The sequence below is a fragment of the Zootoca vivipara genome, chromosome 6 (assembly GCF_965207765.1).
Source record: "Zootoca vivipara chromosome 6, rZooViv2.hap1.1, whole genome shotgun sequence".
Lineage (NCBI taxonomy): Eukaryota > Metazoa > Chordata > Lepidosauria > Squamata > Lacertidae > Zootoca > Zootoca vivipara.
In genome coordinates, this window is record NC_142589.1 from 29,086,423 (window position 1) to 29,208,709 (window position 122,287).

Consider the following 122,287-nt stretch of genomic DNA (forward strand, 5'->3'; position numbering starts at 1 on the left):
TAATCTTTGCATCTAAAATAAAAACTCCAGGTTGTTTTGCCGATGCTTCAACACAACCAATAATTCACAATTCAGAAAAAGAAATTATCGTCAATGGATACTCTCTCCCTGTCAATATCTCAATTCTCCTGGTAGAGAAAACATCACTGTCTAAATTTCTATTTTGTCTTTGTTTTTTGTTTTTTGTGAGGTTCGTAAACCAATATCCCTAGCATGTACCTATTGTGGAATGATCATCCTTCAACCAACAAATATGCAGACAGGATAAGGAGGGAATCTATAAAGCTTTGGAAACTGATCTTGAAAGGGTAGAGCTGGTGGGGGGGGATGTCTTTCTGTTGCATAGTGTTAGCTGCAAAGAGCATTCTGAGGGTTTATTCTTGCCAGTTGATGAGTATCCGCAGCTGCCAGCAAGTCTTGGCATGAATTCCATGCCCAGAGCTTAAACAACCAACTGGCACTAATTCCCAATCCGTCTGAAGAGGAATGAACAGAGATTCTTTCATGCCAGGGCACAAAAACTGATTAAGGAATCATGGATGGCTCAACTACACAGTATAGGTATTGGTTGTTGCTGCTGCTCTTGTTACTGAAAAGGAGCTGAAATGGTTTGCAGGGGTGGCCAACTCCCAAGAGACTGCGATCTACTCACAGAGTTAAAAAGAGGCAGTTGTTGAGCTTTTTTTAGGGAGGATAGCCCATTTTTTAGGGGTTCAGGTCAAAGTTGTTGAGCTTTTTTAGGGGAGTCAAAGTTGTTGAGCTTCTTTGAGGGGAGCCAGTGATCCACCAGTGATCTACCACAGACATCCAGTGATGTACCGGTAGATCACAATCTACCTGTTGGATGTGCCTGGTTTAGAGTAACCACTGAACTGGGCAGATCGAGAAGGAGAAGCTGGTATGAGTAGACTGTCTGCCCACTAGCCCATTTGTAGCAACAACAACAAAAAAGGTGTAGTTTTGCTCAATCCATAATCATTCTCGCTCATCCTCAATGTGCTGCTTTTCATTCTAGATTGATTCTAAATCTTGCCATTCACAAGGGTGGGCATGGTTGCTTGATATGGATTTGAAACTCCTCCCTTCGATTAGGTTGTTGTTGTTGTTTAGTCATTTAGTCGTGTCCGACTCTTCGTGACCCCATGGACCAGAGCACGCCAGGCACTCCTGTCTTCCACTGCCTCCCGCAGTTTGGTCAAACTCATGTTCGTAGCTTCGAGAACACTGTCCAACCATCTCGTCCTCTGTCGTCCCCTTCTCCTAGTGCCCTCAATCTTTCCCAACATCAGGGTCTTTTCCAATGATTCTTCTCTTCTCATGAGGTGGCCAAAGTAGGAACATTTACTCAGCACTCCTCTAATCAACATTTTTATAAATGACTTGGGTGTAGGAATTAGGGGGCGCTCACTAAATGTACAGATGACACCACACTGGGAAGCGCAGCTAATACTTCAGAAGATAGAATAAGAATTCAAGATGACCTTAACGGACTGGAGAACTGGGCCAAAGCTAACAACATGAATTTAATTAGAGACAAAGGTTCTACACTTAGGCAGGAATAATCAGTTGCACAAATATGGGATGGAGGACAGCAGTACATATGCAAGGATCTTTGTGTCTTAGTAGACCCCTAGCTTAACAGAAGTCAACCGTGTGATGCAGCAGCAGCAGCAGATCAAAAATACAAAACAAAACAAAAATTAATGCTATCCTAAGCTGCATCAACAGAAGTATAGTGTCCAGATCAAAGGAAGCAATAGTACCACTCTATTCTGCCTTGGCCAGACTTCCCCAAGAGTCCTGTGTCTAGTTCTGGGCACCACAGTTTAAGAAGAATATTGACAAGTTGGAATGTATGCAAAGAATGGTGACCAAGATGATAAAGGGGTTGGAAACCAAGCCTTATGAGGAATGGCTGAGGACTGGAGAAGAGGAGACTGAGAAAGAGGTAGGGTAGCCATCTTCAAATATCTGAAGGGCTGCCATATGGAAGATGGAACAAGTTTGTTTTCTTCTGCTCCAGAAGGTAAGACCTGAATGAAATCAGAAATGAGATTTCAAATAAGTATCAGGAAGAACTTTCTTTCTGGTGAGAGCTGTTTGACAGTAGAATGGACTTCCTCAGAGGGTGCTGGACTCACCTTCACTGGAGATATTTAGATGGCCACATCAGGGATTCTTCAGTTGTGATTGGATTAGACGACCCTTAGGGGTCCCTTCCAACTCTACAAGCCTATGATTATGTTTAGAAGATTTACAGCCTTTCGTAAAACAACATTCAACATTAATACCGGGGGGTGGGGATGTACAACGTAAAATAAATTACAAAGCCAAATTCATACATAAACATCAACATGACGCTAGAATGAGCTTGTCAAAAATAGATAGGAATAAACACAGATGGAGGCTGCTAAAAAACAGCAGGGGTAGGCTAAACAGTCACCCACTTAAGAACACCTAAAACGCCTGCTCAAAACAGATAAGCTGTAACTTGGCGTCGGTGCTTGTCATACTTGTAAAGGAACAGCATTCTACCAGATAGAACAGTTGCCCAAACTACTGGTTGCTGCATCTAGGAATAGAGAAAGCAGCCTTATTCTGAGTCAGGCCACTGGCCCATCTAACCTCCATACTGTCAACACCCCAGGCCATGTGATCTGCACTATACATTTAAAGTGGTATCATACCACTTTAAACAGTTGTGGCTTCTTCCAAAGAATCTGGGTAAATGGAGAATGTTTAGGGTGCTGGCAGTTGTTGGGAGCCCCCTGTTCCCTGCACAGAGCTACCATTCTCAGAGTGGTTTAACAATCAACCCTTCTTCCCAGGGAAATCATCCAAATGCTAAGGCATAAATAATGTCATCAGAAATTAGGAAAAATTTCAGACCACTTTTCAGGTATGCGACAACTGCAGCCCGGATCCTGGTGGCAAGGAATTGGAAAAGCGAAAAAATTCCTACAGTGGCTGAGTGGCAGGTTCAAATGATAGAATATCTACAGTTGGTGAAGATGACAGGGAGAGTCAGAGGCTATTCGAAACAGAAGGTACATAATGGATGGAAAATATTTAAAGAATACTTGAAAAATAACTGTAATAACAAAAATCTCCTGGCAGAACTTGAATGATTCTTATAAAATAAAGACTGTGAATAATAATTTTCTTTTCATAAGAATAAGGAAAAATATAACATAACCTGATACTGTGTGTTAAATAGCAAAAGAAGAAATAGTACAAGAGTATTCGGAAGTCATTTTTAATTTTAATTTTATTCATTTTCTCTTCTTTCTTTCTTTTTCTCTCTTCTTTTTCTTCTTCTTTCTTTTTATTTTTTCCTTTTCTTTTTTCTTTTAGCATGTAAAGTACATACAGATTAAACCTTAAAAAGGTGAAATGTGTATTGTAATGTTGTGAAGTGCAGTATATGATTAAGTATGGTAAAATGTACCTTATATAGTGGTTTGTTGTATATGTTACTAACATAGCTGCCAAGTTATCCCTTTTTTTAAGGGATTTTCCCTTATGCTGAATAGGCTTCCTCGCGAGAAAAGGGAAAACTTGGCAGCTATGTATGTTACTGATGTTTGATTAATAAAGATTTTTTTAAAAAAAAATTGCTAAGAAGGGAAGCTCAGGCAATGATCCTTTAAGACAAGAGAGATGATTCAAGTATGACCCTATTCTCATCTATGGCAAGGGTTCCCAGACTATGGTCCACCAGCTTCATTTAGGTGGTCAGTGGTGTGGTTGTGGATTTGTGGTTGAGGATGGGAAATGGCACATCCATTGCACTAAATATTTGCCTTGCTTTTCTCTTGCATGTTTTATTGCTTCTTGCATTTCCTACATTATCTTGTACTAGTGGAATTCAGCCCGTTTAGAAACGGGCGCTAGAACGCTGCTCTCGTGCAGCGCCGGCATGGGACGGAGCTTCGGAGGTCTCCAAAGCCCCGTCTCATGCGGGAGGTGCGCGGCGAGGGGGGGGCGGGAGATCTTCTCCGAAACTCCGTCCCATGCCGGCGCTGCGTGCCAAGGCGGCGGGGGGGGAGGAGCGCTTCTCAACCCCCCCCCCCCCGCCTCGCCGCGGACCTGTCCTTGCTGTCGGCGGCAGAGGGACAGGAACAAAGGAGGAGAAAGCAGCCCTTTCTCCTCCTTCCTTCCTCTCCCTCCGCCGCCGACAGCCCTTTCTGTTGGTGGTGAGGGGAGAGGAACGAACGGAGAGAAAGCAGCCCTTTCTCTCCGTTCGTTCCCCTCCCACCACCACCGACAGAAAGCACAGATCCCGGGGTTGCCGGCTCTGTCAGGTGGGGGGAGGGAGAAGCAATCCGATCCTCTGCTTCTCCCTTCCCCCACCTGACAGAGCCAAATGCCGGCTCTGTTGGGCAGGGGAAGGGAGAAGCCGAAGACCGATCAGATCTTCTGCTTCTCCCTCCCCCCCCCACCCGACAGAGCCGCAACCCCGCAGCGGGGGCTTCTCACCGTTTGCCTTCCCCCCAGGGGGAGGCAAACAGCGAAAAACCCCGCCACGCCATACTTCGGCTCCGGGACTGGCTTGGCGGCGGCGGGAAGAAGGGGAGGAATTCCTCCCCTTCTTCCCGCCGCTGCCAAGCCAGTCCCCGAGCCGAAGTGCGGCGCGGCGGGTGCTTTTCGCCGTTTGCCTCCCCCTTCACTCCGGGAAGTCAAACAGCGAAAAGCCCCCGCCGCGCCGCACTTCGGCTTGGGGACTGGCTTGGCGGCGGCGGGAAAAAGAGGAGGAATTCCTCCTCTTCTTCCCGCCGCCGCCAAGCCAAAGCCGGCTTCCCTCGGCGCCCGCTGCCGCTTCGGCCGAGGAAGCGCCGTCCCATGCCGGAGGTGCGCGGCAAGGCTGCCGGGGGGGGAGCGCTTCTTTCCCCCGCCGCCTCGCCACGCACCTCCAGCATGAGACTGGGCTTCGGAGCGGCGGTTGGCGGAGCGGCGGTTGGCCGTTGTCCCTCCGTCCAATCCCTGTGTCCCTGGGGCACATGCGCAGTGACCCAGGGACACACGGGACAACTGGACGCAGGGACAACATGGACATTATTATATAGGATATACAGTGGTACCTCGCAAGACGAATGCCCTGCAAGATGAATTTTTCGCAAGACAATTGCGTCTTGCAATCTGATGGTGACTCGCAAGATGAATTCATTTTGCAAAAAAATCATCTTGTGAATCGCGGTTTCTCATAGGAATGCATTGAAATTTAATTAATGCGTTCCTATGGGCAAAAAAAGAAATTTCAATGCATTCCTATGGGAAACTGCGATTCGCAAGACGAATGTTTCGCAAAACGAATTGACTCGCGGAACGAATTAAATTTGTCTTGCGAGGCATCACTGTATTGTGATACAACAATCTACTACTGAGCCAGGTTCAAGGTCCTTGTATTAATTTACAAAGTCCTGACCAACTTAGGTTCTGGGTGCCTTGACCCCTTCTATCCCAGCTTGATCACTGAGATCATATGCAGGAGCATCGCTGGTCGTTCCCTGAGTTCACGAGGCTCACTTGATGACAACAATAAGCCAAATCCTTAGAGCCATTGGAGCAGTTCAGTGGAACACTCTGCCAATAAAGATTCAGCAGGTGCCTTCTGTTTCTGTTTCGAAATGCCTGCTGTAAACTTTTCTATTCTGCCAGGCCTATGCAGACAATTAAGAATACATCCTCCCACAATGGTTCGTTGATGTCTGTTTTTAACTTTTTAAACATTCTTTTTACTGCGTCTATTTATGTATTTTTGTTGTGAATGGCTTCTTATGCTCCTATATAAATTCTTCTTATGTTCCTATGTAAGAAGATTTGCTCTGCTTATTTGCAGATTCCGTCATAGGATCTCTTAATTACGGTAACTATAAGAGTGAAGGTTCAGAAAGGGGGTTCTGCATGGGGTTCTAACATCCTTGCAACGAGCATCTCTGAACCTCTGTGCTTAATTCTGACACCCTCACTTCTTGACAAATCTTTCTAAATCGACTGAAACACCCACATTTTGGAAGTGGAACAACAAATTATGCAAAGGGGATGCAAATTTGGCTAAATTGCACACTTTATTCTGACTGACAAGGAGCAAATCTTTTTGGCACAGGGTGCAGAGCGTGCCGATTAGCAAATGAGTGTGAAATTAGTGTTATTAGTCATTCTTTGCTTTCTTCATATTGATTTGGGAAATTACATACTTTGTCTTTTTCACTTTGGTCATTAACATGGAGGATATTTATTTGAAATGTCTGCAAGACAATTAGCCAAAAAAAAAAAAGGAGAAAGAAAGCAAAAATAAACCCCAAGCAGCAAGAACGCCTGATAGAGAGAAGCAGCAAAACCTCAGTGAGCAAAAGGGCATTGTTAACTGAGTGTTAGAACAGGACAAGCGTAATTGAACAAAAATGCTCACATGAAGTTAGCAGCTGTTCCCAGAGACTGGCTGCTTGTAAACAATGGGCAAGATCCACCCTGCATGGAAAGTGTCATTAAGCACTCCTCCAGATGGGTGAGATTTTATATATTAGAGAGCCAGTGTGATGCAGTGGTTAAAGTTCTGGACCATGGCCCGGGAGACCAGGGTTCAAATCCCCAATTGGCCATGAAGCTCACTGAATGACCTGGGGATAGTCACTGCTTCTCAGAGAGGCACTCATTCACTATGACTTCGTTGTTGTTGTTGTTGTTTACTTTTATCCCGCCCATCTGGCTGGGTTTCCCCAGCCACTCTGGGTGGCTCCCAACAGAATATTATACAGAATAAAACTTCAAACATTTAAAACTCCCCTAAACAGGGCTGCCTTCAGATGTCTTCTAAAAGTCAGGTAGTTCCTTGACATCTGATAGGAGGGTGGGCACCACCACCAAGAAGGCCCTCTGCCTGGTTCCCTGCATAGCTGCCAAGTTTTCCCTTTTCTCACGAGGAAGCCTATTCAGCATAAGGGAAAATCCCTGTAAAAAAGGGATAACTTGGCAGCTATGGTTCCCTGCAACCTCGCTTTTCTCAGTGAGGGAATTGCCAGAAGGCCCTCGGAGCTGGACCTCAGTGTCCGGGCAGAACGATGAGGGTGGAGACGCTCCTTCAGGTATACTGGACCGAGGCCATTTAGGGCTTTAAAGGTCAGCACCAACACTTTGAATTGTGCTCGGAAACGTACTGGGAGCCAATGTAGGTCTTTCAGGACTGGTGTTATATGGTCTTAGGAAAAGTGGAGCAGAAAAACAGCCCCACCTGGAACATTTGTGGTATAATAAGTTACAGGATTTCAGCACTGCTTGGAAGTGAATCACAGGGTTGTCAGACCTCACAGGACAAACCTGGAGAGGGCTTGTATCTCCAGGTGAGTGAGAGTGCCTTCCCTACCCAGGCTGCCTAAGCAGGTGAGAACAAATCCTCTCCTCACTTCGGCTGGACCTGGGCACATCCCTTTTAGCTAGGCATCCAGAGGGCTGCAATTCCTGCTGCAGACAACAGTCTTTCCTTGCCCTGCTTGGAAATGTCAGGGGTTGAGCCTGGGACCCTGTGGAAGCAAAGCATTTCCTCTGCCACTAAGCAATGGCCCTTTGTAAGCATTCAAAAACAAATGTTTTCAATGCAAGCAGTCTAATGAAAGGTGCTGAGGAATTATCTGAAAGTGTGTGTTTCTTTGAAGGAATACTCAGTACTCAGATTTACTACAATCTTAGACGAGTTTAGAATTACAGAGAAGAGCACATTATTTCCTAACTTACTTCCCTGCAGCGCTTTCAGATGATAATTATTTCTAGAGAAAGTAATTCAAAGGACTAAGACATAACTAATGGGGCACTCCAGATTTGAACAACTGAAAACTAGAATCTACTTGTGTTGGCTACACATCAAAGGTATTCCCAAATGAAAACACTCATTTGGTATGTATTTCCAGAATCAATAATTCACTCTTGCAGGTTTCAGGCTCCAGAGTAACAAGAAATTTTTGATGATGTGGGTGTGGGTGAGGAAGTGCTAGAATTAAGTGGTTACCCAACTTGCTAGAATAAAATAAAAGACAAACCTCTTACCTACCGTGTCGTGGGAGATCCAGCTAACTTCCTTCTCCCTTTGAGTCAACTTGCTTGGCCAAAGAATGAAGTCATTTTAACAAACAACTTTCCCCTAAGATTTCCCTGAGATTTCTCAGACTTCTGATAGCTGAGATGGTTGGCTCATGTCTGCATTTATTTATTTCTGGATTAAAATGGGGGTTCTGGTTGAAGGAAATGGGTAACCTTGGAGAAGGCAAAGGGGTTGGAAATGTTAACCCTTAAGAGCAGCCCTGGTGGATCAGATCAAAAGCCTATATAGTTCGGCATCCATTTCCCATAGTAATCAATCAGAGGTAGCAAACAGAAAGAAAAAAATAGAGAGGGGACACCCCACCCTTCAGTAAGAATGAGCATGCTCAGTGAGCACAGAATGCTGTTGGGCAGGGAACAGAAAACCAGGCAAGGTGTGTGTTATGGAATGGAGTATCCTGGGAAAGGGCAGAGTGGTAGCTATTGGGGGGGGGGCTAGCCTGGGGGTTTTGCACCATTGAGGCTCCCAGCCTGTGTGTGCATGGAAATGTGCATGGGGTGTGCCAAACTGGGTCTTTGACCTGTGTGAAATAAAGCCAGGTTTCTCCCCTGGAAAGGGCTGCCTGGAGTCCTGAATGCTTGATGCAGGTTCCATTTGTATAGAACTCTGCTAACCAGAGGTGAAAGGGAGTGAGTGTGCACATTCCACAAGCAACAATCCCTTAGTCAAAAAATATAAAACTTGTTGGGAGAAGAAAAAGTACTATCTGGCACAGAACAATCATTGTGGCCAGTTAAGGATTTTGCAATGAGTGTATTTACCACAATTATCATGCTGTGCAGAGGTATAACCTATAGGCTTTGGGTTGTAGCCGCTCAGGTTCTCAAAAGTAGACCCGGTGAAATTAACAGAGCTATTTAAATTAATGGATTTATAGGTTCTACTCTGTTAAGACCTAATATTGAATACAGCAGAGTAACACAAGACATAACGCCAGTTGATCAAAGATCCCCAGACACCATTACTTATTTAAAAGGTTCAGATCACATCACTAATGATACAGTGAATCACTGCTCTCTCTTTTTTTCATTTCAGTAAAGGATAAACAAAGATACCCAATGGGACTTCATTCTATCAAATACAGTAGCAAAGCAACAACTGACTTTTCGAGATTTGTTGGATCAGAACTAAAGAGTAATCCATCGACTGCTGCTTTTCCTCATAAGCCAGTTTGGGGGGAACTGCGGGTATGGATGGGGCACTGGTGTCAGGATGCTTCCTATGTATTCCTTTACCTGCAAATCACCTGTAACTCATGTTCACTGCAGTCCACATACATCAGAATTGGGAAAACTTGTTTTAGCCTGAGGGCCACATTTCCTTTAGGGCAGCCTTTCAGGGGCCACATGTTAGTATTTGGTGGAGCCAGAAGCAAAAGTGGGCAAGGCAATGGGTGCAAATGATACCTTTGTATAGTAGGCTAATTTCTAAACACCCCCCCCTCTATTCAGCATCCGGACAAGCAAAAGGTATCATCAGGTTCAAGGGCACATTCTAGACAGTTAAAAAATAATAATCCCTTTGAGTGTGAAAAACAGCTGAGGTGTATAGTCTGGGGACAGTTCCAAGGACTAGTTGGAAAGACCTGCCCCCCCCCCGACCTGAGGTTCCCCATCCCAGGAATAACAAATATGTTAGTCTTTAAGGTGCCACAAAACTCTTCATTTTTAAATTATTTTTTATTAAAATATTTTCCATAGGTAACAAAAGTACATTCAGCATCTCTTTTCAAGTCATAGAGTCCTTCATATTGGTCAGTTACAGTCATTTTGAGACATTCTTGTTATAAGCAATGTGGGGTCGAGGGGGGTGGGGAGAGAAGTTTTCGCTTCCATTGAGAAACAAGGTTACCCCTCCAGACGATAAACAGATGCAATTTTCAAGTGCTGAATGGCATTAGTCGATTGCATCACTTCACACCAAAAGCACAACAACGAGCAAAGCTGTGATAAAATCTCCCAAAGCTTGCAACATTTCATCATTACTGTCCTTATTTAAAAAGGTGAACAGAGGAGGCCAAGAGGCTTTTCACAAGAAGTGAGGCTACAAAGCTTTTTTGATTCACAAGCACCTATCAATCTGGGATGTGCCACTTTGCTATCATTAATGCAAGAGAGATAAACTGACTAAATGACTTGCCAAACATAATTTCACACATTTCAGAATGTAGATGATCCGAGAGGGGAATGGCAAATTTCCAGTGACATAGCAGCTTCAAAGCAGCCCTTAAGACTCAAGGATTTCAGCTAGCTCAAATGCACCTGTGCACAATTTATTTTGTTTCCAATCAGTGCTTTATTTTCTATATATATTTTAAATATCTGAGGGGTTTTTAGGCAAAGGAAATGTTTTATTCTGTAAATATATATATGAAGGCTGCTGTAAACGATATATTCACAAAATATAGTTTATTTACAACACCAAATCCAGAAATTGAATTTTGTGTGCTGTCCTGACATCTTGTGGTTGTAGTAGACACAGCAACAGAGTGGATGACAACCTAAGTATTCGAAGTGGAACAAATATTTCTAGAGCTTTCAACTGCAGAATAAGCTGCCTGAAATAAGTCCTTTCCAACATATAAATGGTGAACACAAGACAAATTTCCTAGACAGAAATAATGTCCAGGTAGGAAATACTATAGCTGGGTCTATGTGATGAATATTTCTATGTTGTTCTGGACTGGCTCAATACATTTTAGTGCTAGTGAATTAAAATATCTCTTTCTCTAGGGTTGCTAACTTTTTAATTGGCTCTTGCTCCTTTAACAGCAATTTGATCAGCACACATTAGCTAGTGATCACCTTTCTCGGTGTGACAAAACTTATTTTTCCACATCAAGCCACTCTTTTAAAGGTGGAGGATCAGGCCAGGCCATCCCAACCACCCCGGTCAGTTGGTAAGCATGTCCTCTTAATCAATAAGGGGCACAATCCACGAGTAAGTTTTCCTATGCAGGTCTCATGACAGCTGCCATGTGATAAAGGCAAGGAATATTTGTCTCCATTGATCTAGCCTTCTTCTGGTAAGATTCCTAGAAAATCAAACTTAGCTGCAAAGTTTTTAGTTAATACACGTGGAGGTTTGAGTTTTTACTGTTACTTAAATTGAGTGAGATTAAGCATTCTCATCCCATGCAAATTTACGCAGATGCAAGTCTCAAATGTTTTTTTTTATCTCCTAAGTGTGTTCAGGATCAAGACAAAACAATTAATAATAACGGCTTTTTAAAAAAGCATTGTAGACCAAAGCTTTGTGGGGTTTTTTTAGGAAACTTTCAAATTATGTATCCACTGCCAGGTGGTTCTATTAAGCTGAATATTTTTATCCCCAATTAACCGTTTTTATTCGCTTCATTCGCTTCCTTTGATTAACTAGTTCTCATAGCGCGGGGGACAAACGGCGCAGCGCAGCGCTCCCTGCAGCCTGCAGAGGGCAGTAGCGGGCGCGCTTGGCCCTCGCCGGCCGCCGTAGCGCGGCCTGTAAAATGCTTGACGCGCGGCCTTTGCCCCAGCTGAGCCGAGCGCTTCGCCATGGCGTCGTCCCCGTCGTCGGGCGGCAGCGCCATCCAGATCCCGAGCCGGCTGCCGCTGCTGCTGACTCCGGAGGCGGTGCTGCTGCCGGGCTCCACCATGCGCGCTAGCGTGGACTCGCCGCGGAACATGCAGCTGGTGCGGAGTCGGCTGCTGAAGGGCACGTCGCTCAAGAGCACCATCATCGGCGTTATCCCCGACACCAGCGACCCGCCCAGCGACCTCGACGCGCTGCCCCCGCTACACAGGTCGGAGCCCCGCCCACCCATCCCGTCGCCATGGCAACCGCCGGGAGCCTCTTACCCCCCCCCCACCCTCTGTCGCCATGGCTACCTTCCTCTCCTATTGTTGTCATAGTAGCTGCCCACCCTCCCAGAGACCAGAGTAGCTGCCCACCCTCCCTGTCACCATGGGAACTGTTTCTCCCTGCCTGTTAAGGGCCTGGTCTTCCTCGCCATGGCAACCGCGCCCTCTTCCTTCCGACTGCCCTCCCCTCCTTTGCCACAGCTATTTCTCCTGTGGCTGGGGAAACCCAGCCATATGGGCGGGGTATAAGTAATAAATAAATAAATATATAAATTATTATTATTATTATTATTATTATTATTATATGTTGAGTCGTCCGTCCATGCACTTGCCTTGTTAGCTGCCCACCCTGAGCCACGATAGGAGCATGCCTAGGAAGCTGCCTTGGACAGAGTCAGGCTTATCTGTCCCCATCTAGCTCTGTATTGCCTACACTGACTGGCAGCAGTTCTCCAGGGTTCCAACAGGGGGTATTTCATAGCCCATGCATCCCCAAACTTGGCCCTCTAGCTGTTTTGGGACTACAACTCCCATCATCCCTAGCTAACAGTGTTGTAAGCCAAAGGGCCACTACCACAACAGGACCAGTGGTCAGGGATGATGGGAATTGTAGTCCCAAAACGGCTGGAGGGCCGAGTTTGGGAATGCCTGTATAGCCGATCCTAGAGATGCCAAGGATTGAACCTGGTGTGCAAAGCTGGTTCAAAGAGGAACAGAGGAAGCTGCTTTGTACTGAACCAAATCATGGGCCATCTAGGTTAGTGTTGCCTACACTGACTGGCAGTGGCTCTCCAGGGCTTCAAACACAGGGACTTTCCCAACCCTACTGGGAGACTCCAGGGATTGAACCTGAATCTTTTGCGTGCAAATCATGTGCTCTACTGTGCTCTTTCACCAGCTCTGGTTCAATCACTGGGCTGACTTTGACTTTTACAATCAAAGACACTACCCTAATACATGCGGATAATTCTGCTGCATTTTGTTACACGTAGAACAATGATATATCACAGTCATTGTCTACACGGACTGGCAGCAGCTCTTCAGGATTTTAGGCACGAGGGTCTGGACATTCCCATGACACAAGAAAAGTGACAATAAGGGAAGAGAAGGTGGTAGGTAGTGTTGCACTCCTTGGTCTAATGACTCAATTTTTAAAAAATGAATATTTGCTGCACTTATAGTCAATAATACTGCTTTCTTTGTTTATCAAATGTCTTCTGTCCTGCCAAAGAATCCCAGTGTGGCAAACAATGAAGTGGCTAAAACAATAGTTTTTTTAAAAAAAAAACAATGGCAATATAACAACAAAATCGTGAGATGGAGCTATATTGCTCCAATCAAAGCACACTCTTCCTGTTGTGTCACAGCAAGTAACTCATCCTCTTAATGCTTCCAGGATCGGCACGGCAGCACTGGCAGTCCAGGTGGTTGGCAGCAACTGGCCAAAGCCACATTACACTTTGCTGATAACGGGCCTCTGCAGGTTCCAGATTTTGCAGCTGGTGAAGGAGAAGCCTTACCCTGTTGCTGATGTGGAACAGCTGGATCGGCTGGAACAGTTCACCAACAAGCCTACATCCGAGGAGGAACTGGGAGAGCTGTCGGAGCAATTCTATAAATATGCAGTGCAGGTTAGGCGTTTGGAAGTAGGAAATGCTGATCTATAGTGGCTGTTGAGCAAATGGCCGTGGGTGTTGAATGTAGATAGCTGAAGGATTGTCTCACCCCCTTATATACCCAATCAATTACTCTACTCTGCAGTAGAGAGCCTCTTGCAGATACCATGTTATCAAAAGGTCCATTTTTCACAATCTGTGCCTACCCTTTGGAATTCCCTCCTGTTAAATATTAGACAGATGCTGTCTCTGATGTTTTTTGGCTCCTGCTGAAGACCTTACTCTTCCAACTCGTCTTTTAGGTAGAGTCGCTTCCCAGTCTGCATCTGTACCGGAATTGCTTTTAGATTTTCAGTTGTTTCATAATTTGTGTGTTTGTCGCCCTGGGTTCCTTAGGGAGGGAGGGCAAGATAAAAACTTTGTACGTATTATGTTCTCATTTTCTATTTTTATGTTGTGAACCACCCTGTGATATTTGGTGTAAGGGTGGTATAGAAATTTAATAAACAGCAGCAACAATTTTATTATTTGTACCCTGCCTGTCTGATGATAGAGGAAGGACTTGTAGTTCACTGGTGGACCACATGCATTGGGGCCCCGGTATCTCTAGTTAACAGCATTTCAGCCTCATGCAGCAAGGACAGAACTAAGCAGGAGATCCATGAGAGCTGCTGCCAGCCAGAATGAATAGTATTTGGCTTCCGGATTCAGCGCCAGCGTCGATCGGCGGGGTTTCGTCTCGTCTCCGAGACGGCCCGTCTCTGCTAGGAGTGGGGAGGGCAGCGAGAGCAACGCTGCGCCCCTTAGAACCTCGGGAAGGGCGTCCCGAGGGCAATTTGCTCGGCACAGACCCAATCCGGACTCCCCAACTCTTCGGTTAGCTCTAATAAGAGCTCCGGAGCGAGGAGGGTAGAAGTCGCGGGGGCCATTTTGAGCGGCAACGTTATTCTAGCAGGGAGAAGCTTCAAGCCGAAGGCGGAGAGCGCTGGATTCTTCCGAAAATAAAACGATTGGAAAAGACTGTAAGTAACCTCACGATTTGGATTATAAAACAATTTGGTCTGGGAGAGAGGGGAGAAAAGAGGAAGCCACCCCCCCCCACGGCAACAAAGAGACAGTAAATAGAAACCCGAAGCCATAAACAGAAGATTTGTAATTCAAAAGGATCCCTCAAAGGCATCAAAGAGAATATCCCCTTTGATGCAGGGTGAAAAGGGGAGAGAGACTGTGGTTTATGACTGCCCTGCAGCAATGAGGTAAAGCCTAAGAAAAACCTTTCTTTCCCTCGGGAGCCGGCAGCCTAGGCAATTCAGTGAGTTGATCAGGATTTATAAGTCAATTTTTACTTCACTTTGTATTTCTGGACTTTGTGGAATTTCTTTTTTGGCTTAAGTGCTTGTGAAATGTGAGTTCGAACTTTATTGTTAACAAGACTTGAAGAATGCAGCCAGCTTGTTAAAATGGAGTCGAGAAAATAAACTGTGATCATATTCCACCCCACGTGATAAGTTTTGACCTTGGCAGGACTGAAATATGTCAACAAAAAAGTGTTCCCCTGAGTTCCAGCGGTCTGTTTTGACCTTAATGTGGGAAACAAGAATAGAGTTATGTCAAGAGGAGACACGACGACAGGAGTTACAGCAGAAATTTCAGGAGGTGATGGCGGAATATGATTTTCTAGGAGATGAAGCTTTTGACACTGAAAAAGAGCAATGTGAGAATGACAATGATGGGGAAGGAAAAGATGAAGATGAGGACTGTGATGATTCAACACAAAATGAAACACACCATGAAAAAAATGATGACTCTACTCTACAAAAAGTTGGATGGAGTGCCCTGTCTTTGAGGGGGGCACGATTGGTATTATTGGAACTCCAGAACGCCCACAGGGAAGAAGGAAAAAATATGCAGAGAAGAGAAGAAATTCAGGGGTCCTGTATGGTGACCTGGATGGCAAGAGACTGTAAACAGGGGGTGGGGTGAAGGGAAAGTGATGTTGTGATTATAAGGATGGATTAACAGGTTTATAACTGGTCTGCTGATTTTGGAATTTGCTGGATTGGGGGGGGTGGAGCCGGTAATCGGGGATGTAAGGTTAAATTGAGAATAGTTATAGTTTTAAAAGTGAATGGATTTTGGAAAATGTGAAAATATGGAGGCTTATAGAGGGAGAAAAAAAAATTAGGCACGGGAAGAGAAAATGGGAGTTTGAATTTTCAGTGATTTGAATATTAGATGAAAATGTTAACAATTGATTTATAAGTTGTATAAGATACAAAGGTGTATTTTTATAAAGTAAGAAACTGTTGCAGATGATAAAAAAGGGATGAAAACCGGGGAAGGGGGGGAGGGGAAGCCCATAAAATATGGTTTTTCAACTATGAATGCAAGAAAAATTTTTCTGTTTTGTATTGTTTTTTTTCTTTTTCTTTTTTTTCTTCGCCCTTTCTTTTTCCCCTTTTTTTCCTATTTCTATTTTTCTCTTTTTTTGGTATAACAATAGATGGTTGGATGGATGTCCTCCTGCGTACTGCCCTGGTTTGCTGGAGCTCCCTGGTGGCAGGGGGGGGCTTTGGGGTCAGGGGAGGGGGAGGAGGACAGAAATCCAAGCATAAAATGGACCATTTCTGACTGTTCACAAACATGGGATACTTCTGTGGCAGGGGAGGACCCATGTGGGTGGGTAGGAAGGAGGTGGAAAAGGGGTTTAAGTATGTACCGTTTTTTTGTTTTTTTGTATTTTGTAAAATTAATAAAAAGTATGTTTAAAAAAAAAACAGAATGAATAGTATTTGTCTAGGTGAACCAGTGCTCTGAAGCTGTAAAAGAGAGATTCATTATGTGTCTACTCTCCAACTATAGTTGGATTTCTTCCTATACACATAAAAATGTAAGGTGTCATCATGTTTATGAGGCTGACAGTAGGTGACCACACCAACTGTGACAAGAGGGGAGAGACTTTGGGTTAGCTGGGTGGCAGTGGGTGAGGTATAGAAAGAGGGTGCTTGGTCAGCTGTTGGGGATGGACGAAGGGCGTAGGGCGTAGGCTGAGTTGATGAGTAGAATAAGCAGGGGCAGTAACTCCTTGTTAATTATGCTTTTGATCAGGCATCCCCAAACTTCGGCCCTCCAGATGTTTTGGACTACAATTCCCATCTTCCCCGACCACTGGTCCTGTTAGCTAGGGATCATGGAAGTTGTAGGCCAAAACATCTGGAGGGCCACAGTTTGGGGATGCCTGCTTTTGATGATATTCAAAACCACCACTTCAGAAATCTCTAGTGGGCCCAACAAGCACCATTTTTTGCTTTTGCAAAGTTCTCTACAAAAAAAGCCCTTAACAGGAAGAGGGACTCATGTGGTGGCAGTTTAAGAAGTGATAGGAAAATTCAGTACAACTGATTCCTTGTGTGGTATGTGATGACTTACCTCATCCCTCATGCTGTTAAAGTTCTTGTTTTTCCAGTGCTGGGAATCCTTTTGAACACCTAAGGTCTTGCCTACCTGGTAATCAGCAACAGAGGCTTGTGTCTCTTTGTTTTGCTGATCCTTTTGGACTCGGCAAAGGAGCACATAAGCTGAGTGCTTCCATACATGGTTTTAAGATGTGGTTCATGCTGGCAGGGCTGCAGGGCTTGCTGCAAGCTACTGCTTGCCCTGAGTAATAGATGTGCATGTTACGCAAAGCGAATGAACTCCTGAGGATAATTGCATCAGAAAGACAGTCAAATTGTACAGCAGAAAAAGCCCCTCAAGCTCTTCTTGAGTCAGCAGTGCTGACAGACTTCTTGATGCCAATCATCCTCCTTTGTTCAGGTAGAATTTGCCTGAAGACAGATGGTTTTTTAAACCACTGCAATTGAGAAAGTTTCAGACAGATTCCTTGCTGAGCTGTGTAATGGTATAGGTTTGTGCAGCGTCTCCAAAATGATATCTGTTCTGAAAATTCACTAAACGTTTCTTTCTTTCTTTCTATGACGAAGCTGGTTGAGATGCTGGATATGTCAATCCCTGCAGTGTCTAAACTGAGGCGCCTGTTAGACAACCTGCCTAGGGAAGCTTTACCAGATATATTAACCTCCATCATCCGCACCAGCAACCAGGAGAAGCTTCAGGTAGGGTGTGCTGCCTTTGCACAGACTGAACAAAGAAAAAATTGTCTCCTGTTCTAGCCAACTCTGCTCAATTTCCAAGTGTTCCATCTATCAAAAGGATGAAGCAAGAGTATGCTGGCACAGAAATAAATGCCTTGAGCCCTTTGCCATAAATAAATAAAAATGTATAAACCATCACAGTGTGTAGCTTTGGTGATAAAGTGGTATACGCCTACATCCTGAAAACCACACTGTTCTCATACATTTTGACATGGAACATCCGTTCTAATCTTATGTCTTTGGCAAACACTCCCTCTCCATAGTATTATGGGCCCAATTCTATGGAAATCCAGGCTGAGGCCAGACAGGCTCCCTCCATACTGAACTTCCAATGCCTATTGAATGTTTTTTTTTCTTATTCCCGCAGAAATTTTAAATTGTAGTGTGATCCTACAGTTTTAACTGATTTTTATTCTTGTGCTGTAAACCATTTAGAGACGATTGGAGTTAAGCAATACATTGTTTATAAAGAAATAAAAGTGGATTTGTTCAGTACATGAAGTATAGCACAGGGGTCCCCAAACTACGGCCCCCGGGCCGGATGCGGCCCAATCGGCCTCTCAATCCGGCCCGCGACGCCCGCTGCCGCCACCCGCTCTTACAGCGCGCGGCGCGGCGACGATCTTAAAAATCAGCAAAAAATTGCCGAACATCCTTTGTGCGCATGCGTATGGGCCTCTCCCGACCCAGAAGATGCCATTTCCGATGCACTTCCGGGCCGGGGGAGGCCCATACGCATGCGCACAAGCGATTTTCGGTGATTTTTTCCCGACCGTGTGCGTGTGCGCATGCGCACGGGTGCGCACTCCCCCGCCCTCCGCCCCGCTGCGCGCGCACTCCCCTGCCCTCCGGCCCGCCGCGCGGTCGGCGCGGCGGGCACCGGCCCACTGCGCGGTAAGTCTGGGGACCCCTGGTATAGCACATTCCTTTGGGGGGAAGGGAACCTGTGGGCCTCCAGATGTCTCTGGACTAGTAACTCCATCAACCCCAGCCAGTATAGCCAATAGGAAGGGATTATGAGAGGAGTCCAGCAACCTCTGGAGAGCCACAGGTCTAGGCTTGCCAGACTCAATAGAGGACAGGACTTCTGTGCCTTTAATTGCCCTGCTCTCTTTTGAGTCTGGAAACCTTAAAGAGAAACAAGCAGACCCTTTGCTTGGAAATTTTAAAAAGGGTCTGCTGGTTTCTCTTCAAGGTTTCCAGACTCAAAAGAGAGCAGGGCAATTAAAGGCACAGAAGTCCTGTCCTCTATTGAGTCTGGCAACCCTACACAGGTCCCCCAGCCCTGCACTAGGCAGACACACAGTGGCTAAACTCAAGAGAGATACACATGAGATTAAAAAAACAGAATCAGCAGACAGGACAGGTTTTCAGTTCAGCATCTCTGTATTACAACATGGCTTCCTTGCTCCTTTATCCCAAGAGAACATCCTTAACGAGCATTCAGATACGTTCCTTGAAGCTCACCGCCTGTTGATTTTTCCATACAGCGGCAGAGACACATTTCAAATAGAGCAAATGTATTTTGTGGGAGAGAGTCTGGAAACTGTAGTACGTGAGGAAAAACACCTAATAATTTGTTGTGCCTTTCTGTTAGATTTTAGATGCTGTTGGGTTGGAGGAACGGTTCAAGATGACCATACCCTTGCTTGTTAGGCAGATTGAAGGCTTGAAACTGCTTCAGAAAACTAGAAAATCCAAACAGGATGATGACAAAAGGGTAATCTCTTAGTTATTATAATTAAATAATGTGTTTTAAGGCTTTTGTATGGAGGCTGACATAATGTTAGAGTAGGTGATAAGGACAAAAGCATTGTTAAATGTATTTTATGAAGTATTTATTAATTTTCCATCTGCATTTATCAGCTGGTCCCAGGGTGGGTTACATACACCTGAATATAAAGCCATATGATTTTTTTTCAGATCACTAAGCCAGCAGTTAAAACATCCTTAAATAGCAACAATTTTAGCAGTTAGTTTTTAGCAGGTCATTATTATGATTTTTACTGATTTCCCCAATGATGGTTTTTGTTTTATTTTATTATTGTGTGGACCGTTTTAATATTTATTTTTGTGAACGAAAAGTGGTATAGAAATCTTTTAATAAAGTGAATGAATGAATGAATTGGGTAACTGGTTGCTTAATGCAGTAGCCGCAAGCTCAAACAGAGAAAGTTCCTGCTATCGTTGAGCCTTTCAAACTTTGTAGGTTGTAGCGATACGTCCCATTCGAAGGATCACCCACTTTCCAGGCGCTGCTGAAGATGAGGAGGAGGATGAAGACCACAATGATATTGTTATCCTTGAAAAGAAAATCCGAACCTCCAGTATGCCTGAGCAGGCTCTAAAAGTGTGTGTAAAAGAGGTAAAGAGGTAGGTAGTTTATTTAGATTCTGAAGCTCTAAGTTTGTAACGTTTTAAAATCTGATTTTAAAATCTGGTTTAAAATCTTTGAAGCAATTACTTGACTTCTCATGTTTTCTGTATTCTTGAATACCACATTTTAATACTTCATAATCCAGCCTTCCGAAGCCAGTGCCCTGCAGCTGTTTCAGACACTGGTTTCCATCCACGCCAGCCAGTGTGGCCCAGTGTTCATGGTTTACAGATGTTGTAGTCCAAATCATCTGGAGGGAACCACACATATGGCTGATCAATTATACTCGAGAGAAGAGGCAAAATCATGGGAACACAAAGTGTTGGGGATGTAGAATCAGGGGATGAACCCTGTAACTGTGACTTTAAAAGCAGTTAAACATGCGCAACACAGTTGGAAGTGAAGCTTAGCATGTGCAGATTACTTGCTAGGGTTTTAAAATACCGGAGTGATGTGGGCGCACATCTTTAGGAACAAATATGCTTAAGTTGCACTTTTGCGTTTTATCTGTCCTTCTAGATTAAAGAAAATGCCTCAGTCAATGCCAGAATATGCCTTAACCAGAAATTACTTGGAACTGATGGTGGAACTGCCATGGAGCAAAAGTACAAAAGGTAAAGGGAGCCTTCTGTGCTTCCGTACACTATGACTACTACAAATGGTTTGAAAAATGCAAAGGGAGGGAATATTGGTGGTGTTACTAGGGTTATACATTATTGTGGCTATTTGACCAGCAGAGGTGCTTAAGCTTGGCCTTTAAACACAATTAACGTTTGGTCAACAGATCGCCTGGATATCCGTGCAGCCAGGATTCTTCTGGACAATGACCATTACGCTATGGAGAAGTTGAAGAAGAGGGTGTTGGAGTATTTGGCAGTCAGGCAGCTTAAGAACAACTTGAAGGGCCCGATCCTTTGCTTTGTGGGACCTCCTGGGGTTGGAAAAACTAGTGTGGGAAGATCCGTGGCGAAGACTTTGGGCCGAGAGTTCCACCGAATCGCCCTCGGCGGAGTGTGTGACCAGTCTGACATCCGAGGGCACAGGTATCTTTAGTGCTCCGTTTAGTGATTTACAAACCATGGATGAATGTTCAGCTTGTTCCCAGCTCTCGCTCTCTCCCCACCTCCCACCCTTTTTTTACCTTGACATCAGTGTCGTCTTCCCAATGGCGAAAGGCACACTGCAACTTCTGCATTACAAACAGCCTTCTTCAACCTGGTACCCTCAAGGTGTTTTGGACTATAACTCTCATTAGCCTCAGCCAGCACCACTCTGGCTCAGGCTATGGAATTCTGCATTGCTACATTTTTTTCCCTGACATGAGAAGCAGTTTCTGCAGCAGGGGGAAATTAACAGTCAGCATCCTTAAATTCTGCTACAAATTTATAGTGCAATCCTATGCAAGTTTACTCAGAAGCAAGCCAACTGTTTTCAGTGGGACTTTTCCTCTAGTGGGTGTGTTTAAGACTGCAGCCTTAGGTAAGGTTTGTTTGAACTCAGCTGGACTTACGTCTGAGTAGATACACATAGGATTGTGCTGTTAATTTCCTTCTCTTTTGTAGAAATGGGGAGCAATTTTAATTTGGAGGCTGAAATTGAATCTTTAATGTCTCAGGAGGGTTTGGGTGGTTTTTTTTTACATGTAAATATAGATGCAGGTACACGGAGGCAGTATTCAAAGCCAGCATCTGTTTATCCTATTTAATCTTTGGAAGTTGTGCCTCATTTGGTATATTGTATCCCACCCTCACTGGGAGACTTTGGTATGCACTTGTCCAGAGTCGGTGTTCAGAAGTGACTGGGGATTGTGACAAATCTGAATTCAGGAGTGTATGGAAAGGTGGGTGAGATACTTGAAAGGGAGGTCTGCCACTGAAACAAACAAATGATAGCCAACTAGTCAAATAGGTTTTGATTCAATTTAAATATGCATGTGACTGAAACAATTTAAATACCAGTAGGCATGTGACTCAAACAACAGTTCTGAAAAGGAAATGGGCATAACTTTGTGTTTAAGATTGTGCATGCATATGTTGTAGGAGGGCCTTCTCTGAAGAGGCATCCCCTTTTGTGGGTGACATTGAAGTGCCTTTTCTAAGATTCCCTTCCATCTGCAGTTTATAGACCATGGGTAGGCAAACTAAGGCCCGGGGGCTGGATCCAACCCAGTCGCCTTCTAAATCCGGCCTGCAGACAGTCTAGGAATCGGTGTGTTTTTACATGCGTAGAATGTGCCCTTTTATTTAAAATGCATCTCTGGGTTATTTGTGGGGCATAGGAATTCATTCATTTTTATTTATTTATTTTCAAAATATAGTCCGGCTTTCCACAAGGTCTGAGGGATAGTAGACCAGCCCCCTGCTGAAAAAAGTTTGCTGACCCCTGTTATAGAACTACCTTTCTTTAAAAACAATGTTGATGGCAATGATGATGATTTATATATTGCCTTTCCATTCAAAAATAAATACCAATGTGGTTCCAGGGTTATGGAGAGCCCTGAAGAAAGCTAGGCAGGAACCAGCTTTAGGACCAGGTTGTAGTGGCTACTACGTAGTAGAGGAATATACCCTCAGGGTATTTGGTGAGGGTAATGGGCCATTAAGAAAACATCAAGCAAAAAGGTAGTAGTGGAAACATATTTGCTACAGGAGATTAAAAGGCGGTGATTGACTGACTGCAACAAGTTGTGACAACTGCCATTCTGTGCTTTGTTGGAATGGGACACTTCAAACGAGCAAATAAAATTTAGGGCTTTGCCAAAGTTACCTGGCACATTGAGATTTATGTTCAAGAAAATTATTTGGGAAAGCATACATCAAAATGTATTCTCCTGTTTGTCATATATCTGGAGCCTGTTAGGAGACAAATTCCTGAATTTAGTGTGGGTAGTTTCTTGGGAAATGGTGTGTTTATGCAACAGGAAAAGGTAAATTTTACCAAGCAATGGAAGGTCCTTAGTCCTTCCCCACATAGACTTTCAAAATGGCACTGTAGGCAGTCCTGCATACATTTTTGTGCAGTTTTCATGACCTGGCCCACCTGCTTATTTCTATGCATCTAAATCAAGGCACCAAGACATAACATCCTCCAGGTGATTGCAAATCACTCCGCTTTAGGTTAGCTTTGTTAGGCTCCTTTCACAGTTTCTACCACCTGTTATAATTGAATAAATACAATAAGGCCAGACAACACAGTTAGTCCCTGAAGCCTCCTGTGTGTGTTTGAGGAGGCCTCCTGCACAATCTGGGCATTGTGGAATATACTTTGACATTTCTAGACGTCCAAATACAGCATATTCCTTAGCATGCTAAACATGGGAGTGGCCAAGCGTGCCCCCCCCCTTTAAGGGACTGACTTGCTGTTGCTACATACATCAAGCACTTAATCTAGGTGATATGATGTTCTCATCCCATGTTGGCTGATGTGGGGCTAAAGCAGGCAAACCTGACAATCTCTCTCTGCTTTTGACAGTGCTCTCCCAAAGTGGTAAGAGCATGCTGCTGTTCACATGGAAACCACTAGAGGTTGTCCAATGTTTAGGAAGTGTGAAGGGAACATATTTTTATGAAGAGAGTGGCAGCTTCCAGCTGAAGCCTGCTAGTTTCAGAACACTTGCTAGCAAAGTTTTAAAAGAGCACAGTGCAATAAATAGTTTTGTGTCCCCACCAAGGACTTGTGGCTCTTTCTGGGAGTTCTCATCCCCACCTCCACATGCATCCTTTTGGGTTTCGTCAAGCCCCTTTTGGGTCTGCTGTTGGGGGATGGCAGGAGAAGATTTTGTCGCTTCACTGTGCATCATTTATCTCTTCGCAGCAGTCTCTGGCTTGTGATCTAGTGCTGAAAGCACCAGAATTCCTCTTTAGAACTGAGTTTGATAAGCAGCAAGGCCAGCCGATACCCTTCAACCTGTTTTTGTTGTGTGTGTCACTCCTGCCAAAGCTAGCCTGTCTAGGAAAACCCAGCTGATTCTGCTAAAAGTGAAAGAAGAGTTGCCAGAGGCATGCCAGTGTGTTGTATTTGAGGAAGGACTTGTGTTAGAGGAGATGCTTTGCATGCAGATGATCCAGGTTCAGTCTTCAGGTAGGGCTGGCAAGCTCACCTGTTTGGAACCCTGGAGAGAAGTTTACATGTTTAGGAGCTGAGCTAGGTGTATCAGTGTACTGAGCTATGTGTACCAGCATAAGCCAGATTCCTGGAAGTGTTGGGATAATTCTCGAGCAAACCTGGGTTGAAATCTGTACAGTACTCGGCTTTTAAACTCACCTTGGGAAAATTACTCTCAGCTTAAATTATTTCTCAGGATTATTATGGGGATAAAATGGAGGGGCTGGGATGAAATCATGCACATTGCCCTAAATTTCTTGGAGGAAAGGTGGGATATAAACAAAATAAATAAAGCAAAATCAAAGTGTTTATTCCCTCCTCCGCTAATGAAGACATGATATCTGCATGCTGTTGCTTTCTCCTTGCTCTCCCTCTTTTGTGTAAAAGATAGGTTGGATCTTCACTGAGTTAGCATTTTTGATGAGGTCTATTCGTAAATCTGCACTGTGAACGGCAGTATCAACAAGGAAATGAGAGCTCTTCATAGCATTGTGTTGCACAGGGGTGTGTGTGTGTGTGTGTTTAAGTACCATCTTATGTGATATTCAGATATGGGGAAAAGGGAACACCCAGAACTTGCCATGTAAGGGCAGCTCACGTGCTTTGAGTTTGCCGTGCATGTGAATCTGCCTTCCATTTGGGCTCTGAGGATTCACTACTGTTTTCCATTCTGCAAACAAAGTTAGTCTCGTAATAGAGAACCCACACTGACACTTTCCAGCTGTCCTTTGCTTTCGCTGGGCAGCTGTTCTGTGCTTGTGTGTGAAAAGTTTGCCCCATCGTGTTAGAGACCAAGCTTATTTGGGAAAATAGAACTGGCAACAGCTTCAGAATTTCTGCTTCATTCTTAGCATATATCTTCCTTCTTTAAAAAGAAATACTCTGGGGGCAGATTCAGAGGCTTTGGAAGAAAGCCACACAGCCAGGCATCTCCTTATTTGGCTGGGTAAAAGTGAAATCAGCATAGGTTAATTAAGATACGGATCAAGTCCACTGTGCCAATATATTAAGACTCTTTATTTAAATTTCTGATTCAACAAATCAGCTTTGTAGAAAGGTAGGAAATACATTTTTATCCCACCCTGCCTCTAAGGAGACCTCTTACAAAAATGTTATTCCCCCTTCCTAAATGGTTATCATTGTAACAATCCTGTGAAATAATTTACACCGAGAGACAGAGAGCAAATGTGTCTGGCCCAAGGTAACCCATGGTTTAGCAAGGACTTTAACCCAGATTTCCCTGGTCAAGGTCCAACCCTGTATCCACTGCATCCTGCTGATTTTCCAGGAACACAGTTCTATTGATGTTAAGCACTTTGAAGTCCCATAGATTTTTTCTTATGGGTTTTTTTTGGGGGGGGGGTGGAACTGACTTAAGGGAGCAAATTCCTTTGAACTTGTGTGTGCTAAAGTTGTTGTGTGAATGACTGCCAATGGGCCCACTGTTCATCTGTCTTCAGCCCACCCCCTGTACACCCGCTTTAGGCATACCCAACCTTCTCACTTTTCATGGTGCAGATCTTTCCAAGGCATTTGTTATTTTTAAAAACTGCATTAGGCAGCAGCAACACACGAATAGTGATCAGGATCCTTCCCACTGGGTGGTTGATAGTAGACTTGCCCTGTGATGGGGAGGGAAGCAGTCCAGCTGGAGCAGACTCTCAGGCTGGCTTCATTTGTCTCACACACACACACACACACACACACACACACACACACACACACAACCCTTTTTACTTGTAGTTCACAGTGATGTCCAAATCAAGCAAGCTATAGAGAGTTTCTCTACAAACCAGAAACTGAAAACAGTAATTTGAAGTGAATTTCCAGATTTGGTTGCCCTGGCAAATGGTGTTTACCACTAACCAGGAAACGGAGCAGGGAATTGGTATGGAGACAAATGGAGAGAATGAACCCCCAGCACATTCCTACAAACCAAACCCTGGTTTATAACATCTGACTCAGGCCAACGTGGTGCTTTAATACGGCTAGCGTAGTAGCAGTCCTCAAGATTAGGATAATTACAGGCGTAGAGAGAGAGCAAGAGAGCTGATGCCATCCATTTATGGAGATTTCTTGCAAATAAGAGTGTTGTTACAGGCTACTGAGACCTGAGTCTACTGTAATTTTGATTACTATTGTTTCCCAGATCAAAGAATTCTCACCTCCATGCAGAAGCAGAAACTAAATGATTTTGCTTTGAGCTTAGAAACTTTCTCACAGTTTGTTCCTTTAAATTGTCTAAATGTATTAAATACTTCTATTTATTCTGGAGAGACAGTGGAAATATTAGAGTTTGGATGCTGTGTGGGTGAACAGTTTATTTTTTCACTGGGAATAGTACCAACATAAAGATTCCAAGCAAAGGTTTTTGGTGTGTGTGCAGTTGTAAACAGCCAGGCCAGTGCAGAAAGAAACCTATTTCCTTATTGCTTGACATTTTCCAAGGGCCCACCATGGCAAGGGAGGTGGTGGGAGGAGGGAGGAGGCAGAGCACTGAGAATCCAGGGCCCGAGGGAAGGGTGAATGAAGAAGACATGGGGATCATGCCTCTGCCCCCATGGTTTCAACGCTGGAGGCTGAAGCTTCTCTCCAACTACTTGATATTCAGGCGAAATGTTTTGCTGATTAAGGGCCTTTCCCTAACCATGCTCCACGAATCCCATTTAAGAACTTTTGATTCATAGATGCCTTGAGCAGTATCTGGGCAGTAGTAGGAGGAGAATCATCAAAGGCACCATCATGTAAAACTCCTTGAGGGTTGTGTGACACTGGCTAATTTAGCAGCGATGAATTTGAAATAGAAGGACTAGGTGCAGAGCTTGCCATGTGCCTGCTCACCTGGGGCTAGTAGCAGGGGTGTCCCTCCTTTCAACTCTGCCCCTCCCTTGTTTTGGATTTCTACACCCCCTGTTGGCTTCTCCCTGCATGCACAGCTTCCACTTTCTGCACTCTTCTGTTGGCGCACATCCAGACCAGGAAATATGGTTAATGGCTTCTAAAAGATCCCAAAGGGGAAACCATAGTTTGAAGTTGGCTTCCAGGTTTCATTGGGAAGCCATTAAACACCTTTCTCAAACCAGAAATAACAGGGCAGCTCACTGTAACTTCCTGCCTTGTTTCCCCATTTGTCCAAAAGGTGGAGTGAGCCATATGCATGTGTGTGTCTAAAGCTTCTTTGTATTTTGGCTTTGATTGAATTTAAACATCAGAACACAGTCAATATCTAAATCCGCCTTCTGCAACCTAGAGCCTTCCAGACAGACTGCAGCTCCCATCAACTCCAACCAGTATGGCTAATGGTTGGGAACGAAGGAAGCTGTAGTCCAAAATATCTGGAGAGCAACAGGTTGCAGAAGGCTGGTGATTAGCTGATTGGGGGTTTTTTTGGGTGACTCTAGAAAGAGAACATAAAACAATTTGCTTCCAATTTGCTGTTCCGTATTTCAACCTCATCCCTTGCTCCCCACCAGGCGCACCTACGTTGGCAGCATGCCTGGGCGGATCATCAACGGCTTGAAGACTGTTGGGGTTAACAATCCGGTGTTCCTGCTCGATGAGGTTGACAAGCTTGGAAAGAGCCTGCAGGGGGATCCTGCAGCTGCTTTGCTTGAGGTAAGAAGTGAAACGAGCTCTTTCTCTGTTGCATGCAGCTCACCTTTTTCTTCAGATCAGCTGTCTAATTCTGAGCTTGACAAATGGAGATACCATTTTTCCTGATCACAATGTATGGCTTTTGGAGATGGAAATAACAATGGACAAAAATAATAAAAATAAGAAAGCCAATTCCATTTGTGTATGTGGAGCCATCAGTTGCTTAATAACTGTGGTATTTGATGATTAAGAGCATAAGAAGAGCCCTCCTGGATCAGAGCAAGGTCTGTCTTGCTCAACATCTTGTTTCCCCCTCAATGACCAACTAGATCGGGCATCCCCAAACTGCGGCCCTCCAGATGTTTTGGCCTACAACTCCCATGATCCCTAGCTAACAGGACCAGTGGTCGGGGATGATGGGAATTGTAGTCCAAAACATCTGGAGGGCCGAAGTTTGGGGATGCCTGAACTAGATGCATGAACCATCTCAAGAACAAGAACCATCTCATGTTGTTTTGTATTGAATACCAGGTTCTGGTATTCATAAAACTGTTGTATTTACAATTGGGGATTTGTGTGCCTCTGCATCAAAAACTAAATTAGTGACTTGCTTTTTGACAGCATATTAATCTGAATGTTTGACATGGGCTTCAGATCCAGGGCAAAGGGAAACTTCAGTTAGCCTTGTTGCTGTTAACATCAGGAGTAAGTGGCTTAACTACCATGAAGGGGGTGGTGGGGTTGAAATTTGCTCCAGGTAAAGGGTGGGGGGGCTGTAGGGGCAGGGGCATATAGTCAGGTCACATCTTAATGTGCATAAACTTACTGAGACCTCCGGGTATGGGGCGGTGTATAAATTCAGTGAATTATTTTTTTAAGAAAATACACAATTTCAACTGTATGTCCTTGGCTGCATCTCCATTCCAGGATCCATTACAGCCTTTTTGATCTGCCATGCTTTCCTCTCTCTGCCCTCCTCCGTCCTCCTCCCTTGCAGGTGGAGGAGTGAGGAGAGGCAGTGGGTACACCAGGAAAGGGTCTCCCAGTGGAGCTTGCCAGGCAGCAACCAGCCATGAAAAGATCATTTTGGCAATCCACGATTTTCACATAGGCATGCTACCCTTGGAACATAACCCCAGCATATGAGGCGACTCGTCTGTGTTCTTGAAGCTGGTTTCCAGTCCATTAGACAAGTTTAACATGAAGCCAGTGTTGCATCCACATGTTGGGCCCTGTGTGTTTGAAGAGCTATTGAAAGTTACGTGGCTGCTTTGTTTCAATATTTTGTGTGTGTATGTTATGATGATATCAGAGGTACTTTCTGGCATGTTGAGGTTGGTAGCTATTTTGGAGCACTGAGATAAGAAAACAACAACACAAGGGAGAGTCCTTGGGCAGCTGCTGGATCCTTCATCTGATTGCCGTGGGACTAGCTGACATTCTTACAAAAAGGCATTTTTATTTATAACATGCAACAACAGGAAGGAAGTCAGGCAGAGCGATCCGGCTCCGTTTGCAGAATGGCAAATGCTTTTGCAGAGGCTGTGCAAAGGAATTTGTCTTCATATAGTACGGAGGATCCCCAAGTGCTGTGACTGCATTGTACTAGTACTGTGGCAAAACCCTTGCTTTTTAGTGTGACTGAAGACAAGAGAAGGCTGGCTTTGTGTAACCTGGGGTTGCTACCTAGCTATGGATGACTGCAGTTAGTTTGATTGCGAATGAAACGATTTTATGACTACAATCTCAAGGCATCCCTGAGTTTCTTTTATCCTTAAAGCTTCCCAGGGCAGGTTAAGATGGGCTGCTCCTGGCTTTGGGGAAACTTGTGGCCCTCCAGATCTTGCTGGACTACAACTCCCATCAATGCTCTTACTGGTGCTGATGGGAGATGGAGTCCACCTTCAGCTCAAAGTTCCCTGCCTCAGGCTGGGCTGTTCCTTAAGTTGGGCTGAAATACTTCTCACTGGGGAACAAATTTGTATTCTAGGGCTCAAGAAATGTTTTCGTTTTGTAGACACCAGCATTGAACAAGATCCCCCGGATATGTTGGCCACCAGCATTGCCTGGGGCTGATTTTTTTAACCCTCTGTGATAAAATTGAGAGGACTTATGGTGTCTTCCCAAATATTCCCTGCCCTATACACTGGGAGGGAGAAAGACCCAGTTTGTCCATTGCTTGGTAATGTTGGTAGTTCAGATGGTGGGACCGAGGTGCAGTGTTGCTTGAGCAAAGTAGAACATCTTCCTATTTCCAGTTACAGGTAGGTAACCGTGTTGGTCTTCCGTAGTATAAACAAAATAAAAAAAATTCCTTCCAGTAGCACCTTAGAGAATAACAAACTTAGTTGGTCTCTAAGGTGCTACTGGAAGGAATTTTTTTCTTTTGTTCCTGTTTCCAGTTCCTGTCCATCAACAAGAGAACGTTTGTTCTATATTTGGATGACCCCACTGAAGGTCGGAGTGTGTCTCGATGGAAAACCTTGGTAGGCAGATATGAAGCAAAAAGCAAGTAGGCAGGCCACTAAGTGTTCTTGGGGGTTTTATGTATGTTGTGGAAATGAAGGAGCTTAATTAAAATAATAATAATAATTCATTTTAAAACTTTAGAAACCACCCTTCCATAAAAGTGCAAAAGGGCAGCATACAAAGAAATTTAAAGTTACAAAAACATTATAACACAGACAGTGAAATCAAAACCATTCAACCAGCTAAAGATAAGATAATACAAAATGCCTAAGCAAATATAAGCATTTAAACCTGGTGCTGAAAAGAATACAGGGTCAATGCCAGGCATATCTTCCTCTGGAAAGCATTCCGCAATCAGGCGATCAGCAGAGAAAATATCCTTTTCCTTTGCACATACATAATGTACTTCACCTAACAATGTAACACGGAAGAGGTTTTGAATACATAAAAACTCTCCCTTTCACCCTTACTATGTATGGTGTTCTTTTTGGTGTTTTTGATCACTTTACATTTTAATCTGCACCAGATATGGTACGTTTTGTTTATTGACCAAACTGTTGACCAAAACCCCAAGGCAACTCACAACACTGTACAGAATCATAGAGTTATAGGGGTGGAAGGAGTCCCAAGGTCATCTAGTCCAACCCCCTCCAATGAATCTGTTTCAGTACAAACAATATCCAGGCCGCCACAAACACCCCACCCTTGGCCAAAGAACGTAAGATAAACAATGCCCCCAAAGGCCTGACGGAATAATGTTTGCTGATGCTCTGTCACCAAAGAAGGGTCATCCAGGCATCTTGCAGCAGTTAATACCAGAGCCTGGGGCCATATTGGTGGAGGCCCTTGCATCAGGACTGGGATATAGAGCAGGGCTTCCATCCACTGAAGACTGAAGTGTGCAAGCTTTGGTTTCAAATGAGGACATGAAGAGGTTAAGCAATGCCAACAGATGTCTGTCGAGGAAGGAGCTGCCTATTGCTTTCCTACAACAGATGGACTACCTGCTTTAACTGATGAGCCTTCCCAGTCTTACCTGTTGAAATCCAAGCACCATTTTCATAATTAATCCCCCACCCTCTCCTCCACCAGCCATCGATGAACGTAACAAACCTTTTCTTTTAAGCAGGCTGTAGACATTCCTTATAGCTTTATCTATGATTTCAAAATGGGGCAGCACAAGAAGAAACTCCCTTAGTAGAAGCTTCCACACTACAGTGGTGCCTCGCTAGACGAATTTAATTCGTTCCACGGGTCTTTTCTTATAACGAAAAATTCGTCTAGCGAATCCCATAGGAATGCATTGAATTTTTTTGAATTTTTTTTTTTTTTTGCCCATAGGAACTAATTGAATTTCAATGCATTCCTATGGGAAACCGCGATTTGCTAGATGAATTTTTCATAAAACGAATTCGTCTAGCGAGGCAACCTCCACTCGAAAAATCCTTTCGTTAAGCGGAAATTTCATTAAGCAGGGCATTCGTTAAGCGAGGCACCACTGTATTTTAGATTCACATGGGGTTAAAGGTTCCCCCTTCTCTCTCACACACACACTCACTCATATTTTCCTCATTCTTCAATATATATTTTTTAAAATTTCCGTAATGAAAGCTAAGTGAGATGGCTTTCTATTCTTGACAAATGTTCAAACTCTCTGTGTGTACGTGTGATATATAATTTTAATTAGCAGCACTCTTCTGGGTCCATAAGTCAAGCCGCTAAGCAAAAGGGATGTATTCAAGCCATAATGGAAAGGATCAATTATCTTGACAGCAGCATGCAATTGCTTGGGCATCACGGAGGTCCTGTCATGTGTTACGTGAGAACTTTTCATGTCAAAGCCACATTGATAATTTATCAAGTGCCAAGCAAGAGCTCTAGAGTTCAAGGGAAGGGTGGTGGAAGAAAGGTGCTAGCTGAGTGTGATGTTGCCGACAGGTGTGGATCACAGAATTCTTTGTAGATGGAGTGAAGGTGACTAAGGAAGGGGAGTTGTGTTGCCTTTCGATACCTAGGAAACCACAAATATCAAGGTTTATATAACAAGAGCTTCATTGTATGATCCTCTGTCTGTCCTTAATTTTAGATAGCCTGTATGTTAAGGGGAATTCAAGTTGAGTAGTTAATGTGCACAACAACCAGTCACTGCACATTCACCAGCCCTCATGGAGAATGTGCATATAATCCTTCCATGAAGAGGGAAACATGCACATTTCCCCATCTGTATACATAATCTCCAGCAGGCCTTGGGAAATGTGTATCTATCAATTGAATTCTGTACATTTTCCAGCTATGGAATAGCCTTGAGGAATGTGCATATCTCAGCTGAATTTTGTACATTCTCTGGGTAACATGCATATATTCTCCAGTCAGTATGCATAGTCTCCACAAAACATGTTTTCCCAGCCTGCATTTCTGGTTCAGAAATTGTGCAGCGTTCACCCCCTGGGCTGCTTCTGGCCCACTGCTTAATCTTACATGGCCAACAACCAACCCTGTCACTGATCAGCCAAGCAGCAGGAAGGGAGGCCTCCAGATAAATATTAACTTTGTTTTGCAGCGGGGGGGCCCTTTTCACCCCCACTCCCCAGTCAATTGAGCAGCACAAGGTAGATAGTAAGGAGATGGACGTGCTTGACCTTCCCTTCCCCTCCCATAAATCTGATTGAAATTCCGCCCTCTTCCGCACTGTTATTAAACTTCAGAAAATTGCCAGCCTGGGCCAGAAATGGCCATGGGTGGGATCAGAGGTACTACACACTCCTTCTTCCCCAGCCCTCTTCCCTGCTGGGTAGCTCTTCCTCAGCATCATATTGTCCTTTCTGCGCTTTCTGCATTGGTTATAGGAGAATAGAACTGCCTTCCATTCAAATGCACTATCAGTATAGTAAAACTAGACTCTGCAAGTATCTCGCTAACTGAATTAGGCTTGCACACGCAAGCGACTTTCCTTATTTTTTTAGGTCAAGAAACTAAAATCCGTTTTCCTTTGAACGGTTATCTTAATATACAGCCCAGTGTATACGGCATGGACCAACTCAAGGGTTGTCCAACCCGCTCCGAGGCATACAGAAATTAGTGAGTCGTCGTTTTGGTGAAATGGAGGGTGCTTAACTTCAGAAATGCTAGAACTCTGCTTCAGCCACACCCACAAATTAACCCCCCCTCCCTCATTACATTAATTGCAGGATTTTCTTCTCTATGCACTGCATGTTCACTTTGAGTGCCAGCCCTTGCTGCTTCAAGTTAGAATGTTGTTTTGGAATGTAATGGATACTGCAGGGTGCTTTCTGGAAAGCTGTGCTGCTTTTTAGGAAACGGATCTCACCGGGAGTCATTTTTAAAGATGACTGGTGCCATGCACCTCCATAAAGTCAGTTACAGGTAGGTAGCCGTGTTGGTCTGACGTAGTCGAAACAAAATAAATAAAAAATCCTTCCAGCAGCACCTTAAAGACCAAGTAAGTTTTTATTTTTGTATGAGCTTTCGTCTGCATGCACACTTCTTCAGATGTTCTGAAGAATAAAACTTAGTTGGTCTTTAAGGTGCTGCTGGAAGGAATTTTTTTATTTTGTTTCCATAAAGTCAGTTTGTTTCCTTCATTCAGCATCATTCTGCTGCTTCCTCTGCACTACATTACTTGGGCTTTTGCCTTCTGCTTTAACTGATGCTTCTGGCAGCAACTCAGGAAAGCAAAAGGAAACTTGGAAATGATTGTTGTTGTTTAGTCATTTAGTCGTGTCCGACTCTTCGTGACCCCATGGACCATAGCACGCCAGGCACTCCTGTCTTGCACTGCCTCCCGCAGTTTGGTCAAACTCATGTTTGTAGCTTCGAAAACACTGTCCAACCATCTCGTCCTCTGTCGCCCCCTTCTCCTAGTGCCCTCAGTCTTTCCCAACATCAGGGTCTTTTCCAAGGATTCTTCTCTTCTCATGAGGTGGCCAAAGTATTGGAGCCTCAGCTTCGGGATCTGTCCTTCCAGTGAGCACTCAGGGCTGATTTCCTTCAGAATGGATAGGTTTGATCTTCTTGCAGTCCATGGGACTCTCAAGAGTCTCCTCCAGCACCATAATTCAAAAGCATCAATTCTTCGGCGATCAGCCTTCTTTATGGTCCAGCTCTCACCTCCATACATCACTAATTGAAATGATTAAGAAGTTCCTTTTTGCAAACTCTGTGAAGAGCAGCAGTGCCTTATGAATAGATTTAATGTTTTATTTCAAGTTTTTGTGTTCCACCTGCCCTTCGGTGGGCATAAGCAGTTGCAAAAGCATGTACGGTAGTGTTTTATCTTGGTGCCCCAAAGCCTGGGATTCTTAGTGCAGTTCTGCACATTACCTGACATGAGGTTGTAAAGTGACGTGGTAGTACAGTATTCTGAGTGGTATCCACTCTGATTACAGGTATATTTTGTGTGTGTGTGTGTGGATTGCTAATAATTTGGGATGCTCCTTTACAGAGAAAAACTCCTTACTGCATAGTCAACTTGCATCATAAGAGAACATAAGAAGAGCCATGCTGGATCCGGCCCAAGGCCTTTCTAGTCCAGCCTTCTGTTCCCATTGTGGCCAGCCAGACGTCTCTGGTAAACTCATAAGCAAAACATGAGCACAGTGTCTCCCTCCCTCCCATGTTTCCCAGCAACTGGTATTTAGATCCATGGCACCTCTTAATACTGAATACTGATACAGTCCTCAAGGTTAGTAGTAATTAACCAGAGAGAGAATTATGCAGGGAATCTTTGGCCCTCCTGGCGTGCTTGCTGGAGTTGATGGAAGTTGTAGCTTAGCATCATCTGAAGGGCCAAAGTTTCCCTACACCTATGCTAAAGCTTCTTCTCTGGTTTGTGAGTTTACTATGTGCAGGGAATGTTTAATGTGGGAGAGCCTTTGAAAATGTAAACTTGTTGAGGCGTGTACCGAGTGATTCAACACGCCAGTGGAGTGTGCCAATGGAACAGAAAAAAGCACCAGACAGTTTGGGTAGGGTCGGTTCCGTTACTGACAGTATGATGCAGGTCCACAGTTCAGCAGTTACATACTGGTGTAGTATATAGTCTTCACAGCAGTCTTTCCAGTCTCCTTGCAGTTTTCCAACACAGACTAGGCTCTGGCCAAAGGCAAAGGCCAAGAGCAAGAGCAAGCTTGCTTCAAGCACAAGTATATTTATACTTTAGATTGTGCTGAGTCACTCTCACATGCTTGCTGACTCACTCTCACATGCTCACATGCTTAACTAGTTTAGGCTTGCCATATTTCGAAAGGTCAAAATCCGGACACAAAAGTTGTTGAGCAAAATCTCAAAAAAAGAGTAAGTTTTTGAGCTATTTTAAAGGAAATCTGCCAAAATCTACACTACTGTACCAACATGGGTTGCCATATGTCCGGATTTTTCCGGACATTTAAGCGATTCTCACCCAGGCACAGTTTCCGACGGCCAAATCCTGGCTATGTCTGGGAAATTCCGGGTGCATGGCAACCCTAAACTAGTTGCAGGTGCAGGACAAACACACCCCAAATTAACCAACGAAAACCTAACTTGTCCTTTTTCTCTGCATGAATAAACCCTTATACATTAACAAAACTCTGCTCCCATCAGGAATGGTACAGAATTCCACCATCCCATTCTTCATATATATATATATATATATATATATATATATATATATATATATACACATACATACACACACACTTAAATTTTATATCGGTGTTTTTAAACAAAGGATCTATTTTTTAAAAAGAATTTCCCGATCCTTGCCCTCTCACCAGCATATGTTCATTTACCTACCCAGCCTGAAGCTTATCCCTCCCAGCAGAAAGGATTCGAGAGAGGGAAAAGAGAGAGAGAAGGAAAGGTGGAGGGGAGAGACTTGGCTAACATGCATGTTGAAAACAGAACCAAATCACTGGCTTGCAGCAACGTTGAGACTGATCCAAACATTATAGTGCAAAGACTTCCAGAAAAGCAGGCTCACATAACTTGTAATTTCTCAGATGCTGCATTTCTTTAAGGTGTCTCAACACTTTTTCATGTTTGGGCTCCCGCAGATGATCACAACTACCCCTCCGGAAGTGGCGCTTCTCTCTAAAGCAATCTGCTAATTAGCAAGGTGCAACGTATCTTCCACGCAGGAGTCTTAGACTCCCAACATCGCCTGTGATGGGAAGGTCAGCTCTGAGAACGTGCCTAGAATTAAACGGGCAAGTCCTTGTGCCGTCAGCCACCTAATGGCCCCACACTCCTAAATAATTCACCAAGTGACCGCTTGGAACAAGTGTCATATTGTGAGCGCTTGTAAGCTCCAGTGTTCACCTTGAAACGCAGCAGGAACCAGAGTGGAGTGCCCATTTTAATTTATCCTTAATTAACATCCAGTTACTCAAGTGACAGTGGCAATTTTGCTTGGTGGCTGTTTGACAGAGAAATAAGCAAAGGGAGGTGCTTGGAGCGTAAGTGTTTGTATCAGTGACACTAGCTCATCCTTTAATGGGTGGTAAATTACCCTGCTGTGTCCTTCTTGAGAGCCTCAGCAGAGATCCATGCTTGCAAGCACTCAGCCAGAATAAGAGCTAGTGACTGAACTGCGTCCCTCCTAGCTATGTACAGTCAAAGTAGCTTCTTGAATCCGATGCACTCTATTTTCCCTTTTCACCCTAAATTTTCTCATGTACCCATTTAAAAGTCATTTTAAAAAAAAACAGCAATTGATTATTGACACTTGGATTTTGGAGCAGTGCTCACACTTTACTCTGCTCATTTGGCTTCAGCCCACCCCACTTCCTCCAGTTGACCACACTCAGAAAATAGGACGAGGTTACATTTTATATGGGCAGCTCTACCTTCCAATCACAAGTGAGACCCAGTGTGGTGTAGTGCAGTGTTTTTCAACCACTGTTCCACGGCACACTAGTGTGCCGCGAGATGTTGCCTGGTGTGCCGTGGGAAAAATTGAAAAATTCGATTTATATATAGTCAATATAGGCACAGAGTTAATTTTTTAAACATTTTCTAATGGTGGTGTGCCTCGTGATTTTTTTTCATGAAACAAGTGTGCCTTTGCCCAAAAAAGGTTGAAAAACACTGGTGTAGTGGTTAAGAGTGGTAGACTCGTAATCTGGGGAACCGGGTTTGCGTCTCCGCTCCTCCACATGCAGCTGCTGGGTGACCTTGGGCTAGTCACACTTCTCTGAAGTCTCTCAGCCCCACCTACCTCACAGGGTGTCAGCACATAGATGCCAAGTCCCGGTTAGAAAAATACGGGATCAGCAGCGCCAGCACCGGAAGTCGCTTCTACGCATGTCCAGACATGCGTAGAAGCAACTTCCGGTGCCGGCGCTGCCTGATTTCTGGCGCCCAGACATGGGCAGAGCGGCACCAGAAGAAATCCGGGGGAATTACAGGATATTTAACCATTTGGGATGACAGCGGGAAACTGCTTTAAAAACGGGGGTTTCCCAGGGAAAACGGGAGACTTGGCAGCTATGATCATGCATGTCTGCTCTTTTAAATGGAGATGCTAGACATCGAGCTGGAATACCTTCTACATGAAAAGCATGTGTTCCAGTACTAATCCACCACTGATCTATGGACTCTCCCTGAACCATTCTTCTGCCTTGAGAGCTCTGGGAATTGAAGTTCAGGTGGTGGCACTTAGGGAGCTCTAGCAGAGAATTCTTCCCATCCTCATAAAACTGACATTCTGAGGAATGTGGCATGAGGGAGTAACGGCAGTGAAATGAATGGAGAAACTTTAAACATTTGCTGCGCCTTCCTCTGTTCTGTGGAACAGCATTCCTGTCAAGATACGACAGTCACAGTCTATCTACACTTTCTGAAAACAATTGGAAGGACATTTTTGTTCCAACAGGCTGGAGAAATGGATCTTTGCCATGAGCACCTATTTTGCATTGTTTCAGATTTGTTTTAACTGTATTGGCTGTTTTTTATCTTATTTTAAATGCTGTTTTTGCTGTTTTTATTGTATATCACCTTCAGACTGTTGTGTAGATGGCAGTTAAATAATAATAATAATAATAATAATAATAATAATAATAATAATAATAATAAAGTGGGACATGTACTTATAAAAGAGGAAGCTTGTGATGCCGCTAGTGTGACCCTCTTGTGGGTCCACTCCTTGATGGCCAAAGTTTTTATTATTATTATTGTAGCTTTAAAAAACAAAACAAAACAATTTTCTCACCAACTGTCTTCTAAAATATAACTAAATATAACTGTTAGAGAATTTAACTGCATATGTAGCTGTAACTACGGTCATACTTTATGAGAGGAATTAAATTTGCAAATCTTTTTCATTTGCTTTTTAAGGTCTTGGATCCTGAGCAAAACCACAGCTTCACAGACCATTACTTAAACGTTGCCTTTGACTTGTCCCAAGTACTTTTCATCGCCACAGCCAACACGACTGCCACCATCCCACCTGCTTTGCTGGATAGAATGGAAATCATCCAAGTTCCAGGTGTTGTAGAACTGACCAGGGTGTGGGTGATGTTAAGGCAGGATGTATCAATGATTCCTGCTGCTTGTCGGCACTGCCTGCCATACTTGTATATCATAGACAGGGCCACTGCCAGTATCTTCTCCCATCTCGCTCTCATTCCAGCTGAGGCTAAAACTTCATTTCCTTGAAAAATCTGGCTTTGTATGTGACTTCTGATCTGAGTTCAGTATCCTAGTTCTTCTAAAGGATGTGTCTTGTTTCAAAGGATACACGCAAGAAGAGAAGATAGAAATCGCACACCGCCACTTGATTCCAAAGCAGCTTGAGCAACATGGACTGACTCCTCAGCAGATTCAGATTCCTCAAGATGCAACCCTGGCAATCATCACCCGGTAATTTTAAAAAGGTATTTACAGTCGTACCTTGGAACCCGAACGGAATCTGTTCCAGAAGTCCGTTCCACTTCCAAAACGTTCGGAAACCAAAGTGCGGCTTCTGATTGGCTGCAGGAAGCTCCTGCAGCCAATCAGAAGCCCTGTCGGACATTCGGATTCCAAAGAACATTCACAAACCAGAACACTCACTTCTGGGTTTGCAGCGTTCAGGAGCCAAAACGTCCAAGTACCAAGGCGTTCGGGATCTAAGGTACGACTGTATGTGTTTATTTTGCTGTTTGATACATTTAGTTGCTCTGCTATGTTCTTGCAGCTGCCTACGAAAATCAATAAGTTTAGGTTTGCATTTAAAAAGTTGTTCCATGGCACCTGGGTTCATTCCTGCCAGGATGGGGACTGTGTGACCCTCCAGATGTTGTTGGACTTGAACTCCCATCACCCCTAGCCATTGTGCAAACTGGCTGGGGCTGATGGGAGTTGGAGTCCAGCAACCCATGGAGAGCCGCAGATTCCTCATCCCTTCATTAGGACTCAATTATGTCCAACGAAGCCTTTCCCCGATTTCTTTTTGCACACTAAAACCATTCGTAGATATATGTTCCCCAAACTAAGAGATAACTTTCCTTGTTGTGGAACAGGGCCCTTAGACAGATCCAGGATTGTGTCAATTTAAGCAGGCACTGAAAAGGACAATCTTGGCTGCTTCTTTGTACTAGATACACCCGGGAGGCAGGAGTCCGCTCTTTGGATCGCAAATTTGGAGCCATTTGCCGAGCAGTTGCCGTGAAAGTGGCAGAAGGCCAGCACAAGGAGGCAAAGCCAGATCGCTCTGAAGTGACAGAAGGAGGAGGTTTGTGTGCCTTTTATATCCTTCTGCCAGTCGCGAGCCCTTGCCAGCTCTCTGGCTTGGAAGGTTGCCCAAGGAGGGGGGCCATCAACATTTCCGAGTTTGTAGATTTGCATATGTTTTGTCCTCGACTGAAATAAATATGCAGTGTTTTTCATTTCAATCGCTCATGATGAGCGATAGAATTATTTGCAGTGCATCTCTGGGGAGAAAGGAAAACTCAAGCCAAGTTTGTGGCTGAGAAATGAGCGCACAGTGAGAACTGACTGCCCAGACCACGTTTTGAGCTGTGAAGCCATTAATGATTTAGGGCTAGCATACTTGAGAAGCTCTTCCTGTCCTGTATCCTGTTATGTTCCCCCGTAGCAAGTGCTATCCAAAAAGGCAGGGAGAAAAAGAGGAGTTTCCAGAGAGCTCTCCGCAGTTATTGAGCACCTGGATACACTATAGAGCCTGAGCAGTCACCCTTTGCTGCTTGGGTGATGTTGGGAGTTTGGAGATAACATGGGAAGGGACAGTTAAGGATGCAGATAAACCAACATCGCCAGGCCCCTCCAGTGTGATGAATAAGGTTCCAGCAATAACAGAAGCATCAGTTGTGCTGTGATGCGGTAATGTGAAAAAGAGGTCCTCTTGCCAGAGCAATGTGGCCAGATAGTTTCCTGTAACAGTAGCACCAAAAGGATTTCTGCATAGAGCAGGGGTGGGGAACATTATTCAGCCCAAGGGCCAGATTTGTTTCTGGGCAACCTTTTGGGGGCCACATGCCAGTGGTGGGTGGGTGCAGAGGCCAAAGTGGGCGGAGCAATGAATATGAATTTTACCTTGGTATAGTGGGATAGTTTCCTACACACAGTCACACACCCCTCTCTGTCCTCCATGTAGACAAGCAAGAGGCATGATCAGAACTGAAGGACGCATTCCAGCCAGGCCAAAACACTTGAGGGTGCGAAGCAGGGCAATGAGGGGTCTGGCTTGGGAGAGTCCTGAGGGCCATGTAGAGGCCTGGCAGGCTTCAGCTGAGTCCCAGATCTGAAGTTCCTCATATATGAAGGAGCGTCTCCACCTAGAATCATAGAATCATAGAGTTGGAAAAGATCACAAGGGCCATCCAGTCCAACCCCCTGCCAAGCAGGAAAAACCATCAAAACATTCATGACAGATGGCTGTCAAGCCTCCGCTTAAAGACCTCCAAAGAAGGAGACTCCACCACACTCCTTGGCAGCAAATTCCACTGTCGAACAGCTCTTACTGTCAGGAAGTTCTTTCTAATGTTTAGGTGGAATCTTCTTTCTTGTAGCTTGAATCCATTGCTCCGTGTCCGCTTCTCTGAAGCAGCAGAAAACAACCTTTCACCCTCTTCTATATGACATCCTTTTATATATTTGAAGGTGGCTATCATATCACCCCTTAATCTTCTCTTCTCCAGGCTAAACATACCCAGCTCCCTAAGCCGTTCCTCATAAGGCATTGTTTCCAGGCCTTTGACCATTTTGGTTGCCCTCCTCTGGACACGTTCCAGCTTGTCAGTATCCTTCTTGAACTGTGGTGCCCAGAACTGGACACAGTACTCCTGGTGAGGTCTGGCCAGAGCAGAATACAGTGGTACTATTACTTCCCTTGATCTAGATGCTATGCTCCTATTGATGCAGCCCAGAATTGCATTGGCTTTTTAAGCTGCTGCATCACACTGTTGACTTATGTCAAGTTTGTGGTCTACCAAGACTCCTAGATGCTTTTCACATGTACTGCTCTCAATCCAGGTGTCACCCATCCTGTATTTGTGCCTTTCATTTTTTTTTGCCCAAGTGTAGTACTTTACATTTCTCCCTGTTAAAATTCATCTTGTTTGCTTTGGCCCAGTTGTCTAACCTGTTATGGTCATTTTGAAGTGTGATCCTGTCCTCTGGAGTATTAGCCACCCCTTCCAAATTTGGTGTCATCTGCAAACTTGCTCAGGATGCCCTCAAGCCCATCATCCAAGTCATTGATAAAGATGTTGAATAAGACTGGGCCCAAGACAGAACCCTGTGGCACCCCACTAGTCACTTCTCTCCAGGATGAAGAGGAGCCATTGATGAGCACCCTTTGGGTTCAGTCAGTCAGCCAGTTACAAATCCACTGAAGGGTAGCATTGTCTAGCCCGCATTTTACCAGCTTCTTTACAAGAATATTATGGGGCACCTTGTCAAAGGCCTTGCTAAAATCAAGATAGGCTATATCCACAGCATTCCCTTCTTCTACCAGGCTTGTAATTCTGTCAAAAAATGAGATCAGATTAGTCTGACATGACCTATTTTTCAGAAACCCATGCTGACTTTTAGTGATCACAGCATTCCTTTCTAGGTGCTCACAGACCATTTGCTTAATGATCTGCTCTAGAATCTTTCCTGGTATTTCCTCCATTGTTCTGCCCCGACTCTGAGGTCCAGTGCCGAGGGCCTTCTCGGTAGTGGCACCCGCCCTGTGGAATGCCCTCCCACCAGATGTCAAAGAGAAAAACAACTTCCAGACTTTTAGAGGACATCTGAAGGCAGCCCTGTTTAGGGAAGCTTTTAATGTTTGATACATTATTGTATTTTGATACTTCTGTTGGAGGCCGCCCAGAGTGGCTGGGGAAAAGATGGGTGGGGTATAAATAATATATTATTATTATTATTATTATTATTATTATTATTATTATTATTATCCCTGACATAGAGTAATGAAAGCAACAAGAAGTGATCAGCGACAGTAGATATTTTCCTTTGACTCCAGTGGATATTTACTCGTGGGTTATGATGCTGCCATTCCGAAATCCTTCAAAAGCTTGCATGAAATCACCCACGTGCTGTTATCAAGGAGGAGGCCATTAGTACTACAGTTGGGCATACCTGTCATAAACCGCCTACACAACAAACATAATCAGGGACTGCAGTCTTGCTGATGAGTCAGATGCTTCTGTGTTGGTTGGCAGACTTAAATAGGACCATCTAGCACTCGCTTCTTGTCTGGCTGATAGCAAAAAGACATTATGGAGAACTCGTCACCATTCTGCCTACCACATGGCAGTTTAAAGGCATGCTTTTCGAGGCATCTGTGCAGTGTAGAAGCGCCTTACGCCCTTGAACTTTTACCTCATTTCCAGGTTTCTTTAACTGCTTGTGAAGGGGACTTCATTGGCAGCTGAGTTGTTGATACAGTGATTGCCAGCTGAGGGCTTTATGCCAATTTCTTTTTTTTTCAGATCTGAGAACAGGGGAGACCCAGATGTCTGTGTACAATCTTTTCATACTCTCCCCCCGCAAAAAAAGCAGCCCCCTGTTTACTGTTTTGTTATTAATCATCAGAAATAAAATTGAACAGTTAATACACCTTTTAAAAAGATAATGTACCACTGATATCTTACATGGCATGTGCACTCAGATGCTGACACCCTGCACTATTGTAATTTAAGAAAAGGTGTAGCTGACATCCAGGAGCTGCCTGGAGACAAGATATGTAAAACAAGAAGTATTTTGGCAATGATAGTCACCCTCAAATATCTGAAGGGCTGTCACATGCAGGATGGAGCAAGCTTGTTTTCTGCCGCTACAGAGGGTAGGACCCGAAACAGTGTTTTCAAATTTCAAGGAAGGAGATTTTGACTAAACTTTTGAAAGAACTTTCTGGCAGTAAGAGCTGTGGAGCGGACTCCCTTGGAAGGTGCTGGACTCTCCTTCACTGGAGGTTTTTAAATCAAGGTTGAATGGCCACCTGTCAGAGTTCTTTAGCTGTGATTCCTACATTGCAGAGACTAAATGACCCTTCGGGTCCCTTCCAGCTCTTCAATCCTATGAATACCTCAACCAGGAGTCAAAGAACAATGCAACTAATTCCAGAAGGTCCCAAACCATTTGGACTTCCATCTGTCACCACCACATGGCAAACCTCTGTTTAGAATCAAGGGGTGTTTAAAAAAACAAAAACAGTTCGCAGTGGGAGCTGGTAGGGAAAAAATAGAAAATTCCCCATGTGGGAACAAGCTCATGGATATGCACTCTTTCTCTCTCTCTCTCTTTCTCTCTCTCTCTCTCTCTCTCTCTCTCTCTCTGTGTGTGTGTGTGTGTTTTGAATGCAGGCATTATATCCATGGCAGCAGGATGACCTATGTAAGGCATACAGTAAAAAACCTTTTGGTATTTGGCAGCCCATGTTGCTATTCTGGGCTGCTTCAAGAGAGCGATGCTGATTTTCAAAATTTTGTCCTGTACGCTGGAGCTCCTGTATCAGGAGTCTGCTACACACACTGTTCTCTTTAGTGTTTAGTTTAGGAGTTATCTGTGTGCATTGGAGCCTCGGAGAGCATTAAGTCACAGCTCATGGCGATGCTTGGTTTTCCCTAGGTACCAAAGTGCCTGCTTGAGCACACTTGAAATCTGATAGCTGGGCCTTGTAGTCCAGAACTGCACATACAGACCTAGCTCTGGTAAGCGGCATTCGCCATCACATTTCTCCCCTCGCAGCCTGGACTCTGGAAGGGATCATGGCTCAATGGCAGAGCACATGCTTTGCATGCAAAAAGTCCCAAGTTCAATCTGTAGTTTAAAATTTCTGGCAGCAAGTAATGGAACAGGCCTCCCACCTGAGATCCCTTAAAAAAAGAGAGCCAGTGTGGTGTAGTGGTTAAGAGTGGTAGACTCGTAATGCAGCTTGGGTGAGTCACACTTCTTTGAAGTCTCTCAGCCTCACTCACCTCACAGAGTGTTTGTTGTGGGGGAGGAAGGGAAAGGTGCTTTGAGACTCCTTTGGGTAGTGATAAAGTGGGATATCAAATCCAAACTCTTCTTCTAACAGTCAGAATAGAGGTGATACTGGAGGCTAAGTAGATGCACAAATAGTCTCAACTGATACAACTACAACTATACTACCTATGCAGAACTCTTATTGTCAAACCTTTTTAGTGCATCCTTGCTCGAATCAAAAGTTGTTTGTGTGGCTTTTTTGGCTCCGTCATCCCTGCTAAAAATGCCATTTTCCCCCTTGTTTGCTGAGGCTGATAGAAGTTGTAGTTCAAACAATTTGGCTAGTACTAAGTTGCAGAAGGTTGTCATTGGAGGATCCCTGTGTGTGTGTGTGTGTGTGTGTGTGTGTGTGTGTGTGTGTGTGTGTGTGGTCAGCATTCCCAAGAGAGAGGCAGGAAAACCTCAAGTATATTTAATCTTCGTAGTCATCTCCGATTTCATAGAATCCCCACATGCTTTCCAATAATGCAAGGCAAGGGCTGCATCTTGTCTAAAGAAATCCTAGTCAATAAAAGGTATGTGTTGATCAATTAATGAATTAAATCTACATATAACCCAAAAAAGGTTTTGAAGGTGGGGAAGCATGCTTGCTCTGATGTGTAAGTCACAAATGGATGTCATGTTAGAAAAAGGCATCTTCTCCTAGGTGAGAATGAGAGAGTGACTCTTCTGTGATGAAGCATGCATATTAAAGCACTTTAACCATTTTTAAAACCATTGCCTTTTAAGTATGTTGCTTGGTTGGGGATTATTTAGTCAACTTAAAAATATTGTAAATGGAGTAATTGATTGGTTTTATCGGTGATAGAGTTTTGTTCTGTTTCTAACTGCTTTCTGGAGATTTTTACAGAATTTGTACTTTTTTGGTTTTATGTACCGTAACCCATGTACTGATTTTTGTTATAGTGGGTTGTTTTTTAATATAAGTAATCTATCCAGTTAATTAGTTTAAATTGTGGAGCCCCAGGGAAGATAAAGAAACTAAGATATTTCATAAAGAAAAAAAGCTCGCGTGTAGTGCTGGTAATCAGTTTAAGAGCCCTGAAGTCTTAGTGACTGGAGGAAGGATAGCATTTTAGTTATCTAGTTTTACTAGGGAGAGGGCCAAAGCTCAGTGGTAGAGTATCTTATTTGTTTGCAGAAGGTGCCCTAGGTTCAGTCCCCAGCATCTCCAGGTAGGGCTTGGAGAGACTCCTTGCCTGAAACTCCAGAGAGCCACTCCTAGACATTGTAGACAACAGCACTGAGCAACATGGATTAATGGTCGGAAGCATTATGAGGCAGGGAGCTTCCTGTGTTCTTAGCAGAGCAGTTTGGAAGCTCTTCCCTTCACATGATACAGTGACTTGTTTACTATTAAACGCAGAACAAAAGGGAGGCTGTCTTCAGCATTCCAGCTAATCCAGTGAAGGAGTTATTTGCAGTGTTAAAATTAGAGTTGGGAATCGCTGCCAGCTAGGAAAGTCATAGCAAGCTGAGTGCTTCCAAATGGTGTAAAACCCCAGTTTGTAAAGGGTTTTCTTTTTTCTTTCTTTCTTTTTTTTCCTTTTTGGCTGTTTGGAGAGAACCCAGAAATCCTAATCTGTGAACAGTTGTCTTTGTGTGGCCTGAAATTGACAGCAGGCAAAACAATGCAAAATAAAAGAGAGCCTGACAAACTGGGAAAGGGCTTGATGTTTGGCTGTGCTGGCAGTAGAATGGCACTGCTTTAGCCCCAGAAGGAGGTGGGTTGTTTTGTAAAAGAGAGAGAGAGAGAGGAGGGCAAATGCTTTGCAACACGTAAGCCCTGCAATTGCAAGGAGCTGTAATGAATCAAGCCGCCTTGGAAAATGTTGCTCAGGCCCGCCCAGCTTCAAAACACCTAGCCCAATGCAAGCCACCCGCCATGTATTGTGACTTGTTGGGTCCTTGGCAACATTTCAGTTTCTTCAGTCCTCATTGACCTCGCAGCCAAAAGCCAGGAGATTTATCAAGCCCGCCCACCCAACAGTCTGTACTATGTAGCTGGTAGGAAGCCTTCAGGGGCCTAAGCTTGCGGTTTCTGTAGGAGGCTCTCAAAATATCATCATGCAGTATTCAAGCCCAAACAGAGGGTACCTGAGTTCTCATACAGTGCCTGTCCTTCTCCTAAAAGGAAATGAGAGAGAGGTCAGGAGACTGGACAAATGGCACACTTTATGTAGCGCAGAATTCAGAGCATCACCCAGGGACAGCTGTAGGCAGAATTCCTGCATTGCATGGGGGTTCCCTTCCAACCTATAATTCTATGATTCTAATGTTCTCTTTCTTTTCTTTTGAAAATATCCTTTTTTACTATTTAAGCTACATTATCGGAATGTAAGGTGTGAAATTTATCATCATTACTTTAATTTTACCCAGATAAATCCAAGGATGAAGTGGGTTCAGCTACCCTAAAATCAGATGGTGTAAAGCAGGGGTGGGGTAGCTAATCTGTAGTCTTGCAACTCCCGTCAGCTCCAGCCACCATGGCCAGTGGTTAGGGGTGATGGGGGAGGGGGCTGTAGTCCAGCAATATTTGGAGGCCCCACCCCTGCCCCCAGATGAATGAGGGAGTTAGGATTTCCAAGCCAGCCCAATGCCAGATCCCTCATATCACAAACTAGCATTACATGACTAAAACAAAAAGTCGACGCATTGAGATTCCCTGTTTGGTGTGCCAGAGAAATATAACAAAGTAGTTACTATATAGATCTGAATTATTTGCTACAATCGTGTTTTTGACCCGACTAATTTGAAAGGAAAATCTGAAAAGCATGAATTCCAGGCAAAAATCCTCTTGCGAGTTAGGCACCATTCTTAATAACCCACACTGCCTCATACTGTACTTAGGATTTTAAAGTGCGGTCAGTGTTGGGTCTGTTTCGGCTGAAATGTGGAATTTTATGAGAAGGGTATAAAATCCCGGGATCTCAATTTTTTAAAATTTAATTCATTTGTTTGCATAGCAAGCATGTGGCTTTAAAACACCTGGGCTTTTAACAAAAAGTAGCCAGTCTTCTCTTATTTGCCTTAGGGTTTCCCCCCCCTTCCCCTTCAAAAGAGCACAGGGTTCAACTTCAGCCAATCTTGCTGCAGAAACATTAAGGAAAATCTGATGAGAGCAAATCCCAAGGTGATACGGCTGCAGGCAGCTGTGAGCTTTGAATAAAGCTGCACTGTGGTTAACGCACTTAAAGGAATGTCAGCAAAAATGTAGCACTTGGACGGGGGCCCCAGTCTCTGGCACCTTCTCTTTTCTCTCTCTCCCCCCCCCCCCACTGCTTATAAAGCAGGCGAAGGGAACCTTTGGCCCTCCAGATGTTGTTGAACTCAGAAGACCCATCAACCCTGCCAGCATGGGCAGCAATCAGAGATGATGGGAGTCTGGCAGTATCTGGAGGGCAAAAGAATCCTCCCTCTGCCTTGTTGCAAAAGTCGAAGTCTACTGGCACCAGAAAATTATCTGGTGCAGGGCCCACTAAAATGGCAAGGAGCTGGGTAAGAGTAGAGCTTGTGTCCCAAACCTGGTGCCTTCCAGATGTTCGTGGAATGCAACTCCTGGAATGCTAACTGGGACTGGAAGGAGGGAACCCAGTCGACCCCCCCAAGCTATACATACACCCTGTCTTCAGTTTGCTCCCCAAGCCTGTGCTTGCATGTTTGGCAGTCAGTCCCACAGAGCTCAGTGGGGCTTCCTGCAAAAAGCTGGGTCACAGTATTTGCCCCTCTTTCCTAGCAACACGGGCTGCGCAAGTACCATATCCAAGTGCAGGTCCCCACAGCTAACTGGGACCCTCACAGACAGGACTCTCTGAGCCCAAATCGTCTGAGAATTCTCTAGGCTCCCTTCAGACCAAAAGCCCCACACAGTTTAGGATGGGGGACCTGAGACCCTCCAGTTGTCTTGGGACTCCAGCTCCCATCAGGTCCACCCAGCATGGCCAATGGTCAGAGGTGATGGGAGTTCATGTCCAGCAACATGTGGAAGGAAGGGGCCACAGGCTCCCCATCCCTCTGAAAGATGTCCCATCCAAGCCTTCCTCGTGGACAGATCCATTCAGGACCAAATTTACTTCAGTGGACAATTTAGGATAGTCTCCTCCTGCCCTCACTGGACTCTTGTGAAATCTTAACATCATACTTTTTGATCTAGTTGTTATCTTTATAATTTAAAAGAAGCCAACCTGTTTTATAGGCAATTATTTTTTTAAAAAAACAAACAGATTCTTCAGCCTGCTTGGTTCTGTAGCCTCTTGTGAGGTTTGTATGTTTATGTAACAAACGCCAATCTGATTATTTGATGCTTCTATTTGTAGTCAGAATGAGCTAAGAGAGCTTATTATTATTTGAAGCAGAAACCACAACGCTAGCTGTTTTTGCACAACTTGGTATGCGAAGTTGCAAATTTTGTGTTGCATCAGATTTGGGGCAGTAGGGGATGGGGTCAGAGTAGAATAAATTTCTGCTGAAAGACGGGACACTGTTGTTTGTCACTGCGACGTATTATGAAACAGGCCTTCCTAATTGGGTTATCTGAGTATAAAGCAAAAAAAGAAAGAAAGAAGCATGGTTTTCTCAATTGGACAGATGCCCTTCACAAATTCAGGAGAGGATCATTTACAAGTCCCCCATATTGTCTCCTGCTGTCTGCAGAGTGAGCAGCCTGAAATAAAACTGGACTAAGTCCCAGTTAAAATATGAATAGTTTCCTGTATGCTTTTAGTTTCTTGTTTATTTTTATTTCATAAAATTTATACACTGCTTGATTATAAAAAAAAACACACACCGTCAAAGCAGTTTACAAAGAGAATAAAATAATGAAAATATCAGTAGAAACGACTTTTAAACATTCAAAAGATAAAACCAGCAATAAACTAAAAACAGATTAAGACTTATGTCAACATTCTACATGTCTGTGTAGGCTTGCCTAACAAAAATGATTTTAGCAGGCACCAAAAAGAGTACAGTGAAAAAGCTTGTGTGACGTCAATAGACCAGGAGTTCCAGAGTGTAGGTGCTGCCACACTAAAAGATTGATTTCTTACAAATGTGGAAGGGCTATTATGGAACACCTGTAACAGTGCTAATTCCTCCGATCTAAGTGGTTGAGTAGGCATGTATGTGTTTTCCAAGTTAACTAGCTTCTTTCTTAAGTGTCCAGCAAAATGCTGGAGAGTATTCCTATAGTATTATTTATGCGTTGGTGTCTTTTGTTGCACACTTTTCCTTCCCGTGTCTTCCACCATTGCACTGATGAGGGACACAGTTTTAACATACTTTCTGTCATTCTAAGGATCCCTGTGCAAAGCTTGCCTCCTGCTGCCAGTACCCCTTGCTGAAGACAAGGGGTGTGTGCTGTGCTGCAGTGGTGGAGGACCTGTGGCTCTCAAGATGTGGTCAGACTTCTGCTCCATTGGTCATGACCAGGCACCCCCAAACTGTGGCCCTCCAGATGTTTTGGCCTACAACTCCCATGATCCCTAGCTAACAGTACCAGTGGTCAGGGCTGATGGGAATTGTAGTCCAAAACATCTGGAGGGCCGAGTTTGCCTATGCCTGCTCTAGAGGTTGCCAGCAAATGTTTCTTATGATCATATCTGTGAAGTGACCTTTTTTCTAACCTTAAGAGTGTAGAGAGCATGTTGCAGAAGATGCGAAAGCTGATTCTCTCAGCGACACTGCCGATCTGGCTCTACCACCTGAAATGCCCATTCTAATTGACTTAGATGCCTTGAAAGACATTCTTGGGCCACCAATGTACGAACTGGAGGTAATTATTGACTATTTTCTATCTTTGCTCTTTTTTATTTTGTAGCCTGTGTAAATTAGTTGTTGGTGGTGGTTTGTTTGCTTCCCCACCTTCAGAACAGCCAGATTGGAAAGGGACTTCTGGGGAGAGTCCCATGGGCCAGATAGAAAGGCTGGGCTGGGGTCTGAATTTGGGCCCCTGGCCTGCTGTTCTCCACATTATGCTAGTGGCACGAAATCTAAGCTCTTCCAGAAGCTACTTGGCTACATCCAGACTGCATCCGAAGCCTCTGAGCTCTGCTCAGGCGCAAGGGTGAAACCCCTCTTATTACATGCAGTAGCAGGTAGCTCCCACTGAACTGTAGGTCTTATAAAGCCAGAGAAAAAACTAGGACCTAGGGATGGAATGTAAAACCTCCAGTAGCTGTATGTGCAACTTTGAACCATTGGGGTGTTTTTCCTTGCGATTCTGTCACCAGGATCTGGCCGCATCCAAGAGCCAAGATTACTGGATGGCATTCTCATAAGAAAAGTGAGGCTTTGGCATGCTTGAAGGGGTTTCTTTCTTCTTAAGCTGCTGTTGCCCTTCTCTCTGCAGCGAGGAGCGCTGAACTTCCGTCTCTCTGAAAAACATTCCAGATTGGTTCCATTTGTTTTTCTTTGCTGCAGTCTGCAGTGGGGCCTCTCTCCCTCCCTCCACGCCACCCCCACCCCCGCCCGGCTCAGAAAGCCTCACCTCTAACCTTCGCTCTGCCATCAATAACTAGCTGGAAATCAAGACCCTGCAAAGGCCAGTCACATGTCAGCGCTCAGCTCGAGGAGGCCCAGCGGAGAGAAATTGAAAACCTCCCGTAATTGAATTGACTGGCCCTTCCGGAAGGGGAAGGCCCTTTTCAAATGAATGTATATATTAGAGAGAAGTTAGGCCTATAATCTCATAAGCGAGGGTGCTTTGGAAAGAATCAATTCAATCAGCTGTTCCAAAGTCACTGTTCGCTTTTAGAGTCAAAACCTCTTTTGGTGGAATCAGAATATGGCACACCCCAGACGGATACATGTCACTCGCTGGAATTTCGAAATCTGATCCTGGCAGAGTCTGAGTGTGTATATCTAAAGCACCCTTTTGCCTCTCTCAAGAGAGATGGCTCAGTGCTGGCTGAGGATGATTAACTCATGATGGTTTCCTGAAATGCGAAACCCCTTTGTGTGCCTAGGAACACCCTATGGCCTGCCTCTTCTCACATCTGTCTCTGCTGCTCCATAGGGCTGCTGCTGCCCTGGTCCCAACTGTAATGTTTTCTTTACAATACTGTTCATGCATCCTGGGCTGCTTAATGGCCACTGGAAACAGCAGGTGTATAGGACTGTTGACAACCTGGAAGCTGTAGGCTAGGGCAGGAGTTGGAAACCTGTGGTCCTCCAGATGTTGCTGGAGCCCCCAAGTCCCATTCTTCCTAACCATCAGCCATGCTGGTTAGGGCTGATGGGAGTCCCAACAACAGCTGGAAAGCCACAGGCTTTATCCCTGACTTAGGGGGCTAAAGCCGACTCACCTAGCACTTTGCTTGAAATATGCTGCCTTAGGTTTACAATAATGGACTGAGCATTCAATGGCAGCTCATCCCACCATTTGGAAGCAGAACTTCTTATATCTGTGGCAAAACAGAAAACGGGTTAAAAATCTGGGCGGGGTGTTTGTCCACCGCATTAACATTAAAGTTTTAAGATAGAATTGTCTGGGTGGATAAGAAAGTCTTCACTTGGTGCTAAAAGGACACAAGACTTGGCAATAGGGGAGAGAATTTCACAGAGAAGTCCACAGTTGAGGTACCACCACTGAAAAGGCCCTTTGTCTCAGAAGTGTGTAGCGGGGAGCCACTAAATATTGCTTCAATATTTGGGAGTAGGTTGCCCTTCGTATATCTACATCCTAAACCATATGGGTCTTAAATGGTTTGAAGCTAGCACTTCAGATTGTACTTGGAGACAAACTATTAGGCAGTGGTGCTCTGTAAGTGAGATGTGTTCTATTCAACCAGCCTCAGTCAACAGTCTGGCAGCTGTATAACAACTGCCTGGGCCAGTTGATGTTCTGTGGGTGCAGACACTACCTACCAGAGTTGGAACACTTCTGAATCCCACTGAATCCCATTAAATCAGGGAGAAGGAAAGGCACTTAGCTTTGGCTAGATCATGGCCTGTGTGAAGGTTTGATAGAGCACTGTTTAAAAAGCATCTTCCTTTATAGCAGTTAAAGTTGAAGGTATAAGAGCTGACCTTTCCTTACTTGGAGAAAGACAGGGTAGATCTCTGGGTTGCTGCATAAATGAAAAGTTCCATCTGCCAACTTCAAAAAAACTTTAATTCATTTTTGCAGTTACAAAAAAACAACAGCACTCTATTCTCTGCTCTATGAAGCACCCATTTTAAGCCCCAACCCACATGCACCCTAGCCTTAGGAAACTTTCCTCAGAGTATATGTTTGCAGCTCCACTCTTTCAGAAAGCCGTTGTCAGTGGTGTTTCAGTCTTTAGCTTCCTTGGCCTGATGCAGGGAAGAAAAAATAGGTGTCGGCAGTTCGAATCGCCACGACAGGGTGAGCTCCCAATGTTCGGTCGCAGCTCCTGCCCACCTAGCAGTTTGAAAGCACGTAAAAGTGCAAGTAGATAAATAGGTACCGCTCCGGCGGGAAGGTAAAGGGTGTTTCCATGTGCTGCTCTGGTTTGCCAGAAGCGGCTTGGACATGCTGGCCACATGACCCGGAAGCTGTCTGCGGACAAATGCCGGCTCCCTTGACCTATAGAGCAAGATGAGCGCCGCAACCCCAGAGTCATCCGCAACTGGACCTAATGGGCAAGGGTACCTTTACTTTACCTTTTTAATAAACAGAAGTCAATAAGCAGAAGTCATTTCTGAGATTCCCTCCTGTAATCCTCTTAGGAATGTTCCTAGAAGCAGAATGCCTGTGAACTAGGACCATTTCTGATAATGATCAAGGATGCTCTAATAGCATGGGCATACAGTCTCTGCTGGTTCCCTCTGTTTCTGGGCTCAGTTCAATATGCTATTCAGCTCTATGGCTCCATCAATGCAGAGTTCCTCATGGCTCAATTTTATCCCTTATGCTCATGGGTGTAGCCAGGATTTTTGTCAGAAGGGTGACCTTTTGTTAGGGGGAGCAGAACCTCAGTTTGCTATGTATTTTTGATTGGGGGGGGCAGCTACACCCATGCTTATGCTATTTAACATCTATATAAAACCACTTATTAGGGCAGGCATCCCCAAACTGCGGCCCTCCAGATGTTTTGGCCTACAACTCCCATGACCCCTAGCTAACAGGACCAGTGGTCAGGGATGATGGGAATTGTAGTCGAAAACATCTGGAGGGCTGAAGTTTGGGGATGCCTGTATTAGGGTCATTCAGAGAAACCCATCTTGGCCTTTCTGCAGTACTGAAATCAGAAGACCTATTTCAAGCGGGTGCCTTATTTTTGGCACCGAGCTGTCCTTTTCCATAGAAATACTGTGCTTCTTTCTTTCAGGTGTCCGAGCGGCTGAATCAACCCGGCGTAGCAATAGGTTTGGCTTGGACTCCTTTAGGAGGGGAGATCATGTTTGTAGAAGCCAGCCGCATGGATGGGGAAGGCCAGCTGACTCTGACTGGGCAGCTGGGCGATGTCATGAAGGAGTCGGCACATCTTGCCATCAGCTGGCTGCGCAGCAATGCAAAGAAATACCTACTGACAAATGGTATGTGAGAAGGCATAAATGGAAAGATCTGGTGCATGCTTCATGCATACATAGAATAGGTTTTGAACATGTCTGGCTTTTGCTGCCCGCCTCGGACTATAGAAGTGGAGGCCATCAAGCCTCTGGCAGCCACCATACATTTTTGGCGGAAGGCATTTTTAGCTTGGGGCAAGTTGCAATAGGAGACTGTTGCATAGTGGGGGAGCAAGTGCTTTGCATGGAGAAGGTCCAGTTTGGTCCTCAGCACAGCCCATGTAAATTAGCCGCCAAACAATACTAGCCTGCTCAGTTTTTTTACTAGCCTACTTTTTACCCGTAAGAAGAACGGGCAGAGAACAAACAGAACAGTCTGTCCCAACTTTACCACCCCTTTACCAGTTAAAATCAGGTGTATGATTAGCAAGCTAGCAACACAGTAGGTTAGCTAAGAACAGCGCTGACATGTCTCCATCTTATATTAAATCTCTTTATGCCACCACTTTGGTTAACCCAAAGAACCTTATAGCAACCCAATGTAAAACAGAAGCTTTTCTTCTTAAATTTCTCTTTTGGGCAAGGGTTTGATCTTTAGGAGTGCTTGGAATTGAATTAGTACTGTATATTTTGACACTGCTGTCTGGTTATATTAGTCTGGGAATTCTATTTTTTTTTAACTCCCATACTCAGGACATACATAAACTGAAAAGCGGATATAAATGTTTCCAACTAAACAAAGAATTTGTAAATGGCCTCAGCTGGAAATTCCATATTTAAGAACAGTGCAGCTATTAAAAACAGCAGAGTATTGGCTTTGAGCGACTTGCCTTCGTATGAATGTTCTGCACCTTGGTTTCTTAAGGTTGCTTTTACAAAAGGCTAAGAATGCTGTTTTCCCCCTAGCTGCGTTTTTAAGATGTGCTCTAAGCCTCAGCCCCTCATCTGTAATATGGGGGTAATGCTAGGCACATGAAAACATTGAAAGCTGCCTTTTGGTCCACCTTGCTCAGTACTGCCTACTCTGACTAGCAGCATCTCTCCAGGGATTCAGGCAAGGGACAGTCCGTCCTGCTTGGAGATGCCAGGGGTTGAATGCATGCGAAACCACGTACTCTACTCATGAGTTACAGTCCAGATCCACTTTACAGATCCCAAAGGTAGTGTGTGTTTTCAAAGTATGCTTTGAAAACTCAGGACACTTCCTAGCGATGCTCAGTGTGTTTATGCAATGGTGACTTTGCCTTAGGCTTAGCAGAAAGCATATCCACCTGGGGAGCCGATTTTCACCACTGGGCCCCTGCCTAGTGCAGCCCTCTGTGCCATATCTCATACTATTTCAGTGTCCCCCAACCTCAGCGACAAGGAGTTTGAGGGGAGGGGGGCCTAGGCAGGTAGGCACGATTGGCAAAAATTGGGTGCCCCACCTTGTGCAAGCCACCGCAGGTAATAGTCCTAACAAATTTTATCATTCACTTGAAGATTTATCCAAGTGAATTTACTATTGACTGACTACTTCGAACAGCATACATTTTTGCCTGATCAAAACCAGCAATTCTGAAAGAAACTAGTGCTTTTATTGCCTGCTAAGAAGCATTCCTCCTCACATGTGCAGAAGACAATGCTGCTGCTGAGATGGCCCTTATTCAGCTACAGTTCTTATAAACACTTTAAAAAAATTAAAAGTAACTTTAAAAAATATAATCTGCTGCCCAATTAAGTAGGGGCACCATTTTTAATCCTATCAATTTATTTTAGTACCACGGAAGAGTGTTTGTACTGCTGTTAAACTGGTTTATCTGGGAAAGTGTTTCCAGATTCAAAGTGTAGCAGAGTATATTGACACAGGTGTTTTCTTCCTTAATCGTTCTGTCTCGTCTCCCCCTCCTCCTCCTCCTCCACCACCACCACCCAGCACAGATCTCCTTTCAAAGGCTCTGCTGCCAAGTGGAACAAGCATCTGGAATGCAAGTCCTCCAGTGATGTGGTTTGTTTATTTGTTTGTTTGCTTTCCCCCAAAGAATAAAAGACCAGAAGCACCACAGGTTTGAATTTTCCACACTGAACATCTCCCCTCCCCAATTCTTTCTTAAAGCTTCTGGAAGTTTTGATCTCCTTGACAACACAGACATCCATCTGCACTTCCCAGCTGGAGCTGTCACAAAAGATGGACCATCTGCTGGTGTTACCATAGTAACCTGCCTTGCCTCCTTGTTCAGTGGGCGGCTCGTGCGTTCAGATGTAGCCATGACTGGAGAAATTACACTAAGAGGCCTTGTTCTTCCAGTAAGTATTCTTTGCAGATAACGATATTGTTGAGGCTTTCTATCTCTCTTATCTCATCCCCTGCCCCACCCCTCTGCAAAACAAAAAAAACAACACACTGCACATTCCAATACTAGTTCTAATTCTTTAATCTAGTCATGCTACTGAAGGATGTCTGGTAAAGTTAGCACAGTTCTACAAAACAAACACTTAGCACATACTTTTTTTTCAAATCTGCTCTACATTAGCGATCTGCCACAGGCAACATTTGCAAGACAACAAAGAAGATAATGGTAATTTATTCTAGCGGGTGGGGCTAATACTGTCAGATGTTGCCTAATTGAAAACTGTGGCCGCATCAATACTTTGTTCTCTGGGGAGCTGTTGAAGAAGGAATTCTTTTACCAGATTCAGCCAGTTTTACTTCCTTCCCACTTCTCTTCTTGATGACAGCTAGGAATACCCCTAGATCAGACATGTTCAACCGGTTGACCGCAATCGACAGGTAGATCCCTGGGTGCTCCTGGTAGATCGTGGTCGATCGCGGGACCCTTATCGATCTCGGGATTAAAATAACGAGGGAATGAATTTTTCCGACCCCCAACACCCTCTCTCTGTTCCTCCATCGCGTAAAGTGTTTGTGCGTTTGGCATTTGTTTCTGTTGATTGTGGATACGATCATTGTCTTAATCTGTGCGTGCATTTGTTTTGTTTTCTTCTTCTTTTTTGGTGAGCGATGTATGGCATTTCCCACCCAAAAGCTCAACAACTTTTGTCAATCTTCCCCAACAAAAGCCTAACAACTGTGGCTCCTCCTCCCTCTAATGTCAATGGGCATATCACTGCCAGATTTTTTAAACTGGGAGTAGATTGCAGTCCCTTGGGAGTTGGACATGCCTCCCCTAGGTGTCTGGTTAAACACCGCTTCCAAGAACTGGGAGTGTTGCTCACTGGGCAATATGGTTTGAGCATATGATGCCAATCCTGGCCCGACCACTGGCTGACGGTTAGTATCCAGGTCCAATTCATAGTGCTGGTTTTGACCTACTAAGGTTTTACCTAATAGGTTTTGACCTATTAAGGCATCTCAAGGCAGCCCTGTTTAGGGAAGCTTTTAATGTTTGATGGATTTCTGTATTTTAGAATTTCTGTTTTTTTGGAAGCCGCCCAGAGTGGCTGGGGGAACCCGGCCAGATGGGCGGGGTATAAATAATAAATTATATTATTATTATTATTATTATTATTATTATTATTATTAAGTCTTAGATGGCTCAGGACCACAATACCTCAAGGACTGCCTTTCCTCGTATGAACCGACCTTCAGCCCCTCTTCATGTGTTTCCTCCACGAGGGGGTAGGAATATGAGAGTGGGCCTTTTCTGTGGTGGCTCCCTGCTTGTGGAATGCTCTCCCCAGGGAGGCACGCCTGGCACCTTTGTTTAATTTTGCCTGGCACCTAAAGACATGCAACAATCTATGTAACTGTAAACCACTCTGTGATCCTGAGATGGAAGGCCGGTATAGAAATTTTAATAATCATCTTCCTTTTAAAGAGGCACTACTTGTGAATTTCATTATAATTGCCCAAAATCTTCTATCATAGTTTGCTACAAAAAATAAATACAGTGGTACCTAGGTTTATGAACACAATTGGTTCCAGAAGTCTGTTCATAAACTGAAGCGAACTTTCCCATTGAAAGTAATGGAAAGTGGATTAATCTGTTCCAGACGGTCCGTGGAGTACTTAAACTGAAGCGTTCATAAACTGAAGCGAACTTTCCCATTGAAAGTAATGGAAAGTGGATTAATCCGTTCCAGATGGGTCACGGAGTACTCAACCTGAAGCGTACTTAACCCGAAGCATGGGTGTAATTGGTTCCAGAAGTCTGTTCATAAACTGAAGCGTTCATAAGCTGAAGCGAACTTTCCCATTGAAAGTAATGGAAAGTGAATTAATCCGTTCCAGATGGGTCCGTGGCGTTCGTAAACCGAAAATTCGTAAACCGAGGTGTTCATAAACCGAGGTTCCACTGTACAAAACTGACTCATGCCTCAACTAGCCCCGGCCATTGTGATCTGAAGTGCTTTCTGGAATGTGCATAGTGTTGGTTGACGTCACCAACAGCAAGCAAGAAAACACTCCCTCTTCCATGTGACATTGCAAGGCACCATTCAGCCTGCAAAGAGCAAGTTTGCACTGGACTAGAAACTGACTAATCTCAGGAATTAGTCCTATGCCAGTTTCAACCCTTATTCCATTCGAGACCTTTTCAGGATTGGTCATTGGGCTAAAACTGATGATGGGGCTTTTCTGCTCCTTTCCCTCCCTTGAGGTTGGTTTCAGGTCTTGTGCAAATCCAGTATTTACAGTCTTAAGTGTTCTCATTGCACAGGCTGGGGCCAAATGGGGTGGCTAACTGCTCTCATCCCCAATGCACACAAGAAACAAAAACCAGAATCTGCATAGCAGTTACAATTGCTTTGTTCTGTGTAGATCAGCAAACAAATGATTCAGGTTAAAGGCAGTCCTGTTGGTTAATGATCCCAGGGAATGACCTGAAGTCTCACACACATCACAAAGCAAGCCTTCTGCAGCAAAATAGCTTCAGCTCTGTTCAGTTCCTAGGTGAGACACCATCTAGGAAACTCATGCAGTCTTTAATGATGGAAAAAGGTGGGATATAAATTTGATTAAATAACACATAGCACATAGTCCAGGGTTACATGTGTTTTTGTGTCCCCCTTTAAATCTGCACGTGACAAACCCAAATTATGTATATGTTTAATACATTTTATCTCTTCAACAAGCATTCACATAATTTGGATTCTTTAAGGAAGGATTGGAGGGAACAAATGGACATGGAGACAAGAGGGGAGTTGGCAAGAAAACACTGGAGTACCCGATATGATGCAGTGGTGTGTGAAAACATTAACTAGTTGAGAAAATTATTTGTACATCGCATAGTAATAACACAATGCCTTAATTCTGCCAGTAGCATCCTCCTTAAACTCTCTCCGCTCTCCCCATTTCATTCTGTTTATTTAAACAGGTTGGAGGAATTAAGGACAAAGTTCTAGCAGCACACCGAGCTGGACTAAAGCGAATTATCATTCCTCAAAGAAATGAAAAGGATCTTGAGGAGATTGCCGCCAACGTACGGCAGGACCTGAATTTTGTGATGACAAGCTGCCTGGATGAAGTTCTTAATGCCGCTTTTGATGGGGGATTTTCAGCCAAGACAAAACTTGATCACTTCAACAGTAAACTCTAAGCAGATTGACTTGGGCTCACTCAAGGAACAAAATGCAAAGCTGATGTTCATCTGGCAGGCTGCAAAAAAATGTGAGAGTGCTTAAAAGTGGCCAACACTGGAATGAGATTAGAATGTGTGAAAGAGCTCTTCTTCATTTGGCATTACAAACTTGCTGCCCATTCTTACTGGTCTTCATATGCATTAGTGGACAGGAGGCCAGAGAGATAGATTTGAATGCTAAGCTCTTAATTGTTAATCCCCTGTGCAATTATGGGGTAGACTGATACAGCAGCAGAATATCCAATCACACGAGCCTTCATGAAATCTGCCTGTTAATTTATTAAAGCCTGCTTTCTACCACACACACACCCAGAGCCTGATGCAAATGTTGAGATTTTACCTTGCTTTAATATCAGAGCTGTAGTTAAACTGTCACTGATGCCAAGCTACAGTATTGTTCACTTCAGTGTTTTTTTTTATGCTGAATGGGTATGCAAATTAATTAGTTGTGGTCTTGCACATGGGATTGTCCTGAGGTCTCATTCTCACAATAGACCAGGGACTTACAGCTTTGAATCATAGGAGAGTCTATGAAACTAGAAGTCTAATTTAGAACTGTCTAGGAAGTGTTGCAACAGAGGTGGCGAATCGTGTCTTCACCATTGGCCTTGCTGGCTGGGAGGAGTCCTACAACATTTGGAGGTCCAAAGGCTCCCCCACTCCTGCTTTAGAGAGTGACTGCATCAAATTTAGTCTGCTGCCCCGCTGCTCCTTTGACTGCTTTAAATTAATGAAGTGATTCATTTGAAATGGTAGAGGAAGAAGCAAAGCATTTCTAGACAATATATGGCCTGGCTGATTTGTTAATAATAGTGCTGTTAAAATACTGTTTAATATCAGAAACTTAACTTTGATTATTATAAAAGACTTTTTATTGCCTTGAAAAGTTGTAATGAGATCAGACACAAAATAAAGAGCTGATGGTACACAAGAGCCAATTTTCCTTTCAGGCTGAAGGTTCTCCTAGCACAGATAACACTTTCTACATGGAATGAGAAAGAGCCACAGCTACAGTGGTTATAGTTAGGGAAACAAGTACGGTATATGAAAGAGAGAGATCATTCTGGTAAAAAAAGGGGGAAAATAATTATCTATTGATTGCCTGAAGTATCTCAAGAAGCCAGCTGGCTCACAGGGGCATTTCTGAACAGAGGCTTGTTAGTGACATAACAGCTGTGAGAGATGTAACACACAGAAGAGAATGAGGTCTCCCAGACTGAGCAGTAGCAACTGTTCCCCCTGAGCAGCCCTCTGGCTGTTGGACTCTAACTCCCATCAGCCAGCCCCAGCCAGCATGGCCAATGGCTAAAGATAATGGGAGTTGTTGTCCCAAAATATATTGTGGATGGTCCTCATAGGGTGTTTTCAGAGCACATTCATTCATTTCCACAAAGGAGTCCATTTGCATGTGATACAAAATGGGTCGTTTACACAGCCCAGTCACCTAAATAATGCTCATTGATTATTGCAGGGATGAGGAACTTGTGGCCTTTTGGACGTTACTGTACTCTTAACTCCCATTATCCCTGAACATGCTGGCTGGAGTTAATGGGAGGTGGAGTCCTACACCATCTACAGGACCACACGTCCCCCACCCCTGGGTTATTTGAAGCTCTTACTTCTCTAAAAACCTTCTGTTTCACACAGAGGCCACACACAATGACTTCCATTTAAATTACATTTTAAATAAGTTTTTTAAAGGTTATATAGCCTTACGTTTCACAGACGTTTTCAGTATTCTGTTTCACATAAAAGAAGTTCTTGTAAACATCCATCCATGTAGCATGGCATGAATAAAGAACAGTGCTTAAATGTCATATGATACTACGCAAGACAGCACTAGCCCTGGCCTTGTTCCATGGAATGTAGATTGGGCATGTGAGCAAGAGACGCATCCTTCACAGGGCTTAATATATGGCTGCAATTTTGGCTTTTAAGAACTCCATGTGCAACACTGTACTTGACTAGAGTACAAAATCATACCATAGGGACGGAAGGGGTTTTTTCTTAGCACACCCAGTGCACAAAGGACGAGGGGTTCTGCAACCCACCTCAGGCTACAGGCACTTTGGTTTGATTGATAGATTTGAACACACGAGCAGCACTACTTTATTGTACAAAGTTGTGGGTACAATTAGTATTTATGGGAATTTTGTTTTACAAGCATGCAAGGCTGCAAGCAGGCACTTCAGATATGCAGTATGGATCACTTTCCACTGCATTTTATTTATTGCCCTTTCAGCTGTTCCTGCCCCTCCCCCATCTTCTCCCACATCAAGCAGGGCAAATCTATTCTGGTCATGAATAGCTCAGGGCTTCTGAAGTCACAACCTCATCACACCCAGAGGTATTTGATCAATGCAAGATTGCAAACGATACTGGTAGGGTCAGCTTGCTTAAACCATTTTTGACACACCCACTATTTTGACACTCTTGGAAATATGCTCCCTGTCGCAAACTGTAGGAGTTTAAATGGGCCAGCTGCAATTCCTTTTGTTCACTCTCAAAATAAGCTTTCATCATAATTGCCCCACACAAGCCCAGCTTTTGGGTTATATATTCAGTACTGCTCCTTAATAATGTTTTCAAAGCCACTGGGAAATTTTCATTAACTTAAGGCTGCACAATTCTGTGCACTCACTTAGAAGCAAGTCTCAGAGACTGCAATGGGGCTTGCTTCTGCTGGTAAACGTAGGATTGCAGGTTTATCATGACATCAACTGAAAACAATCTAGTCAAGTATAGCAACCCTCACCCTAAGACAACTGAGTCCTGCAACAGAACAATAGATGTTTTAGAACTCCTAGTAAATATTTTACCTTTGAGTGTCAACCAACATACAGAGGTGATCCAGTCAACACTCTGTACATGGGGTTGTAGCCAATTCAAGAGTGGACCCAATAAAAGGGGGGGGGGGTAAGTTAGGCATATCCATTACTTTCAATGGATCTGCCCTAAGTAGGAAAAACACTGGCAACAACTTTTGATAAACTTTTGATAAAACCCCTCACCAAAAATACTCGAGTAAGCTTTGTAGTTATGGGATAAGATGACCTCCTAATGGAGAGTGAGATAGTGGAGTCCACTTCGTTTCATATTGCAACCTGTGCTTTTCAACATGTTCATTTATAGATGTGTTTGATAAAAGTATTTATGAACAACTAAAAAAATATATACAGTATTGTGGTGTAAAATAATAACAATAACAATAATAATTTGTTAATTTATTATTTGTACCACGTCTATCTGACTGGGTTGCTGCAACCACCCTGGGCGGCTGATTAAAATCATTTTAAAATCATTAAAAATTACCGTATAAAACACAAAACAAATGACCAACCCTGAATCAAAGTAATTCTCTACAAAACACTTGACAACAAAACATTGTAATTGCCTGTTTAATTTCCATAGGAACAGTTATCCAAAGTACTAGTGCCATGATGCTAGAAGCTTTAGTTCATATACACACTAAACAAAAATGAGGATGGCATTTGATTATTGTAGTGATAAAGAGACAAGGCAAGCCATGATATTCTACTTCCTCTGTCAGCAGCAAACAAAAAAACCAGTTTCTGAAAATCGCAGGAGGAGAGTGTGCTGTTGCACTCAGGCCCTGCTTGCAGGCTTCCCATAGCCTAGATGGTGATCACTGTAAGAACAGGATGCTGAACTAGATGGACCTTTTGGACCAAGTCTGTGGGGCTCTTCTTATGCAGTGTATCCTCACCTTCTAACAGATGCTTAAAAACCTAGACAGCCATGTGAGGATACTGTAACTGTTAGGTACTCAACTCCCCACTTCTTGCCCTATTTTTCCTTCCCAGCTGACAGTCAACATACTGACAGCTGACCATGCTCCATTATCATCAGACTAAATTTGTATTGGGCCACTGCAGAAAAGGCCCTCACTAGAACTTTTTAAAAAGGTAAAGGTAAAGGACCCCTGAGAGTTAAACCCAGTCGTGAAGGACTCTGGGGTTGCGGCACTCATCTCGCTTTACTGGCCGAGGGAGCCGACGTTTGTCCGCAGGCAGTTTTTCTGGGTTGTGGCCAGCATGACTAAGCCGTTTCTGGCGAAACCAGAGCAGCGCACGGAAACGCCGTTTACCTTCCTGCCGTAGTGGCACCTATTTATCTACTTGCACTTTGACGTGCTTTTGAACTGCTACGGTAGGTTGGCAGGAGCTGGGACCGAGCAACAGGAGCTCACCCTGTCACGGGGATTCGAACTGCCGAGCAAGCCCTAGGCTCAGTGGTTTAGACAAGAGCGCTACCCGCGTCCCTAGAACTTTTTAGACAAGCCTTATTTAAAAGGGAGAAAGCAGGGTATCCAATTAGGGCACCAGGCAGCAAATGCATATACAGATGAAGGCCCTCCTCTTCCTAAATATATTTTCTCCAGACAGAGAACTGAAGCCCTAAGGGGAAGAGACACACACGCCACTCCTGGAGTTTCCTTTCTCTTGGCTCCCGTTAACCAGCTTATTTTTATCGTTCTTGAACCCTGCTCAATTTGTATTTGTCAGTGGGAGATTCTTCCTTGGCTCAGAAGCGGAGAGATTCCTCAGCTAATCTTTTCCCTCCTCTGCTCCTGTAGAGCAAGCTTTGTGGGAAATTTTGCCCTCAGACCCTCACTGCTAAGGAATGCAACCCTTTGTCTTCCTGCTAGCCAGTCTGGAGACACTTGATGAGAAAATTCTCCAGGCGCCCCTTGCCTCTCCTGGAATGGGAAGCTACCCCGCCTCAAGTTATAGGAAGCCACTGGCCAAGGCAGGAAATGTTAATGGAGAACTGGGAGGGGGAACTGACTGAACTTCACTTTTGAAAAAGCTCTGTACTCTCCCCTTCCAACACATCAGAGTCATGAGCAAGCTGCTGGGGATTGCTATGATACCACCCTTGCCATCTACTCCAAATCCAGGGCATGAAAAAATTATCTTGAACCAGAAGGGAAGTATTCCTTAGTGCAGCAACTCTTAACTCCCTAACTCTGGTCCATAAGCCACATTCAGGTGGTCCATGCTATAGCCCCATTAGATATCATGTGTTTAATTGTACTTTTGTTGCTTCTTTTATTGTAACTCTAAATGCAGTTTACTGTATTATAATCTGAATTCTACGATTCAAACTGCAATACAGTGGTACCTTGGTTTACAACCATAATCCGTTCCGAAGGTCTGTTTGTAAACCAAAACAGGTTGTAACCCAAGATGTACTTTCACCAATGGGGCCTCCAAAAAAAATTGTTCATAATAATAATAAAAAAGGGTTGTAATCCAAAAAAAGGTTGCAAACCGGGAAACAAACCTCCGGGCTTGACGTGCTTGTAATTCAAAACGTATGCAAACCAAGACATATGCAAACCAAGGTACCACTGTACAGTATAATACAATGTAAGAAATAAAAACAGCAATAAAAATAGATTAAGAATGGTACAGCATCTAGCACAGCACATTAAAAAAGGCAATCTGAAATATCAGAGCTATAGTTAAATTGTCACTGATGCCAAGCTACAGTCTTATACTTGAGTAAGCTTTGTAGAAAGGAAACTGGAATTTCAGTAAAGGAAGGTTGCAACAGGGATCAACACTTCACTAGCCCCCCCCCCCAACCCAAAAATTCCACATTACAACCAAATGTTCATAGGGAGACATCTCCAACCAGGGAGGCGGCTTTAAGATACTTCTCCAAAATGTAAGAATGAATACACATCTCCTGTCCCATTGGTTAATGAATATGTGGCCATAATTCTGTTTCAGCAGTATTTGATGCCACTGTTTCCACCCTATTTTTCCAAGGTCTGTGCAGGCAGCCACTGTAGGGGGCTCAAGAATGAAAAGCAACGAAGTAAACACCTCCTTTTTAATACAGCCAGGCTGAATCACTGTCTGTTTTGAAACTGGTATTTCAAAGAGGGGAAAAATTCCCTCCAACTATTGCATGTATACATGAGCTGAAAGCAGTCAAGGACGGGGCCTAGGGACTGCCCTCAACACTGTGACATAGAATAAAATTGATGCTCTGGAAAACCTACTTTTTTCATTCTCTCGTTACATGTCATAGCAACATAGACTCATATACAAAGCCCCACACCCATATGCTAATATTTCATTTCCATAGTCCATTTCTGAATTTAACCCAGCAAGTATAACAGGAGTCTCCAGTAACAAAAGAGATTCAAACCGGTCTAACTTGCACATCAAAAGCCAGGATGTTAAGTGTAGTATATGAACAAAGGATCTGAGATTTGTTTACCTCTTTTGTTCTCTCACTTCTCTGACTTTCTAAGCAGGAAGGTTTCAACCCTAAACATACCATTACTAGGAAGTAGATCTTACTAAAAACAGTTGGTTTTACTCACAGGTGAAGATGTGTAGAAGAGGGCTGCACACATTTTAAAACTGTTACATAGGCAGTCTATTTTCTCCATTAAAAAGGGCACACGGAGACAATCAGGATCTGACTGCAGTGCATTCAGCTTTTTTTTAAAGACAGTAACAACATTGCCTCACTCCTCAAAACCATTTTTATAAACCTGGTAAAGTAGTTTGCCTCTAATGCTGCAGGAATGGCTCTCACATCAAGCTGCATGGGAGTGAGAAGCCACAGGGCAACAAGAACCAATCAGCAGCTACTTTCTGTTTCATTAAACAAATGTGTGGCATTCATCTTGGACCATTTAAAAAGACTTAAAAAAATAAAAATGTCTGTGCATGTCAACTAGAATTGCTCCCCAAGTGATCTGGATTTTTTTTTTTAAGAAAAGAAAAATCCACCTGAGACCTTGGGAGAGCTGCTGGTGATCAAGGTATACACTAGCAGCTTAGACAGACTCTGAGCAGCTTCATTATGACTTGGCGCATAGTTTGAAGGCACATAGTGCAGCTAATTTGCTGACGCTAAGCAAGTTTAAATCTGGGCAGTGTCCGAAAAGCTTCCATGTTCATTGCTTTGAGTTCCATCCCAGAGGACAGGGGAGATATACATATTAAAAATACATGTCACCCTATTTATACTGCCACGTGGGTTTCGCAAACATTCCCAGAACACCAGATAATTCAGGTAACGCAAAAGAAAAAACCTTTCCAAAGTCAGTAGTGCAGTAGTTCAACACCTAAATCCTATATGGCTTGGATCCATGTTACCAGAAAGATGATCTCTTTTTGAACCTGCCCTGGTGCTAAGATCTGTGGGTAAGCATCTTTTCTTGGTCCCATCAACATCAAAATTGGTGGTGACAGGAGAACAAGCCTTTTCCTATATTGTGGGATTCCCTCACAAAAAAGGTTAGACCAGATCTCTGTTATCAGTTCACCAGTAGGTCAAGAACTTCCTATTTAGACAGGGCTTTGAAAACCAGGTGCAGTTTATGTTCACTACTGGGCTGCTTGCTATCAGGGCAATCAGTATGTTAATACTGCCTCTAAGTGTGTTTTACCGTATTTTAACTACAGTGGTACCTCTACTTACGAATAACTCTACTTACGAATAACTCTACTTACGAATGGAGCTCCGTCCGCCATTTAGATAGGATTTTTTCTACTTACGAATTTTTAGATAGGGTTGCTTCGACTTACATTTTTTTTCTCCCAATGCATTCCTATGGGATTAGACTTACAATTTTTTTCAACTTACAAATGTGCGTTCGGAACGCATTAAATTCATAAGTAGAGGTACCACTGTATTGTTTTTAACTATATTGTTTTTATTACAGTACTTCATATTTTAAAATGTTTTTAAAACTGTTGTAAGCCGCCTTGAATCCCAACTTGGGAGAAAGGTGGAATAGAAATACTCTAAATAACAAACAAATCCAGCATAACTGGCTGCAGTATGAACAATGGTCCAAGGTGCCCTCTAAGTATATTTGCAATGTCACAAAGAACAGCAGGGCACAGATTCTCAGAAAACATGCAGCTGCCAAGATGCATGCCATTTCACTGATGGCCTGAAACATATTGCTGTCCAAAAGCAAGGTTATCTTAAAATATCTGCATAATTCTTACTCAGTTTCAATGCCCTTCCTTAAATATAAGGAGGAAAGAGGGGCAAACATTCAGAACTGAACTTCAGAGTTAAATGATGCCCCCCCCCAAAAAAAATCAGAAAAAATATTTATGCAAAGTATTTATGCAAATACATTGATTGCTTATGTTATGTGTACATTACACCTTCAAGTGAGCAAAGTCCTGCTGGATCAAGACAATGCCCCAACTAGTCCAGCACTTTGTTATCACTGCAGCCAACCGGATGCTTGTGGGAAGAAGCCCACAAGCAGGACCAAAATGCAGCAGTGCTTTACCCATTTGAAATTCCCAGCAACTAGTGTTCAGACATACTGCCTCCAACATCAGAGACAGAACCAAGCAATAGTGACTAGTATTTTTAAGCAAGCTTAATAAGCAACAGGCTGAATGGCACTTACCTTAATGCAGCTGCTCATTTCATACCTGCTTTGAAGTCAAAACTAATTAGTAACACAGCCAATAACCTGTTAAAGCAATTACAATCTATTGAATTCTAGATTACAACTAAATATTTACATATAACATAGCAGCTTTTGTGGGGGGGGGATGGGCAAGATCAGCCTTGTATTTAAGTACTTCGATAACCAAGGAATTGCATGTAGGAGAGTGACTGGGCTGATTACCAGGAGGACAGAGTGCTTCATTCTTCCTCTACACAAAGTATAGAAATCATTGGGCTGCCAGAAAAAGGAAATCCCACTGCCACCTCACCTAGCACAGAAAGCGCTATAGCCCTCCTCTGCTAGCCTATGACAGACTAGTAACTCTCCTGAGCTTAGTTACAAGACTGATTCAGCCACAGCAGACATGGAGAAGTACCCCTCATACAGTGTATTCAAACCCTCCGCCCAGTTCCATATCTGCATTGTGCTGAAGCATGCCTTGTGGGTCTTGGTAAAATGAGGTTTTTTTTGTGCCTCACTTATCTGCATCCAGCAGCCTTCTGCTTCCTAGACCCCCTTCCCACCACAGTGCTATTCCAGCTGTTGAATAGACAGAGTATTCCCCATTCTTGCACTGATTCCTGCTTGCCCCTTCTATTAAAGGAATCCTTATAAATTACTTTTAATCTTTCACAAGCACTTCCCTCAGGAAAATTTTTAAGACATGCACAGTGTTCATCTGTGTAATCTGCACAAAAATTAAGAGAGCCTTGGCACGGATCCCATTGGCAAAACAAAAGTAAACACAAAAGAAATATCACATTGGTTGACATTTCTGGAAAGTAGATGCAGCACTAAGCCCTGCATGTTGAATCCCAGAAATCCCAACCATTAATGTTCCAGAAAATAGGTCAGGTCAAAGAATGGCTGCTACTACCACCACCACCACCACTACCACTACCACTGGGAACTCCTCTAGAAGCTAGGAACACTATCAGTGTTCCTCTTGTGCAAGAACAGGCAGCATATCCTTGGACAAAGGAACAAGGAATTCTGAGCAATGTTGCATTCAAGTGAGCTTCTATTCCGTTAAGGCAAAAAAATCACTTAAAAGAGTTTTCAGTTTGCCAGGAATTCTTTTAATGACAGAATTTAAAAAAGACCAAAAAACAGCTTATTTCAACTGCCTCATTTAAACAAATGGTCTGTAATTTATAGTTACAAATACTGTATAGACAATGCCTTCTTGTACTGCACAACCAATAAATACAAGAATGACTTCAAAATGTCTAAAGGTCTCTAAAGTCATTTGAAAATGTGCCTGACCTTCCACTTTTTTAAATTAGAACATTCTCAAACAAATCTGCAGTTATGCTTGAACTCAAAATACAATGGCATCTACAATTTAAAAGAAGCCGTTTTAGGAATCAGTTCAATGTTGCCCCTTTTTAGACACTGTTATGTTCACAAAAATAGCTGAATGAACAACAGTATCATTGAATGAACTACTGGAAAAAGACTAAGGACTTCAATCCTTTGCAGAGTTACTCAGGTTTAAGTTCCATATAGGTCCACAGGACTTATCTGTACTATATAACCAGTGGCAGGATTGCACCCCCCTAAAAATGATACCAAACATACAGAAGTATACACTTTACCATAAGTAATTATAAGTATCAGAAAATGGACACCTGTAATTAATCTCAAAGGGTCAAAAAAAGGAAAAAGGAAAAACCTGAATTACATAAAAGAAAAAATCATTTATTTAATGAAAAACTAGAAGTTAATAAAAATTAGCAAATACACAGAAGATTTACACAAGAACAGCAGCAATACTATGTAGTGACTTACGCAGTGGGAGAGGAGGAAGAATAGGGGGAAGTAGCGGCCAGAGACTGGACCGCCTTGCATGGCTTGTCAGTCAAAGGAAAAGAATACAAATTAAACACAAAACAGTATCTGTTCCAAACATACAATCAATCTACAAACAAGTTTAGAATTATTTTACAACACATTTCATTGAATCAGTTCTTAATACAAAAAGATGCCCATTTTGGGTAGAATATATATATATATATATACACACACATACACGCATATATATATATATATATATATATATATATATATATATATATATATATATATATATTCATTCAGTGGTTTACTGCTGACTTATTTTAAATATATTAGTGTTATTACATGCAACTGTTTCCTGTACTTTAACAGCCTTCCTATTAATTTACCTTCATATATGCTAACCTCTCCCTACCAAACTGTTCACATCTGGCAGTCAAAGATGTTTACCTTTGTTATGAAACTGAATGCTGTGGGTTGTTTTTAGACACTGGCCTGAAAACGTCAGATCGCGGTTTCAACACATCGAAATCGTCACATTAATGCCTAAATTGCCGTTCTCTGCAAAAAGCTGTGCAATGCTGGTGTCAAAGACTAGACAGTCACTGTTCATGATGGCAGTTGCAATCCCTTCGTGAATTGATCGAGGAGTTGCTTCCCAAGTCAATCGTCGCCTATGACCATTTAGCTCAAGTCGATAAGCAAAATTTTCAGCTTGTTTCCGTGTTCCTATCAGCTGTACAATTGCAAAGAACTGCTGGTGACCATCATATTTCTCCTGTTTCTCCAATACAAGCATGAAGTGAAAGCCAAAACAAGACTGCATCATAACCCAGTCAACGGCACCAGGAAGATTAATGTCTGTAGCAAGGAAAACTATATCTTCTCCCTGTAGCGTCGTTATTGACTTATGCTGGTGCATGAGATGAGGCATGACAGCATCTAGAGAGCCTTGCCACTTACAAGAAGCACCAGGACATGGGCACGAATAAGGCCTGAATTCACAAAGCTCTTCATGGTCTGCTTTTTCAGTGTGGGGCAAAGTGATTTCGCAGCCAGAGGAGGCATATTTACAAGGAAACAGTACAGAGTTGGCAACCTTTTCCATAGCCAAGTTACGAATTGAACCCAGTGGGCCTCGGCAGGTCGGACAGCATGTGAGCTTGGGACGACAGTTGCTACAAACAAGATGGCCACTTTGGCACTGCAGAATAGGTGGCAGTACATAGTCAAAACAGACAGGACACTCAAAGAGACTAGCCAAGTCATTGTTGGAAGCTGTGGTACCAGTCAATGCAGGCACCCTCTGTGATGGTGTGCACTTGGAGGTACCCGTGGGAAGCGCTGTAGCAGTTTGACGACTCATTTCTGTAAGAAAGCAAAACAAAATGAGCACATTTATAAAGCTCCTTCTTTCAAAAGAAAACACTCAAGCCTACTTTTTTTTGGGGGGGGGGGATAATCTGACACATTTACTGAATGTAAAAATGATCTAATCCAGGGTTTCCCAAACTTGGCTCTCCAGCAGTTTTGACTACAGACCATCATCCCTGACCACTGATCCTGCTAGCTAGGGATGATGGAAGTTGTAGTCCAACAACTGCTGGAGATCCAAGTTTAGGAAAACTTTGTCTAATCCAACAGAGCTTGTAGGTCCACCTAGTCCAGCATTTATTTTTCACAGCTTCCAGAAGGGTAACAAGCACAGCATGAAGACAGCAACCCATCCTATATGCCAACTTCACCAGTGATACTGCCTCTGATCATAGAAGCTCCACTTAGCTAGACCAATTCTCCATTAAATTGTCCAATCCTTTTTCAAAGCCATCTAGGAGGATGGATAGACCTCCAGGTATAGGGCAATATATGAAAAAGAAGAAGAAGAAGAAGAAGAAGAAGAAGAAGAAGAAGAAGAAGAAGAAGAAGAAGAAGAAGAAGAAGAAGAAGAAGAAGAAGAAGAAGAAGAAGAAGAAGAAGAAGAAGAAGAAGAAGAAGAAGAAGAAGAAGAAGAAGAAGAAGAAGAAGAAGAAGAAGAAGAAGAAATGTTACTTGAATTGGAATCAATATATAATATATTGGAATATGTATTTTAACAACAAATATTTATTAATAATTTGTAACTAAAGAAATGGATGAGATAGTTGTAAAGGAATACTGCTTAATTAGAGCACCTCATAAGGTGGTTTAGGGTAAATGAGTTTTAATCTATTTTTTTAAAGCCATCTAAGCCATGGTCAACACCAAATCTTGTGGCTGGGAATGCCATACATTAATTTGTTGTGTGAAAAAGTGTTTTCTTTTGTCTCCCCTGAAATTAATTTCACCAGGGGACCCAATAAATGCTAAATATTACCACATTTCACAATGTCTGAAAACAGAACCTGATGTGATCTGCATTAAAACATAAAAGCCACCATCAAGTTCATGCTCATGTCTGCGTCTAGGTCTCAGTGAAAGCAGTGGAAGTTAAGTGTGTTTAACTGTGTCTGGACTACAGCCAAAGTACCAATGAAGTTTAAACAGGGTATTAAAAAGTCTTATATAGCAACTAGTCATATGAGTTAATAAGTAGCACAGACATTCAGGTGCTGATTTTGTATGGAGTAAGTAACACAGTCTTTTTGAATAAGTAGTATCTCAGAGTTAAAACGCTCCTGAAACTCAAATGCCAAGAAAGCTTTACATCAAACCTGTGATTGTAGCCATACCCTGAACAATGTATAAAAACACAGGGCTGTAGTCACAATCTTTCCGTCATAACAACTGCAAGCAAAACCTGTAAGTGACCAGTAAGCTGGTTTGTTTTACTGCATATATTTACCCCACAAAGAAAAATTCCTGAGGCATGCAACAGTGGGCAACTGCTAATGATCTCAGAGGCGAGGTGATTCTTTCCACCATCTCAAAAATCAGACTAATTAGTGATTTCTTAAAAACATAACAGCTTCTCTAGTTAAGTTCTGTGCTATTCAGGAAACCTTATCCCTGATACATTCAAAATTCTTACTCAATATACTCTGGGCAGCAATTAGCAATTTTGCTCAGCCATTTGCAGCACAGAAATCTCTACCTAACTTAAAGACAAACAGTAACATTACAAGGAAAAATAATGACAAAATTCCTGGTGTATGTATTGACACATACTTTACATATAATGTTGTTTTAAAGATAGGATTAGCAACATCTTTTTTTAAAAAAAAAAGAATAAGCAGACTAAAATAGAAACGTTTTGTACTATTCACACTTCAAGCATGGTAATAGCTTACAATTGGTTTTTCACATTAGTCAAAATATTTTCACAAAGTCTCTAACCATCTGGCTACATTTTTTGCATGTGGTTGCAATGCTATTACATACCTTAGACTATAGCTAACCTTAATATCCTGCTAAAAGGTTCACTGGGAAGTGAGAAGCTTATGATGCATTTTTAGTGAACATAGAACTGCAAGTATTTAAATCAATTAATGGTCTGGATCAAGCAATTAAAGTATTTTGAATAAAAATATGCCACCAATTAATTGATAGGCAGATTCTTTCAAGAATCTAAACACACTTTGTAGGGAGTAATTCCCATTAACACAGTGAGCCTTACTTCCATGTACACATGCATATAGGCACACTGAGCTAATTATTTTTGCTTACAAAAACATATTGGAACAAAAATTTCTTCTATCTCAGACAGTAAGGAATGTCACTTTCCATATGCTGCCCCCTGTGACAAGTGTAAGCATCTAAAAGCAAAACACCATTTCCTTCAGAATAATTTATTTGTACACAGGTGTAACCAACAGATTACAACTTATGACCAAACCATTAAAAACCTTTAAATCACCTGACATGTAGATAATCCAATGTGGGAAGAGTCAAATGTTCATTTCAGCATCCCCATCTTCCCATCTTGTAAGCCTTGCAAGGTAATTACCACTACGGATATGCTTAGAAGCTGGGCACCAGAACAGGCAAGCTCAGCTATCTCACACATTTCAATACGCCACTGAACAAGTCACATTCAACTCTGAATGATCATTTAGACATAAGCACATTGCCTCACTTTTTACCAAATTAATCTGCAATGCAATAAATATATCCACTGACAAATACCAGGTTGTCCCAATTATCTTACAGACCCAATCAGAACCTTCAGTTATCTATGGAACTCATTTCTGGAAGACCAGAGAAATCAACTAGTTTTCCTATGGGCCAACTCTCACAACATTTTAATATGAGTAAAATTACAATATCCAACAAGGACCCAGAACCTGCTGACAGACTGTTCCCAGATTGCATGGGTGGGGCTTGGCCTGATCTGGGTAGGGATACACTCTCAGTGAGGGAGGCATGTAGCTCATAGGCATTTCTGGCTCCAGTAATGTAGTTTGAGGCACAAGTGGCCTCAGTGGTACAAACTATCTACGCCCCTCTCTGGCCAGATAGACTAACTTGTTTTGTATACACTATGGTAACTTCTAGGTTAGATTAGTGCATGGGTCGGCAAACTAAGGCCCGGGGGCCGGATCCGGCCCAATCGCCTTCTGGATCCAGCCCACAGTCAGTCCAGGAATCGCCACGTTGATCGCTGTGGGGATTCTGATCATTTGGGCTGTGCCATTCCCCCACACACACACACACACATACACACCGCGACAGCACCTCCTCCCTCCCTCCTCCTGGCTTCTCCCCCACCCTGCCTAGAGGAGGAAGGGGGCTGGGCTTTGTTGTGCCGCGGTTGGCTGAGCACCATTTTAAGCAGCCCCTCTCCGGAGCCAGCCCTTTTGCGCCACTCATCGTCCCTCCGCCGCTGCCACCCCTGCCACTCACAAGGCATAGGTAAGCAGCCACCGGGGCTCATCCAGTGCTGTAGAGAAGGGAGGGGGATTCTTTTCTTCTTCAAAATACAGTCCGGCCCCCCACAAGGTCTGAGGGACAGTGGACCGGCCCTCTGCGGAAAAAGTTTGCTGCCCCCTGGATTAGTGCAATTTGTTGTGTGGCTGGGTTCCCTTGAAAATGGTTTGGAAACCACAGCTAGTGCAAAATTCAGCTGCCATATTGCAGGACAGTTTGAGAATATAAGATCAATTTTGGCACAACTGCACTGGTGGCCAAGTTTAACTCTGGTTTTGACCTAAAGGTGAAACTCGGAAAATTAGAATATTGTTGTAAAGTGCATTTATTTCAGTAATGCAACTTAAAAGGTGAAACCAATATATGAGATAGATGCATGACATGCAAAGCAAGATATGTCAAGCCTGTGTTTGTTGTAATTGTAATTATTTGTCGTTAGGCAGGTCAATTATAAATGGAATGTAATTAATGAAATGTAATAGCGATGTTTATTTTTGTTTTTTGTATTGTTGTAACTATTTGTTTTATTACTGTGGAATTTCCAAAAGAAAGCCTTTGTAAAAATAAAAATAAAAAATAATTAGTTGCATTACTGAAATCAATGCACTTTTCGGCGATATTCTAATTTTCCGAGTTTCACATGTATAAGGCCTTAGGAGGTGCAGTACCCCAATACCTCAATGACCACCTCTCTCCACATGAACTAATCTGGACCCTGCATTCCATCACCTTTCACTATGTGTCCTTCTAAGGGAGATGCAGAGTGAACATACAAGAATGAGCCTTTTCAGTGGAGACTCTCTACTTGTAAAATGCTCTCCCCAGGGGGTTATGCCTGGAACTATCACATTGTTTTTATTTGCCCAGGCTTTTGACTCTTAATTTGGAAGGTGGTTGTTGTTTTTAGCCTACTTTTGTGCTCATCCTTTTAGTGGAGTAGGTTGGATATGTCCTTTTTATATATTTTTATGAATGAGCATTTTAAGTGCTTGTTTTAGTCTTATTCTTCTGTTTGGTTTTAATGTTTGTTCTTGTACTGCAAGTTGCCTTGAAAAAAGTGACAAGTATAAATATATAATCATAATACTATTTTATGTACAGTTGACTTTTTCTTTCATTCATGGTTGATTGTTTTATGTATTCATTGTTGCATCTTATCCTGGGTTTTAGGACAAAAGTATATTTTAGTTGAGTTTATTTGATATATAAAATCAATCAATAAGAGAGCCTATAATATTAATGGGGACAACCCATTTTTAAAACCCACAACCTCAAAAAATAATCAAAATTTACCCTATGCCAGTTCAGAATGTCTCATCTCTCCTTTTTGGCAGGGTTTTGCTAGAAGAGAAGTGGCCTTGTTCTGTGAACACTGAAGTCAACACCATAATGCTCTGACTACTAGGCAAGATTTAACTGAAACTGCTGGTTTACCAAGTGTACTGTGCAAACTTTACCTCCAAGTAGTGAGTTAATATGAGAATTTGTTTTGACTTCTTATATGTTTCATAAGAGATCTGTAAAGCCCAAACAAAACTCAAATATTAAGAATTTTGTCACTAAAAAAATAGAACCTTGAAAGATTCAAATTATTTGTACTGCAATTCAATCAATAGTCTGTCTCCTTTGTTCTCCAAGAACCAAAGAACTAACAGTTATGTCATAAAGTATTAGACTTTGATGCACCTTTCTCAATTTCTACTGGGTATACTGTACCTATGTCTTGTTAATATCTAAAAGCTTTATTTAAAAAAAACACCCCCCAATGACCCATTTTTAAACTACAGCTGTGCTCTCAAGAATACCTTATCACTGTTTGACAGCTGTTAGCCCATCACAGTGTCCACACTTTACTACAGATAGTAAAGGTAAAGGGACCACTGACCATTAGGTCCAGTCGTGACCGACTCTGGGGTTGCGGCGCTCATCTCGCATTATTGGCCGAGGGAGCCGGCGTATAGATTCCAGGTCATGTGGCCAGCATGACAAAGACGCTTCTGGCGAACCAGAGCAGCACATGGAAACGCCGTTTACCTTCCCGCTGTAGCGGTACCTATTTATCTACTTGCACTTTGATGTGCTTTCGAACTGCTAGGTTGGCAGGAGCTGGGACCAAGCAACAGGAGCTCACCCTGTCGCAGGGATTCGAACCGCCGACCTTCTGATCGGCAAGCCCTAGGGCTCTGTGGTTTAACCCACAGCGCCACCTGGGTCCCTCCTACCACCTGGTAGATAATTTGGTGTTCAATCTGAATTAGTTGTAAGCATCCCTGTAAGACCAGAATTAAAGTGTTGAAGCTACTGACCAACAGTCATGTATTTTCTAAGTACATATGCCTCCTTATGCATTACAAGGGCTTGCATGGTAAAAACAACATTTTTGCAGCGTCAAGTAGTGAGCAACCAGAAGAAAATGGAGGAGGGAGGGAAAGAACAACATAAACAAAACTGCAACAGAATTGTGTGTAGATGCTTCTGCAGTGAAATGGTTACAATCCTGAAGTCACCAACAGAACACAACCAAATGTTGGAGGTAGTTGTACTTTTTGATAGCCATCTGAGAGTTTTATTCACCTCTGCTACTCTACTACAATGCACAAGGCTGCCGTTTCAAAAAAGAAAGGAAGTAGTAGTAGTGATAGCTATTTTCATCTTCTGCACGCCATCAGCACCAGCTTGGAACAAAATATAGCCCTGACTCTTGACAAAGTTCTGGCTGCAGGCTTGGACACTATATTGTGATTCAAATAAGTAAATAAACCCTATTTTACTGTGTCACCATCTCCTTTATTAACACATGGCAAATAGTGCAAGAGAAAAAGACTTTCAAGTTGACTCATTATGTCTATTTTTTAAAGCCATGTTAATTGTTCTGCTACATTAATTCCATAGAATAAAAATTTAAGTGAGCAGTGTTCACACCAATTACAGCTGAAGTTATAACCAAGGTCTTTTTCACCCACATAAACCTTTACACAAAGCAACACAGATAAATATGAAGTGGGCATAATATATACAACAGCCTGGGGTGCTGGGCGTAGAAAGTGGATCTCTAAGGAATTCCAGGGTAGCCTGTGACTCACTAAGTAGGTTCTGCACACCACATACAAGTGTGGGTAAGTGCTGGATCCTGTCCCACCATCATGGAGCCTGCCAGATCCCGCCCAATTCTGTATCAATTTCTAACATCCATAAATTTTAAGTGACTCTGATTGCACCAGTTTCATATTGTGTCTTGATACCCGCAATACAAAAATCCATGTCAGAATCAGATTATCACGAGGAGCTCAACTATGTTATCCTTCTCACTAGTACACCCCCAAATTCCACCGTGCAAAGTATTACTACAATGTCTGCTCCAGCTGAAAGGAAAAATTCTATAAAAAGTTCAGGTGCAGGCAAACAAACTAAAATTCCGTACCTTGTTTCCCCAAAAATATTTTGATCATGCTGAGTAAACAGAAGCATTTGAATGTTGGATCAAAACTTGGTAGGGGTTCAAGAAGGAAAATGCATTCAAATCCAGCCTCCAAATCTGATTTCCTTAACAGGTGCCTTGGTAATGAAAAGAGGGCAAACCTGCATGGATTATATGATGAGCATTCATACAGTATGTTTTTCCCCAGTAGTACTGTAGTTGGATTTTGAGGGGGAAGGGGAGCTACATTCCAAACATGTAGTGAATGTAAAGAAAAATAAAACATGGGCAACAAACCTATACAGGATCAGCTAGTGTACTCATCAAGTGAAAAACGAAAGATCTTTCTGATACCATGCCAAACAAGGAAAACTGACCATTTGCAATATCCCAAGCAACTGCTGGCTTTCACAAATCTCACTGAGGCCCAGCGCCTAACAATGCCAGTGTAAGAAATGCTACCTTTTCTTTTGCTGGTTTTATTTCCTGGCAGGCATGTATCAAGGACTCCTTTCCATGCGTATAAAAAACTGAAGGCGGATTTCCCCGTCATGAGGAGTAGAACAGCTCATTGCGTTTCTCCATAGAAACAAAAACAATCCACAACAGAGGCCCCTCCTGGAAACGCCAAGGCTTAGAGACAGCCGGCGCGAAAACAATACCCAGAAGGGGGCACAAATCCATGCGAGGCAAGCAGCTCCCTGAACAAGGGAAGGGCGTTCCTTTAATGAAAGTTTCCGAAGTAATCCAAAGTGAAAGACGTGCTAGTGTGAAGAAGCTGCAGAAAGTCTCACCAATTAGATCCAATTTGATTAGGGAGCCTCCTAAGATGGAGACCCGAATTTCGACCCCCACCCAACTCCTTTTCTTGCGCGCTCTCCGGAGCCCCCGCGAATCTGAACTGGAAACAACTGCGCCCAAACCCAAGAGGGAGGCGCACGGTCACATCCAAAAGCAGAAGCAGCGACTCCCGAGTTCAGTCCGAAGCCTCGTGTGGCAAAGCTATTGGTCGCCGAAGAAAGCCTGAGCTCACTCTCCGCCAGCTCCTCCTAACGCCAGGGAGAACGAGGAGGCGGTATCCTGCTTGAGCCCAGGGAGGGAAGGAGGCTGGGCGGGCAGATCTGCTTCACATGATCAGCCGGACTCCGTTTGCAGCCAGCTAACGCAAGCATCCGCCAAGGGAGACTGCTTAGCGCAGCAAAGATCGCGCCGGGAAAATAAGGGTTGGCCCCTTCCTTCGCTACGAACGGACGACCCTGGTCACTGCTCGCCCGGAAGACGCTCTCGAGGCCGGCCCATCCACCCCAGCTCCTCCCTCTCCAGCGATTAAGCTGTCTCCAAAAGCAGCTGACAAAGTTCAATTACTGTCCTTCCTGCACAGCAGGATTAATATGGAGCAAAATTCGAGTGAATGAGTCAAACTTGAAAGGCTGGTAGGCAGTCAAAACAATGGACTTGGACCTTCTAGTAAAACAGTTTACTGTCTGATTTGGATCTTCCCCTTTAACTCTTAAGAATGTTGGTAATTTGCATGGCTGATGTTTTGAAACAAAGGAATCTTGACTTCTACCAAATCATACTACAGTACAGTGTTAGTCTACCTAACTCAGTATTGTCTACACACTGCTTGGCAGAACTCTCCAGTTTGGTGCAGGAATCTTTCCCAGCCCTACTAAGATGCCAGGAACTGAACCCTAGACATTTTGCATGCAAAGCATGTGCTCTATCACTGAACTATATGGACCTTCCATAAAAGTTCTTTATATACACCCTGAGTATTTTTTTAAAAAAACTGGGATAGCATGAGCAGGAAACTCCACAGAGATGTTACAGATACCAATAGAGGAATGAGCCTAAACTAAACTGAGGAACTTCTGCTGACAAAATTCCAGTGTCTGGCCTTAACCCAAATTCTGTACCAAGGAAGGGGAAGATAATGCCTGCAGCCTGGAGACACAGACCATGCAGTCAACAGAAGACAATTACTATGCACAAAATGCCAGGGATAGTACTGACTACAATGCTGCACAGCAATGACACATGGAAGAAACCACTCCAAGCTCAACAAGTTAATATTTATGCCTATACTCCTGCCTAGTTAAACACTTTAAGGAATAAAAAAATTCCTTCAGTAGCACCTTAAAGACCAACTAAGTTTTTATTTTGGTATGAGCTTTCGTGTGCATGCACACTTCATCAGATACACTGAAACAGTTAAGTAGCCAGACCCTTATGTATATTCAGGGGGTGGGGGTGATGGGAATGGGTGATGGGCTGATAGGAGTGGTAAACCTGTTGATGACTGTTAACGACTGTTAATGACTGCAATTGGTCTGGGGGGGGAGCAAGGGCTGAGGCGCTAAGGAAAGCTTGATCATGTATAATGAGATCTCACGAAAGCTCATACCAAAATAAAAACTTAGTTGGTCTTTAAGGTGCTACTGAAGGAATTTTTTTATTTTGTTTCGACTCAGACCAACACGGCTACCTACCTGTAACTAGAACTTTAAGGAATGTATATGATCAACTAATTAAGTAATAAGAAAATTGGCAAACAGCTAACGAATTTGTTAATTGTCTTGTAAGCTCAAGTGCAGCATGGTGAGGATTTGAGGGGCTAGAAGCACATTTCTGGCTAGCAGGCCTTGTTACAAATTGCTAGAGCGCACTTTACATAGTTTAAAAGGGGGCTGAGGGCTCCCAGCAACCAGCTAATGATCAGGATAGCCACACTCCCTCTCCTTTTAAGGCAATAAAGCTTTAAGTGTCATTTCCTCCTTCAGGCCTCCATACTACTCAGTGTGTCTACCTAGCACCAAAATTGTGCTCCCATTTCCTGTTCTGATCACCTATTTTGAGAATCTGGGCAAGATAATGGGGTCAGGTAAAAAGCTTTTATAAGGACTTCTGCATGTGAAAAATGGTAACTGAAATGATCAGGGGACTGGAGCAACTCATTTACGAAGAAATTTTGTTTTGAGATACTGAGCTTTAGAAAAAAAAGTGGGGTGTATGTTAAAAAGGTAAAGGGCCCCCTGACCATCAGGTCCAGTCGTGTCCGACTCTGGGGTTGCGGCGCTCATCTCACTCTATAGGCCGAGGGAGCCGGCGTTTGTCCACAGACAGCTTCCGGGTCATGTGGCCAGCATGACAAAGCTGCTTCTGGCGAACCAGAGCAGTGCACGGAAACGCCGTTTACCTTCCCGCCAGAGTGGTCCCTATTTATCTACTTGCACTTTGATGTGCTTTCAAATGCTAGGTGGGCAGGAGCTGGGACCGAGCAACGGGAGCTCACCCCATTGCATGGATTCGAACCGCCAACCTTCTGATCAGCAAGCCCTAGACTCTGGTTTAACCCACAGCGCCACCTGGGTCCCTATGGGGTGTAAGTTAGAGATGTATAAAATGATGCATGGTGTAGAGAAAGTGGGCAGAGATGTTTTTCTCCTTTGCTTCTAATGATTAGGACTATTGCAGGGGTCAGCAAACTTTTCCATCAGGGGGGTGGTCCACTGCCCCTCAGACCTTGTGGGGGGCCAGGCTATATATTTTGGGGGGGGGGGATGAACTAATTCCAATACCCCACAAATAACCCAGAGATGCATTTTAAATAAAAGGGCACATTCTACTCATGAAAAAACACGCTGATTCCCAGACCGTCCGCAGGCCGGATTTAGAAGGCGATTGGGCCACCCGGGCCTTAGTTTGCCAACCTATGGACTAGAGCAGGGGTAGGCAACCTAAGGCCCGTGGGCCGGATGCGGCCCAATCACCTTCTCAATCCGGCCCATGGACGGTCCGGGAATCAGTGTGTTTTTACATGATTAGAACATGTCCTTTTATTTAAAATGCATCTCTGGGTTATTTGTGGGGCATAGCATTTCATTCATTCCCCCCCCCAAAAAAAATATATATAGTCCGGCCCACGACATGGTCTGAGGGACGTTAGACCGGCCCATGGCTGAAAAAGGTTGCTGACCCCCTGGACTAGAGGATACCTGGTTTTCAAAATTGTGATATATCACTAGCTAAAAATTGTGATGTACCAAAACAGTCATACCTCGGGTTGCAAACGCTGCAGGTTATGCGTTTTCGGGTTGCGGTCCGCGCTGAACCTGGAAGTACCAGAACAGGTTACTTCTGGCTTTCGGCACTCGCACATGCGTGCAAAATGACACTACACGCATGCACAGAAGCGGCGAATTGCGCCACGCCCAGGCACAGACCCAGCACTGCGGGTTGCGAACGTGCCTCCTGCATGGATCATGTTCGTAACTCGTATGACTGTATATTGCGATGTTGAAATAAGGATGGAACCATGCAAAGGGGAACAGGGGAACGTCCTGGCAACTACAACTTGTTGCAGAGGTGGCCTGCAGGGAGCCAATGGCAGAAGTGGCAGCAGCCTGCAAGGCCATATCATGGTGGTGGGAGGCAGCAGTAGAAATAGAGGCGGCTTGCAAGGCCATGTTGTGGCAGCAGGATGTGGCAGCAGAAGTTGGGGTTGGCCTGCAAGGCCTCACAGTGGTCATGGGATCAGAAGCAGCCTGTGAGGCCATGTCACAGAGGCGGGAGGTGATGGCAGAAGCGGCCTGCCTCGGTGAGGCTTTTAAGGCCACCGCCGTTTCTCACCACCGAGAACCTTTGCAAACCGCCACTTTTGTGCCAGACGCGAGGCCTCGCAAGCTGCCACCACTACTACTGCATTGCCATGGCAGTGTTGATTCGGTCACCGCCAGACCACCGTCGTCACCTCCCATTGCTACCACAAGGTCTCACAGGCTGCTGCTGCTTCTGCTGCCACTTCTCGCCGCTGCTTCTGCCATCACAGCGACATGGCCTCACGGGCCACCTCCTCCTCCTCCTGGGCAAGGCCTCACAGGCTGCTGGTTATTGTGCCACTAGTGCCAGGCTGGCACCACTTCTGCTGCCACATGACCTTGCAGGCCACTGCTGCATCTGCCTCCCACTGTGACATGGCCTTGCAGGCTGCCACCACTTTTGCTGCTGCCACAAGGCCTTATAGGCTGCTTGTGTTCAAGCAAATGTGAGCAAAAGCCTCCTGCAGGCTTTCCCCACACAAGACAAGGTTTGTTTTTGCTCTTATTTATTTTGTTTTTGTTTTTTATCTCATATTTTTATATTGTGAACTGTCTTGAGATCTACGGATGAAGGGCAGTATACAAATTTTACTACTACTAATAATAATAATAAATGCAAGTCCTTCTGAATATAATGCAGCTTACTCCCAGGTAAGTGGCATTGGGATTGCAGACACAATAATGAAAAATTATATAAATAATTCAATTTAATCTTCTACATCAAAAAGCTCAATAGTTATGTCATGATGTTTCTATTTTAGGAGTTTTGATTATCTTGTTCTTTTAGGATAATATAAAATTGTGTCTATTTGTATATTTTTTCACCTCTTGGGTATTTAACAAGTGAATCAAGTATGAGGGACAATAAGCTGGGCTTTAATCTTGACAAACTGAAAGCATGGTTCCTGTGTCCAAGAAATTTGTCAACTGCTTGTTCTAGGCAGGATTGCACACCCCCTGATGGAGCAGGTATGCAGTCTGGAGGGCTTCTTAATCCAGATTTGTCACTGGAAGTCTGGGTTGGCCTCAAGGGCTAGAAGTGCCTTTAACTAGCTGCACTTGGTACTACAGCTATGATCATTCCTGGGCTGGGAGAGCTTGGCCATAGTAGTTCAGGCACTGGTGACTTCAAGACTGGATTACTGCAATGCATTCTTTATATAGGGCTTCTTTTTATTGAAAAAAATAGTTATTTTAAATCACTTAGAGGTTTCATAATATTCAAGTGGTAGATACATTTTGTTAAATAAATAAAATAAAAACAGCTACATTTAACTACCTTAACTCTGTATCAAAACACAAAAACGAGTAAGTTCAAAAAGATGGAACTAGGAAATGCAAGTATCCACTCACTAATACACACTGGCACACTCTCACAATTATTAATGTGCAGGCTTTTAAAATTTTGTTTTATTTAACAAAATGAAAATACCACCATGGGCACAGCCAGGATTTGGGGGGGGGGGCAAGACTTGTTGGGGGGGGCAGAACTAACATGATTGGACTATTAGTTAAGTATTTCTATTGTGTTATTTGATGGGGGGCTGCTCCCCCAGGCTACATCCATGTATACTACTAGATAAAAACAATCTTAAGTGCTTCTCCCACTCTTAAATAGAAGTTAAGCCAATATTTTAAACCTACTCCAAATGTATTCGACTTATTTATCAACACATTGTAAGTGAAATGGAGAAAGTAAGTAAGAAATATTTGCTGAAATAGTAATGATTTCTTTTTAATCTGCCTACTATCTAAAAGTCTCTATAATAATAGACCAAGACAGATCTGACTACAATGGGTATGGATTGTTGCAACTCTTAAATTTTAATGCATGTCTTATTTAAGACTATATATCCTACCAATTTTCCTTTCAAAACACTAACCCAGTAATGAAATGTGTTAATGAACCACTGTAGTTTAGTTATTTTTGTATTACACAAACACAAAAGCCTCAGGAGAGATAATTATGGGTTTTCTTGAACTCCTATCAGTCAGGAAACTTCACATCAAGTTCCAGCTTTCAGTACATGTATTAGATCAAAAAGGGAAAGTTATAATATTCAAATACAAATATATAGGGCAATACTTAGCAGATGGGTTTCAATTAGGTACTTCCCCTGCATGAAGGGCTGTCTTTAGCATATGAGGCGCCAGGGTGCAAAGATCCGCCCAGCACCCCCAAATGTTCATCTTGCTGGTGCCGCCCCCTCCTCCCGAGTAGTAATAAATGCTACTTTCACGGAGGGAAGACTGGGGGTGTGGGGTGAAGACGGGGATCCTACCATCAGGCAGGGGAGAATGGGGGTGTGGGGTGAAGGCAGGAGATGTTGCCTTCACAGAGGGAAGACAGGGGGTGTGGGGTGAGGGAGGGGGATCCTACCTTCAGGCAGGGGAGAATGGGGGTGTGGGATGAAGGAGGGAGATGCTGCCTTCATGGAAGGAAGACTGGGGGTGTGGGGTGAGGGAAGGAGATGATGCCTTCCTGCAGGGGAGTCTGGGGGTGTGGGAGGGAGAGAGCCTCTCCAACCATATGACTTCCCAACCATATGGCCTCCCAAGCCTCCACAGGAGGAGAGGATCCCTGCAGAGGCTTAGGATGGAAGCTGCACCCCGCCAGCCATATAGTTGGCGGGGTGCAGCTTCCATCCTAAGCCTCTGCAGGGATCCTCTCCTCCTGTGGAGGCTTGGGAGGCCATATGGTTGGGAAGTCATATGGTTGGAGAGACGCAGCTGGTGGGCGTGTAGGGAAAGGGGAGGCCGTCGGCAAAGCCGTGCAGCTCCCCCACTCGCTGGGGCGCTCCTTGGAGGCCGGCGCCCTGGCGCAACAAACCACTAAGCCCTATGGGAAAGATGGCTCTGCCTGCATGTGAGGACAGGCTCTGGGTGGAAGAGACGAGACAAGGTGGGAAAACAGAGCGATGTAGACACCATTATCCCACCCCAGGGGAAATGAAACAACAGTGCCAGGGCAGGACATGCTATTCCTTCTGTGACTTATGTCACAGTAGTGTTGCTGCATTTTCTCTGGATGCAACAATGCTCTGCCTGCAAAGGCAACATTTTCAAGCCCTGCCCTATACAAAGTACAAAATAAGCCTGATGCTCTTAGTGAGAGTTACACCTGCATGGTGGCTGTGGCAGTGCTTGCAGGACTATAGCCATTGCAAAGAATCTTCAAACTCCAACAGACTGCTAGCAATTTATGGCACAGAAGTGTCTAACCTTTTTAGAAAGCTTGCTATAAATCATGTTCAGAGTACAAGTCATACTTTTCTAGTGTACACTGCAATGCCTATTTGAGCCAAAGGTACATGTAGCTGTACAGATGCAGGCAGAATACAGGCAGAAGCTTGGGCCTAGATACAGTATAGTCAGTACTGGGGAGGCGGGTGGGGATTCTTCCCTTGCCTATCAGTGGCACACATCTTATTTGCATACATCTTGGATAGTATCTAATGGTGGCCATATGTCCTCTTCTTCCAGGACACATCCTCTTTTTCATGGGTAGAGTCATTAAAGTGATCCATAGTTAAAAGTAAAGGTAAAGGGTAAAGGGACCCCTGACCATTAGGTCCAGTCGTGACCGACTCTGGGGTTGCGGCGCTCATCTCGCTTTACTGGCCGAGAGAGCCGGCGTACAGCTTCCAGGTCATGTGGTCAGCATGACTAAGCCACTTCTGGCAAACCAAAGCAGCGCATGGAAACACCGTTTACCTTCCCGCTGGAGCGGTACCTATTTATCTACTTGCACTTTGACATGCTTCCAAACTGATAGGTTGGGAGGAGCTGGGACCAAGCAACGGGAGCTCACCCCATCACGGGGATTCTAACTGCCAACCTTCTGATTGGCAAGCCCTAGGCTCTTGTGGTTTAGACCACAGCGCCACCCACACACCCCACAGTTAAAAGCAGAAGTCGGCAAATATGTCCTCTTTTTGCTCTTCAAAATATTGCAATATTCCCTAGCCATGGGAAACACATCTTCAAAGTGGAGCACCCAATTTTCACCAATCTGTCCTACCCACTTAAGCCCACCCTCACCTAGAAAAACTACTGCACCTTTGAAAAAGTATGGAATATGACACAGATGACACCTATAGAAAAAAGCCATGACTGGATATACGGTAACGTATCTTTACAATATCAATCAAGATCCAGATTTGACACCAATCATGTTGATCTGAGGTCTCTCACCAACTTCTGCACTGAAGACTGTGATTGGGTTATTAAAAATTCTCAAAGGCACCTTAATTAAAAATGTAAAATACTTATTTCAGTTCATCATTTAAAGGTATGGTGCTTTTCAGGAATCCCAAGATGAATCTTAAAAGCCTATTCTGGTTCACTTCAAAACTTACCCTGTTTCTCATATTTTAAGACATACCCATAAAATAAGCCATAGCAAGATTTTAAGCATTCAAGGAATATAAGCCATACCCCGAAAATAAGACATAGTGATAGGCGCAGCAGCAATGCCGGCCGCGGCAGGAGGAGGAGGAAAAAAATAAGACATCCCTTGAAAATAAGCCATAGTGTGTTTTTTGGAGGAAAAAATAAATATAAGACATGTCTTATAATATGAGAAACACGGTAAGATGCAATAAGGGCCCCATATTGTTATACAAGTGCATGGGTATTCTAAGTGAACAAAAAAGATGAAGATTAAACTAGATTTATGAATAAGGGAACCCATTTAAATGTTGCATGTATTTTCTGGAATGCTCCTTTCCTAAAATAAATACATTTTCTGTGAAAATTGCTTGAAATGCAACATTAATTTCTCAGTACTTGGGCCAAGAATGTTTACATTGCTGCTATTAGTCTAATCTAGTGGCTTACATGATGCAAGAAGTATTTACTTCGCCTTGCATCACAGCTAGAATGATAAACAAACTGACTTAACAGATAATAGAGAGCACAGGGACCCAATTCAAAAAGCTAGTTAGGACTTCTGAAGTCCTAAACAGCTTGGGCCCAGCAGGAACCACAACCTCTTAAGGTCAACAAGAAACACTGAATTATGTCATCTATGTATCAAAGCCAAAACCATAAGAGCAAGCAGAAAAGCATTCTCCCAGAGTTTAGAATTCTCCCCACACCATATTTTATTTATTTAAGAATTTCTATACCACCCTCTCATAAGGTATTAAGACTGTGAATAGTAAAACAAAAGCAATTTAAAAACCATTAAAAGCAGTACAGATCATTAAAATGACTAGCTACTAAAAATAATAATAAAACAACTGGATAGATTTCAAGAGACACGTGATGCCAAGTGGTTTCTGGTGTTACATGCACAGGATTCACAGACTCAACTGTAACTTAATTTTTACAGCAGCAAGAAATCATGAGAAACAGTGCTACAATGGTCTGAAAATAACCCTCAGGCAGCTTTGCCTGTTTTTTAAATTTAAAGGCTACTTTTTCTTCTCCAACGAGCTCAAGGTGATTACGTTGTTGTCCCCCTCTTCATACAAACCCCACAACAACCCTTTGAGGTACATTAGGCTGAGAGACAATGAGTGGCCTAAGGTCAGTGAGCCTCATGTCTGAGTGGGGATTTGAACCCTGCTCTTCCAGCTCCTGTCTATCCACTTCACTACAATGACAAGCTACAATTCCCAGGGCTCTTAAATCATTTGGGGGTGGGGTTGTTGGGCTTTGTTTTTGTGCTTAGAATGCTATTTTGTAAGTGCTCACTTCAACCAAAGTTTTCAGCCCAACTGCACTTCTTTCAAAGCGAGTTCCATTACTGTTTGCAACTTCCTTCCAGTTAAGTTTGTTTAGAACTGTGGAATAAATCAGCAGGCAATACACATTCTCATGATATTAGACCCCCAAGAGCACCCGATTACTTGCTTTTAAAGTTGTGCATACATTTTAACATGGGATAGCAAATATTTTCAATGACATTTTCAGCACTGAAAATCGTGCTCAAATTCAGTCACACAACTATCCCCATATGGCTTATGCACGGTATTTGAACTTCTGCAATCACTGTCTATTACATAAATCTATTATTGAAACTATCTGTCCTTAGGTATGATGGTTAACACCAGAAATTAACTTACGTAAATCAGGACTAAAATCTCTGTATTATGAATGTCTGGTTCCTCAGGTACCTAAAAATCAGAAACATATTTTTTTATGCCATGAAACCTAATGCTGCTCATCAAAAATTTGGCAGAGGGACTGGGAAATTTTGAATCCCCACCACTCATAGCTGCCAAGTTATCCCTTTTTTACAGGGATTTTCCCTTATGCTGAATAGGCTTCCTCGTGAGAAAAGCGAAAACTTGGCAGCTATGCCACCACTGCCTGCATGGTCCCTTGTCCATCTAACATAGTTTGATTGCTCCATTAGGATTTCAGGCTTTTCTCATTTTAAGCTACATGAGCAGCAAGTGCGACATACACCAAACAAACAGAAAAAACCACAATTAGGAGAAAATGTGTAACTTCATGCCATAATCTCCCCAAGAAAAAGCAGGGCTAGTGAGGCAAAATGAACCAAAAGATCTATAAAGGACTTGCATAAAATGAATATATTTCAAAGTACATGAGAAGTAGGGAACCTCTGGCCCATGGGCCAAATCTTTGTCTGTCACGGAAGCAATTTGGCCAGCAAGGCCACTTGCCTCAAACCACATCTACCTATTATCAGATGAGCAGGGTTCAATCCTGTTGGGTGCTGCTTCACCAGTGTCTTTCCTGTAGTGGCAAAGCAGACCCTTCCCCTCCCAGCAGTGTTAGAAACTCGCGATATGTAAGCTAAAAGTCAAATGGCACCTTAACCGTAGGTCAGGGGTCAGCAACCTTTTTCAGCCGTGGGCCAGCCCACCGTCCCTCAGACCATGTGGTGGGCTGGACTATATTTGGGGGGGGGGGGAGATGAACGAATTCCTATACCCCACAAATAACCCAGAGATGAATTTTAAACAAAAGGCCACATTCTACTCATGTAAAAACATGCTGATTCCCGGACCGTCCATGGGCCGGATTGAGAAGGTGATTGGGCCGCATCCGGCCTATGGGCCTTAGGTTGCCTACCCCTGCCGTAGGTTATGGTCACCACAATGGAGTTTCTAGGTGCCCTTTCACAATTAAATAATGTGTTGCTAAATTAGCTCTTTACAACCTATCTGACAGCACTTTGTTAAGAGCTGGAAGTATATTGGGGTGCTTCTCACTGGGGACCAATGGGATAGTGCATCTTCTGCTTGTTGGAAGTGTTTATGCCATTTGCACTCACCTATTCTGTTTACAGTCTCTGTGAACAATAAATCAAATTATTACAGAAAACACCAGAAATCTCCAGTGATCCCAGGTAGGTGCTGCCAGAGTTTATCATCACTAGGGGACATGGGAAACATGTACCACATATTTACTTCTCTCACCTAATATAGCAGTAATCATAGCATCTCTGCATATTGCTCTGAACTACATGAAAGTGTTGATTTGAGTGAAGGCTGTTCGTCACTTTGATGCCAGTTAAAGAAAGTTTTGTAACTAACCCTGTAATAAGACCCACATTAAAAACAGGTTTTTTATGTTACAGTATCATAACCACCTTATGCTAGGCTAGTTCAGTTCTTGAAACGACTAATTTATTGGACTACCAAAAGTTCAGTTTCTCTATTTTAGTACTGTACAAGGAAAACTGAGAGGACAGGACTGCTGTTATCTTGCCCTAGGCTTCTGAACTATTTTGTATTCAATGAAAATATTTTAAATCAAATGTGCCAATACTGCCACAGGTAACTGCAGTATGGCATTTGGAAGACTTTTTTTTTGTTTCTGGCACACTCAGCACCATTTCACACACAATAACAAATTCATATTTCCTTAGATAATGATTATTTCAACACAGGAAAGGAACAATATGTCAGTCTTCTTTAAACCCAATTAAGAGATGGGGGAAAAATCAGACACAGAAAAAGATGCAATTTAAATTATTGTAATGTATGCACAAAGTCCATATTTGCTTAGTGATCATCCAATCTGATCTTTCTCTAGAACCTTTCTTTTATACTAAATTTATGAAATCATCAACCCTTTCATCACAATGACTCTCACAAATCCAAGCTATAATCATAGAGGACTAGTTTAGTGCAATAACTAAGAGTCAGAGACCCAGGTTCAAATCTTACCTCTGCTATGGGATTAAAAAGTGGCCCTAGGCAAGCCACTATCTCTTAGCTTCAGACCCATATGCAGCATGGGGATAATAATACTGTATTGGGACTATCCTGCAATGCTATACTGTATTAAGGATTATCAAATAATGTGTCATGTGTTTTGAACAGATGAATTACCGTGTTTCCCCTTTTTTAAGACACCGTCTTATAACTTTTTTCCCTCAAAAAAACACACAGTGGCTTATTTTCAGGGGGTGTCTTTTTTTAAAAAAAGTGCTGGTACTACTGGGACCCACTGGCTCAGGATGCTCGGTGCTCTCTTCTGCGCGCTGCTGGGCGCGTTGTTGGCGCTGCCAGTTCCGAGCGCCTGCAGGGTGGGGTGCGGGTGGCAGTGCTTTAAACCCCCAACCCTGTAGAAAGCAATGGAAGTTATGGACCGTAACAATCCTTAAGAGGCGCAGGTCTTAAAAAACCCCTGGTATCACCCTTGAAGCACAGCCTTCCAAAGTCAGGGGGGAAGAGGTCTGTTTAGACAAAGGAAAGGTTCGTGGGTGATTCTGCGCCCTGGGACCCACAGAGCTACTTTAAAAATCCCAACCTGGGGGGGGGGGGTCAAATAGTGAAGCCCCATAGCCCTGTAGCAACAGAAGGCACATTCTGAAGCACCCAAGCTGTTCGGTTCCATAAAAAATCCAGGAATTGTAAAATTAACAACAATAATGGGGGGGGCACTCTATCCAAAGAGTTAAGAATGAATTTGAAAGTGTTGAGTTATATATGGAAAAATATGGAAAGGAAAGTTAAAGATAAAAAATAAATAATTATCGCAAGGGAAAAAATAACATCATAAAGGGTAATAATATTAAATATAAAATAGACAACACAACAGAAAAAGCAATGAGATCGCACAGGAGTGAGGGAAGTGGGGAGAGAGGGAGGGGGGTAAGGAATGGAAGGAGGCAATGGTTGGAGGAGGGTATAGGGGGATGAATTAAAGGAAAATTAAGACTGAGAAGCGCATGGTTTTTGTTTTTTAAAGATGCAAAGGCTTGCAATCAGCCAAAGTATAGAGCCCAACTTCCAGGAGACTGCGATCTACTTGCGGATTTATAAACTGGAGGTGATCTACCCCCGTTTTATTGGTGTTCAGGTCAGAGTTGTTTTTAGAGAGAGGAAATATCCCATTTTTGAGGTTAAAGTAAAAGTTCCTGACCTTTTTTTTATAATGAGGAAATGCTGCTAAAACTCCGTTCTTCATTCCACGAAGGGGAGAGGGGGCGGGGCCGGGTGCTCAAAGACAAAAGAAATGGAAAAGGAGATAGCGATCAACTGCAGCCTCCTGCAGCCGCCGGGAGAGGCAGGGGCTGCAGCCGAGTGCTGCTTCGCAAACAAACGGGGGAAAGTGCTTAGAACCCAGAGAATCCAGCTGAAAAACACGAAGCAGCAACAGCAATTGCACACACACCATCCCAAGCCAGCACAGTAACCAAGTCCCAAAAGCAAGAAAGGACTCAGCAAACACTGCTGCGGCCGGCGTTGCTGCTGCTGACTCGGGGAGCTCAGTGCTCTCTTCCACACAGCGCCTATCACTATGGCTTATTTTCGGGGTACGGTTTATATTTCTCAAATGCTTAGAAATGCTGCTATGGCTTATTTTATGACTACGCCTTAAAAAGGGGGAAACACGGTACACTACATGAATGTTTAATATTATTTAGCTATTTCACAAGGTCTGCTTATACACAGGTGGTCCGATGCCTTGTGCTTTTCCAACTGTTATTTAACTTCATGAACCAAGTGATTGTGCAAGGTTGATGTCACAATGCCAAATCAACTATTCCGTACTCGAAAAAGCAGTGATTTCAAAGTAGCTTACTTAAAAGTAAGCATACATACAGCATCTATAGGGAGAACATGAAGAACTAGGTCATGGCTCAAACATGTAAAAAACAAACAAACCCACAACAGCATAGAACCTTGCATTTTTAAAGAGTGGGTTATTACCCAATTGTATACTTTTGTCATGTATGATTAAAGCAAATAATGATTTTATTATTTTCTTCCGGAAAATACCATATTTCTATGTATACAGCTAAGAAGCCTACACAAGCAATTTTCATGATGCATGTATTAAAGATTTTAAAAAACCCATGAAATTGAAAGTGGCAAGATGTGTTATGTGTTTCTATAGTCCTAACTTTACATCTTGCACTGTTTCTCTAAGGCCACATTAACCCTAATTTATCAAGTTTCCACAGTTCAAAACCAGTCTTGAACTTCCCCACACTACACAAGAACAGGAACCACTTCTGCAGTAAAAAAATGCACACTAAACATAAACAGCCCTTTCCATATTTTATGTAATGCCTTCACTCTACACAGGTAAAGTAATAACATATCATTACGTACATATAACAATGCATGCTGCATTGTAGAACAACAAAAAAAGGCGGAGACAGACAAGCAGAAACATATTACAAACTAGGAATTTAAACAGGGAAAATAAGTGTGCAATAAACAGATCAACTGAGATGTAGACACAAGATGAGGAATGTCCCTACCTTTTAAGCTCTCTGGTGTAATAAATTGGTAATGAGAGGTAGGGAGATTAGAAAGTTCAGCAGCAATTACAACTAGGGCTACAATCCTATGCAAGCTTAGCTGGGACTAAGTCCTACTGAAAACAATGGGAGTTACTTTGAACACAGCCGATTATGATATTGGGCTGCATCCTAATCACACTTACTGGAAAGTAAGGCATACAGGATATAATGGCAGTTTTAAGTAAACACTTGCACAGTAGATCTTGCATTTTTTGTTAGAAAGGAAAGGTGATCAGCATCCCTTCCAATTTTATTTGATGTCAGGAATTGTCCATATAAGGGATGTCAAACATCTGGGAATCAGGGAAGTGGGGGTGGAGAGATGTGATCAGCTCCCAATAAGTTTTGAAAACTAGAGAGAAAGGTAAGAGAGAAAGTGCAGCTTAGCCCTCCAGTGTCACACTCATCATTTAAGGTTCCAATCCACAATTAACCTGATTCTCTTTGCTTGTTTTCTCCCCACACACCAAAGAACCAGTGTGCTCTAATAAGGGCTACAGACAGAACCCAGTAAGTGAAATGTGTACTGTATTTCTAAACACCCCAAAATGGGGAACCATCATCACTGCTTCTTTTGTCCCAAGTAGCCCTCCCCCGCATGCTGCCATCTTGTAGGGTGGCAAGTGTGGCTAATATCATTACATCTAGCCACCACGTGCATTTCACCTTAAAGACCGTTACAAATTGCACACAAGTTTAGGGCAGCAAACATCACTGGGCTCACCTTTCCCCCTTTCTCACCCACTACCACTTGTTTCCTTTTAACATCTTGACTGAGGAAGAGCTCTGGAGAACCTGAAATCTTTGCACGTGGCTTTGCACTACCTTTTGGCGTCAGTCCTACTTAGTTATTAGTCCTTATTAGCAATATTAACAACAGCAGCAACAACAACAGCAGCAACACCACACTGTGGTTGCCGGCCTTCCTCGGGAGCAAGCGCTACATCTGAAGGCAGCGGGGCTTACTCCTAAAGAAGCAAGACGACTACGCCGTGGCTGTCAGGCTTCCTCACGAGTAAGCGCCGCTTCTTGAAGGCTGCGGGGCTTTGCTCCCGAGAAAACCGCGCTGCACGGGCCGCCCCCACCCCCACTTCACACTTCCTCCTCCCCGCCACTGAAGCGGTGACCATGGAAGACGAGGCTGAGGGCTGCGAGGAGGCCGCCGCCGAAGCCATGCTGTTGTTTTTTGTGCCGCCGCCGCCGCCTGCCTCCCCTCCGAGCTAAGCACAAAAGGACAGCCGAGGCCAAGCAGGCGACGCCGGCCGGCCGGCCAGCCAGCCCCTCTCCCACCACAAAGGGAAGAAAGCGAGGGAGGCGGAGCGGGGCCTGCGCGCGGCGGGGCCTAGGAGACCGACCAAGCCAGTCTGGCCCACCCACCCTCCTTCCGAGGAGGCGAGCCGCGGGCCTCCCCTCCTCCGGATTCCCCACCCCCACCCCCTCGCACTCAGGCCCGCCGCCGCTTCCCCTCAGACTCCCGTTAGGCCGCGGCGAGGCCTGCTCGGGCCCGGCATGAGGCGGCGGCGGCACCACCACACATTCCCTCTCACTCTTTGCCTCCTCACCTGTGGGCACTGGGCTGGGCGGCGAGCCGCGGCCTGGCTCCCACCCCCGGACGGGCCGCGAGAGGACCGTGGGAGGAGGGCGCTATGAGCTGGCGAAGCGAGCACCGGGGGAAGGGGGGGATGGAGGGAATTTAAAAAGGGGGTTAAAAGGAGGAGAAGAGGCGGGCGGGCTGGCTTGTCTCGACGATGGCCGTGAAAACGACACACACGAAAATAAAACGGGAGGGAGAACCAGCCTTGGGAAGAATGGGGGGGCGGGGGGGAGTTAAATAGGCGGCCGGTCGAGCGACCCCGCGCTCGCTCGCTCGCTCGTTCCCTCTACCGCCACCACTAGCGCTAGGCCGGGAGGGGAGCGCGCTCGACTCTCTTTCTCCAGCGGTTGCGCGGCGCGCGCGCGCGCACACACACTCACACCCTACCCTGCCTTCTTCCTCGCGCGTGCGCGCGCAACCCCGCTAAGGGTAGCGGCTGAGAGAGAGAGAGCTGGCTCGCTCTCCGTGCGCACGCGCACTAGGCCTCGCCTGGCGGGGAATGAGCGGCGTTAGGTGGAGGGAGGATAGAGTTAGATGGATATTTAAATAACAGGAAATAATAGTAATGTTTAACCATTTAAGGCAGAAATGTTTACGAAACCAACTTCCAAGCTAATCTCAATAAACTTTCAAAATTATTTATTTATTTATTTATTATTAGATTTGTTAATTGCTTCCCTTGAGGCATCCGGAAGCGATTTGCAATGTAATGATGTTTGTAAAAGTTACATATATAGAAACTGCTGAAAGCATCTGCATATGTAAAAACAATTTTAGGGACAACAGCTGCAAATATAGAAACAGTTTAAAAGGACGTATAGTGACTGAGAAATATTTTGAAAGGCTTGTTGAAAGAGGACTGAAATTATTATTATGTTGGGTTATATTCCATTTTTGCTTGACTCAGAGTAGACCTATTGAAATTAATAAACATGGCTAACATTAAATCCATTAAATTCAGTGAACCTACTCTGAGTAGTTCTGAGTAGGACTAACATTGGATATGATCCATAATTTTTTTTTGTGTGTGTGTGTGTGTGTATACAGTACTTTTTTGATTAAAAATAAAATGTGCTAGTACTTGTATCTTGGTACAAGATACAGCACAAAATGTTTGACATGGGCAGCGGAAAAAGAGGTAGTTGCACCAGTGAATAAATCCACACACACTGTTATTACGGTATATGAGGCTCCAGAACACATCGTATACATTTATCATGTTTTTGTTTGGCTCACCTCTTGGTCTGGGTGCCTAACATTGAACAATACACCACAACCAACCAGGATTTGGCATACTGTGCTTCCATACTGTGTTGGGTGCTTCCTATTCTTGAGTTAGAATTCCACCCCGCCTTATTTTCCTTTCTTTCTCTCTCTCTCACCCCAATCAGGCCATAACAAAGAACCCACCCACATTATATGCCAGGGATAGGGAACCCTCCACTCTCATAATCACTGAGGGACTCCAACTCCCATCATCCATGACTGTTGGTCATGCTGGCTGGAATTATAGTCCAACCCCATCCCTGTAATAACTGTTTTAAGGGCATGTATTCATGTGTGCTGGTCTGGCCTCGCCCAATGGAATGTGCCTTCCCAGTGTGGTTCTTAGCCTAAAAAAAATTCCCCATTCCTGATTTAAATTATCATTTAACCAAAATGAAAGTAATGGAAACATTCAAGTGAGCTATCTGTTTTAAGTATTAGATTATCAATTAATTATTGTAATAAATGACATTTGGTTTGAATTAGGGAAATGTTTGATAAATTCTGCTCTTAAGCTTAGTAATACTAAATAATGTAAATCAACTTTGATGATTTATAATTTCCTGAGATTGGAGGACAATTACTTTTGCATTCCAGTAAATTAGGTGCAGTAAAATAGATACCGTCATTAATTACATTGGGACCCAATTCATTAAATAAGGAACTGTTTTATCTGCTTATCTGCTATCTGCTTATCTGCTAAATCGGTATTCATGTTAATGAATTTATTGTCATTAAATTCTACAATCTAAGCTATATAATTCATTTATTATGTTGATATTCCATGTACTTAAATATGCTCTTACCTATTGACAGCATTTCTGGAGGTATGCAATAGCCCCAAGGCTTCATTTTGCTTCTCTGCTCCCACTTAACAGACTGCATTGTAAGATCACTTTCCCAATAGCAGGGATGGGGACATGTGGCCCTCCAAATGTTGTTGGACTGCAACTCCCATCAACCCAAGCCAGCATGGCCAACGGCCAGAGGTGTTGAGATGCATAGTCCAACAACATATGGAGGCACACATTCCCTACCCCTGACAAGTAACTCATGATCTGCTGTCATCTTGTCCAGGAGAGGCTAGTCCAGCAATTTATTCCATTTCTCCGAAAAGGCCTGCTCTCGTGTTGCCACTCTTTTTTCTTACATATTGTAATTTACAGTGGTACCTCGACTTACGAAGGCGATCCGTTCCGCGGCGCTCTTCGTAAGTCGAAACCTTCGGAAGTCGAGGCATTCGGAAGTCGAGGTACCACTGTATTTACTACTTTTTTAATTCAAATTGTAATTCAATAAAAACCTCAATGTAAGAAGCAATAAAAATATGAATTAAAAGTCAATAGGAATATTTAATGTGGTAGATGTGGCATCTTCAACGATAAATCCACAGATGTTCTGCTGACCACCTGAATGAAACTCAGACCATTGAAGGTCTGCGAACCAATTTGGCAAAGTGAGATATAAATAACTGGCAATAAACAATAGCTATAATTGACAAGAATCACAACTCTTGTCCCTCCTTCCCTTCTTTTTCCACCCTCTTTCTTCTTACAATCCAACCCATCATTCTTTCATCCCACCAGTTTATCCAAACTATTGTGTTAGAAATCTGGGTTTTATGCACAAAACCATGCTTTCCTGTTGGCCATAATACAAATAGCCTGTTCATTTAGCCTATCTGATTTGCATATTCATAATTGGCCTAACCTCTATGACTCCTCCAAAACCTCCTGCGATGCTGTTGTCTTCTCCTTCCGCTATAGCTCACTAGCCACCCTAGTGTAATATGGCTTTGGGCAACAAGTGTAAAACGAGGGAAAATATTTACAAAATTAGGCAATGTTTTTTAATGCCCCTGCTTGAGACCAATTGCAAACCCTTTTATCATGAGAGTACAACACTTCAGAAATTGGCAAGAAACAGAGGCCAAATGAATGAGCCTCTTTCCAACTGTGACTGAGATTTGGCAGACATGACTGGAGGTTCCTCACTCTTTCTGAGGTTGAGAATTGTTGGGAAACTGGACGGCAGTGCTCCCAATATTTGATGAAATGCAGCCTGCACTATGGAAAGTAATACCTTACCTTGGACTGCACAGCCATTAATACTCTTAATGCTCCCTGCCATTCATGCTAAGCATCTTTCCAATGCTGTTGAATTACTGTGTCTGGGATTCCCAATCATTTCCTTTCCCTGAGCTGCATATTCTGAAAGACTACATTCCCAGGACCCTGGAAGTGTTTTTGAGGTAGGGTGGGGTGGCAACTCAAGGCAGTCCACTTAAAATTGAAATGGAAATGGGTTCTAACTGAAAATATAGTTTATGAATATTATTAGGATACCCTGGTTCCCCTCACAGAACTACAGTTCTCAGAGTCATTTAACAGTCAATCCGTATTCCCAAGGAACTCTGGGAATTGTTCTCCTAACAACCTTAACACCCATAACAAACTACAGTTCCCAGGATTCTTTGGGGAAGCCATGACAGTTTAAAGTATTATGATACTGATTTACATGTATCGGGCAGATGCAGAGCAAGTCTTGCTGAAGAAGAATCTTGTGCAAAGGCTACTCAGTTCTCATTAACCTTTTAGAGTTACTTTGAGAAGGTAATAGCGATGGTCCATTATGCATTGGACTTCCAAGAAGCTTTTGACAAAATCCCACACTAAAGCTGCTTGAGTACACTTTAGGAGTCAAAGGATAAGAGGAACAGTCCTGTGATTAAGGAGCAAGAAGGAGAGGGGGGAAGAAGTCAGGTGTGTGTGTATTTCCCTAATGTGGCTGATTTTACAGAGCAGTGAGGGGACTGTAAAAAAGACATTAATGGCTGCATTCAGACAGGATTATTGCATTAGTTTTCCTGGTTATAATGCCATTTCCTAATGTTCCTTTTACACGTCGCTACCTGCTTCATTATGGAACTCTGGCCTTTTTTAATTGATGTATCACCATGTCCCTTTGAATTTCGTTCACACCCGTGACTATGGTGTGACACAGTGGTCAACATCATTGGTCATTTTGCTGCTGTGTATGCAGGTGTGCACTTCTGTTTCCCCTACGGCTCCCCATGAAAACGGCAGGAAAGAACTGTATGCCAGAATACAACCCCCAATTTCGTCCCAGTGTGTGATCCATGAAAACCTCAGGGATCTTGCATCTTACAAACCTCCCACGATTTTACTGGATAATGGGGATTTTGTTCTGGAAGCAATTAGCACAGAAATGAAGCCAAAACCTCCACCATATTCCTGTAGATTTCTAGAAGTAGAGTTTAAGTCATGTGAAAGATCACATAAAACATGTAAATTATCAGATAAGGAAACATCAGGAAAATGGAATAAGGTGCTGTCTGAATGCAGGGCGTGTCATGTTGCACACCTGAGTGCCAAAGAAGCATAATGTTCATTGAGATGAATGCCTACAGTGATGATACATGTAGTTCATTCAAGGAAGGTAACCTCGTTTTAGAAGCCTGCCACCTTATAGTGAAACTTCTGCTTTTAGGCTAGGGAACCTTTTTCAATATGAGGGTTGCATTTCCTTGTTGGCAACCTCCCAAAGGTCCCACGCTAGTGGTGGGCGGGGCCAGAGGCAAAAGTGAACTGAGCAAAATATATGATTTTGTACAATAAGCTATGCTTCAACCATGCAAAAATCAGCTTTCCATGCGTGCATGCACTCACTTATATCTACACACACTTCTTCATCCAGGCAAACAAGAAGCATTATCACAGTTCAAAGACATACAGTGGTACCTATACTTACAAATAACTCTACTTACGAATTTTTCTACTTACAAATGGAGCTCCGTCTGCCATCTTGGATGCGGTTTAGATAGGATTTTTTATACTTATGAATTTTTAGATAGGGTTACGAATTTTTTCTCCCAATGCATTCCTATGGGATTCGACTTACAATTTTTTCCGACTTGCAAATGTGTGTTCGGAACACATTAAATTCGTAAGTAGAGGTACCACTGTATTCCAGCCAGGCAAAATACTCGGGGGGGGGGGGCGTGTCCTGGGAAAAGTCTCAAGAGCCTCATAAACTTGGAGAGCCACATTCCATTCCTGGGCCTATGATGAATCATGAGGGCCAGATAACAAAGGCTTGAACACTGCATTCTAGCCCTGGGCTTGAGATTCCCTCCTCCTGTGTAACAAACCTTGGAACCTACAAGCTTCAAGCTTCATTGGTGGAGTCACCATAACCATATTATTCTGAGTCTCATGAGATGCATTTGGAAAGGGTTGTCTCCTCTGCGGCAGGATCATTCAAAGAAAGTTAATACAGCGGGATTATGTTAGCTATCCAATTTGGTATGGTAATATTGAGCTTTGCCAGCAGTGTCTCCTTAATTCTACCATATTTATTAAAAGCACTGCATTCACTATAGGCTGTGGTGTTCTGTTAGTTTGTCCTCAAAGCGTTGGTTCTGTGACCAGTGTCTTCCTTAGAAAATAGGAAATATGCTCTCTTGATTTTGAGCCAAAGCGCTCTAGATTTCATCCATGCAAGGTTAAATATATGCCCCAAAGTAAACACAAAATTAAATTCAAAAATCCCTTAAGCTCTTCTGTTTGAAATAAATCTCAAGCCTCCTGCCCCCCCACCTTCTTCTTAAAAAACCAAAGCAAAAAAAAGTCTTGTGGAAGATGATACATTCAGAGCTCTGCCTCGAAGAAAATGTATCACTCATCAGCTCATAAAGTTACCCTCTGCCAAACTATTTTGATCTGTATGTGTGCGTGTATACACATGAGGGAATGACATGACCACAGTGTGCAGGGAGGCAGTCAACTGAAATCCTTTTGTAAGCTCTGTCAGTTCTTTTGGTGGATACTGCTGAAAAGTGAATTTTCTCTATAAACGAGCTAAAGCTGGCGCATTGTCCGGACATCTGCACAGAGTAAAATAAACATCCATTTCAATAATGTATGGAATAAATCCTGCTTGAGCTGGCCTGGAGGGAATAAACAGAAGCATTACACAGCACATCCACAAGCAAGGGGTGGGGCATGCACTTTTCCTGCCAGCCAGATCTGGACACCACCGGTTGCATCATGAAGAGAGAACATGCTTTAAATTTATGCCGTGCATGCAGCCCAAGGCACTGTTGCTCCTGTACGAATGCGCCTTGCCCGTGTCTGTGAACCAAAAGCCCCAGCTACATCTCAGATAGCCTGCTTTTTCCTGTGCCAGTGAGGCTCATTTTGTACTCTCGATAGCAGACTGTAGGACAGTTGGAGTCAGTGCTGGCTCAAAGGTGTGCAGGGACTTAGGGTAACCATTTATGCATTAGCTCCCCCCTACTCACCCAAAGGAAACATACCATAGAGAAAAGAGGGGATGCATTTGCATAAAATCAGCATATGCTAAGGTCTATGTGCAAATTTAGAAATAATGACTGCAATTCAAATAGAAATACAGGCTGTCTCACAACAGTGAGGAAGACTTTGACCAGGTAGCACACGTGTCTGCTCAGTCTGCTGTCCAGCTACTCCCTGTTCCTGGTTGACAATAAGACTCCTGATCTCCCTTCTTAAGGGTCATTTTATCTTTAAACTGGACATGAACTGGGCAGCCCTTCAAATCAAGGACATCTTCAAACAGAGAACTGCCCTGCTATGCTTCTTCAAACAATAGATTGTCCTCTATAAAGTAGGGCATGAGACTACTCTAAAAAATGCTCAGTGGGCCCCCTATTGCTCACGTCATGATTGTTATCACTGCTCACCGAGTTCTCCATTTCATCTGGGCATGATCTGCACCATTGCCCAGCAGAAGGCAAGACTGTGAGGCTCCAGTGGTTTAGCCTTAGTATGTTCCCAGTTGTGCCAGCCCCTGGTGCTAGGGATGCATGCAAAAGGCACCGTTTCCCATTCTACACCAAAGTTGCCACATACAGAACTGTTTCTGTTCTGCTGCAGTTCATCTTTCACCAAAAACTGTGTTATTTGATTCACTCTCCACACTGGCAAAGTGTAACTTATGATATTCCACCCTATTATTTTCAGTGCTAAGGAAATGCAATGCAAATGGGTGTGTGGAATCAGTTACAGTACAGTACTAACATTTGTGGACTGAAAGCGACAACAGCAGCACATACCAATCTTATTCACTGGATTCATTTCTGTTCTGGGCATGGGATGAATATGTGAACATCAGCAACATTTTCATTCCTGTTTCCATTTTTGTCTGAATTCTCCAACACCCCTACCTGACGCTGGGTCTGATTATGTTTTTCTAGTATATCTTTGACCTATCAGTGCAGGCTAGTAACAGAGAGTAGAGCCCTCGGCAATATATCATGAGGCAGCCAGGGCAGTAACGCTTCCAATGAGATCAAGGATATTACCAGTATGTCCCTAGTTTCCTCTGTGAGTCATGATAGGAAGTCAAACCGTTTTAATGCCTGTCTGCTCAAATGTAATTCCTCAGCTGTCATTTGACAAGCAGATCCTTCAGGTTGAGTCTGCAAATAGCTGGTGTCCACCCACCATTCCTTTTATCACCTTTCTGATTATTACAGAAGCTCAGTTTGGAAACCCTTCAGAACAGTAAAGCCTGGAGATGATGGATGTCGAAATCTCCACACTTCTGCCCTGAGCTCTTTGAACCTAGTGGACAAATTTAATTAATACCCGACTCTGAATCTCCCAACAAGAAAGAAAAGAAAGAAAGAAAGATTCTTAACCAGAATCAGATGTCTTCAATTTTATATGCAGGATTCCAAATTCTCTCTGGAATAACTGTAAGACAACAAAGGGAATAAAGCCCAATGCTGAAGTGGCTGTAAATTAAAGTCCCACTGTTACTGCATGATTTGTCTTTTCTTTACTTCTCCTAGCCCTCATGTTAATTGGATGCCCCACAGGGGTAAAAGAAGGAAGGAAGGGAAGGGAAAAGGAAGCAGAGAGCACTTTTGATGAATTAGTAGGGGCGAGGAATAAATGGATCTGGGAAATGAAAATGTCATCAGGCCACGGCTTTACCCTATTACCCATTGATACAGAGAATTTCTGCCAATTAATTCCCATTGAAAGAGGTATGAGAAGGAGTTTGTACTGGTTGGCAGCAGGGGCAGGCAGGGGGACACATGTAGTAAACTACTGAATAAAGTACCGGTAACTTGCTCACCAGGGCCCAGAAGGGCTCACTTAGAGCCTTCATTACATATCTTACGGTGCCAGGTGAAAATGTTACTTTATAACCAGGCTTTGGGCTATTAACAATAACAATAAATTATTTATATGCTGCCCCTCTGACTGGGTTCCCTATGGCCTTTTAAATGTGTTTGTGGGAAGGGTTTTATGGGTTTGCTACTTTTTAAAATGTGTTTTGTGTTCCTACTTTATATTTTTATTTTGTGAACCGCCCTGTGATCTTTGGATTCAGGGCAGTATACAAATTAAACAAATAATAATAATAAATTCTCCAAACTCGTTGCCTCCAGATGTCTTGGACTACAACTCCGATCACCCCCATACGTCCGACTCTACAATTATATGGTTCTATGAGTTGTAGTCCAACAACGCCTGGAGGCCACACATTGGCAATATATATGAGTGTATATGAGTGTATATATATATGAGTGTATATGTGTGAGTGTTGTGGGTCAGGAGTCAGCTTCACCTGCTGAACAGTGAGTCCACCTGCAGCTGATCAGCCTTCAAGGACACAAAGGACAAGGTGCTGATGAGAACTAGGAGGCTTCAGCCTTCTTAAGCAGAGCTTCCAGCAGCAGTCAGATGCTGGTTACAATGCTTGTGGTTCCTGGTTCTATCTTGCTGCTTCCTGCTCATTTTGACTCTTGACCCCATGATCAATGGATTCCTGGACCCCTGGATCAACTGCCACGTGGATTATTGTTTGCCAAACCCTAGGACTGGACCTGACTTTGGATGTGGTTTCTGCCTCCAGGCAAGTACACCTCAGAGTCTCTTCTGGTTGGCTGGCTTCCCACTCCACTGAGCCCTGCACATTGTTGCTCAGCAACAAGACTATGAGTGTGTGTGTGTGTGTGTGTGTGTGTGTGTGTGTGTGTGAGAGAGAGAGAGAGAGAGAGAGAGAGAGAGAGAGAGAGAGAGAGAGAGAGAGAGAGAGAGAGAGAGAGAGAGATCAGCCCCCCCAACCTTTTGGGGCACATCTGGAAATCTTAAGAAACTCATGGACACCACAAAATACGCACTTCACAGAAGATGCTAAAAAAAAACCCACCCCCAAAAGGGGGAGGGGCCAAAACTACACAAGGCAAGAAATATGTGCCAAAAAACCAGGCAAAAACAGCCCCCCACCTCAAAAACAATAGGCAACACTCCCCAACCAAACCAAGACACAATTCTTAAAAGGTGGTAACCAAAAAGAAAGGCACTGTGGTGCCAAATTAGAGACCACTAGAGTAAAAATTGTAATGCAACAGTACATTTTATAATCAATTTTGAGGGGTTTTTTTTGGGGGGGCAGATGAGTACAAATGATCTTCCCGCAAAATTCTAGAGTGTAGGAAAGTATGCTTATTTTGCCATCTCTAGTGTTCCAGAAAGAGAGACTACACACTGTAGATTAAGTTTTAGAACTAAGACCGTTGCTGCACAAAACTTTGCTATTATTTGCTACAGTGAAAAACAGTGCCACATCTGATAAACTACCAAGATAGCTGATTGCAGTTGAGGGTGGAGAGAGAGTGGCAAAAATCCACTATATCTTTATACTCCCAAATTTAAGAGACAAGCAACTGCTACATCCGAGATTGACTTACAAATGCCTGAAGCAAGACAGATGATAAACAATTGTACCGTATGTGGTTTTTTGTTTGTTTTTTTTATTGACAGCATAAAATTCTAAATTTAAACTGCCAGGTAGGAAGATGTTGCATGGATTTTAAATGATGCTATATCTCACATTTATGAGCAGTCTTTTAATAGAAAAAGAGCCCATCTCGTGTCTGTGGCTGATAGCAAGCAAGTTAATGCAGCACTTTGGGAGTGCAGAGAATAATGTGGACAAAATGACTCTGTACTTGAAGGCAGATGAGAAGTAATTGTCAGCGATGACTGAGGAAGATAGGAAGCTGCCTTTAAGTGAGTCAGAGGGTTGGTCCATTTAGCTCAGTATTGTCTTGAGCAGTACTGGATTTAGGGTGGTGTGGGCACAGAGGACACTGAGCCAAGGGGGCACAATTTTTTTAAAAAAGGAATTACTGTGAAAATGAGTAGTATTGGGGGGAAGGGTGCCAAATTTTGTCCTTGCTCAGAGCGCCATATTACTAAAGTCTCCTACTTTTGCTCTGCTTGGGGGTAACCTTGGATGCCTCCCTTTCCATGGAGACACAGGTTGCAACCACAGCCAAGGTGGCATTTTCCCATCTCCGCCGCATTAAGCAGTTGGTCCCTTACCTTTCTCAACCTGATCTGGCCACAGTGATCCATGCAATGGTCACCTCTAGGCTTGATTATTGTAATTCGCTCTACGCGGGGCTGCCCTTATAACTGAACAAGAAACTCCAGCGGGTGCAGAATGCCGCGGCAAGACTCCTTACGGGTCCCAGCCGCAGGATCACATTCATCCAGTGCTTTACCAGCTGCACTGGCTCCCGGTGGAGTACAGGATCAGGTTTAAGGTGCTGGTTTTGACCTTTAAAGCCTTATGCGGCTTAGAACCCTCGTACCTATGGGACCGCCTCTCCCGGTATGCCCCGCAGAGGACATTAAGTTCCACAAATAATAACATACTGGAGATCCAGAGTCACAAGGTGGTTAGGCTGGCCTCGACCAGGACCAGGGCCTTCTCAGTAATGGCCCCGACCTGGTGGAACGCTCTGTCTCAGGAGACTAGGGCCCAGCGGGAGTTGTCATCTTTTCGTAGGGCCTGCAAGACAGAGCTGTTCCGCTTGGCCTTTGGACTGATGCACTCTGACCCCGGGGTTATCCCCCCCCTAAGGTTTTATCTTATAATGGTTTTATCTTACTTGTAGATTTTTAATTTTAAAATTGAATTTTAACATTGTATTAATCTGCATTTTAATTGAATTGTTTCTTTTATACTTGAGTTGATATTTTTGTTGTTAGCCGCCCTGAGCCCGGTCTTGACTGGAAGGGCGGGGTATAAATAAAATAATAATAATAATAATAATAATAATAATAATAATAATAATTACTATCTTGAGTCACTGGCAATAATTCTCCTTTGCTTCCTACAGAGTCTTTCCAATTCCCACCTGGAGAAGTCATTTGGGATTGAACTTTGGATTTTCTCTCTACAAAGCATTTCCTCTACTAATGAGGCGTTGCTCTGCCTAGGGAAGCTGCCATATACTGAGGCAGGCCATTCATCCATCTAAACTGAGGAGAAGCACATCATTTAGGCCAGTGAGGGGGTGCAGCCTGGAGAGAGAGGGTGTGGCCTGGGGAGTGGGCATTGCCTGATGAGATACCTGAGGGTCAGATGAAGGGGCCTGGAGTTCCATAATTGGACCTAGGCCTACGGCTCACAACCTCTAGTGTACATATTTTAAAGGAAGGAAGGAAAATGAAATAAAAGAACAAGTAAGTCCTATGTTGTCAGCTGTCTGGCATCATCTCCTATTTTGAGCTTGGCCACATCTGATAACAAAAATATCACTTGATAAATGGATTAACAGAGAAATTGATTGACAGAAGTTACATGGTAAGCAGGTGGAGAATCCATGACAGAGCTGCTGCCACTTCCCGTGCCCTGTTGGGTCCCACTGCCTAGGGAAGGAGGTTGGCAGCAGTCTTTTCTCCTAAGCCTGATGAGTCATAACTCAATGGTAGAGCACAGACATTGCATGTATAAGGTCCCAGGTTCAGTCCCCACAATTTCTGGGTAGGGCCGGTAACATCCTTTGCCTGGAGAGCCCTACCAGTCAGTATGGACAATACTGAGCTGGGTGGCCACATGGTCTGACTTAGTGCAGTTTCCTGTGTCAATATTTAATTACACCCTTTATTCAGAACCGCAAGGTTCTGAATAAAGGGTGTAATTAATCTAGAATAATTTTGAAGGAAGGGCCATCTGCCTTACACGCAGAGGGTCCCAGGTTTAATCTTTGTCATCTCTAGGTAAGGCTGGTAAGGAATCCTGTCTGAACCCCTGGAAAGCTGCTTCTAGTAGATGGACCAGTGGTTTTACTCATTAGAATGGAGCTTCCTGTGCTCCTAAAGCAGAGCAAAAGAAAAAAGAGTGGAGTCTGAAAGCCTGGACATCCAATGGAAACATGGTGCAGACCCCGTTTGCTCATAGATACTAGGGGAGCAGCTACCATCCTTGAAATGTATGAATTGGGTACTGGATAAAGAGAGTTTGGCAGATTATTGTGCTGGCTTGTATAACCCTTTTACTCATGCTTGGAATCCCATCCCAGAATAAAGGAAATGGCTACACTCTACTGACTTTCAGATAAGCACAATTGGGACTAATTGGCCTGCCCCAGACTCATTGAGCCCAGACTCTGTCTTGGCTGTCTCCATGAAAGGAAGATGAAGGAGGCTGTTGGAAAGCAACTCAACAGCTTTGGCTTCAAGTCCTTTGGCTGGGCCTCAGATATAATCTGTAGCCTCAGTTTACTTTGTTCTTCCTTGTCCTGCTCTGAGCCTGCTAATTACCCAGAGTTCCTTCCCAATATCATAGAAACATTAGTCCATCTAGCTCAGGATCATCTGCTCTGACTGGTAGTGGCCCTCCATGAATTCAAATAGGGGACACTCCCAGCCTTACCTGGATATGTTTCCGGGGATTGAATTTGGGACCTTCTGCATGCAAAGCAGATGCTCTACTACTGAGCTGTAAACATTTTCCATCCTCTTCATTGGGTCATACTGGAAGTAGAACATTGACAGCCCTACCCATGAACTTGCTAATCCTCTTCTAAAACCATCCAGGTTGGTGGCCATCACTGCATCTTGGGGAAGCAGATTCCATAGTTTAACTATATCCTATGTGAAGAAGTACTATATTTTGCCTGTCCTAAATCTTCCAACCTTCAGATTCATTGGATGGCCTCAGATTCTAGTATTATGAGAGAGAAACCTCTCTCTGTCAACTTCCTCCACACTGTGCATCTATCATGTCCCCACTTACTCACCTTTTTCTAAACTTAAAAGCCCCAAATATTGTAACCATTTCTTATAGACAACTTGGTAGTATTCAATGAGTTTCAGAAGGGTACTCACTGTGTGAGGGTAACTTACAGTGGGTCTGCATTAATACCTGGAAACAGCAGGAGTCACAAGAACTTCAATAGCTGTATTTATGAATGAATAAAAGGTCAACATCTGCATAGAGCAGCTAGCACTTGGTACATGGGTAAGAGCTTGTCCACACTTCTGCTTGTCCCATGCTTTCTAGGCATGAGTTTGAGCAGTTTCTCATTCGTCTCACCATTCTCCCCAGGAAAATCTGCTGTTTACCACAGAAATGGGAGGAAAGTAAATCTGCAGAAAAACTGATTGCCATTTGTTCCGATTTAGCGATAAACAGTGGGTTTCCCCAGCGGAAAATGGCAGGACAAATGAAAGTGTGATCAAGCCCTATAGTTCCAGCTAGTTCCCACTGAGCTACGGAGGGATGTGCAAAATCTCTCAATTTCAGTTTCTTTTAGTTTCTCATTTCCTCACTCTTAAGTTCATTTTCCCAGCATCAGTTTGCTTTAAAAAAAAGTCATGAAAATTCATTAGCGTTTTAGTTCAAATTTGTCAGGGTGGTTTAACAATCAATCTCTTTCCCCAAGGAACTCTGAGAATTGCGGTTCTGCAAGAGGGACAGGTGTCTCCAAGCAATTCCCAGCACCTATAATAGACTACAACTCCCAGAATTCTTTGGGAGAAGCCACAGCTGCTTAAAGTGATACCATACAGCTTTAAATGCATGGTGCGAATGTGGCCTGTATGTGGAAGGGGACATTCCCATAACAAAGGGCCTTCTCTGAATTTAGAAAATAGTGTGTTAGGTAGTGAGGTATAGCCTGACTTTTTCCCTGACATCCTCGTTTGCTCTATCAACAAAGCCAGCATACTCCCTCAACAAACAAATCATTATTATTCCATATATAACCTGTCTAATGTCTTTATTTTCCCATAGCAGAATCCTAAAAAGGTTTCATTTCTTCATTTTCCCTATGATGCTTAGTGCTTAGACAAGTGGGAGACAGGGGCGTGTCTTAAATAAATCTCAGCAAAGCTAACTGATAGTAATTTTATCTCCAAAGAATAATGCAAATGGAGCTATCTCATTGTCAGGCACCTACAAGATTGTCTTGGCAAGATGCCAGCTTTGACTCACAAATGTTCCTTGGCTAAATTGGATCCAGATGTTTACATGACATAAAATATTAACAAACATCTCCCAGGAGCAGCCAATAGTTATTGAGCTAGTAAATTAATAAACAAATCCAAGAAAAGAAAAAAATCATTAGGGTGGCAACCAAGTCTTTAGCCAAACATCAACTTTAGTTTATTTATTTTAATAAAAGAAGGATGTGTTATTCTAATTTAATTAATTACAGCCATTTAAAAGCAATGTTTGCCTAGGTTATTATTGAAAGGTTATGCAGCATAATGTTTTAGAAAAGCAACCCTTATCCTGTTTATGTAAGTGATTAAAATTGTACTGCTTGTTCTTTTCTCAAATGTTTCCACCCCCCACCCCCCACCTTTCATGAAGAAACAGGGCTGAATTAACAATTATATTGAGTACGCTGCAGAGATGAGCCCAACTCATGTGGTTCCTGCCATGGTTAGGTGGAATGTCACTGTAGCAGAGATTGTAGAGGCTCATGGAGAAAAATATTGGTGGCTACTAGCCATGATGACTATGCTCTGCCTCAAGGCTCAGAGGCAGTAATACTTCTGAATACTAGTTGCTAGAAAGCATAGGAGGGGAGAGCACTCTTGTGCTCAAGTCCTGCCTGCAGGTTTCCCACCAGCATCATCAGGTTGGCCATAGAATATTGGACTAGATGGGTCATTGACCTGATCCAGCAGAGTCTTCTTATGACCTTATGGTCTTCTTGTTCCTATCCTATTCTCTGAAGCAAAGCTGAGAATATAGTGGCAGCCAAGTTGGAGAGGGCTGTGGGGAAAGCTCTACCTCTCTTTGAAATCAGAACCAGTGAAGGCAGTGAAGGTCTTGTGTGAGTGCCTGGAGGCGGTTGGAGGATGGATGGCGGCTAACAGATTGAGGTTGAATCCTGACAAGACAGAAGTACTGCTTGTGGGGGACAGGAGGCGGGCAGGTGTGGAGGACTCCCTGGTCCTGAATGGGGTAACTGAGCCCCTGAAGGACCAGGTGCGCAGCCTGGGAGTCATTCTGGACTCACAGCTGTCCATGGAGGCACAGGTCAATTCTGTGTCCAGGGCAGCTGTCTATCAGCTCCACCTGGTACACAGGCTGAGACCCTACCTGCCTGCAGATTGTCTGGCCAGAGTGGTGCAAGCTATCTCCCGCTTGGACTACTGCAATGCGCTCTACGTGGGGCTACCTTTGAAGGTGACCCGGAAACTACAACTAATCCAGAATGCGGCAGCTAGACTGGTGACTGGGAGCGGCCGCCGAGACCACATAACACCGGTCTTGAAAGATCTACATTGGCTTCCAGTACGTTTCCGAGCACAGTTCAAAGTGTTGGTGCTGACCTTTAAAGCCCTAAAAGGCCTTGGTCCCGTATACTTGAAGGAGCATCTCCACCCCCATCGTTCTGCCCGGACACTGAGGTCCAGCTCCGAGGGCCTTCTGGCGGTTCCCTCATTGCGAGAAGCCAAGTTGCAGGGAACCAGGCAGAGGGCCTTCTCGGTGGTGGCGCCTGCCCTGTGGAACGCCCTCCCATCAGATGTCAAAAAGGAAAACAGCTACCAGATTTTTAGAAGACATCTGAAGGCAGCCCTGTTTAGGGAGGCTTTTAATGTTTAACAAATTAGTGTATTTTAATGTTTCTGTTGGAAGCCGCCCAGAGTGGCTGGGGGAACCCGGCCAGATGGGCGGGGTATAAATAATAAATTATTATTATTATTATTATTATTATTATTATTATTATTATTATTATTAATTCTAAGCAGTTTGGCTGGAGGCTATATACAGCTCCGTTTATAAGATCACATCTTTCTTTAAGTGCTCATGAGTACAGCAGTATCTTGGAAGTTGAACGGAATATGTTTCGGAAGTTTGTTCGACTTCCAAAACGTTCAAAAACCAAAGGGCAGCTTCTGATTGGCTGCAGGAAGCTCCTGCAGCCAATCGTAAGCCGCAGAAGCCCTGTCGGAAGTTCCAAAGAACATTCACAAACCGAAACAGTCACTTCCGGGTTTGCGATGTTCGGGAGCCAAAACGTTCGGGAACTAAGCTGTTTGACTTCCAAGGTATGACTCTATGACAAGCCAGGACTGTTGCTGGGCAGGGTCAGCCTTGGGCTGCATGCACACATTTTATTCTAGAATTGATGGAGCCTGAGTACAGTACTTGCTTCTCATACATAGTCCACACACAAGCTAAATCTATTGCATTTCTTGTTGTTGTTGGCATCTGTCTATCTCGAGAGACAATTCAGCATGCCTCCTGGAGTGAATCTCTCCAGAGTGCAAGCCTGGGCAGTGTATATGGAGGTCTTAGGCTGCCCAGTTATCAAGGTCCCTGAAGAGGCCTTTGGGCAGGCATTCCCAAACTCGGCGCTCCAGATGTTTTGGGACTACAACTCCCATGATCCCTAGCTAACAGGACCAGTGGTCAGGGATGATGGGGATTGTAGTCCCAAAACATCTGGAGGGCCAAGTTTGGGGATGCCTGCCTTAGGGACTCCACTCCAGATTTATGTAGGGTTTACTCCTTATCCTTTCCTTCTCCCAAAGATGTACCACAAGGGAGAGGGTACAGATTTTCCCTCAGGGTTTACCCCCAAAAGCCTTTCTCACAAACGAGTATAGCTGCATGATAGAGACACTGTAGTCCTTTGCTACCCTATGCTGCTGTGGTTCGTTCTCCTCCTGGGTAAAAACCTTGATCTTTTCCATCTGTAATTAGCCTCAAACTGGTACATCCAGTTTAGGCAGGTGTTCCATTTGGTTGCCACTTTTGCAATAATTTGGGAGTCAGTTTGGGATTCAGCATGACTCTGCATCTTAAAAATGCAAGATACAGTTTGCACTACGAGAGTGAGATATTATTGTGAACTGAGCTTCACGTTTTGTTTTTGTTTTTGTTTAAGAAAGTGTGTGTCAGCATTAAGTCACACATCAGTGATGGGAGGAGGAGGAGGAGGAGGAGGAGGAGGAGGAGGAGGAGAAGAAGAAGAAGAAGAAGAAGAAGAAGAAGAAGAAGAAGAAGAAGAAGAAGAAGAAGAAGAAGAAGAAGAAGAGGAGGAGGAGGAGGAGGAGTTTGGATTTGATATCCTGTTTTATCACTACCCGATGAAGTCTCAAAGCAGCTAACATTCTCCTTTCCCTTCCTCCCCCACAACAAACACTCTGTGAGGTGAGTGGGGCTGAGAGACTTCAAAGAAGTGTGACTAGCCCAAGGTCACCCAGCAGCTGCATGTGGAGGAGCAGGGAAGCGAACCTGGTTCACCAGATTACGAGTCCACCGCTTTTAACCACTACACCACACTGGCTACCACTCCACCACACTTATCAGAAGGCGATAAATCCAAGGTTCATTGGATCATTTGCTGTACATTTCATAAGACAGAAATACAGGAATATGAGGGTGACTGCTTCAGTGTTGCTAGTTTGAGACCTGAGTGTTATCTTTAAAAGCCAGTGCAGGCCTGATTTACATATTAATTTTTAAACCACCACATTTTAAACAACACTAGGGACTCAGCTATACAGCTGCAAAGAAAAAGTTTTAAGTCTGTTGTAAACTGCAATATACAAATGTGACACTAGATGGCGGCAGTGAGATATGGCAAATTCAATGTATTTTTCAAAACTTTTTAAAAGCACCATTCTCACAGCATTTCTTTTATGTGTGTAGATTCCACCTAGGATAAATAAGAATATTAAACTTTTCCATATATGGTTTTCCTTGATCTTTCTTTGTTTTGGTATTTTTAATTCTTGTTCCCAGCTTTCAGAATCAGTGTACCAAAAGGTGCCAAAAACTTCCCCCCACTAGACAAAAAAATCCCCAAACCCAGCTAACATGAAGCATGCTATAACTATATCCTCACACATTCAGAAATTTCTCCAAAATACCTATGACATAAATGCTTTTCAATTTCAAGCAAAAAGTGGGAGATTAATTTCATCATTCCCTTATTAAAACTGAAATGTAAATAAAAACAATCATATTTGCCATTGTATTAACCAAATACAGTCATTATGGAAAAAAGTAATTAGGTTCCCCTTAATAGAGGAAATATTAAATTGGCTTTTAATGATGCCCCAATTAACGGTTGTTATTGCTGCAATCAAATCAGGATTTGTGCACTTATTAGTGTACCAGACCTAAGTCTAGCAGCAGAGCTAAGAAAAGCAATCTCAGTCGTATCCAGATACCGTCCAGGACAAATCAAGTCTTGGACAGTGTCTGGATATGACAGTGATTGCTTTTCTTAGGTCTCCTAGAGTCACCAACAGTGTTGCCTGAAAGCTGCCTCTTCTTCTTCTTCATCATCATCATCATCATCATCATCCATAGTAGTAGTAGTAGTAGTATAGCACCCTTCATCTGAAGATCACAGGGTGGTTCACAATATAAAAATATAAAATGAGAACACAAAATACACAATAAAACAAAAACAAGCGGAAAAAACCCCTTCCACAAACACGTTTTAAAGGCCATAGAATGTTAATCAGCCAAAAGCCTGGTTATAGAGAAACCTTTCCACCTGGTGCCTAAATATATATAATGAAGGTGCCAGGCAAGCCTCCCCATGGAGAGCATTCCGCAAACTGTTGGATGCGAGCTTTGCTGAGTTCTATGGCCTATAACAGGTGTGGTGAACCTTTAGCATTCCAGCTGTTGCTGAAATGCAACTCCCACCACCAGCCCCAACAGCATGGCCAATGGCTGGGGGATGATGGGAGTTGTAGTTCATCAACATCTGGAGGGACAGGTGTTCCAAACACTTAGCTTCCAGCAATAGCAGAGATTCTCAAACTCTGGTCTGTGGACATTGGTGGTCAGCGAGCTCCATACATGTGACTCACAGAACCATCAAGGCACTTGCTAATTGTTTGTTGCTATCTCTGCAACTAACCTATCAATTCATGCAATCACTTTTAAGGCCTCTCTGCCAGTGTCCTCTGTTAGCCTGGGAACTTAATGTGGTTGCAAAATAAATTGGCAGGGTGATAAAAAAAAATAGATTGACTGCCAATGCAAAATCACATTCCCTCTATCCAGCATTCTGCAAGTTCCTTTACAAAATACTTTTTTTTTTGCCTCTGTCTGTTGATCTCTTTTCTTGTTTTTTTAACCCATCCAATAAAGGCAATATTCAGATCCTAACCATTTGGGGGGGACGGGACAAAAAAAAAACATCCCTAATTAACTGGGTTATCTATGCACTCTTTGTGATCTTGACATTTCCCATGATTGCATGGCATGCGGCAAAGCATATCCCAGAAATAGAAATTTCCATTTACTTTCTTCTGTGCTACGCAGGAATATCTTGGCATCAGTTCATAATACATTAGCTTCTCAGTAATGCAATAGCAGAGCTAGCTATCTGGCCTCAGCTAAGGCTATTTCTGAAGCTTATTTGATTTTCTTTTTAGCAATATTATAAATAAAGAAACCATGCAGCTTAACCACTGATAAGCAGATAATCTGCTTGGGCAAGCAATTTGGAATCTTGTTGAAATTGCCTTGTAGCTGAATCTCGGGATCTCAAACTCTTGCTTCACTCTCCACTCCCAAGATTGGGGTGGGGGACCTTGGGACCTCTGATAGGGGGGAGAAATGGGATGAGGAACTCGATCCTGGGGAGGGTTGATGTGGTTGGGGGGGGGCACTGATCCGGATGCTAAGGAAAAGGCCAAGGGATCTGGCAAGGAAAAGTCTTGCCTTTGTCATGTTGGACATTCTGAGAGTGGAGGAGGAATCAGGTGGTGTAGCTCCACCTCTGCCTCCCATCATCAGAGCATTTTGCACCCCCAGGGAGGCACCCGAGGATGGATAGGACAGTGAGCTGATCAACGCACCTCCACTTCCAGGTATACAATGCTGGCTGCACCGACTTAAACAGACCCAACCTGCTCACAGGAGGGTTCGTTGCTTGCTTGCCTGAGGCTCCGGACACCAACCACGTGAATGACTGCACCCACCCTACTCTTCAAAAGATGAGCTCAGGGTGTGTGTCAAGTGTTGGGGGGCAATATTACACCTAACCACATGCCTCAGTGCTCTGACTTGCGTACCTTGCAACCTGATGCATGTTTGAGCTGTGTAGTGAATTCTGGGGGGGGGGGGAAGCCTATGGCAATAATTGAGCTGAGAGTACTGAACCTACAAGCTCCTAAGCTTAGCTTAAGGAGCACAGGCCAGGCCAAGCTGGACATTTCACCTCTGCCCACTCCCTACGCCTCTGCATGTGCAGTCTGAGGCAACCGCCTAACTCTGCCTAATGGTAGGGCCAGCCCTCTCACTGCCGCTGAACTCAGCAAAAGGGCTTTAATTAAACAATTGCAATGAAAATGAGAGCACCATGTTCCAATAACCACAGTTCCAAAGGCAAAAGAGTATTTATTTGCTCACCCTCTTTTGAGTATCATTCTTGGGTTAAGCGTGTGTGTGTGTGTGTAACATCTAGAAGCAAGGGGGGTTTGTCCCAGGAAAGATCCTGGTGAGCTTGCATAGGAAAGGCTCCATGCCATGTTATGTAAGGGAGATATTCCCAAAGCAGTAGCCCAGGGCCCCATCCCGTAGATTGCATAACAAATTCAGGGAACAAGCCAAATGTTCTCTCTGATGCAGGAGTGGAATGTTGGTTGGGCGTTTTGACAGCCACCGCTGGCGTTTCTCTTTGGTCTTTTTGGAGTAAACAAGGCTTTCAAGTGCCCCCTGTTAGTTTACACGTGCCAGATGATTGCGGCTGGATGCTTTCCCTCTTCCAATTTCACAGGCTAAATTGAAAAATTAGTAAGACAAACGCTTATCCCCCCCCCCAAAAAAGTGGCGGGGATAGAGAATGTGAAGTGGTTGGGGCGTATTGGGTACAGTCTGTAACACTGTGGCTTTAGCACTTAAGACAGGGGTGGAGAATCTCTGACTTTGGGGCCAAGTGTGGCCCTCCAGACCTCACTGTCTGCCCCCTCAGGACTCCTCCTAGGCCACACCTCTCACCAGCCCTGCTTTCCATCCTCCTTAAGGATGGAAACCACCAATCAGCAAAAAACAAACAATTAATCATTAGTAGGATATCTATCTATCATCTATCCATGTATCATTACAATAAAAGCATCAAAGCACCAGCCCTTTCCTTAAAAGAAACAGTCAATTCCCTCTATCACATCTCTTTATTTTCACCAACTCCATGCCCTGCACCCAGTAGTGTTTGAAAATGGGGGAGCCATTTAAAACAAAATATAGAAGGCTTTGTTTATCAATAACTTGCATGGGTGGCACCGGGGAAGGCAAGTACCTGCCAAACCAATGAGCTCGCCCCTCACTGCTGGACTTCTGTCATTAAAATATTATGTTATTTTTATTTCACAGATCTTAACATGCCCACCTAGAAATATACTTTGCCTCATCATGTGTGTTCCCCCAGAACTTTTCCGGCGTCATCACTGATAACGGATAAATTGACATTTGAGTGAGTTAGGGTTCTGCAGCTGCATTTCATGTTCACTCAATGTTTTAATATAAGGACTATTTTAATACAAAAAGGAGGCCAAGCACCCAGCACACAGGGGCATTTGTTGGGAGCTATGCACCCCAGCAGGGCTCACCAGGGCTGATGCCTAGTTTGCCCTCCCAGAGGCTGCACTGCTGCAGCTTCCAACCTCCTCTTAATGCTTGTGTGAGAACCTAAGAAGAGTCTGTTAGATCAGGCCAATGGCTCATCCATTCCAGCATCCGGTTTTCACAGCAACCAGTCGGGTGCCTGTATGGAACCCACAAGCAGGATCCGAGCACAAGAGCACTTTCCCTATTTGTAATTCCCAGCAATTGGCACCCAGAGGCATGTAACCTCCAACAGTGGAAGTAGAACATAGCCATTGTGGCTATTAGCCATTGATAGCCTTTTCTTAATGTTTGCCTGTGCCAAAGTGGCAACAGGTAGCCTGCCCAGGCTACCTCCTTCTGAATATCTGTAACAGGGCCTGACGATCTGGAGCCTAAAGCTTAAGAAACCAGCATTGTCGAGGGTTTATCTCCACCTACTGGTAGAAGGTTACATCTGTTTTTCTAAACCTCTGTGGTAGGATTTCCAAAGCATGCCTTGTTTCTTGACTGGCTGAGGCCAGCTTCTATCTTGATAAAACACTTCATTTCACACAGGCATGGAGAGGGTCAGGTCTGTCAAACTGGCCCTTGGAGCTGTCCTCTGGGTGTCTACCCTCCCCAGCCTTGCTTCGCACCTCCAGTTTCCCTAAAGAGAGCAAAAGAGTGTGGAGACCGGAACCAAGATGCTATGGATTGTATGGGAAGAATTAGGTCATGGGTTGGCATTGTGCAAGGAAATGACTGTTATTTGCTTGCTTGCTGCCTTTTTTTATCTTTCTTTATAGACAGAATAAGTTTACATAAAAAGAGGAGACGGAGGGAAAGAGAGACCAGCCTTATCAACAGGCTTACAAACAGGAAGAGAAGTGGGAGGGAAAGGTAAAGGCAGCTGTGGCTCAGTATTTCACAGCTGGAACAAAGCGCTGAGCTATAAGCATTTATAGCTGATCTTTCCATAGGAATACAAAAAACAGCCTTACGCCAGACCAGGCATCCCCAAACTTCGGCCCTCCAGATGTTTTGGCCTACAATTCCCATCATCCCTGACCGCTGGTCCTATTAGCTATGGATCATGGGAGTTGTAGGCCAAAACATCTGGAGGGTCGCAGTTTGGGGACGCTTGTGCCAGACCATTGTATTTTAAACAGACCATTGTATTTTAATATTTTGTTGGAAGCCGCGCAGAGTGGCTGGGAAAACCCAGCCAGATGGGCGGGGTATAAATAATAAATTATTATTTATTACGCCATCAGATCATTGATCACTCTAGCTCAGCCTTGTCAACACTTTGAAGACGCTCGAACTCAGGACGAAAGGGAGAAATGTGGCAAGAGGAAGGCACATTTGGCAAACGCTCACCGTGATCAACTCCTGCCCAGAAACCTATGTCCTTACAGTGGAAGGAAGTGTGGATCCATAATTTGGACTCCAGTCACTTACGGACACACTGTTAAGACTGTTTCATGGAAGACAATCTTACGAGTAATCGCCAGCAGCAGTTTTCCAGGGTTTGAAGTGTGAGTCCTTCCTAACCCTGTCACGCATTGAACTTGGGGCCTTCTGCATGCACCTACCACCGAGTATGGCCCTTCCATCCAGTCCCACCTTTGGTCCTCACATTTTAAATAGCCACCTCTGGCTGCTCTGCCTCCCCTGTTCTGCAGTATATCCTTGTTGGGGGACACACTGCTTTGCTCTATTATTGGACTGAGGCTTCACTAAGCAAAGCTTTTAGTCACGTTTGTTTGTGATTGTGCAGATGTCTGTCTTTCTTTCATCACTCCATCCTATAACTGAATTACATGCTAAAATGACTCTGGGATATAGGAATCAGTGGAAATTGTTGCTTCAGATTGATGGTCCACCACTGACAGAGCACTCATGATGCAATATAAGCAGTCAGGGCCGTCTTAAGCACCTCTGGCGCCCTGGTGCGACGGATCCCTTTGGCGCCCCCCCCGCCCCGTTTCCCAGCGTGGCGGGCGGGCGGGCGGGCTCAGCGCTACTGCCGAGGGCGCTGCTGCGCGAAAGAGCGGCGGGCGGGCGCAGCTGCGATGCGCCCCCTGGCGGGTCAGCGCTGTGGCGCCCTGTGCCACCCAGCCTGGCCGTAGGGCCGGCCCTGTAAGCAGCATATAAGCAGTATCACTCGGAACACCATGCCAAGATTCTTCATATCTAGGAGTCCAAAGAGGAAGATGCCAAATAAACACAACTAGACTCAAGTGACACCATTACCAGGCTACAGTATTATTTTTGCAGGCCTGGTTTCTAGCAGCTTGAGCTGCTAACCAATTAAGACAGAGTGCTTGGAGCAAAGCCAGCTGAGCCAATTAGCTTAACCAAAGACCTGGACTTAAGGTGCTCTGTAAATCATCATCTTCAAGTTTCAAAAAATATTTCAGCCCCTTTGTTGTTGCAAGATGCTGGGCCAAGCTTTGAATAGACGAGGTTCATTACCAAAGCACAACAGTGCAGGAATGTGAAATGCATGTAAGAAGAAAGAGGAAAGCCATAGCAGAACCCACGTTCTCCTTGAGCTGACCTGCCTGAATTCACTGCACTACTTGCTCAGCCCTTAAAGCTTTTCCCTTTCCCTTGCGTATCTTTGAGATGAACTCACAGCACCTCCCAGAATTGTGCTTACCATCTTCTTCCTCTTCTTGTTATGTTTTTGCAGCAGTCATGGTTGAAACTCTTTCATAAGTTATTTCCTGTTGATTTGTCTGCTAGAGTATTTTGACCTTTTTCATTCAGAGGACCTAGAGCGGATGAAGTCCTGGAATGTCAAAACCAGTATTGTTGCCCTCGACAAAAGTTGAGGTGAGGTTAGAGGAAGGAAGGTGTCTAAATTCCTTCCTAGTAGCAATGACAAGATGCCCATTCCCATACCCCATCTCACCGGCTGCTCAGGGGTGCATGAATAGGGTTGCCAGACCTCCAGGGCTGACATGAAGTCTCTAGGCTTGCCAGGTCCCCTCCAGGCAGCAGAGGACTTGTGCCTTGCAAGCATCATCCTGGCAGGAGCTGGTTGCAAATTATTGCATTGAGTCTCCCTACCTCCACTCTCCCAATTAACCTGTCTCCAAGGCTCAGTGGTTGGAGTGCAGGGGAAGGATCACGAGCTACCACTCCCAATAACACCCACAAGGGACATCCCAAAGTCGCAGGGTTGGGCACTGAAATCTCAGGGTCTGGGATGCTCCTGACCTGGAAGCCCTAACAAGAAGAGGTGTGTACACAGTTCTGTAAGCACAGCACAGTTGGAAATGAAAGATAACAATCTCATTTCTAGGATGGATACAGTTCTTGTATAGCAGTTTTCACTGTGTCAGGTTATGAGCCAAATAGGAAATAAAACGGCTGGCCTTTCCTCACTTGTCTTTTCAGGCCAACTACCAGAAAAGTGGCAAATATGGGTTCTTTCCCCCTCTGCTATGTTGTGGCCACCAGCTCTGGGGAAGTTGTACTGAAATGTCCCCTGCAAGATTGCAGCAAGCCATTGTGAGAAATGGAAGTAACCTGCCTCAATCGGAGGAGCACTCCCAGGGCCCCGAGAAGCATTTCCCCCACAGCATCCTTATGTTGAGAGCCGACCACCCAAGCCTGGTGCAGGCCTTTCATGGGGTAAGGAATAAAGCCTCATTACTGAGAAATCATGCAGAGATTCTCATTTGTTTGATCTTTTCCTAAATTCACCATGCTTGCAGCATATGTTTCAAAGGGCTATTTTGCTGGTGTTATTTGTGGGTTAGCGAGATGGGCATAGGGTGCACCATAGCTCACCAGCACACTTCTAGTGAACTTGATTACCACTAACACTTTTTAGGGTTGTGGCAAAGTATGGTGGATTTGGGGTGCTTGGCCTTACGCAATACACACAGGGTCTTAAGCAAAAGCACACAGTATCACTTAGCTCTGATGTTATTCCTTAGGCAAGGGTAGCAAATGTGGAAGGTATGTTGGACTACAACTCCCATCATGCCTAATCATGGGGTCTGAAGGCACAGCAGCCACCACCTTGCTGGGGCCCAGTCAGTGTCTGGATGAGTGACTGCCTGAGGACCACATGTATACCCTGTTGGGTCCCATCATGGAAATAAGGCAGGATATGAATGTAAGAAAGAAAAACCTAAGGGCATCATGCTGCCCATCTCTGCCTTAAGGTATGCTGAATATACAGTCTATTTGTAAATTTAAAGCATCAGTGGCAGTTCTAGTAAACAGTCAGCCCATTCCTGCTGTGAATAGCCTCTGTTGACAGCTCACCCCTTAATGACTTTATTTCATGGACCATTAAAGATCAGCTCTTGTATTTCACCATTAGCTGGAGCTTCTTAATTAAATGACTCAATAGCTGTCACACACTCCACAGAATCTCCATGCAGAAGCTTTTGCATTCAGCCCCCAGAAAATTCCAACAAACATTTGTGCTATCTTAACATATTCAGCATGGCTGTTTCTGCAAATTCTTCTTGCTCAGTGGAGGGAAGGTGGGTAAATAAACAGAAGCAGCTGGTAGGCATGGCTGTGGTTAAACAGACTGGTTTATCACTCTTTCAAGCGGAGGGGAATTCCTGCAAAGCTAAGAACACTTGTCAAGAGGCTTGTTCAACAACTGTTGGTGTGCTAAAATGGGGGCGGGGGGGGGGAGCAATGGAACTGTTCCCTTGACAATTGCTCGTGCCATCTTCCTTCCTTCCTCTCCCTTAAGTTGAATTGTTAAGAGATGGTGCTCTTTAACAGTGCAAGGCAAAGTTGGTGCCACTCCAAATTTACTTTGCTCCTTGCCTTCCTAAACATGCTTCTACTACTGGAAGCATGTGTGCACAACTATCCATTCTATGAAAGATGCAGAGATGGATTTTAAAGGCACGTTTT

General features: G+C 43.8%; 2 protein-coding genes across 9 annotated transcripts; one reads left to right on the plus strand and one right to left on the minus strand.

Annotated features, from left to right (window-relative positions):
- Nucleotides 1-11,562: 11,562 nt before the first annotated feature.
- LONP2 (lon peptidase 2, peroxisomal) lies at nucleotides 11,563-60,701 on the plus strand. Its single transcript, XM_035117610.3, has 15 exons — nucleotides 11,563-11,876; nucleotides 13,331-13,565; nucleotides 17,534-17,665; nucleotides 19,302-19,424; nucleotides 19,914-20,077; nucleotides 20,601-20,695; nucleotides 20,866-21,124; nucleotides 27,659-27,800; nucleotides 38,583-38,733; nucleotides 38,981-39,107; nucleotides 39,827-39,960; nucleotides 50,348-50,490; nucleotides 54,011-54,218; nucleotides 56,287-56,477; nucleotides 59,507-60,701. The coding sequence occupies exons 1-15, from the start codon at nucleotides 11,629-11,631 to the stop codon at nucleotides 59,726-59,728; spliced, it is 2,574 nt and encodes an 857-aa protein (XP_034973501.1). The 5' UTR covers nucleotides 11,563-11,628; the 3' UTR covers nucleotides 59,729-60,701.
- An 8,595-nt stretch (nucleotides 60,702-69,296) lies between these two features.
- On the minus strand, nucleotides 69,297-95,640 carry SIAH1 (siah E3 ubiquitin protein ligase 1). Of its 8 annotated transcripts, none has more exons than XM_088671858.1 (3): nucleotides 95,202-95,640; nucleotides 93,783-93,991; nucleotides 69,297-71,405 (listed from the first exon to the last, which is right to left on the minus strand). In XM_088671858.1, the coding sequence occupies exon 3, from the start codon at nucleotides 71,401-71,403 to the stop codon at nucleotides 70,555-70,557; it is 849 nt and encodes a 282-aa protein (XP_088527984.1). In that variant the 5' UTR covers nucleotides 71,404-71,405; nucleotides 93,783-93,991; nucleotides 95,202-95,640; the 3' UTR covers nucleotides 69,297-70,554. The 8 variants fall into 8 exon arrangements, with proteins under 8 accessions (XP_088527984.1, XP_088527985.1, XP_034975668.1 ...); XM_088671859.1 differs by lacking the exon at nucleotides 93,783-93,991 and adding an exon at nucleotides 88,970-89,020 and having other exon boundaries at nucleotides 95,202-95,594; XM_035119777.3 differs by lacking the exon at nucleotides 93,783-93,991 and having other exon boundaries at nucleotides 95,202-95,593.
- Between the last annotated feature and the right edge of the window lie 26,647 nt (nucleotides 95,641-122,287).

Bases quoted from the DNA above. Each gene is read 5' to 3' on its own strand.
- LONP2 (XM_035117610.3), top strand. From the start codon at position 11,629: ATGGCGTCGTCCCCGTCGTCGGGCGGCAGCGCCATCCAGATCCCGAGC. The intron at 39,961-50,347 runs GTTTGTGTGCCT...TCTAACCTTAAG, and splicing joins TGAAGTGACAGAAGGAGGAG to AGTGTAGAGAGCATGTTGCA. The intron at 50,491-54,010 runs GTAATTATTGAC...TCTTTCTTTCAG, and splicing joins CACCAATGTACGAACTGGAG to GTGTCCGAGCGGCTGAATCA.
- SIAH1 (XM_035119774.3), bottom strand. From the start codon at position 78,583: ATGTTTTATTTTTCTTTACATTCACTACATGTTTGGAATGTAGCTCCC. The intron at 71,406-78,300 runs GTACGGAATTTT...GCTTTCTTACAG, and splicing joins AATATTTTTGGGGAAACAAG to AAATGAGTCGTCAAACTGCT.